At 38.1% G+C, this 137106-nt stretch overlaps 1 protein-coding gene and 2 pseudogenes across 2 annotated transcripts; 2 read left to right on the forward strand and 1 right to left on the reverse strand.

Moving 5' to 3' along the window:
* Nucleotides 1–29179: 29179 nt before the first annotated feature.
* Nucleotides 29180–30620, reverse strand: LOC100724015 (tRNA (guanine(6)-N2)-methyltransferase THUMP3-like; annotated as a pseudogene).
* A 13447-nt stretch (nucleotides 30621–44067) lies between these two features.
* LOC100723729 (zinc finger protein 14-like) lies at nucleotides 44068–66189 on the forward strand (annotated as a pseudogene).
* A 14644-nt stretch (nucleotides 66190–80833) lies between these two features.
* On the forward strand, nucleotides 80834–118349 carry LOC100723453 (zinc finger protein 709-like). 2 transcript variants are annotated; one of them, XM_013152443.3, is made up of 4 exons: nucleotides 80834–80989; nucleotides 114978–115104; nucleotides 115300–115360; nucleotides 116359–118349. In XM_013152443.3, the coding sequence occupies exons 1-4, from the start codon at nucleotides 80987–80989 to the stop codon at nucleotides 118214–118216; spliced, it is 2049 nt and encodes a 682-aa protein (XP_013007897.1). In that variant the 5' UTR covers nucleotides 80834–80986; the 3' UTR covers nucleotides 118217–118349. The 2 variants fall into 2 exon arrangements, with proteins under 2 accessions (XP_013007897.1, XP_013007898.1); XM_013152444.3 differs by having other exon boundaries at nucleotides 116362–118349.
* The last annotated feature ends 18757 nt before the right edge of the window (nucleotides 118350–137106 follow it).

Genomic DNA, 137106 nt, shown 5'->3' on the forward strand with positions numbered 1-137106 from the left:
TTGGGCTCCTCATGCAGCCCTTCATGCTGGGTAGTCATCCTCACCTCTATTCTGATGCTTCTTATAACTTTCCTCTGCTGTGTTCTCACTGGTGTCTTCCTCACTTTTCTGATCCTCCATGTCCCTCTGGGCCTTGGACATCTGGACTTTTTGCTTCTCACTGAGCAGCTTCATGAGGAGGCCTGTATTGGAGATGAGCTTGGCACAGGCCCACTACATGTGGGCCCTTGAGCAGTCCATTTTTAAGCTCCAGATGAGCTGAAAAATCAGCCTTTTGATGTCATTGTTAGTGATGAGGGGCCACAGCTGCTGTTTAGGTAGATTTCAAACTGATCACCTGGGGCCAACAGCAGTATGGAGGTGAAGTCCCTGGTCTGCCTCACAGCTGGTGTGAGGTCAGATGTAGTCACAGCAGAGTCTGTGGCCAAAGTATTCTTCTGAGTTGTTTTTCAGAGATAGTTTTTTCTGGGGCACTAACATACACTGCAAAATCCACTCCTTGAAAATCATCTCCTATAGCAGGGTTTTCTACAGGGCTGCTTTCTACTAAAGGCTCTAAAGGCACACATAATTCTAAGTCAAGATTCTCCTGAATACTCAGAAGTCTCTTCAAGGCAAGAGCACCTGTTTTGAAGGGGAGCTGGCGAGACTCTTCACTCCTGGGAATGGAGGCCTCTTTGCAAGCAGTAGTGTACTGCATGTGTTTTCCTTTCTCAGCTTTTCAATAAGCTTGGTCTCATGTGTTCTTTGGGCCATGAGCAAACCATACACATTGTAGTATGCAAATGTTGGACTCTGAGCTATATCCTGACCCAGTGGTGTTGATCTACAGCCTTCATAGATGGCTCTGAGGCTGACAGGGGCTCTCCTGCATCACTGAAGGAAGTTTAGTTGCTTTAGTAGGCAGTGGAGTCATGGCACATTCCACGTCCAAAAGTTGAAACATGACACGAGTTTGGTTTGGATACTGAACCTGCACCAGGTCTGGATGTGCAAAGGTGTTGGAGTTCTGCAAACAAAGGGAAAATAAACGGTAATACTACAGGTCAGCAAAATGGCTGCCACTTGGCCAGCCTAAGTAGCTTTCATTGTGATAAAGACAAAGAAATTCAAATTGCACATGTTTAGATTATATAACTTGTTTACTTGTTGACTTTATAGGACCTTATGTTTTTACCTTGGGGTGTGGGCAATGTGTCAAGGCCTGCCTGCACTTTTTCCCATAATATTATTGACCAGACCTGTCTGGGACAAAATGGAGTCAGTGTGGTCAGAGCTCTACACAAGGGTCAACTCAGGGTTCTTCTGAGGAGGAGATACAATCTCTTGCAGTGTCTTGGAATGTTCAGCCTCTATAGTAAGTTCAGGATGTTTACTACTGCCCATATCCAGTGGTTGATCCATGACACTGGGCAATGTTGGAGGCTGAGCTGGACCCGAGCTGGTGGTGTTGAGTTTGTTTCAGATGATACTGTATGTTGACTCAAAGCCTTCATAAATGGCTCTGGAGGCTGAGATGGGGTCTCTCACAAAGTTGGGGAAAGTTGAACCTCTGAAGTAGGTAGAGAAGTTCTGGCATGTTCTATATTCAAAGCCTGAATGATGACAGGAGTCAGGTTTGGTTGCTGAGCCTCCACCTCCTCTTGATGTGTGAGTGGCACCTCATTATGCTTCCGAGAAAAAGCTGTAACTTCCTGAAGGGCCACAGAATGTTCAGCCTCTGTAGTGGCTTTAGTATTTTTGTTAAGGGCCCATGTCCATAGGTTGTACCATGGCACTGGGTGATGTTGAAAGCTCACCCAGTGGTGTTGGAATTTTCATTTCATGTAGCATTGTACATTGACCTTCAGCCTCCATAGATGGCCCTGGATGCTGAGGTGAGGTCTACAAATGTGGGCAGAGCTGAACCTCTGAAGTATGCAGAGGAGTTGTGTGATACTTCAAGTTCAGAGCCTCAGTGATGATAGGAGGAAACATTTGTTGCTGAGCTGGCACCTGCTGTCACCTCTGAGTTTTCAGCAGAGAAAATATACCCTCCTACAGGCCCACAGAATGTGCAGGCTCTGTTGGGAGTTCATCACTTGTGCTAAGTCACATGTCCAGTGGTGGGACTGTGACAGTTGGCATGGTTGGATGCTGAGTTGGATACTGACCAGGCATTGGAACTGGCATCTCATTCACTATTGGCCCTTAGGCTTTAACAGAGGCTGACTGCAGTATTGGAGATGGTTCCTCGGGTATCTCCCAATGTCTAGGGATGAAATTTGGCAATTGTGGGAGATGAGTTGCACTGCTCCTTAGGGATGGAACATTGACCTCCTGACTGGCAAACAGCTGACCTAAAGCCTCCTCAATAAAAAGCTTATGTTGGCATAGAACCTCCGCGTGGGTTGAAGAAGGTACAACCTCTTCAGCGGGCTGTGTTTGTTGATAAGGGCCTTCTCCCTGAGGTACAGAGAATAGCATTTGGGAAGCCTCTGGCCTTTTAGTTCAGGTCTCCAGCTGGTTCACATTTCTTGGCTCACAGGTCTGTAGAGGCTCAGCTGGATTCTGCAGATATCCCTGATGTAGGCTGTCATGATCAGCTCTATCCATACTCAGATCTGCAGTATCATCCTTCAAGGTTTGTTTCTGAAGCTGAGGATATTTTGATTGATAAGGAGCTCCAAAAAACTCTTTAGCAAATTGTCAATGCTGAGCTATATCTTTCAGTTTCAGGGATGTGCTGCCCTACACCACTGTATAACTGGTTCTCAAAAAGCAGAGGAAAGTACATGAGAACAATAGGTATTTGACTGAGTATCCTTCCCTGCTTGTAGAGGATGTGCTTTTGGTCACAGAGGCTGACTATGTTGTGTGATGAGGGTGAGAAGCCATGCTGCCTGTCCTGGAAGCATGACAGTCACAAAGTATCCAAGCTTTACTCTATTTTTTGCATCTGCTCTTGTTCTGTGCACACACATATTTAACTACTTGCTATTTAATTTCTCACCATATAGCTAAAAGTACTGTGAAATATCAGGTACTTTAATATGCCAACTAACTGTTTACAATTGCTGCTGAACAGGAAGGGCTTAGTCAATGATGATCTCTTCCAGCTTCCCAGTGTTTTCATCTTCAATGGTCAACTCTGTGGGCCCTCCTTCTATGATGACTTCACACAGCTCCCTGGAGAACAATACCAAGGAAATGACTTTCTCCGCCACTCATTTTAGATAAGAACTTTAAGTCATCCCCAGCCACGTACAGGGTGCACTTTGTGAAAATCTCATCCTCATCAGAGGATTCATCATGTATCTTTGTTGTCACTCTTCTCGTTTGGGTGGCCCTGGTCATCTATATATCCCTAAGCAAAATGGGCTATCAAACCCAGTACTAGCCTTCTGGAAAACAGAAATGGACTCAGGACCTGTGCTCTCTCCTGCCTCTTCCACCCCAGCACTGAGCCCTTCTCCAACCCTTCACTTGTTCTGCTTTGCCTCTTCCATGTCAATGTCGACAAAAACCCTTCATGGGAAAACATACATGCAAGACAATTAGTGAGTGAGTTGCATTATTTTTCATGTCTCAAGCTGCATGCACACTTCAGGTCTCATTAGGACAAAACCTGTACCTTGTTCCATAATCACAATAGGCAAGGTCAACCTGGCCTGGAGTTTTGAAAACAATTCCACAGTGCTCCATCTGTTACCAAGGGCCTCAGAATGTCGCTGGGTGAGACCTCTGCACCTGGCCCACCTTGCACATACCTCTATCTGGAAAGAGGTCCCCACCAGATTCCAGACTCTTGTGTCTTTATTTCTTCATCTTCTCACCACCCTTCATGGTCCTCAATCTGGAAAGTTTGAGACCCATGGGAGTTGACACAACTTTTGCCCCTCTCACTATGAATCTGTCTAAAAGCAGCCAGCTGAACCCATGTCAAAACCTAAATGCTGGGCTCTCTTGAAATTTCCTCCACAAGATTTATTAGTCCACTTCCTTTAATTTCAGTCTCCTGAAAAGACTCAGGACATGGGTAAAATATAGATAATTTTTTCCAGGGTGTAATACACAGGTCTTCTATTCTAATGGAGTCCTTGTTCCCAAAAGAAACCTCCTGAACCTGGCCTTTATTGATTTATTCCAACCAGCATGCTTGTATTCTAATTTCTGAGGAGAGTAACATCAAGCTCTGTTTATAGCATTCCAGGGCTTCTCTAATCTTCTCAAAAACTTTCTAAACTTATCCTGTAAAAACAAAACAAAGCAACCAAAAAACCTACTCTATAAATCAGTTCCAAAGGCTTCTATACTCCATAGTCAGGTACAGTTACAGCAATGTCCCAACTTCTCTGGTACTAAGTCTCTGTATTAGATAGCTTTCTTGTTGTTGAGACACAATATTCAATGCTCACAACTTAAAAGAATGAAAGGTTTAATTTGGACCATGGTTTCAGGAGATTCAGGACATGGTCACCATGCTGCAAAGCAAAAACCTCGTGGTGGAAGGGTATAGAAGACAAAGCTACTTATTTGATGATGGCCAGGAATCAGAGAAGGGGATCAGTGACAGAAAAGAACAGGTGAGTTCCCAACCGTCCCAACACCATGAATCAGCAGTATGCAAGGACAGTTCTCCTCTTGGGCTTCAGATATAGTCCTCATGCTTTTGCTCAGGTATTAGGAAAAGATTTAAGAAACCTAGATTTTAAAGAGAGAACTATCTTATAGTATGTGGAAGATATTTTAATTTATAGCTCAACTTGGGAACTCTCCAACCATAATACAGTAATGCCTTGGTACAGGAACATTTTTGTTTACAATTTGGTTCTCAAGGCGCATTCAACAAAATTTGGTGTCCATTCATAAACTCTATATTAGGTGACACACATAACAATGGCCATCTTTCCCCAAATCGTAAAGCAAACTAAGTTCATGAGGTACCACTTAGTATCCAAACCCTCCATTTTCTAACTTAGAAGGGATAGAAAGTCTCAAAGGAGAAAGCTCAGCTATCTCTCCAGAAAGTCCGATATTTGGGATACATTTTTTTTAGGGATATAAATTCTTACACCCAGAGGAAAAAAGCTGTCTAGATATTGGATCCAGGTTATCTGTGATTTGGGGGCCCCTGCCACAAACAACTTCATTCCTTTCTGGAAATGGCAGGCTTCTGCCAGATTTGGAGTTCTAATGTTGAACTAGTAGCAAAATCTTCATATGAGACTGTCAAGAATCTCAAGTCTATGCCCTTAGAATGGACAAAAGTGACTGGCAATGTCTTTTGGGAAATAAAACATGCCCTTCCTCAGGTTCCAGCATTAGATCTGAGTTAATAGAAAGCCTTCTTCCTCTACATATCAGAAAAGAGAGGAATTGCTTTGGGTGTCTTAACCTGAAGGCTGGTACAAGAGTGCTATCTAACTTTTCAAAAGAGAGTGGTGGCTAGATTCTCACCTTGCCTGAGGGCAACAGCAACTGCAGGTTTGCTAATGGATGAAGGTACAAACTAACTTCAGACAAAAACTCTAAGTCCTGACTCCCATCAGGTCATTCTATTCTTGAGATGAAAGCTGCTTGTGGTTGACAGGGAAACAGTGCACTAAACATTAAGACCATACTCTTAGATACCCCTGAGTTTAACTTCAAGATGCACTACACTACCTCCTCGATGCCTACCGGTTGAATGGTTAGTGACTCTTATGAACAAGTGATTTCCCAGAGCTTTGCAAGCAGATGGGATATCAGTGACCCAGGCTCAACCACACTTCTACAATACCTAAGATGTGTGGTTCAGTGATGGAAATAACTTTTTCAAAGAAGGACATCAAATAGCAATTGTCAGTTCACAACAGATTGTTGAGGCCAAACCCATTCCCCTTGAAACTTTGGCTCAAAAAGCAGAACATTTAACCCTTATGCAGGCATTGATATTAGGAAAGGGCCAAATGTTAAATGTCTACACAGACTAAATATTCCTTTCTGGTTCTCATGCCCATGCAGCAATTTGGGAAGAAAGGGGCTTGATAATTAAAAACAAATTTTATATGGTTGTAAATTATAAATAGGAAATTCAACTCTAGAGGCAGTCTGTCTTCACAAACAGGTTGTTGTCAATCATTTCCAGGGACACCAAAGAGACATGCCTAAATTCTCTGTAGGAAGCAAAAAGGCAGAGAAGCAAAAAGGACAGCTTTGTAGAAGCTCAAACCCTAGCTTTGTTCCCTATTCCTCAGGAAAAGAGAGAGGTTTTAAGGTAAGAGGAAACTAAGAAATGATTCTAGTGACATTTAGAAAACAAGCTGGTCCTTTTGCAGGTAACATAATGGAAAGCTACAAAACTCTTTGTGATTCATTCCATATAGGAAGAGGTGCTACATGGGAAAATGCTCTTTAAAGTTTTCACAGAACTAGCACTAGCAGCAACCACCCAGTAGGTCTTCTAAGCTTGCCCACTCTTCACCATGGTAACCCTGGTAAATCCAAACCATCTTCTTTTTCAGAATCTGTACAGAGAGGATGGACATAACCAAGGGAGGACTGGCATTTAGACTTTACCAACATGCCCTCACATGAGGGGATTTTTGTTTTAAGTGATAGTTTTACACACTAAACTGAGGTCTTCTCTACTGGTTCAAAAGGGCTACAGAGGCAATTACGTGCTCCTTGTAAAGTACCCTAACCCCTTCAGAGTGACAATGGCCTTCTTTCACCTCTCAAATGACTCAAGGGACGTCAAATGGTTTAGGAATAAAGCACTGTTTCATTCTTCATGGAGACCTCAATGCTCCAGAAAAGTTGAGAGAGTCAACAATGCCCTAAAGCAAGCCCTGGCAAAGCTTTGTTGGGACAGATCTGAATCTTGGCTTGAGTTATTGTCAATAGTCCTCATGAGGATTCAGAATGCTACCAAAACTGGACTAAATAAGAGTCCATTTGACATGTTTTCTATCTCTGATATAGTAATAGAGCCAGAGACCACAGGACACTTAGAATAGTTTATCCATCTAGGCCAACTACAGCAGGTATCCAACCTTATGGGAACAAAGTACTGCCAGCCTGGCCCAGAAGAACAATCTAGTTCTGCTGGGAGATCATGTGTTCATTAAAACTTGGAAAGAAGGGCTTGCTGTGGAACAATCAAAACCTAAATGGAAGGGACCTTTCCAGTGATCCTTACCATGCTCACGGCAATTAAGGTAGCCGAGATGGATGGCTGAGTCAGACTCTAGAATAAAACTAGTTTCTCATGAAATACTGTATTTGAAGACCATCTGAAGGAATAGTTTTATGGGCCACTAGAAGACCTGAAGCTCCTCTTTAGAAAGCAGGACCCTGCTAGAAGGTTTGTGACAAGTTCCCCAAGCTCTCTTCTGTTAAAACAGGAAGCTCAACAGTTCCTCATATACAGACACTAGCTCCTTATACTTTTCAGCCCAGACAATGAGACACACGTCAATCCAAGGTAGTTAATACACAGCCCCTAGTAGAAAAAGCCCATGGTCTTTTCCAGCAGAAACCAGGGATAGGAAGTCAGAGACTCTACTCCCTCAGCATCACATAAAAAGTTATGGAGATTTATGGCTCTCTGGGGGGGGGGGGAGATGAGCCAGGAGACTAAGCCATGACAACATGGCTGCAGCATGACCTGCCAATTGAAGAAACTTGTTAACAGGGGGCACAGAGCAGCAAGCCTGACACAAAATCAAGCCATGCCCTGCAGCTGGTATCAATCTTTGACATAAGAATCTGCTGAACCTCACACCTGATATCAATCTTCAGACATGACAGCAAGCTGAATCTAACACCTGATGCCAGTCTTCCAACACATGATCACATGGGTCTAACTGGATCAACTCACAAAGCAGATATAAAAAGGTTGCAGAAACTGACTTCACACAGCTGCAGTGTTGTTCAGTGTTGTTCTTGATGTGGTCTGTTCTGTTGCAGGATACACCTTTTTCCTTCCAAGCACTCCTTTCTCCTTGAGTACTTCTTGTGTTTCCTTTTCTTACTCTTTATGTCCTAAATAAATGTTAAACTTTCACATTCACCAATTGATCTCTCCAATTAGATTGAACAAGACAACAGAGCTCAGAAAGCACTGCTGGTCCCTACACCACTAAGTAACACCAGAAGGAACACCTAAGTTGCGTAGAGATCAAGAGAGCAGAGGACCAGTGACCAAGTTCAGTGGTTCCTGCTTCCAAGAATTTCCTGTTGCCCAGTCCTCATGTGCACCCTTAGGACCTGCCCATACCTCTCCCCACCCGATTACTTCAGTCCCCACTTAGGCCTCAGGCTCCCACTTGGCCAAATCTGAGAGTGTAAGTACCCAAAGTATGATTACTTCTGATCCCACCTAACACCTGCCCTTCACTGGTGAAGTTACTAATGTTGATACTGCTTTACCATAGAAATAAACAGCCATAGGACAATAGCGAGTTACACACAAGACAGTCTCCAGCGGCTCCTCAAGGTGATCACAGGATGAAAGGTGCAGTGAAAACAGGTATGTATGCCTCATTTAAAATAACAGTGATTCTGTAGAGAAGATTTTATGTACATTTCCTTAGGATGAACTCTTAGACATAATATTTCTAAAACAAAAGGCATAATTTCTCATGCTGACCTTCAGAAATGTTGTATCTATTCCCAGCCTAAATATAGGGAAGAGTTCCATTTCTCAAACTTCACTGGTATGTATTTCCCATCTTTATAATTTCTGCTAGTTTTAAAAGCAAAAGCATTATTTGATTCTGGAATTCCTGTGTTGTTGTGGAGGTAATACGGACATTACCTTCACAGTTTTCAGTTTTGTAATATATAATTAGTGTCAAGATTTATAGTGGTGATTTTTACAATAGTAGTTTATGCTATGAATTGTATTTTACAGAGGTTGAGAAATAAAAGTGAAACCATTATTCAAGGTTACACAGCTAGCCAGCGATTTGTATGGTGTGTGAGCTCCAGTGTTACTCCTGTGGATTGCTGGAGGCAGAGTTTATACTGTATCATATTACAGATAGAATGTTATACTATTCTTTGGGTTTGACAATAATGAACCTCCTATGTGATGATGAAAGCTGATTTCTGTCTTCTGAAAAGGACTTAACTGTGCACTTGCACTCTTATATAAGTGTGAATCCCAAGTGACTTATTATGGACTTATTTTCTCCATCAACAGATATCTACTATCCATTGATAGATATTTTCTATCACTACTAATAGAAAAATGAACATCGATTGTTTTGCTTGAAGGAATTAAATATTTGCATGCGTTTCAATGAGGTTCTTCAAAGTAATAAACTATCTAATTTTAGAAGCTTAAAACAAACCAAACCAATCAATCAAAAAGTAAATAAAACAGGTGTGTGTTTTCCTGACTCCCAAATGTCAAAGGAGAGGTTCAAGCTTGGGTCAAAGCTCTGCCCACGAGGCTGCGCTGATGTTCTTAGGAGGCAAAGGCCCAGCAGATGTTATTGCTGCCACTCACAAGTGGACAAATTTTCAGCTGAGGGAAGCTGTGGATGGCTCCACAGTTTTGCAGTTGGTGCCCAGACCAAGCGAAATCATAGACCCAGGAGCCAAGATCTGGTCTGATGCCTATTTGCCAAGGGCAGATGGTACAGAGGCATCCCATCCATGCAGTGGGGGATGCAGGGTAGCTTCTCTCTGGGCCCTGACTCATGTTCTGGGGCCCACAGCTGCTATTACAATACCAAGTTCTCCCAGAACTTAGGCGCCTAGGACTTCTGGGAAAGGCTGGCCCAGCCCACAGCTCTTCAGAGCCAGGATTGGCCCAGCGGCTGGAGGGTGGGCCTACTAGAATACTGAGCCTACAGGAAAATCAGCCACCTTTGAGCTGTTAACTGACATTAACTGCCAATGCTGAGGGGTTGGGTGGCTTGAGGCTCCTCTGTTAAGATCTGGGATCACTTTTGGTGAGAATCAGCACTGGGGCAGAGGGTCCTCTGGGTACCTTGACACCGTAGAACTCCTCAAACTGCAGAGTCCCCGACACTACAGCTCGGTCCCTCCATCTTCTCCCACTGTGATCAACTCAGGCCTGGTTCCATCCACTCCACAGTGGCCATGAGGAAATGTAGACTGCCGGGACCCCTCTTTAGCCTTGTTGTAACCTTGGTCTGGGCCATGATCCTCTTTTCTACTCATCTTCACAAGTAATGCTACACACAGCCTTCCCCAACAGCCACAGGTCAGGCTTTTTCTGGTTCACGGTTCTAATGCCAGTCACCCACAGCCTGCTCACCTCCTCAGTACTCTCTCATCGCAGACATCCTGCTTCTTTTCTGCTGCCTTCTCATTGAACTACTCCCTCCCTAGTCAGCAGCTTTCTTCTTCATAACTGTGATCTCAGACTTCTTCCAAGACTTGTGTGTCTTTTTATAATACCTAAAAGTTGACACCATTTATTAGCACAAAAAGTGAAATAAACATGCTTTATAAGAAGAAACTCTTCATTTAAGAAAAGGGGACTTCCAATAAATGTAATTCATGATATCAATAAAGCCAAAAGTAAGAATCACATGATCATTTCTATACATGCAGAAAAAGGTTTTGATAAGGTCCAACATTCATTCATGATAAGAAGCTTACAGAAAATTGGAATAGATGGTCTTTACCTCAATATGGCCATATATGAAAAACCAAAAAGCCCGTAGCATACTAAATGACCAAAAACTGAAGGCCTTTACCTTAAAATCAGGCACAAGACAAGGATGTCCCTTATCACTGCTCCTATTTAATATACTACTGGAAGTAGTAGGCAGAGAAATTGGACAAGAGAGAGAAATAAAAGGGGTAAAGATAGGAAAAGAAGTTAAATTATCATTATTTGCAGATGACATGATATTCTACATAGAAGACCCCCAAAACTCCATTGAAAGACTCCTAGATAAATAAATTCAGCAATGTAGCTGGATACAAAATCAATACACAAAAATCAATAGCATTCCTATACGCTAACAAAAAAATCATGGAGAAATAAGAGAAGCCACACCCTTTGCACTAGCATCCAAAAAAATGAAAAATACTTAGGAATTAATCTCACAAAAGATAGAAATGATCTATACAGGGAAAATTATAATACCCTGAAAAAGAAATCAAAAAGACCTCAGAAAATGGAAAGACATTTCTTGTTCATGGATAGGAAGAATATTGTGAAAATGGCCATTCTCCCAAAACTGTTATTCAGATTCAATGCAATCCCAATAAAAATACCATCAACATACCTCATAGATCTAGACAAATCACCCCTAAAATTCATCTAGAACCAGAAGACACCTAGAATAGCAAAGACAGTTCTAAGCAGCAAAGGCAAGGCAGGAGGCATCACAATTCCTGACTTGAAGTTATACTACAAAGCAACTGTAATAAAATCAACATGGTACTGGAATAAAAACAGATCTGAAGATCAGTGGAACAGATTAGAAGATACAACCACAACTGCAAACACAATCAACCACCTTATCTTTGGTAAAGGGGCCAAACAGGTTCACTGAAAGAACAACAGTCTCTTTAATAAATGGTGTTGGAAAAACTGGCTCTCCATATGCTGAAAACTAAAATTAGACCCATGCCTATCACCATGCACTAAACTAAAATCTAAATGGGTCAACGATCTGAATATTAAAACAGAAACACTAAATCTATTGAAAGACAAATTGGGTAAAAATCTTGAAGACATGGGGGTAAGTACACAACCCATGAACAGGACTCAAACCACATGGGAAATACTTCCCAGAATCAATAAGTGGGATCACATCTTATTAAAAAGTTTCTGCAGGTCAAAAGAAATATCCAGAATAGTGAAAAGAAAACCCAGAAAACTGGGAAAAAATCTTACTGAACTGTCCCTCAGACAAAGGACTTCTGTCTAAAACATATAATTTTTTAAAAATCCCCAAAATTCAAAGACCCAGTCCAAAAATGGGCATCTAAGATGAATACACAATTCTCATATGAAGAAATACAAATGACAAATATATGAAAAAATGTTCACCATCATTACTCATTAGAGAAATGCAAATTAAAATCACACTGAGATTCCATCTCACTCCTGAAAGAATGGCCAGGATCAAAAAAACTACTAACAAATTCTGGAGAGGCTTTGGGGAAAAAGGAACTCTCCCGCACTGTTGGTGTGAGTGTAGACTGGTGCAGCCACTGTGGAGGTCAGTCTGGAGATTTCTCAAAAGGCTGGGATTGGAAGTCCCATGTGATCCAGCTATTCTACTTCTAAGTATATTCCCAGAAGAACTGAAAACATCATATCACAGTGATATATGTGCACCCATGTTTATAGCAGCACAATTTGTAATAGCCAGATCTTGGAAACAACCTAAGTGTCCAACAATGAGGAATGGATAAAAAAGTTGTGATATTTTTATACAATGGAGTACTACTCAGCTATAAAGAATGATCACATTGAGATATTTATAAATAAATGGGTGCTACTTGAGACCACACTCATAAGCAAAATAAATCAAACTCACATGTATAAATACCATATAGTCTTTGTAGTGTAGAAAACGGTAAGAGTACATAAAAATTTATGGTAATCATGATTCCCCATTACATTGCTTTGAAGCCTTATACTGTTTCCATTTATTAATTGGAAGGGTTTTATCCTAGGTTGTTTGATTTTACTATCTGTGATGGTATGAACAGCTATTTTAAAGAAAATAAGACATTATAGTTGCCATCTTGATTTGAAGTCCTACCATACTTTTGTTCTTCTGTTTCCATTGGTTCTATCATGTAGTATTTTATTGGATTTTGTCATATGTGGTAGTATAAACAAAATTTTTTATGGATAATGAGATAATATAGTAACCACTATTCATTTTCTGTTATTTGGTTCTGAATGCCCTGTAATACTTTCATTCTCTTTAATGGTTTTATACTATTTTGTTATGTTTGATATTACTGTGTATGAAGGTATGCTCAACTATTTCAAGGAAAGAAACATTATGATAGTTACTGTTATATCGGTTTGTCTTGTGGTGAAATACTGTATTGCTTAAATTGTTCTGTTCTGATCTGCTTTGTTATGTCCTTTTATCTTAATCTACTTAAAATAAAAAACTTTTTAAAGAGAAAAGAAAAGGGGACTTCTAAAATGTGTGATTACAACCCAGAAACCATCTCAGAAGAACAGGAAAAACAAAAATAAAAACAAAAAAAGCACCCACTAATGATCAAGACTGACTTCTTTCAAAAGATTAAAAATAAAAGAACATTGTGATTTTTTAATTTTAAAAAACTAAAATTTTAGCTAGTTAGAAATTCTATTCAAATAATCATGAATCCAACACATTTTATGAAGTGACTTAAAAATTCTTGTCACCTAGTAAATTAATGGATGTAAAAGAGACAAGAGCAAAGAAACTGCAGGGGCAAAAGGAATTTTTGTTTTCTTTCTTTCTTTCTTTCTTTCTTTCTTCCTTTCTTTCTTCCTTTCTTCCTTCCTTCCTTCCTTCCTTCCTTCCTTCCTTCCTTCCTTCCTTCCTTTCTTTTGTACCAGTGATTGAACTTATGATCTTATATTTGCTGGGCTGACACTTACTCTGAGGACCTAAATCCTTGGCCCAGGAATTTTTATTCCTCCAGTGGGAATCCTTCCATGTTTTCAAAAGAAAGTAAAGTGAGACTAGCTTTTACAATTCATCCTTGTATCCTGAACACTTAGTGTCATGCTTGGCACATACAGCAAATATTTGTACAATGACTCCATTATAAGATATATACACAGTCTTTGGAAATACGAAGTGAAACTGTTTATAAAAAGAGGTGGGGTTTCACCTCACATTTTCAACACAAGGATGTTTTCTTCAGAAGTAAAATAAGGAAATATTGACATGCACTGACACTTTAAACCTTAGAACATTACACTGGGTCTGCATGACAAGTTGCCAGGCAAAAGAGGCTGGTGTCACTGTTAGTAGGGGATAAGAATCAAGCTCTATCTCTGCCACCTCAACTCAAGGGGAAAAATGAGACTTCTGCTCTAGAGCAAGATGCAGACCATCAGTCACTTGAAATACTCATTCCATCTCTAGTGAGTCAGAGTTCAAAAGGACTCTGTATGATAAAAATTTTGTCCTGCTAGATAGAGGTAATGACAAAACTGAAAACCTCACATATGTCAGAAAGAGCTTCTTGGGTAGTTGTAAAAATATATCTGTCTGCTTTTTGATTTGGTGGAGCTGAAGCTGTTTCTTCTAATATCTACTTGTTGCTCAGAAGGACTAGGGGTCTATGGCCCTGACTCTGTCACTTTTTCCCAGCTCTCAGCTCTCTCCATTTGACTTCATCTTTATAAACCATCCCCAAAATATTGCCACCTTTTGGCTTTTTATGAGATGAGATAGATTTAAGTGGGGTAGCAAGTTTATGTGTGGTCATTAACAATGTTTAAAAATCTTTGTGAAACTGGCTCTCTTTTGGTGTTGGGTGGCTGGCAGAGAGGGTGATTGATATGGGGACAATTAGGTGTGTAATATGGTGATGACCAGCGACAGAGGATGGTTAGGGTGCCCAGAACAATTCCTTTATGTCAACTCATGCCTAAATATAGTCCAGACCTGACCTGGTTGGCTAAAACCTGTCTGGCACCATACTTTAAAACAGTCATGTTCTGTTCTGAGCCCAAAATAAGAGAGGAGTAAGCTCTGCCAAAAAAGAGCAAGAGAAGCCAGTCTACAAGAGCTTCCAGAACAACCAGAGACCCCTCCCTTTGCTAAGGCTGGCACATGGGGAGTCACGATCAGATGACAGCAAATCTCAGGCATTATCTGTGGGGAACAGTCAAAGCTGATGCCCCAGGCATAGATGAGTCAAGCCCAAGTGATCCAGTGAGCTTCTTCCAATCAGAAACTGCACAGGGCTTTGCAGTTGTTCCTTCCACAGACAAGACAACCCACTTATTATGATATGGATGTCCAAATCCAGGAGGGACAATGAAGTTTTGATTTTTCTCAACTATTCACTGCCTAAACTGGCAACATCACACTACCTCCTATACAGAAAAGTCCCAAGCCTCTATAGATTTGCTGAAATCCATTTTTCAGACACATAACCCAATCTGGCCAGATTGCAAACAGCTCCTCCTGATGACATTTGATACTGAGGATTGTCACAGAGTGACCCAACAACCCTCCAGTGGTTAAAAAAGCATTCCCCAGAGGGTGTTCTGAATGTTCAGATGCATGCTCAAGGCCAATTCCCAGAGACAGACCTCAAATGGGACCTGAAAGATGCAGCTCAATTATAACATTTGCAGACAACTTTTGAGAGGCTCTTAAATAGAACAAGTCATATAAGAGAGATCTCATAAATACTCCAGAGAACAGATGAAAGTCCCCGCCAGTTTTTTTTCTTTTATTTAAAGAGAAAAAAGGACATAAAAAACAAAGCAGTAAAAGGGTACAAATAATACAATATTTCAAGAAAAAAACATACAGTAAGAAATCACCAGTTAATAGGTTACATATTATCTTCCCAGGAACAGTTTCCCAAATTACAAAATTAAACCATATAAAGTGGACATTCATACAGTGTAATTGGAGACAGTTCTGTTCAATGATCCAACAAAAGCTCAGTAATATGGTTTTCCATCCTACACACTCGAACATACCTGCAATTATATCCCTTAGTCCACCTTCCTTTCCTCTCTTTTTTACAATAACAATTAGACTTTTAGGGTTTTATTACTCCCACGGTTCTTATTACTTTTTTTGAAAAGAATAAAACCAAATGTGACTAAGCAAAATAGAGTCAGTTAGAACAGAAGGGTGGGCATAGCATATGATGCAAAAATAGAATAGCAGGTGATCAAAGTTGGTTACCATTGTGCCTCTTGCTATTTTTAAATTGAGTTGTTTATATCATCAAATATAATAGAATTGATCAAAACAGTCCCAGCCCGTTTTAAGAGAGGCATTCCAGCTCTACCCACTATTTAAACTTGAGGCCACCAAGAATCAGTGCATAGTAAACACCACCTTGTAGGGCAGACTGAGGGAGCCATTAGGCAAAAACTACAGAAGATAAAATATTTTGCTGGCATGAATGTGACTCAGCTTTTATGGTGGCCACCAAAATGTATAGGAACTGACACAAGAAGGCCAAATGGGAAGCTGGTATAAGGCTCAAAAAAACATAGACTTCTCGGGGAGAAACAAAAAAGGCTGGCACATGTACATAGGCAACTCAAAGGGCAAACAGGACAGGGGTCTGAAAATTGACCAAGGCTAGTTTGGGATCAACCTTTGTGGTATAAGGATGAAGTGCTTTGGAAAAATGAATGCCTAGAAAATGATGACTGACACGAAAGTTATAAAATTAGGAAGCTGCCTGCTAAAGACTACCACTCCTGTGGGGAATCAGATGACAATATCATCAGGCTGGCAGAAACTGAAGGTTATGAGGACCAGGAAACGCTGGTCTCCATCTCTCTAGACTCCCTGGAGGCCATGGTCACAATTAAAATGGGGGCCCATTGATAGAATTGATGGTAGATAGCAGAGCTGAGCACTCAGTAGTGATGCAATGCATTAGACTGTTAGCCAAGAAAATGCGACTATTATAGGAGCCACTGTGACCCAAGAAAGGAGGTCATTGTTTTGGCCACAAAGGTGTCACAGAAGAAGGAGAGGTCTGACCTGCATTCCTGTGTCTTCTAGATTGCTCATTTTCTCTGCTGAGAAGGGACTTGTTCCAAAAAGTGCAGCCCCAAATTAGCTTTTTTTTTTTTTTTTTTGTCTTTTTCCTTTTTAGCGGTACCAGAGATCTAACTCACAACTGCCTGCTTACAGGGCAGGCGCTTATGCCGCTGAGCTAAATCCCCAGCCCCCCAAATTAGCTTTTGACTGAAAGGAAATATGACTTTAAGCCTAGCTCAACCTGAGTCCATGGCTCTGCCTCTTACCAGCCCACAAGCAGAGGAATGGTAACTATTTAGATAAGTCACCAAAGCCTGGGCTAGATGAGTTACTTGTGCTGACACACAAGGTTTCCAGGCTATTGACTGAGCATAACCCACCTAGGCTGGTTGCAAATCAAACATAGATAGTAGTGGAATTGAAACCAGGGGAAAGTTCAGTCCCACTCCTCTGTGAAACCATAGAAGTAATGAGACATTCAAAGTGATTTTTTTAGATCATGGAGTCTAGATCATGGATCATGGGTCATGGAATTTATGGGAGTTATCCAGAAACACCCCACTCTTTCAAGTATGTAAGCAAAAACCTGGTGAATATGGACCAGTATAGGACTTGCATTCTGTGAGTCAGTCCACTGTGACCATTTACCCAATGGTACCACATCCCTACAATTATAGGACTCATTCCAGCAAGAGGTGATTGATTTACTTGCTTGGGTTTAAAGGATGCCTTTTTCAGTTTCCACCCTGCACCAGTCAATGAATTCATTTTGCATTTCAAAGAAGATACTATCACAGGTGTCAAGGACTAGCTCATCTGGACTAGGCTTCCACATGGATTTAAGAACTCATCTACAATCTTTGCAAGAGGTGCTGGCTACTTATCTCGAAGACTTCATCACATCAGAGGACAACTGCACCTTTCTATCATATGTGCATGACCTCTATTTAGGAGCCCCAACCCATAAAGATTGCTATCAAGGAATTAGACCATATAAAGTGTCCAAGGAAAGGAAAAATTTGCTAACAAGAGGTCAATTATTTGGGCTTCTAGTGATATAAGGTGAGTGATAACTAAGCATTGAAATGAAACAGGCATTTTGTGCTCTTTTAATCCTAACCACCCAGCATCAAATAAGAGCATTTGAGGGGGCAGATTTTGTCATATCTGGATTCCCAATTTGTCATTTATGGTCAAGTCCCTATATTAAACCACAAAAAAGGGGCTGGGGATTTAGCTCAGCGGCATAAGCGCCTGCCTTGAGAGCAGGCAGTCGTGAGTTCGATCCCCGGTACCGATAAAAAGGAAAAAGACAAAAAAAAAAAAAAAACCACAAAAAAATGGAAAGAGAGCCACCCTTCTGGGAAGTTGACTAGGAAAGAACATTTAAATAGACCAAAGAAGGCCCTAACATGGGCCCCAATTTTAGGACTGCCAGATAAACCAAATCCTTCTTCCTATATGTCACAGGAAGGGAATGATCATAGAGATCTTAATCCATGTCACAGGGCCCTTGAATCTCTCTCAACCCTTCTGACACAGGAGACTAATGAATTAACACTGACAGTTGTTCAGGTACCACACTCAGTTATAACCTTAATGGCACAGAGAAGGTATCATTGGCAGGGGAGGTAGCATTTAGCCAAAGGCTAATGTTTATGTAATTCTTTTCCTCTTCTTCTCCTCTCCATTTCTTTTTAAATAGTCATATCCAAGGATGACTATTAGGAGCACCTATGCAAAAATACTTGCATTACTTTAGAAACTGTGAACCCTCATAAGCCAGTCACTATGCTCTCAGTTGGATTGGGAGTCCGCCTCCATTACTATCATATGGAAACTGGATGATGTATTCTGGAGTGGGAGAATTTCCCAAATTGCCATTTTGGAGAGCTATATGTTGAATACTTCATGGATGCAAGCAATTTTGTATTAGAAGGAGTCTGTTAGGGGAGGACATGCAGTGGTGACATTAGACTCTGTGATGGAAGCTCAGCCTTTGCCTACCAGAACCACAACACAGAAAGCATAGCTGATCATCTTTTCAAGAGCTCTTTTGCTAGCCAAAGGCAAAAAGGCTAATGTCTGTACTGATTTCAAATAGGTCTTTGTCACAGTATGTCTTCATGGAGCTATGTACAGAAAAAGATTGATTGTAACTGCTGGTGGGGGATAAATTACCAAAAAGAAATTCTACATCTTCTAGATGCTGTGTGGTCATAAAATAAAGTACCTGTTATACACAGCCAGGAGCACAATGGACTGGAACAAAAGAGGCCCAAAGAAAGTAAACATCAGAAGATGAATAGAGACACAAAACAGGTTACTATGATAGCCTCACAACCTGAAAGAGAGGCTCTGGACATGCATCTTATCCTGGAGACACCTCTCCTATAGACTCCCTAACTACTCTTCAAATGGAAGTGCATGGTTCACCTGGGAGTCTAAAAATTAGATCAAGGAAGCAGGATGATAGAAATTCCCTGATGGGATACTGGCCATCTTGGAAATGATGGTCCCCAGGTTTGTAAAATGGTTCCATCAAGGTCTCACAGGGAAAACAGAACTGGAGACATTACTAGGTTGTCATTGCCGTAACTTGAGCTGCTTTTGTGCAATGCCTAACCTGTGCTCAAGACAACCCAAGGCAAGGGCCTACCTGACCCCAAGATATTCAGGATGTAAATGCTATCCTTTGTGAAAACTTGCTTATGGACTGCACTGAATTGTCCCAAGTAGAAAGGCAACAGTATAACTTGGTGCTTGTCTGCTGCCCCTTCTCAAGATGGGGTGAGGTTTCCTACACCCTGTGAAGGTCCTCCACCTCACTCTTTCCCAGACCCATGTGTGGCTGTTGCTTACTTGTGAGCAGTGCAGGTTGTACATAGGCAACCTCCCCAAATTAGCTTTCAATTTCATTAGTCTGCTGAGCCCATGTGCTTCTCTTCATGGAAGCAGGTGGCTGGTGTCAGGACTAGCATTGTTCATCAACAACAGCCATAGTTGAGTGTAAATACATAAGCTGTGATACTATGGGGTGAAAATATGAGATAATGTTTCTGCTGAGGCCTGCCTGATTTGAGGAAAATTCCTTCCCAGATTTGGCTACAAAGCAGATTATTTGTTAACCATAAAATTCATTAAATATGGCTGTTTCATCATTTTGTAAGAATGTTTTGTTTCCTCTGTTACAAGCCTTGCCTCTCTCACCACTTGTCTAGCATATTCAGCCACCATTTTTCCCATGTTAGTGTGATTAATAAATACAAGGTTCTGGCTTGCCTATGGTCTTTTGTTCCCTGCTGCACCAATATTTTATCTTTAGTTTTTTCTTTTTGACACACACTGTAATGCCTGACAGGATATTGGAGCCCACAGCAGAGGTGCCCAAAACAGCCCAAATAAAGAAGGCACAAGAGATAATAAAAGTGATTTTAAGAGACATAATCCTGAGGTTCAGACTGCCCTGATGTTAGGAGTCAGACAACAGGCTGGTGTCTATGGCTGAGATAGTCCAGGAATTCACAAACATTTTAAAAATCAAAAACTATACATAGCCTACTTTCTCTAGAGTTCAGTAAAGGTGGAGTGCATAGACTAGACCCTCAAACAATTGCTCAAAAACATTGCCAAAAGTCCTACTTGAGATGAGATCAGCTTCTGCCCATTGTTTTCCTCCACCAAACAAACTGGATATTCGCCATATGAAATCTTGTTTGGCTGGCCATTCCCTATCATAGGTCAAATCAAGAGTGATCTCTTTGTACTAGTAGAATTATCCCTAAGAAATTAAATGCAGGCTTTGGGGGTAGCTACACAAGATATTCATGGTTGGGTACAACTGAAAATTCCTGTAAGTCTAGCAGACCCAGGTCATCTCTTCAAGCCCAGAGACTCTAGGACCCATATGGCATGGGCCAAAGACTATCTGCCCCTATGGCTGTTAGAGTTGTAAGAATTGTTCCATGGATCCAACACAGTCAGCTAAAACTAGTGTCCCTAAACAGGTGGACCAGCCAACATGATCCAGGCCATCTAAAATTGCTGGTTCTATAGCAAGAACAAATCACCACCAAGATCAATAGCCTTGCTACAGTCACCCAGGAAACTGACTATTCTATGCATGACTGAGGAGTGAGCAAACAACAGCCCTTCTCTGGTTACTACAGAAGTCAACCAGGCCATGTCTGAAGTCTGAGGGTCAAAACAGTGTTACAATAACAAGGTCTCTTTTCGTTTTTTTTATAATCCTCTCTCTGCCTGAGAGCCAACACCTCAAAATGGAGTAAATGATAACGATCTCTATTAAAACTCAATTATAGGAAGCATCAAAGAGTGGAATGAAACAGAACCTAAAAAGAAAACATAAGTTTCCCAAAATTCCCCTTCTCTAGAAATGTGGCTCTTTGTTCTAGTAAGCAGTGGCTTTGTCTCTGTGAGCAAAATTTCATAACTTCCTGTTTCCATAATGTCCTCTTATGCCCAAACTGGATGACTGAGATATGCTACAAAACAGTCACAGTTGACTGCCTTTGTTTTCTTCCCTGCTCATAAGACCCATGCCAAAGACCAACCCCCTTGGCAACATGTATAAAACAGGAGCCCTTCCTTTATTCAGCACTCAGTCTTTTGGACATGAGCCTGATCAGCCAGATGTACATCACATAAATCCTCATGATTCTCCTACAGTCTCTCTAGTCTCTTGAATTCAACAGTGGAGCCACCTAAGCCTTTTAGAGTTTAAATTTTGCCAGACTGCTCCTGATGATGGCCATGGAGGTACACAATTTGTTTTCCCTGCTGGACTATGGACTTCCTTTGGTTTCATTTCTTTGCATTCCCCTGTGTGTATGTTCTGTAATGGCAATGTTTATCTCTTGGCATTGTATGTTGTACGTACTTAATTTTGTTTCCACTTGTAGAGGCACCTGCAGCTAAGAGCATGTTAAGTCTCAGAGGAGACTACAGACCTAATAAAGATTTCTTAAACAATGATGTACCAAGTTGTGGGGCAAGGTGGAATGTATATAGCCAACATGGCACTGGCAGCAAGTGACCACCAGAAAGATTCCATCATGAGTTTTGCTGGAACCCTATTGGCCTAGGTGTTGGTGAGGAAGTGTTGTCCCATTATGCTTCTTCTGCACTTCTGGGCTGAAGGGCCCTTTGGTGTCCACACTAGTAGCTACTGGTCCTGATGTCCTAAATTCCAGAGTAGGCCCAATACCCAGTCCAACTGAATTCTGAGACCTTGGTCCCTACTTTTTCTGTTTTCTCATTACAAGTCCAATTTTCTACCTCAATTGCTCCACTTACTTACTGCCCTGGCAGAGCTGTGGTGGATTTGATTATGTGGGGTCCTCTCTGCCTACAAAGATGCTGCTTCCATCTTGGGAATTGACTGGCAAGCTGTTGCTCCAGATAAGTTTTCTGTTCTATGTCAGGGTCTCTAAGACACGCTTCCCTGGCCTGAGAGGCTCCCAGAGGTAGTTTCAGTGAGATATGGGAATGGAGTAAAGATTTAGCTTTTCCTCCTTTACTCAAAAGGAAGATTGAGACTTCTGCTTTAGAGAAGGCTGCAACCCACCAGTAACTCCACCTCTATTCAGTAAGAGTTTAATAGCATCACAATTTGTTTCATTTCAAAAATTAAAAAAAAAATCTAGCTTATCATTAGCAACTTTCTAAGGAGGTTTTTGGAACTCCCTATCAATTGGGAAACCCTAATCTTCAGAATCAAACCTTGCAGGGTGATAATGTAGATCTCAATATGGACACAGCTGATCATGACTGCTTACATCTGTGATATCTGGAGAACCCAGATGAGCCTATGCAGTTCTGTGAACAAAAGGAATCATTGCAATTCCAGCTAGAGGCCCAAACTAAAAATCCATAGACTTCCCAACTGCATCCTTCTATGCCTCATAAAGCAGGCCTATGTCAACTGTCACAGTGCCCTGAGGAGGATGAATCTTCTTATAGAAGAAGCACTAGTCAGCAGAAAACTTCCATTGATAATGGTGTAGGCCAGTTGTCAGGGCACCATAAGGTCAATGTTTCATCCCCAAGCAGCAGTGAAACTTGCCTTTCACATTTTAAAACTTTCACCTTTAAAACTGTGAATAAGAAGAAAGATAAGGAGGCTCAGCTTACTCACAGACAGCAGAGTTCCCAGGGCAATCTTCAGAGAATCCTGAGAAAGTGAAACAATCTGCATCTCAAAAGGAGGCCACATATGTACCTCTAGGACATACTGTAACAACTGAAGTATCTAGTAAATAGGAGCATGGTAGGAACCTTCAGAGAGCCACAGCTCAGACTGTAGTGCCTGCTGATGAAATCTAACCTCCAGTAGAGGAAGAGGCTCAAGCTGCAGAGTTGCCACTACAGAGTATGTTTAAAATTCTACTACATCACTAGGCAATCCTTGAATCTCTAGGTCATCATTGTAAGTTGTCCACTCTTAAGAGTTAAGCCCAGGGATGTGAAACTTACCACAACTCTAGGGCCTATCAAGGAGATTGAATCTTTGGCCCAGCAAGTGGCCCCAGTTTTGTCTTCCTTTGTGCCCCTGGAACAATTTGAGCCTTAAAAAGTTAGACAAGGTATTACATATCAGCAGCCAAACACTTTTGCACTGTGTGACCATTCTCCCCTCAATTGAGGGGTTCCCGTTCACACTGAAGAGGTTCTTGAGGAAGAATTTCTAAGCCAGGAGAGCTCCGCTCTATCTTCAATGCCCACTGTGGTTGGCACCCTTTCACCAGTCCAGCTGATGAACTCCCAGCTCATCAGCTACTCCTCTGGAAGGAGGGCAGTAGTTCTTTTCCATTGCCAGATGGCATGACGTTTTCACCTCTAGATATGGAAAAAATATTCACAAGTCAGCATTTAGTGTTTCCTAAAAGCACAGATACATATTGGGTCTGGAGCTTGCTGCAACTGCAGAGCTCACTCTGGAGGCACAACCTCCTGTTACCCAGCCTGCAGTTCCAAATCAACCCACCACATTCTTTCTAATCCACTAACACTCTTTCCTAATCTGCAGATTTCACTGAAAAATTTGAATGTTCTAAAGTTCAGCAAGATGTCATAGCTCTGTCTCCAGATGGCCCAAAAGAGGTAGATTCTTGTATAATGCATCAACATAAACCCAAGGACCAATCTGCAGGGAGCCTTTGAAGCTGAAAATTGATCACATGTGTGGGGAGATTGATCACATGTGTGCTATAAATAAAGCAAGGCCAGTCCAGAAAAAACAGACCAAAACAAGCTATGTAAACAAGTTGTTCCAGCACCAAGAAGTCAAGGGGCCCAGGCTTGCCAAGCAATGGGTTGCTAGGCAGAGGGGCTGAAATTGACATTGTCATTCCCATTATATAAATAAAGGTGCTACAGCGGTTGAGCAGTTCCTTTCCTCCCATCAGGAGGATAAGGGCTCCACCTGACCCCAGCTTTGTCTTTTCTTTATTTTTCTTATCCTCTCGCAGGTCCTTAACCCCAAGAACCTCAGGAGCTACACTAGGTCATGGCATATGGTGCCAGAACACGGACGGGGTAAGAGATTGAGGGTGAGGGGACACTTCTAATGTGCATGTGACTAAGAGAGAAGTGCATTGGTATAGATCAATAGTCATCACCAGAGTGTCTTGATATTGGCTTCATCAGGTGTAAAGAGTGGGACATTGAAACTCCCTTATTCTCTAGGGCCAGTTATAAATGGGCCTAAGGGAAACCCTGTCCCCTGAAAAGAAAACAAAGAGGTATATTAATTATATCAGCTGTCTTAACTATAGGACAAACTTGTCCAAATAATCACAAATGTGTAAGAAACTGTTCGTTGTATGCTTGATTCCAGTATTTACATTCCTTCTGTGGATCTGGATGAGACAGGGTCTTGATAACCTTAAGCGTCTTGAGACAATTACAAGGGAACTGGCTTAAAGCACTGTTTCAGAATCAAGTCCTGAGCAGGGAAAAGATGGCAGCATGACCCCCACCCTGATAACCTTAACTGAGCCACTAACTGTCCATTCAGCAAAACCTTCCACTATCTGTCCAAAGTGTGGAAGACAGTATCATTGGGCCACTCGATATAAATTCAAAACTTGCAGCAGGGCCTGTGACAGTGCTTCCAAACAGTAATGGTGTGATGGCTCAGATGGTTTCACCAAGATGGCCTGACCCTGCTTGGCCCAGCAGGCTCCTAATGGTTGGGGGTAATGTGGTCCTGATTTGTGGTTTGCTGATTCCTGTTTACAAAATGCTCTTACAAAAGACAATTCAAATAACCAATATGACAACTAACCTTTAAAACTTCTAAAAATTCAACATTTGGCTTTCACTAGCTGATAACAGGCTGGCTCCAGCATATCACTGTCTCCCTGTGGCTTTGTAGTGGGACTTGATATTTGGTAACATAAATTTTCAAACTCCATTGTTTTTTTCAAAATTGTTTACTACAGAGCTACTTGTTTCAAATTCATGATTAATGTAGCTTTACATTTATTTAGGTCCTTTTTGCTTTCTTAAGTCAATTTGTCAATAGACTGACACGACACAGCTTGCTAAATTTCTTGAGTTTGTCTCCAGAACAAGAAACTGTAAAGTTACATACTTTGGAGGAAATTTAAAAACATCTGAGAACAAGACTAGGAAAAAAACAAGCCAACACAAATCAGCTGGTCTTCTACAGATTTTAAAGGGTTATTTAGTAAATCTGCTGCTTTCTGCTCCTCTCACTGTTTCTCACAGGCCCCAGGCAGGGAAGGGCACCAAAGCCTCCACTGAGCCTGGAGTTTGGCCGGGAAAAGGAAGGTAAAGAAACAGTGTTGCTTGTTTCTGCTGCAAGGAGAAGTCAGGGTCATGGTTCAGTCTACTCAAAACACAGTTCAAATCTTCCTGGATTATTGTATTGCTCAATTGGTTATTCTTCCCTTGACAAAAATTGGAAAATCTATAAATAAAGGGTACCTAAGGATTTTTTGGATCTTCGGATACTTATTAAGAGAGGTGAGAGACAGCTCTGGCCTTCCCGAGCCACCTGGTTTTTCCCATCACCTGTGTACATGCTTTATGCATCAAAAGTTTACACTGCCCAGGTGCTCAGATTCCTAACAGTAGCAGGGCCTCCAGCCCAGAGCAGGAGCACACCTGCATGTCACAGGACAGCCCATGGTACCTAAACATAAAATGCAATTTCCATTTTCTTTATACCTTACCACACAAATTCTTTATAATCTTCAGGTCTAAAAGTAAGCTAAATGTGCTCACAATTTAAATTTCAAAGAAACAAAAGGGAGAGTTCACCTATAATAGATTTTACTGGGCAGTTTATACCATTTAAAATATTTCAATTCTAATAAAGATGTAACTACCTCAGCAGATAGATAATGTAATCAAATAAATCAAATCTAAAAAGAGTTCATTGGAATGATCTTCATACTGGACAATAAAAACACCCAGTCCAGGGCTAATGTGGGGTCGAGGGTATGCTTGTGTTTTTCCAGGAAAAGCTAAGTGGCCTATCTGGGTGCCAGTGTGTGCTGACCAGCTATGTCATGGGCCCAAACCCAGGAAAGTTGATGCTACCTCTCTAGAAGCAGATGCTCAGTCCTATGACAGTGATGCCTCAGAGACAATGCCACAACCCATAGAAAAGGATGACGCTAGAATCAACCTTAATTGACCCAGATGCCCTGGAAATGGTAACCAAAAATAAAAAAGGTCCAAATAGATGATAGAAGTACATGCTAAGTCCTGTGACAAAAATATGCTAATTATAGATAAGATTTTGTCTTTTTCAAATTCTTTGAAAAAAAGATCTCTGCACTGGCCAGACTAGTCTGGGCTTTCCACAGAATGAAAATGAGTATGTGAAGCCCCTTTAGGTGGATGAGCCTAAATTCTTGTCTTTTATATGAGCCAGTTTTTTTTAATAAGTTCTCTTTACATAGTTCAGGCTGGTCTTGAGCTCACTATGTAACCCAGGCTGGCCTAAAATTCACAGCAATTGTCCTGCCTGGGTCTCCTGATTTCTGAGATTATAGGCATGCACCACCATGCAAACATGAACCAATTTTTTTTTGTAATACATTTAAAAGAGAACAAAATTGTACATCTGTTCTAATTGAGTTGGACTTGAATACTTATAAAAGAGACACTAGAAGTGGACATATGAAAGGTGAAATTGGGGTTAAGACTCTGTCATCTTCAAGTCAAAGAAAGAGGGCTTAAGAAAAATTCTATAGGCTGTTGGGAGCTTTTGAACTAGTGATCATTCACTCATGCAGAGAAGAAATCAAAGCATGCCTGAGGAACACCCCAGGACATGGAGCACCTCAGGAATGCCCTGAAGGCATGCTGTGCAGAGGCCAGCAGGCGTTCCAACTCCAGAACAAGGGGCATAAGTGTGCTGGTTAAGCAAAGGGGCGTGATGTCACCAGTGTATAAATAAACACATTGCTGTGGTTGAGGAGTCTCTTCCAACAGGAGGAAGGGTTCCACCTGACCCCAGATTTCTGTCTCTATATTTTCTTTACCATCTCATCGTTACCACCACTGCCACCACTCCCATGTACTTAGAGAACTCTTGAAAATGCAACAATAGGCAGCTTTTGCTTGTATTTCATCCTTCAGGGCTATAAGAAAATATGTTTAAACCAAGTCTTTAACCTATTTGTCAGAATTAGCAAAACAATATGCTGTGCATTCTTGGACTATGCTTTATTATTTCCCTTATGGTTTTACAATGTACATCTTTAATTCACCACAATACACTTAAAACAGTATTAACTGATAAAACGTAAGAAAATTTCAGTGTAATTTTCCCAATTATTAACTCTAACTATAACCCTACTTCTATTCAAAATCGAACCCCAACCCAAAACATAACCCTAATCCAAATTCTCATTTTTAATCACACCATAGTCCCTATTCCTTACTCTCAAAGTTACTTTAAACCTCAAGCCCTAACCCTCTTCACAAAAGTAAATATATTAACTAAGTCACCTTGCTACTCTGTTCCTCAAGGCCCATTGTCCTAAATCTCATTTGCTTTTCCAATGCCTTTTTCTTCTTTCTGTACCATTATCTATAACTGCTCTGTGCTTCAGTAATTCTTTCATGTTTTTATTCAAATTAATATAGACATGTTATACATTGCATTTTATTCTTTCTTGTGATTTTTTTTCACTATAAGTCATAGTTGGAGGTCATTCTCTACGAATGTATTTCATTTTCTGCTCTTAAATTTCTATCTTCTACCCATTTACACAGTCATTAAATATCTTCACACTTTGAGGCCATTTTAAATCCTGCAACGAAGTCTACTGTGTGGAGGTTTCTGCTCTGTTGTTTCAGATATTCTGTGATGCTGTCTCATCGATGAGGTTTAATGTACCAAACCTGGCATCTGTCTGACTCTCTGTTCTAGGCTCTGCTGCATGAATTTTAAAATCCAGTGTCTCAGCTGCCTGTTCAATATTTCCCTATCCATGAAGTTCTATCATTGCAGATTGATTAAATCCTCAAAGAACAAACCCAAATTTCCCCTGCCAGTGAATAGTATCAGAGAAAAACAATAAATGTTAATTATGTAAGCTAGACCAATCACTTACCATACTCTATCAAAATTAAAGGAAACAAAATTTTTTCAAATTTATTTTAGGAGTCACATTATACCCTAGTATCTAAGACATACAAGGGTGAATGGGAAAATTATAAGCCAATATTCCTCATAATCATGTATGCATAAATTCTAAACACAATGTCAATAAGCTAAACTCTGCAATATGTTACTAGAATCATTTACTTAATCATGTGGAATTTATTCCTGTGATGCAATGATGTCTGAACACATTCACAGGAAATGTGATGCAGCACATTAACAGAAAAAAAAGAGTAAACACCACATATTCATCTCAACCAATGTAGAAGGAACATGTGATATCTTTAAGCATCTTTATATCACAAATACTCTAAACAACTTCGGTATGGAAATGTAAGTCAATACAATCAAAATCATTATCACAGCAAACAGCTGGTATCACACACAATACTGGACACTGAAAACCTTTATCTTAAAGTTAGAAAAAAGATAAGGACACTCAGCTTCCCCATTGCTACTCAGTGTAGTGCTAGAAAATGTAAGTCAGAACAAGGGGGCAAGAAAAACAAAGAAAATTCATCCTGACTGTACCTGCAGAAGGTAAGTTGTCACTGTTTCCACACATGATCAAAAGCTATTAGAGCAGACTGAGTAAAGCGGCAAGACACAAAGTAAGTAGCAGCATGTCTTCACACATGCAATGAGCAAAAAAATTCAAGTCAATAATCTCACTTATGAGCCACGAAAAATAAAATAAAAACTCTGTTGTCTCTTTTTCAATACTACAGATTACACTTCTGTTAATATTCTTCTCTCAAAGCAAGTTTTTCGTGCTGACATTTCCAGTGTGGGGAAGTACAAAAACTATTAACCATAATACTTCATATTACCAAGGTGTCCCTCACTCTTCATCTTGCTTGGCACAATAAACAAAAGCTTGAAGTGTTCATTTCAAAAGGTAAGCTGCAGTATGAAGGCCACTGATGTTCACTCAGACCGTATGCATCTTTTGCCACACATTTGCCATTCCCCAGCTGATGCCTTGGTGAAGTACTTCTTGTCCTGGGTAAGCAATATGGCTCAGCCTGTCCCATGTCTACAGACAGGGCTCATCTCCCACAGGCACCCTGGAAAACAGTCCAGTTTATTTTTTTAGAGCCCATTCTTTTTGCAAATGGTGTGTCTCTTAACATGTTATCCACAGAACCAATTCTCAGGGCAAGATTGCAGCTACTCCATTGAGCAGCATTAAGTAACAAGCCCCAGAAGAATCTGCCTTCCTTAACTTAGCTCTTGGTCAATAAAGAGAAGATGTTATTAACTGTTCTTTTTACAGTCAATGGGCTGCTATCATCAGCAATATGGTAACAGTGAGACCATGTGGTGGCCACCTCTATTGGGATTGCCCCTGTTCCACACATATGACCAACTGTGATATCAGTAGGTTGAGGTACACAGAGCCTGAGCATCCCATAAGGGAGAGTTGATCTAAGAGCTTTAGGTCCAAAACGTGTAATGTTTCTACAGCAAAGATTCTCCTCTGTCAGTGCAATGCCCACAGGCATTTCACTGTTATTGATATCAAGAGAATCTCCACCTCAGAGTGGTAATGTCAGCCTTCCAATTGAAAAATCTTGAACAGCACTCTCAAAATCTCTTGAAGCCCCATTTGAGGTAAAGCAATGCTTCTGTCCTGCCCCACTGCATGTGACTCTAAACTTTACCACCTGAGGCTTAGTTCATCATTCTCTGATTTGGAAGATGCCAGCTCACCACCTACAAATGTTGATATCTCTCCTTCACTGGCTGGATTTTCATAATAGCCTAGTATAAGTGAATCTGAAGTATTGTCGATAAATCCTCTACCATCTCTCTCATCTAATTTGCCTCGTCTGTTTATAATTTTCTCTTTATTTGAATTTAGATTCATCTTTTTGAGCTATTTTTTTGTTTCTTGTTTTTTGTTTCTTTGTTGTTTCTTTGAAACAGGTGTCAATATCCCATACTTTTAAAGTTTCTGACCATGGGAGTTCTCCAGCCAAGTCCTTGAAATCTTTCAGAGTTTTTTCCCTTTTTTTTGAACTAGACATCTTTAAACTCCTCAACAACCACAAATAAGTTATCAGCTGGTTTCAGACAATGAACTTGCACCAGACTTTCCACTGAAATGTCAAATATATATTGTTCCAGATTTTCCACGATGACCCCAATTTCTCTATGATTTCCTCTGTAGCTGTTTGTTCAAAGCCACTGAGGACAGTAGAACCACTAGTGATATGGAGTTACTCAGACTCATCTTTGGTGTCACTTTCTTCTGTCAAGGTTCCCATGAAGATTACCATTCAGGAATTGGTTAATAGCTTATTGAATGTCAGACCATTTGATGTTGTTTTCAAGATGCCTAATAAGGTTTGTCTCAGGGCTGGGGATTTAGCTCAGCGGCATAAGAACCTGCCTTGCAAACAAGCGGTCGTGAGTTCGATCCCCGGTACTGATTAAAAAAAAAAAGTTTGTCTCTCTGCTCCCACCCAGCGGGGCCCTCAGTCACAAGAGACTCTGAAGGTGGGCAAGTCCAGGGAGAGGCAGCAAGATGGCTCCACAGTGGAGCCAGACTGAAGTTCCACCTGACGCAGGATGAAGCATCCTCCCATCCATGCTAGGCCACTGCCACCAGCTGCCGGGTTACTGTCCCCACCACAGACCCTTAGGTTTCTAGCACACAGCAGTCCTGGAGTTCTCACATCACACCCTGTACCGCTAACTTTATGCTTTTATCTAATACATTTTTGCTTCACGTATGAAGCAAAACATTATGTATGTTCTCTTTTATACGTTTACTGCCTTTAGATTTCATCTAGGTCCATGATCCACTCAAGACAAATTTGGTTGTGGTATGGTGCATTCATAGCAAATTGATTTTCTTTTATTAAATGTAATACTTTGTATGCTCATAGTCTTGCCCTTAAACTCTATTTCAATGGACATCAACTTAGCATGATAGCATTTTTTATGGTATTTGCTATGTATTTTTTACCCCTTTTGGGATAAAATTTCATTTACATATGAAGTTCATCTCTTTTTAAAAGGATTTGGCTTGGAATTGTTCTTTTATGCAGTCTAATAATGTCCTTAACTGCATGCTACATCTTTTAAATTCAGTAAAATTTTTTATAGACTTATTTGGCTTGTTTTGTTTTGCTTTGTTTTGTTTTCCACATCTGTTCTTTTTCTTCTTTTCCTCCAGTTTAACCTTACTCAGAATTACTATGGAGTTCTCATGTTTTTCAGAACTGGCTATAGTACTGTTTCCTTCATATTTTATCATTGCTTTAAAGATTATAATAAACATGCTAATTTGCTAGAATTTATGCGGCATTAACATTACATCATTTTGGGGATAAGACTGTTATTCCAATCTTTGTGTTGTTGCTGTAATAAACTTGCTTTTGTATATATATATTTTTAAAAATTGTCCTACTAGTATTATTCATTTTAAACCATGAATTGACAAACATATCCTGTAGTATAGAAATTAGTAATAGACTGAATGTTTTATTACCTTGACAATTGCTCAACTCTATCTTGCCCAGGAGAACAGCCATTGAGAGAACGAAGAAGATCACCAAGCTATGTCCCAAAGTACGAGCCTACTTTACGCAATTAAATGTTTTGCAAGTAATTTAAGAAATGAAAGATAAATGTCATATATATTATATTTTAGTTTCCTAAACCTTTTTTTTAAAATGGGGATTGAACTCATAACCTCATGCTTGCCAGGCAGTTCCTCATGCCACTGAGCTAAATCCCTGACTCTGAAACTCTTTTTTTTTAAGTAGGGAAATCTGATTGTCCATCCTCAACTGGAAGCATCACCATGAACCTCATCTTCCCAATATACCTACCCTTAATCTAACTCGACTGTTATCAGTACACCTAACCATACACAAACACTAATCCTATTAGAAAAAAATAATCACAACTCTAACCTAAACACTAACCCTAACCTTATAACCCACTAGCTCTGACTATAAAGGTAAAACTAACAAACAAAGTAAGTCAATATGAATACTAATGCCAAACCTATTGCTAACAGTCAATCCACCCTAACACTAACAATACCCTACAATAACACCAGCAATACCACTAATTCTGATCCCTAGTCGCAACCCTCATTCTGACCCAAAAGAACTAAATACTACTCATAATTCCTGAAAATTAACCCTACTTCTAACTGTGATTCTATAAACAAAGATTAACCACAAACTACATCTAAAGCTAACACTAAACTTTACCTTAACTCTACCACTAAATAAGACCCTGGTTTTGACTCTGATATTACCCCTAATGGACCTATATAGTTCAGTGTTAATTCTAGTGTAACCTCAACCTCAACTTACAAAAAGAAGGTCACTCAGACTACTAAATCTACCCAATAAAACCTGCCCTAGTTCTTAACACTAACATGAAACCTATTTTTGAAATGTAATTCTAACATCTAATTACCATCCTTAACACTAGAGATAATATCATAACCACATATTCTACCATGTACCCTACCTCAAACACTAACCCCTAACACTAACCTTAACCAATAACCCTAACAATAAACCTTGACTAGGACCCAGATACTGAACCCAGTCCCAATAAAGTCACGACACCAGGCATAATCCTGTACTTAACTTTAAACCTTGTCTAACCCTAACCCTAACTGTAACCATGACTCCTAACCATAACCTCTAACTCTAACTCCTAGCCCTCAACCTAACCCCTTTAACCCTACCCCCTCTAACCTGACCCTAATTGTAACCCTCAAAATACAGTTCTGTGTACCTTGTTTATTGAGCCTCAATGTCCTTTTTTGTACAGTATACTTTGGCAAATTATAGTATGCTAATTTCTACTTTTTGTACTGTACAGTACCGTAGTGCATGTTTACATTCTGTTTTACATTACAGTTCTGGATTTTAAAGTTATGCAAATAAAAATCAAAATCAGAATTTTATTTAACCATTTCTTATTTCTGAATATTGAAATGTACATAATCTATACAATTCCTCATTTAGCAACCAATTCAATTAATGACCTAGTCATAGGACTATAACCTGATTGTTAAATGAGGAATATCTACTAGATTTTCCATAATTGTTTTTTGCCATGAATCACTTTATTGTAGTGTTAGCTTAATACTATTGTATTTCTGTGATTCTTTCTATACTGAAGTAGATAGAGAATCCACTTGATTATGAAAACACAAATTTAGCTAAAAGAATAGATGCTAATGTAGGGACACTTAGTGGGGAATGCATGTAGGAACAACACAGGACATGACCCGGGTGGCTGATGGCTGTGTATTTACCACAAGTTTATTGTATACTTCAGGAAGCTACTGCCTGTGAAATTATTACATGCATTTACTTTGTGCCCCTTAGCACCTGACCTCTTCTCAAGCTAGAAACAAAGGCTAAGACCCTCGTTGGATTAGATTACACAATTGGTGGAACAGTTATTTGTAGAAATCATATTACTCCTATATGTGTGATTACAGTAGTCCTCTAACCTTTGAGAAATTTGCTTCCTGTTGTTTGGCAGCTGTTCCTTGCATTCACAATGTTATAAACTTTTGCCACACTTCTTTCACTTCTGACTTCCACTATCTGTGGGGGGTGGGGGGGTGATGGTGGAAGCTGAGTTCCACATTCTCTGCTGGGGGCTTTGCCTCTGAGCCAGCTTCCTCTTACTTCCCTATTCTTCACCAGAACAGAGATGAGGGACCCAGAGATACCTGGAGGTGGGGCAGGAGGTACTTAAAGGCTCCTAGGCCCTCAAAGACCACCAGCCTGACATAGCACTAATACTAATCAGGAAAGCTGGAGTGCTGTTTTCAATAAAACACAAAGCAGATTTCTGAGCAAAGACTAGCTTACTAGAAATACAAATCATTTCATAAGAAAGGTGTCAATTTATTATGGCCCCGTAACATCCCTAAATGAAGCCAGCCTGGTAGAAATAAAATGGAAAAATATACAAATATGTTAAGAGATTTCATTACCCCTCTTTTTCTGGTTGTTTGTTTTTCTGAGGTAGGATCTTATTATGTTGTTTAGTCTGCAAGTTTACCCACTACATAGCCCAGGCTGGTCTCAAACTCAAGGCAATATTTCTGTCTTGGCCTCCCAAGTGCTGGGATTATAGGCATGTACCATCACACCTGGATCCTCTTTTACTTTGGTAGAAAAAAGAAAATTTCATGAATCACTCTACAGTAAAAACAGTACAATATTTACTGGTTTCAAGTGTACATGACACAATATTTTCTCTTTATTACTGTGTTTCTTAAAACAATTATTTGTGTCTTTTTGAGTTTTGTTAAAATGCCAAGTAGTTCTCTGTGCATGTAGGTCTGGTGCTGCAGGTGGTAAAAAAGAATTTACCAATAATCAAAAAATATATGAAAAGAACTTATATACTCCAAGAGTGCAGCAGGTGAGCCCAAGAGAGGATGGCTCCGTGAGGGTGAAAGGCTGATGTTTTAATATTTGATTTTAATGTGATGGGCACATCTTTCAGCATCATCTGTCTTGGGGACACTTGCATTGATTAATTTAACCCTCTTTTACACCCTTCACTCATTTGCTTTTTCTTCTCCAGTGGAGCACTTAGAATATTTTCAAAGACAGACGTATAATCTGAACCACAAGACAAATTGTCTTAGTTACTTTTTACTCATTGTTGAGACAAAACCTGACTTCCAAAGTTAGGGAAGGAAAGGTTTATTTCTTACAGTTCTTGGAGATTTCAGTCCATACTGAAACCTGGCTCCAAGGCAGCATGGCGTTGCAGGGCAGCCATTCATGGCTGCTGCAAACAGCAAGGCACCAACGAGCAAGATGGAGAGACACACCTTCTTCCTGCCATACAATCATATCCTGGCTCTACCCCTGAGCAGATGAAACACTCACTTCACCAATACAAGTACTAGACAATGAACCAATCACAAATGATAGATTTGGTAATGTCCATAATTGCATGAGGCTTGGGGGCCACTGACATAAACCATGACACAAATGTAAATGAAATTAAGGGGATTAAAATTATAGAAAGTACTTTCCATGCCAATAAGGGAATATGTTTTAAAACTGACAACTGAGATATTACTAAATATTCTACAGGCTTTAAAAGGACAAAAGGATAAGGGAAAGTTACAAACATATTAAGTCCAATAAGTTCAATAACTTTAATATGAACATATTTCCTGAAAGAAAAAATTAATGAAGTTCATATAAGAAATCAATACACTAAAATCAATGACCCCAGTAAACATCTCCCCACTGACCTAAAGCTCAGATGCTTTCACTAATGCATTTTACCAAACATTTAAGGAAGAAATAATACCCACTTGACACAAAACCTTATAGAATGTCTAAGAGAAGGAAATATTTCCAAACTCATCCTTTGAGGCTAATATTACTCAGTTTTAAAAGATGAAGACAAGAGCATTCTGGGAAAATGGCAGAACAATAAGAAGCAAAGTAAAATGCCTCTCTGAGAGAAACAGCCCAGATGCTGGAATGTAACATCCTGGTGAAGACCAGAAGGAAAGAAATGGATCCCCTCGACCCAGGAAAAAACTAAAGTGAAAAAGGAAGAAAGAAAGAAAGAAAGAAAGAAAGAAAGAAAGAAAGAAAGAAAGAAAGAAAGAAAGAAAAATTTAAACAGAAGGCAATAGCCAGATGTGCTTTCACCAGAGGTGATCCCACTGAATACAAAGTGCCACTGGAATCCAGAGATGCACAGTCACAGTGAAGTCGGGGGTTGGCAAGCCTAAAGGCCTCAGCAGAAAGACGTGGTCACAGAGGGGATCAGTATACCAAAGAACTTCTCTGGCTCTCAGGGAATGTGGGGGACTCAGTCCTCCCATGGGAGTGGGCAATTGGCTAGCACCATTTTGGAGTCGGGCAGCATAAGCCCAGGACCAGAACTGCAGCCAGCTTCATTCAGTCTAGTGCAGAGCAGACTGGTGAAAATTGCTTGAACCAAGTCCCACCGCTGTGCACAATCCAATAGCCAAGACCAAGGTTACCCTAAAGCTATCCCTAACCAACCTTGTCCACATGGCATACACTCCCAGTGGTTAACCAGCTCAGAAGGAAGGGGCCATCCTGCCCCACCCCTGCTTATACTCCAATAATCACCGGCAGATTGGGGAAAGCAGAAATCCCTAGCCAGCATGCTTCAGAGTAATTATAACCAATACAGGAAGTGCCAGGGATCCCACAACCCACTTATCTGGAAGAAACCAGAAACATGACAAGAGAAAGAAACAAAAGGCAATCTCCAGCCTCCAACCCAAGCAGTGCTGGCCCAGGAGAGGTAAACATAGAAGAGATCAGGAGTTGCATACCTGCAGTTTCTGAAGCAACAGCATCTGACATAAAGAAACAACTTTGTGAAACTATAAAATAATTTAAGACAGAAATATTAATACAAGTAAAGGAAGATATAAGACAAATAATAAAAGAAATGCTAAGCACCTCTCAAGAAGACCCTAAAGGAGCATAGAAAAAGGAGGGAAACCGTTCAAGAAGAATATTTTAAAAGTTAGAATACATGAAACAGATTCAAAGAAGTTACCAGGAAATAAAAACTCCATTTAAAGCTGGCAACACTGCTCAAAAGAAGCTAAAGATTGACTATCAAACCTTGAAGACAGGTTTGCAACTTGCAATTGCAAAAGGAAAGATCTCTTTAAAATAACAAGGAATCAGAAAATAATACAAAGGCTAGAAGATGACAATAAGCTCTATAACTTAAGAATAAAAAATGTGAATGAAGAAGCAAGGGTAAACATAAATGAAATACAAAGGCTATTTATAGAAATAATTAAAGAAAACTTCCCAAGCATAGGAAAAGGAAATTATATTCAGATATATGAGGCACACAGAACTCTAGCCAGCTATAACCAAAATAGATCTACACCCAGACATATAATAATCAAGATCCCAGAAATTCAACACAAGAAAAAATATTAAAAGTTGTCAGAGAAAAGAAACAGATCATCTATAAAGGAAAACCCATCAGGATCATAATAGACTTCTCAACACAAACCAACAAATCAAGAAGAGTTTGGAGTGAAGTATTCCAAGTTCTGAAAGAAAATAACCTCCAACCCAGATTGATGTACCCTAAAAAACTATCAGAATTAATAGAGAAACAAGATGTTTCCATGACAAAGAGGAAATGGGGGAGTTCATGACCACCAATCCAACCCTACAAGAAACACTGAAGAACATTTTAGAGAGAGAGAAAAAAGACAGTGGTTTCAGGAACAGCAGCAGAGGGGGCTCACTGAATAGGGCAGACAGTGGAATAAAACGGAAAAGTAGACAATCAATGGCAGAAAAATAGCATGGCAGAGATGAGGCAGAGAAGGTTGGCTATAATCACTAACATAGATGGCCTCAATACACTAATAAAAAGAAACATAAGCAGAGTGGATCAGGAGATAGAGTCCATTAAGAGGCTCTGCATAAGAAATATAATTAACCTGAAAGAGGGTTTATGGACTGAAAGTCAAGTTGAGAAAATAATGCTCAAGTAATATTTGCTTCCAGGAATGACTTAGGAAGGATTGCTTCCCTTTCAATTTCATTGAATAGTTCGAGGAGTGTCGGCATTAGGTCTTCTTTGTATTTCTTGTAGAATTCTGCAGTGAATCCATCTGGGCCTGGGCTCTTCTTGGTGGGTAAGGACTTAATTACATTTTCAATTTCATTAGCAGAGATTGGGTTATTCAACAGTTTTACATCCTCTTGATCTAGCTTTGGTACTTCATATGCTTCTAAGAATCTGTCTATTTCTTCTGTGTTATCAAACTTTTGAGAGTAGAGGTTTTCGAAATAGGTGTTGATGATCTTCTGTATTTCTATTGGGTCTGTAGTGATTTCTCCTTTTTCATTTCTTATTGCATGAATTTGAGCTTTTTCTTCCCTTTTTAAAATAAGGTTGGCTAGGGGCTTATCGATTTTATTTATTCTTTCAAAGAACCAACTCTTTGATTCGTTGATTCTTTGGATTGTTTTCTTAGTCTCTATTGCATTGATTTCTGCTCTGATTTTTATAATTTCCTCTCTTCTTTTGGCTTTGGGCTTGACTTGCTCTTCTTTTTCTAGCTGTTTGAGGTGTAGCATCAAGTTATTTATTTGTATTCGTTGTGTTTTCCTGATGTGGGAACTCAGTGCAATAAATTTTCCTCTCAGGACGGCTTTCATTGCATCCCACAGATTCCGGTAAGTTGTATCTGCATTTTCATTTTCTTTTAGGTATTGTTTAATTTCTTCTTTAATTTCTTCTGTGACCCACTGATTACTCAAGAGTGTGTTATTCAGTTTCCATGTGTTTGCGGGATTTTTGCAGTATCTTTTATCATTAATTTCTAATTTCAGAGCACTATGATCCGATAACATGCAAGGGATGATTTCAACTCTTTTGTATTTGCTTAAATATGTTCTGTGAGCTAATATATGGTCTATTTTAGAAAATGATCCATGTACTGCTGAGAAGAATGTGTATTCTGATGTTGTTGGGTGGAACATTCTGTATATGTCTATCAAACCCATTTGTTCACAGGTGTGATTCAGTTCTGCAAATGGCAAATAAATACATGAAAAAATGCTCATCATCATTGGTCATTAGAGAAATGCAAATTAAAACCACACTGAGATACCATCTCACTCCTGAAAGAATGGCCAGGATCAAGAAAACCAACAACAAATGCTGGAGAGGCTGTGGGGAAAAAGGAACTCTCCTACACTGTTGGTGGGAGTGTAGACTGGTACAGCCTTTGTGGATATCTGTCTGGAGATTTCTCAAAAAGTTGGGATTGGAAATCCCATTTATTCCAGCTATTCCACTTCTAGGCATATTCCCAGAAGAACTGAAAGCATCATACCACAGTGATATATGTGCACCCATGTTTATAGCAGCACAATTTGTAATAGCCAGATCTTGGAAACAACCCAAGTGTCCATCAACTGGGGAATGGATAAAAAAGTTGTGGTATTTCTATACAATGGAGTATTATTCAGCTATAAATAAGGATCACATTGAGATATTTATCAATAAATGGGCGCAGCTTGAGACCATACTCATAAGTGAAATAAACCAATCTCGCATGTGTGAATACCGAATAGTTTCCCTAATGTAAGTAATGATTCAAATATATAAAAATATGTGGTAATCATGATTCCCCATTATGTGGCCTTGAAGCCTTATAAAGTTTTCACTCATTAATTAGAAAAGCTTTATTCTGGGCTTCTTGATATGGAAATATTTGAAGCTAGAGTATATGAAGTTTTATCCAAATATTTCAAGGAAAAAGACAGACACTATGGTAACTACTATTAAGTCGGGTTATATGGTGGTGAAGTACTAGGTTGCTGAAACAGTCATGCTTTGACCTCTATTGTTATATTGTTATGTCCTGTTTCATCTCAATCTCCCCCTTATTCTTTAAAAAAAAATTATTTAGTTATTTCTTATGTTTGTCTTAATTAAGGGAAAAAATTTAAAAAATTAGGATATATAATAGTAACTCTTTTTGATTTCCTATTAACTTGTTTTGAAGTCCTGTAATACTCCCACTATCTTGTTTTGACTGATTAGACTCTGTTCCATTCTGTATGATAGTATCAAGTTTGAGGATATAGGTAACTACTTTGAAGGCAATAAGATTCACTAAGATGCCCATTCTGGTTTGACTATTGTCTTCTTTGGAAGTCCTGTAATGTTTACAATGCCTAAGTTTTATTGGTCTTGTTCTCTACTGTTTTGTCCAACTTTATAATATCTAATGAGATAGACAATTCTTTTTAAGGAAACAAGAGACAACGTTGATAACCATTGTTGATAACCTTGTACTCTGTTCTACACCATGTGCTATGTCTATCCTTGGTTTTGACTGACAGCTTTGTTATGCCATATTTGACTGTATTCTCTCCTCCCCAAAAAAGTAATAAGAACTAAGGAGTAATAAAATCCAAAATGTGTAAATTTTGTTGTAAAAAAGAGAGGGGAAAAAAAAGAGCTCTAACGGATATAACAGCAAGTGTGTTTAGGGGTGTTAAATAGCTGACTATATCAATGTTTTTGGATCATTGAACACAGCTGTTTGCAGTCTCCCTGTTTGAATGTCCACTTTGTATTCTTTGATACTGTGATTTGAGCAACTATTTTCATGATGATAATATGTAATCTATTAACAGGTGATTTCTTACTGTTATGTTTTTTTTTTGTAGTTCTGTATTACGTGTACCCTTACACCGCTTTGTTTTGTTTTGTGTTTTTCTCTTTTTCCTCTTAAATAAAAAAAAAAAAGAAAATAATGCTCTATTGTTGGGAGCCGCGGCCGACACCGGTCGCCTTACTTGGCGGACGTAGGGCCTGTGGGTGGGAGCGGAGCCTGAGCTAGATTGCCCCTCCCATCGAGTGAGCCAAGTTGGCGCCTGCTTCCTGCCCCCTGATTGCGCTGGCGACTTAAACAACCCGCTCTGTAAGATAGTCTGCCTAGCAACAACTGATGTTAGCCAGTCAGCCCGCATCGCGCGCTTTGAACTGATTGGCTACTGTCACCCTATAAAAGTAAATGCCTCTCCCGCCACGAGAGAAGAAGCACGAGAGAGATAGAGAAAGTCCACCGGCGAGAAAGGACTGGTGGCAGAGAGGAGGCCTCGCGGGGCCCACGCGGAGACAAATAAAGGCAAGGTTGCACACCGCCAGACTTTGTCGTGTGTCTTTCCTGCTGGCCGGGAGCGACCCCGACACTCTATGTGACAGGGAACCAGAAAAAAGTGGGGTAGCTCGCCCATTAGCTGCAGATTTGTTGAAATGACATAACACTTTTATGCAATGGAGAACTTACTCAGCTATCAGGAAGGAAAACCTTGAGGCTCTTGTAGGTAAATGGATACAACTTGAGATCACGATCAGGGGTAGAAAGGTTCATAATCACTTAGGTAAGTAGCAGGTTTTCTCTGTAATCTAAAAATTAAGGAGTTAGTGAGATACAAAATGTATAATGCACTCCGTGAAAGTGAAAGGGGAGGAATTGTCTAAAAAGAGAAGGAAGTGGACAAATTATCTTATATCATGATTTGAAACCCACACTGTTTTCATGGCTCTGTTTAGTTTGGTTATATTCTGTTCTAGTTTGTCTACTTGTACTAGATTTGATGGCATGGACAGCTATTCCAAAGATAGCAGGATACACTATGGTAATCATTTTTTATTTCCTATTAAATTAATTTGAAGTGCTATATTGCTTTCATTGTCTTGACTGATTTTACTTGAATCTGTTTTTTTTTGATCACTGTCTTGTTCTAACTGATTTTTTTCTTTTCTTTTTCTTTTTTTGCATACCAGGGATCAAACTCACAACCTCGTGCTTGCCAGGCAGGCGCTTATGCCACTGAGCTAAATCCCCGGTCCATTTTGACTATTTTATTTGAATCTGTTTTGTTTGATAGTATCAAGTCTGAGAGTATAGGCAACTACTTTGAAGACAATAAGATTCACTATGATATACCCATTCTGGTTTAACTATTATCTTCTTTTGAAGTCCTATAATGTCTCCAATGTTTTGTTTTTATTGATTTTGTTCTGTACTGTTATGTTCAATTTTTTTTGGCCTGATGATATGGGCAATTCTATTGACAATAACAAGAGACATACTGGTAACCAATGTTAATCACCTTGTATTTTGGTTTTAAGTCATGCAATATGTCCATCTTTTTGTTTTGACTGACCTCATTTTGTTTTCTCTCATTTGGTTTTATCCTTTTCAAAATAAATGAACAAATTGGTTCACTAAAAAAAAAAAGAGATGAAGACAAATATTTCGCTGTGGTGGCACAGGCCTGTAATCTCAGCACTTAGGCTGAGATAGGAGGATTGCAATGAGTTTGAGAACAGCTTGAGTTACATTCAGCTCAATTTCAGCTCAAATTCACCATGAACTGCACAGTAAGATCCTAATATTAGGGGCTGGGGATTTAGCTCAGCGGCATAAGCACCTGCCTTGCAAGCAGGCGGTCGTGAGTTCAATCCCTGGTACCGATAAAAAGTTAAAGTTAAAAGAAAAAAAGTTCTCAGAAAATTATAGACGAATACCCCAGAAAAATACATATAAAAACTTTAAATTTTTAACAAAACGAATCTAGCAATATAATAAAGAATACACAATGATCAAGTAGGGATTATCCTGAGAATACAAGGTGGATCAGCATTTGAAAACCAATTAGTGGAGTTCACTATGTTGTGGTGAATCATGGTTATTTCACCACTGTTTCTTTAGAGCAAGTATTAAAGCATTAATTTTCCACCTTGTAAACAACGCACAAAAACTATGCACATACTCCCAGGTCATCTAATTGCTTAACAAACGTTAATATCATCTTTCCCCTATTCCATATATTTCTGGCCCTCTTGACCACTTACAAGCCAATCTTTACATATTTGTTAGTTTTACCCAGGACAGCTTCTAGCAACTGCAAGGGCACAGGACCCTGTCAAACAAAAACATTACATTGGTCTTCAAACAATACCTGCGTTCCTTAAAACAAACAGATGGACAATAGGACCACTGTGCCCTGCCTGATACAACTGTTGCTGAGATAGACGACGCTGAAAGACGCCCTCATCACATTAAAAGCAAATGTAAAAACCCCAGGGAGCTGTCCTCTCTTGGATTCACGTGCTGCTCTCTGGAAGTGTGTAAGTTCTTCTTTATCCATGTTCTTTGATTATTGGTAAATCCTTTTTACCACCTGCAGTACCATACCTACATGTACGGAGTGCTACTTGGCATTTTAACAAAACTAAAGAAGAAACAATCGTCCTAAGGATGCAGAAATAGCACTAGGAAAAATTAGATAACGTGCATGATGAAAACTCATCAGATACAAAATAAAGGAAAATATCCATAACCTGAAGGAGCGCATCTACAAATCACCCACAACCGATATCACACTTAATGGTAAAAGATTGAATTTCTCCCTAAGAAATGAAAGCACAGAAATCTGCTCTTACCACTCCTACTATATTTTGGCAAGTGCAATAAGGAAAAAATCAAACTGGAAAGGAAGAAATAAAACTGAGCCTATCACCAATCTGATTAAACAACCCTATAGAATCTGCCAAGAGAGCTTCTAGAAATAAAAAATCGCTTTAGGATATAAGATACAAGATCTATCATACAACTGAAGAGAATCTAAAGAGAAGAAATAAGTACAGAAAAAATGCTCATTAGCCACTAAGGAAACTGGCTTGACCCCTCTTGCCGGCCAAGAACTAAAGGTTGCACCCAGAAAGCGAGGTGACCCGGCTTTGGAATTACTGCCTTGATTTTGTGCAGCGCAGGCTGTTTGGCGAAAGCATGGAGCTCATTGGCTCTGTGAAAAGTTCACCACAGCACAAGCTTGCCTCAGCATCCCAGTAGAGAGAAAGAACCTTGCAGCCACTTAGCATTGCTCTGAAGTCAACAAAGGTACAAGTCTCACACGTTTCCTGCCTGCACCATCTGATGGCGCCACTGTTTTAATAACTATTGGTAGGGGAGTTAAGGTTGACACTGAGAAAAATTCTGCTCCAGAAGTTCCTGGGTTATTATTTGAGTTCTACCCAGGCGCGCAACAACTTGCCTTCCCGCTGCTGGCTCAAAGGGCGATGGAGCAGGAGCCAATCAGTGACAAAGAGGCGGGCCGTATGAACTGTCCAATCACGTGAGCCATGGGAGGCGGGTTCTTCCGGTGTCACGGTGTGAAAGTGTCTGCAGTGTATTGTCGAGAGCCTTCCAACTTGCTGGGCCGCCTTCTGTGATTTCTGTTGGATGCGTAGGAAAGACTCTGGGAGACCCGGAAGCCCTCATCATGGTGATGTTGTGGGATCGAAGATGGGATGGGATGGAATCGGGACAGGGTCTGAAAAGAAGTGGCCAGAACCAACTCCGGGGAACTTCCAGCCCCCTGCTTAGCTCCAGACCCTAAGGTTCTCCCAGTGTTTGGTGCTTTTCTCCCTTTTTCCCTGTGCGGTGTTAGGGTTGGCTCTAGGTTCCCTGCATCCTGTCCCCACCGTGACACTGCCAGCCCACAATGATGTGTGGGAGGCCCCAGGCACAGCATCAGCAACACCAATCTGGGGAAGGCGGGGAAAGCATTAGGTTGAGGGAACCCTGATTCAGGTATGGGTTGGAGCTGGGTGCAGCTGCGATGTGCCAGGTCTCTGATCTCAGCCTTTTTAGCAGCAGACCTGGAGGGTCTGGCGTTTATAAATGTCAGTGATGCAAAATCTCATACCCATAACTCATCTTGGACTTCCCTACCTTTTTATATTCAGAATGAATTACTGAATTTCCAACATTTACCCTGTTGCCAAAATCATAATAGGAGTTGCTATGAGAATCCAAAGAAAAGTTTAATATTGCAGGCGATGTGACTCAGAGGCAGAGTTCTTGCTAAGCATGCAGTGAAATTTTGCGTTCCATACTCAGCAGCCCCCAAAATTATCTCAATTAATTTCTATTAGACCTCTACTCAGAGTGATAAAGAACAGAGCTCAAGATCCTTAACATTGTGGAATGAACTCATGAACAAAAGATGTTAAAGAGTATTTTTAATGGAAATAAGAATAAGTCCCTGATTCCTTGGAAGTATCCTGAGTGAATGGCATGTGGCTGCTCAATCCAGAGACAATTATAGTAATCAGAGCATAGTCATGGCTTAAATTTTGAATGGTCACCTGTGATAAATGACCATTTGGAACTCAGTCTCTTAAGCCCTTTTTTCTACCTTGTAAGTTGTATAAAAAACTGGGGTTTTAAAGGAAAACTTTTTAATGTACACTTTAAATTCCTGGAAAATCCAAAGCTTAGTAGGGAAGGCACCTCCCTGTAGCAGGGACAGGTTACATTCCATGTTGCGTGAGGAAGTTGATTCTTAGTTCTACCTGTAATTCACTATTCTTACATTAATTCTTACCAATATGGCTTCTCGACATTATCTCAGACCATTTTCCCTAGCTAGGTGCCTTACTCATAAGGTAACTAATACAATTAGACTATTCAAATGAGGCCTGTAAGAGTTTAGAATGCTGAGAAAAATGTAAGGGATGTTTATGGATTACCAAGGGAGATGGGGGTCACGCTAAAGATAACGTTCTGAAAGGGCTGCCTGTTAAAGCCGAATTCAGAAACAAACTGAACTAGGGTGTCTACATGGACATGGTCCTGTGATATTGGTAGTAATGGAAAGGGAAAGTGGGCTCTCATTGCTGAAATAAATGCTGTAGTTCTGAGACTGTTTGTACATATTGTTTTAAATTTAAGATGTTGATTGAAATGGACTTTGTGTAAAACAAGCATTGAAATAGAGGTAAATCCCCGTATTTACCATCTATAGGCACATGAAAGAATAGGAATGAAAGGGTTTTTAAGGGAGGGGTAAAGGGGAGTAAAAAGGAAATGAGAGAGCAAGGTTTCTTGGAGGTCAGTGAAACCAGCATCTACAACTACAAAGGTCAGATTATTCTTAGAGTTATAATAATTGAAGGGTTGTGTGCTGCCTTGGCCTGAGAATGGATCAGAGGTCACAGGACTAAAGAAAGGAGGAAAACTTAGTAACAGAGATGATAAATATATCTTCTGTTGTTATTGATCAGTTCACCTAATTATTTGTGAGGCAAAATTGGAAATTAGAAAACTGGAATTGTATGTTTAAAAATAGGATGAGTATGATCATTGAAGTAAAATGAGAAGGGTTTTCTCATGGACACACACAGAAGATTTCAAGGTGTGTTTGATGTTTTTTATTGCACAAGGACTGAACTCTGCCATGCCACACCTCCCCAGACCCATTTAAAAAAATTTTTTTTGAGACCTGGTCTTAAAAACTTGACCAGACTGGGGAGGACTTTTGGTGTTGTCTCCACCTGTTTGACTGTTGAAAGGACAGGAGTGTGTCATTTTGCCAGTTCAATATTGGGGTTCTCTGTGGCTTACCAAGATGCCAGTGGTTGAGTACAGTAAACATCAATAAGGCATAGTGGTGCACACCTTTAATCCCAACCACTTGGGAGACTGAGGCAGTAGTACTGCAACATCAAGACCAGCCTGGACAATTGAACAAGATGCTATTCCAGTCTGAAATAAATATTTTGAGATATGCCTCCAGTCTAACTCATCTAAAAGACATGAGACCGAGTTAAATCTTTAGTACTAAAAAAAAAATTATTAGGTAGAAATTTTTCAGTTTTGTAGTTTACTTTTCTCATCCAGGTTGTATGGTACACTACTTGCTCATGATGGTAGAAAGCAGCAATGAATCACTGCTCTGTCAGCAACTGGTGTCAAGGTTGAATAGCCAATGATTTACAGTGTAGTATATTTTATAAAGTTCATGAGCTAGTATTCTATTATGAACTTTTTTGTGAAACATACATAAATCAAGGCAAGTGTGTTGAGCAGGTTTAAAAGATCCAAGGCTTGACAGTGATATATGATTGATTGGCTGTGTTCTGATATTCTGTGCTTTTTTTTTGACAGTCTTGCTTTGCAGTTCAGGCTAGCCTTGAACTCATAGCAATCTGGACTCTGCCTCCTGAGTTCTGGGATTACATGCATGTGCCACCATGCCTGGCTTTGCATTTTCAATACATTTTATTTTCAACTTCCTTTCGGTTGATCATATTTTTCCTTTCAAACTCAAGTAATATCTGTAGACTTACTCCCTCAACTCTTCAAAAGTCCTTTTAGAATATGATGTTCATCAGATTGTTTTCGATGTGTGAATGCTATAGTCATCAATTTCCCCAGAGCAATCCAACCAGGAAGATAGTATGAGAGCCGTGTTGAACAGGGAAGACTATGCGAGGGTATGTTTTTTTGGTTTGTATGCGTGTTGGTGTGTCTGGCTTTTTTGTTACTGTTTTGGTATTATAAAGAGGTCCCCCACTCTGATTGTACTCTGGCTTACATTACTTTTAGAAGCAGATGGGATCCAACTTTTCAGTGAAAACGCAGGGCTGTGCAGTTTGAATGTAACACCAAGTTCCTGCAAAGCTAAAGGGAAAACACTCCATTCCTAGTTTTAACTTACGCTGATTCTGAGAGCCCTTTAGCTGCTTTAACTTCGGGTCAACATCTGGCTTTCTATACTGGGTTGTTCATTCCTATAACCCCACTTCCTCTGCCATTCCCTTAGTGGGCTGAAAGCAGTTCTGTCCAGCACTGTGCTTCCTAGTCCATTTCCCCTTTGTAATGGTTTGTATCTTTCTGGGGACGGAGACCATGAGCCTTTTGTTATGTATCCCATAAGTGACAAGAGACTAGACTCCCTGAAATCCCCTTAAGTGTCTCCTGGGTTCCCCAAACTGTTAAGGACAGAGCTTTACAATTTTGTAATTTTATTTCTGAAGATTTAGTCAATTCTAGATTTTATTTATTTCAATTTTTGAAACAGGGTCTCACTATATACTTTAGGCTGGCCTCAAACTCGTAGCAATCCTTCTGCCTCAGCCTCCCAAGCATTGGGATTACAGGTGTACACCCCCATACCTGGCCTATATTTTCTTATATGTATTTTTCCCCATGTTTTACTATCATATTTTATATATTTTCCATCTACCTGAATGTTTGTGATGCAAATATCAGATTCACTTTGCCTATAAAATGAGCAATTTACTACCATAAAGAAGTAAAAAATTAAATTTTACTATTGGTTTGTTTTGCCAGCCTTTGCAAATCTCAGTTTGTTTAAAGCAAGTATATTTATAAATTTAGTGTGTTTACAGGTTGCTGTTTCAGGCTTGAGTGACTGAAACTATATAGCATATTCCGAATAGTGGGAAAGGGCATCCCTCTTTCCATTACTCGTTTTTTTTTTTTTTTTTAATTTTACTTAAAGACTAAACAAAACAGAAAATGGGTAGAAATAATACATACTTTAAAGAAATAAACAGTAAGAAATCACTAGTTGATGATTATAAATTGCCCTCTTTGATAAATATAACACTTTAATTTGTTTCTCCGAAAGAATTCTGATAGATGTTAAATGTAGTTATTTTACTGGTGTTATACATATAGTTGCATTAAGTATATAATTTTAAAAATTCCTAGCATAATTCGTCATCAAATCTGAGTCTGTACATTACTTTCCTGACATTCAGATCATCTTCTCCAATTTAATTTTATGTCTGATTTTCCCCCCTTTGGAGATGTTGACTTTTAAATAATTTATTGATTGAATAGACAATAATTTTAAAACAATTTTTAAACGTGGTGGATGGTGGATCATTTCTAGGTGTGAATAATGTCCTTGCTTTACAGTGGTAAGTGAGGAAGCATTTTCATTATCAAAACAACATATTGGTAAGAGACTAAGTGAGAAACCAGATGGGAGCAACTAGTTGATTCCTTTCAATGCAGTTTTCACATGTATTTGCATTTTAAACAAGTTCAGCCCTCTTATTTAAGTATATTTTTGACAGTGGGGTTTTCCCCCTAAAATATTCATTATTGCTACAAGATATAGGGACAGCCCTGCACTTTGATTCTATTAATTAACAATTTGTTTTCTCTTTTCACTGATAATGAGCTAAACATTGGTTCTTAAACAAGATTTTAGACTTCTCTGTTGTTTTTGTCTGTACTGACCTTGATATCAACGTATTGAGCACAGTATTTACTTATAATTTGTGTTCAGATTCTGTATTTTGTAGCTTCGTTGTATTGGGATAGTTTTAATGAGTGTTGAAATTGTGAGACACACTATCACCTTTTCCTGTTGATCTTGGCATTGGGAACATAGTTTTTCTGTTACTGTTTTCAAATTTTACGTCTTGATTCTTTCATCACTCATGCATAGATATTTTATCTTTAATTTCAATCTTCTTGTTGTTTTTTTGTCTGTCTTGCCTATATGTCCTGTAGTAACACAGGAATTTTTGTTTCAAGAGACAGAATACTGGAGACAGTATCCTGGACTTACTATTATTTCAGACTTTAAAATAATTCATGTACTGCATTTCCGTTCATTGTAACGTTTGCTAGTTTTAAGGAACATGTACTTTATATTTAATCATATTATTTTCTTCCTTAAAGCCTTTAAAAAATAACAAAAATAGCCTTTCAAAAATACTTATGCCGAGTCAAATAATCATATCAGTTCATTTTTCTGTGGTAAGTTTTACTATAGTTTTATGATGCTGAGCCATTCTTTGCCAGATAAAACACTATTCTCATAGATTCATTTTTTTTTTCCTTTGTGAGGTACTCAGATTAAACCTGCATCGTGTACACTAGGGACCCATGCTACCATTCAGCTACATGCAAACATTAGAAACTGCTTTCTTATACATCCTTATATTTTGCTAGGTAAAGTTCTATCCTGGATTTGAACATTTGCATACATATGTGTAATGGGCCATGTATGCCTTTTCTTACGCACATATCTGGATTTAGATAAGAGACTGTATTATCCTGGGACATAAGTTGCAGAGGCTTCTTTCTTCTTCTTTGATTACAAACGTTTGAAACTATGCCCAGCTGAGTATACCATAGTGATACAGTGGTCATATCTGTATATATATATAAGGAATATATTCATCCTAAGAAATTGGTACATATACAGACAGCATCTTGATCAATGTCAGAAAAGTTTCAATGAGTCTCTTGAAAATGCACTGGAAGATGAGTTTATGAAGGAAAGTTTTTTTATTGTCACTTTGATTGCTTGCCAACTTGTTTCATTCTCCACATCTGCCTCTTCTGTTGCCAAATTTGTAAGTTTATACATTTCTGAGAATTTTTTCCACCACCTAAAATTCACTAAGTGAAAATTATGTTATACATTTCATTTGTTTATAATATCCTGTTTTACAAAGGGGCAGTGCTATACATCTGTAATGCCACCATCCAGGGATCAACTCTTGACTGCCAGCATGGGTCACATGATGAGATGCTCAGAAACTAATTTATCCATTATCCTTATATTTTTTCTTATGTTGCTTGTTGTTCCATCTTGATTATCTATTCATATATATGAATATGAAAAAATATTTTTTGTTAGTTTTTTTGAGACAGGGTCTCATTATGGAGCCCAGGCTACCTTGAACTTCTGGCAGTTCTCCTGCCTCAGCCCTGCCTCCCCCAAGTCCTGGATTACAGGCATGTGCCACCATACCTGGCTTCTTTTCCAATATATTGATTTATATTTCATAAATTATTCAGTATGTTTTTGATACATTTTGCTAAACATATTTCTTTAAACATCGACATTGTATCCTGAAATCATTTCTTAATTCTATATCTTGCTAAATTTATTTCATGAATTTGTACTGAATTTTTTAATGTATTTTACAGCTGGGCATGATGATTCATGTTTGAAATCCTAGCACTTGGGACAAAGAGGCATGAGGGTGAGTACCAGTAGCCTGGGCCACCTATTAAGTTCAAGGCCAGCCTTGCACTACATAGTGACACTCCGTCTAAATAATGAAAAACATATATTTTGCATCAAAAAGAACATGAGTAAGCTCGTAATGTAGTTTAGTGGTAAACTGCATACTGAGTGTGACTGAGCTCCATTATTTCATCCTTCCAGTGAGAAATGAAAACAAATTGGAACTGTGAAAGTATTCCTTCCCTAATATTTGTAGTACTTATCTATTATAATCTACATACTATTTATCCTATGTAATTGAAGAAAAAAGTTTTTATGTCCCACAGAATTTTGAAAATGTCTGTTTTAGGAAAACATTTATTAATACACAATGTAAGAATATCTAAAACCTATTGTCTAAGTATTTCTAAATGCATTAGAATTAACAGTTTTTAATTACATTTCTAATGGATAGTAAATTTGCCACCAAAACCATCTATATCAGTATATTGATTGAGGTAAGTCTATTTCTGTCTGAAGATGAGCTGTTTACTACTTGAATTTCAGGGAAACTTTGAAAGATTTTTGCAATTCTATGCTAGTTTCATACCATACAATCTCCTGCTAAATTACCCATTCTGACCTTTAAATTGTCATCCCCTTGCTTTAGTCTCCCAAGAAGCTAAGTTTACACATGTATAGCAGTATTCTCATCTCCCTTCATTTTTTATTCAATAAAAAATAAGATATCTAAATTAAGTGCTGAATATACAGATTAAAAATACATCAAAGATTTGAAGTAGTGAATGAAATCATGAATAGTCTCAGATAATACATTTTGAATTAAATACCCAAATCAAATATGTGTTTCCTAGAATATGTTCACTGTAAGTATTATACTTTGATGTCCCACGCCTGTTTGCAGTACTCAAAATGCCTGTCTTTCCTTGCAGTCATTATTAACAACACCCAGTTAATTGTTCAGCTTCATCTTAAGAACTTAATGTAACAATATATTGGTCTCACTTTTAGCTTTCACTACAGTGAATGTTGAGACTATTAGAACTGAATAGATGAGGAAGAAAAGTGGAATGCCTAGCAAATTGGTAATAGCATAGACTTATTAATTGCTGTTTGGTGTTTGGTTAAATTTCAACATTTTGTCTTCAGTCTGTCTGGGATCTCAACAGATATACACCCATGCTTGTTGAGAAATACGGAACCTTGTCTCAGGTTATTCTTTTTGGCTTCTTGGAATTGTGCTCAATGTTGAAATCAATGGCTCGAAAGATGTTCTTGTTGTTTACCCTTTGCTAGACTCAATTCTTGTCATGGGCAATTCCTACTATTTGTCTGCTTATCTGACTATGTGTTATAGTCTGCACGTTGCTTCTGTGATAGCGTCTGCCTTGTGGCTTTATCTTGGGATGTTTTTGGCTGTAGCAGTTACATAAAAGATACTAGATTTTTATGTTGGCTTCTATGAGTCTAATGTTTTCCAAATTTTCCCTCCTGAAGGGGATCCATACAGAGACAAAGTCCCACTCATTGTGCATGTGGTCACATCAGTTGTTTAATCTTCATTGTCCTTTCCTTTGTCTTCATTTTATCTGCAATCTTCAGGATTTCTTGTGCTAAAGAGCAGCAATTTGGTTTCTCTGTGGGAATCGTTTACCTCACTGTGTTTGGCCAGCTTGCTGGCCTTTCTTCTGTCAGTTATTTCCAGGTGCAAATCTAAAATGTCTCAGAGGACGCTGTAGAATCTGACATAGAAAGTCAACAATCTGTCACTTTTATCTTTAGGGACAAGGATCAGAACAAGAAGGTGGCAGCCTGTTCTATCAAACTCACTGAGAAGTTTTGTGATGTGATATAGTAAATAGATTCACCTTGGACTTCGTATTTTTTCCTTTTCATCTGTCAGCCTTCTCTAGTTCCCACCCACTCTCCCCCATCACATTGGTTTTTTCTTTTTATTTTCTTTTTTCATTCTTTTTCCTTCCTTTCTCTGTCGCTTCCCTTTTTTATTTTCTCCACTTTTATTTCTGCTTACATCCATTTATTGCTCTTATAGACTTCTTTATTTACCTTTTTCTCAAATATTCCCCTTTCCTGCCTTTCTCCCTTCATTTATTATTAGCTGCACTGTAAAGAGTTCTCCAAATTCTCTGCACATTTATTATTAAGGAGGAATTATTTTATGCCAGCTTTACTAGAATAATTTACTTACTGTTAGATTCATTTACTTACAATATACAGTCAACAGCCTAGTTCACTTAAAATATTTTATTAGCTTCTAAAGGAACCCTGCCTGCTTCTTTCTATTTCCCCAAGCCATATGAACTGCTAACCTTCTGTGAACTCCGTGTATTTTCATAATCAGGCCATCTTGTAGAAGTGAATAAATACGGTTTCTGTGTGTTGTCTTTTTTGCATGATATTTCCAAGATGGATTTATGTTGTAGCATTTATCAAAAAATATTTCCTTTTATGAACGAGTTATATGGAAAGCTCACATTTTTGATTATTCATCAATTTGGAAGCATTTCAGTTGTTTCTACCTTTTGACTTTTATGATTGCTAAGTTTTAAATGTCATTGTAAAGTACATGGTAACCTGTTAACTCTGCCAGGTTCATATTTCATGTCATCAAAGAATGGAACAGAAGATGCAAAAGGCAAATTAGAAAATTTATGAAAAGAAAAGCTCCTGAGAGCAAAAGGGAACATGAAAATGGGTGAAACTGAAGCTCCAAGGTTTTTTATACAGCAAAATTGAATTATCTAATAGTTTTCTATAGAGTAACATTTCTATAGAATACTTTGGGCTGAGCTAAAATCAACCTATTGGGTTATAAGTACAATTGCTTAGCTAGTATTTTTCTAGTTCTAAAACAAGGCATACGGCAATATTCATCAGAAGGAACTATTAAATTTAGTTTATATGTAACTACAAAGAAGAAGAAAGGCATTTCTGACAGCAGTAGAAGTAAGGGTCAGTGTGTTCTGGTCATCCACCTGCTTGTTTGTTACATTATTTGGGCTAACCTGAGCAGATGGACTAGTTAACAATACGACTTGGAACTGTCACTTATTTGTGGTGAGTTTTCTGGGCCTAGCTGTCAGGTCTCCATCTTGCAACCTGGTTTCTATCACCTCAGCCCTCAACTACAGACTCACTTCTCATATCAGAAGTGGCTCTATCCTGGACCTTGTCCCTTTCCAACTGACTATCAATCTCTACCTAATTTAACTATATGGGATATAAACATTCATGAACGTATGTTAGTGTGAACTTAGGTCTTCATATAACTCTACTGTATATAACTAAGAGGCTAATTAATGAATAATGTGAAAACAATGGTTATATTCCAATTGTTCCCTTCAAAATTTATGAAAAACATTAATTTCCAGGGGTCCAGACAAATAGGTGAACATTCAGTGGTATACCTTATAGGTGAAAACATTATCTGAGTAAATCTAGACAGCTGAGTTACCTAGGAGGCAGTTAGAAGGAGAGAAGGTTTTCTGTTTTCTGAGTCCCTATGAATGAATACTGACGTGAAACACCTAGTGAGAGGAGAGCATGTCCTCTACTCTTAGACTCTCTCCATGTGGTGCCCTGTCAGGTCTGTCAGCAAGAAGGTCATTATCAGATTTAAGTTTCCCACCTTAGCCCAACCTCTGAGCCAAAGTAAACCTTTTGGTTATTTAATGAACATGAAATATTTTGTTTGGACTGAAAAATACTCAGAAACTGTCAGGTATTTGCTGTGCAACATGAGTATCCATCTTGTTTTCTCAGTAACTGTGAGTTTTCTTCACATTCTTGGCAACGGTTGTTACTGTATGTCTTTCTGACTGTAGTATACTTACTGGCATTTTATTTTGATACAACAAATTGTGTCATGATTACTGACAAGCATGGTTTTAATAGCTATAGATACATGAATTATTTCATCTAAAGAAGGTTGGAAATTTCATTCTATTTTTAAGATGAAGAGACAGTCATGAGATGACATTGGTTAACTGTTTTCTTTCTTTTTTACTTAGAAAGACAAAATGCATAAAATAACCTGTCAAAATCTGAAAAGAGTGAAGATAAGAAGTATAGATTACCACAGGGGACTGATTGAAGAAGCCAGTGTTCTCTAAAGCTGGGAAGGCATGAATGTGAACAAAAGTGAAATTTGGGTCAGCAACTATGCACTGACTCAGCATTGCAAATATTCTATTTTTAAAGTATGGGGGAAACACCAGTGTGAGACAGTGGAAGACAGGCCTTGGTGAGACTGGTTTAACTGGCTCTCATGATTCTGTGAGGCAAAGTAAAGCTCTTTTCTTTATAATATACTGAATCTGAACATCTGTGCTTAGAAAAAGAAACAGAATGTGTATCACCTTTTTGTTATCATATGCTTGAATACACAGTGCCTTGTTTTTATAATAAGAAATTTATGTTCCAAAAAAATGAGTTGACTGCAGGTGAAGTAATTACTTGCAGAGCACTTGGCTGGGATATGCAAGGATCTCAGTTCAACAGTGTTGGACAAAAATTAAGAAAAAATAAAAAGAACTGAATTGAAACTGTATTAAAATGAAACCAGAATTTAAAATAGATATCTGGTGTGAAAGCAACATACATTTATTCCAATGGAACTGTCAGTGAGCTTTCAATTGCAGCAAAAGCTACCACTTTCTAATGAGAACAGACAGATTGTGGCTTATTGCTGGAGGTTTTAATCCTGGTCAACATCTTTTATTGCCTTTAGTATTGTAGCAAGGCAGAACACCATTACAGAGGGCCATGGTGAGGAACCCTGGCCACCCCTGATTTTACCAGGCAGCGGGGAAAAAGAGATTGGTAAGTAAGAATGAAATGTATAATTCTAGAGCATACTCCTAGTGATCTTGTTCCTCTAAAAAAAAAAAAAAAAATCAGTAAATTAAACTCCTGAAGAGGTCAAAATCATCATGTTACTCAGCACCTTGAAACAAATTACCTTGTAAAAAAGCCTGTAGAACATGGCACTTAGAGGACCTTTTATTTCATAATATTGTAGGAATGCACAATAGTGTGGCTTACTATACAACAGTATTATTTAGTCGCAGAAAGGATACCCTGCCTTTCCTAACAACATGAATTCACCTTAAGGTCACTAAATAAAATATTTAGAAGAGTTTTTGTAGTTCTTTAGAAATTCTGCCTTCTTGAACCTATTTTTTTTTTCACTTGTGAAGACTGGACTGCTGATGTAGGCTCTACTTTGAAGATTTTAATATTCTGGCCATTTTATATAAGTAGATATTTGAACATTGTCTCTGTCTGTAGTGTTGACATGGAATTTCCTAAGTAATCCATAAATACAGAAATCAAACTCAATTCTTTTTATGTATAAACAATATTCTTTTTTGAGTAGCTTATACTTTTAGGTATTCATCAATTGATGGACATGTCACTGGTTTCTTCCTCTTAGATTTGATGAATACTAAGCTGTAAATAGTCATGTACAAGGTTTTTGTGGACTTTATCTTCACCGCTTTTCTGTATATACCTAGGATAGAAAATATATTGGGTAATTCAGACTCTGTGATGATTGTAGATGAATTGTTATATTCAAAACTCATGATGATGTGAAATCTTCAGAAAGATACACCAAAAAAATAGCAACTCTGAGTAAATATGTACACCTGAAGAACTTAGGAGGCAATTAGGAAGAAAGAAGTTTGCTTTCTGGTGTCTCCTTATTAAATGCTAGGAGAGAAAGAGACAGACTAAAGAACACACACTTATTCTCAGTCTCTCCTCACATGATGCCCTGTGATTTCAGGATTCTTATCACCCACAAGGCCATTACTAGTTATTACTTTACCTTGTCCAAAAATTGAGCCAGAGTAAACTTCTTTTTTTTTTATTCTGAAGTGTTGTTTAGAAGCCATAGTGGACTTAAAAAAAAAAAAAAGTGTTCCATTATGGTAGAAATGTGCAGTCACTGTATTAAAATGACTTAATTTTTATTTTCAATATCTGATTTTGTGTTTTATCCAACTCATTATCAACTGTTGTTACTATGTTCTCGACTATAGTATTTTTTGTTGCATTTTATTATACTACAACAAAATATTTGATAATGACTAGTGGCAAACATGTTTGTAAGAAATCCAATATATGAATTCTTTCATCCTAAGAAAAACATTTTTTCAATTTTTAATATAAGAAAGCAACCATGATGATGTTCATTTACTATTTTTTCTTTGTTTCTTAATTTGTAAGAAAGTGAGTAGTGTACAAAATAACCTGTTATTAAATTTGAGTTGGGTAACTATCAGGTGATTCATTGAAGAATCTAATATATTCCAAGACTTGAGAAAGTCATAGATGGAAACAAGACTTAAATACAGGTTGACACCTGTATTTAACATGATTTAGTGCTGTAAATAACAGTTGATAGTATGAAGGGAAAACACTAGTGAAGACCTGAGCAGAGTCCTGGTGAATCTGGGCTTGATGCCAAGAAAACCTGCATCTTTATTATTGACTGAATCTGAACAATTTTATTTGGGGAAAATAAATGGACTTTGCATGAAAAAGTTTTTAGTAGATGCATAAAAATGTATGAAGATTCATGTTTTAATATTAGCGTGTTTACTGTCAAGAAGATGGTAGAGTGTTAAGCAGCAGCCAGGTCAGCCTCTCCAAATCTAGGAGTCCAGACACTGGAGTTTAACAACTTGAAGAAGAGAAGAAGGTGGGAGGTGGATCCCTAAAACCCAGGAAAGTTCTGAAGGGTGAATTGTAGCCGACAGGGAGAACAAGGTAGTGGACCTCAGAGCAGAAGAGGAGATGGTCAATGTACTTTCTCCCTGACTCCTAGCTCCTGGGAAAACTGTGCATTGTCCCTGACTCCCAGGTCAGTGTGAGAAGGGCCTTGAACCTATAGAGGTGCAGTGATGGTGTGGGACTCTGGAGACCTTCAGGGAGAAACATACCAGTGGAATGCAGTAGTGGGCACAGTAGGTTTCCCTGGCTGGCGAGTGACTCCATTTCAAATGTCCTGGGAGAGAGCTGATTGACTGGATGCCATTTTGGGGTGGTGCCAAGTAAAACTGGTACTCAGAATAGCTGTGGGTTGGCACCTTCTCAGACCTAGTGGTACCTGGTTGAGACACAACCCTGGTAGACACTCAGGGTGGGGGAGCCAAGATCAAGCTGGCAAGAAACATCCATAGTGTTGTGGGCTGAGCAACTCAGGTGACAGTCGCACAGCCAGAGACAGGATCAGCCTGAGCTTCTGTGGAACTGAACAAGCACCCCACCCTATTCCTACTGAAGGCTGGTTATGATTATATGGCACCTTACCCCAATACTACTATAGGCTAGCTGGGACTACACAGAATGAATCTGGGTTCTGTCTACCTCCTTTGTCCACCAGAGACAGCAGAGACACTCTTAAGTGGGCACTACCACAAAACGGTAGACCTCAGCAGAGAACCACAAGGTTCAAATCACAAAGAATCTCTTTTTTGTTAATTTGTTGGTTTTGTCGTTGTTGCTTTTTTCCCTTTATGTATTGGTTTTTCATGAATGTGAACATGAGTTTAGTTTTTTGATCTTATTTTTTCATGAATGTGAACATGAATTTTAGTTTTGTTTTTAAAATTAATTTTATTGTGTATTGCTATAGCATGATATCTTTGATCTTTAGTGAAGATACTTTAGTTGGTCTTTTTATTGTTGTATAGTAGCTGCTAGATTATATGTTCTTTGGTAGCTTCCTTAATTAATTGTTATAACTCACCACTTTACCCTTAATGCTGGCTTGAGTTAAATGTAATTCAAGCCTGTAATTTCACAAGCCTGAAAAATATTTAAAAATTTAGTTAAAGTGAGACTAAGAAGAGCTTTATTACAAATGTCTATTGACCTAATGTCTTATGAGGTAAACTTGTAACATAGAAAATCTTGTCTGACCTGGTTGTGAAACAAAAATTAGGTGAAGAGCATTATCTAGTGTCATGGGAAGAGTATTCCTGAGTATATTCAGGACATTTATACATCACATCCATTTTTCATTTTTTTAGTGTTACTGTTTAGTTTTGATACCAAGACTCTAATGTATAAGTTGGGATTTGAACTTGATGCTGCTGCCTCAGCCTCTGATAGTAGTATGAGTACAGGTATGGGACAGAGCCCCATTATGGTGGGAGATTTATAATCATTTCTGTTTACAAGATATAATGTAAGGTTAAATTAAACATCTGGAGATGGGTTACAGGACAGCAGCCAGTCATCAGCTAGGAGAACTGAATAACGCTCTTGCACTGGCTGCTTGCAAACCTGCCTAAAAAGCAATTGTGGAGGGTATTTGTGGTTCCCACAAAATTGCAGGGCGAACAATTACTAGGTTCTAAGGAAAAGAATGTGTGAATGACTAAGGTTGTGAAATCCAAACTGCAACTCCGCGGAGTTATACTGTGTCCTGGGAGTACTCAGAAAGTTTCATATGCAGTTGATTGACTCAAACCTGTTGTCCCCTCATTTGAGTCAATCGACTTAATACCCTCATCCATGACTGTCATCCATGCCCAGGCCCAATGACTCTCCCACTTTGGTGACTTCCTAAGTTCATCATGTGTGATTTTCTATGAATAATGTTCTTTTAGTTTCCTCCCTTGAAATTTTCAATAAATGATTACTCTAGAAATTGCCAAGAGAAATATTTTCATCATTTGTTTGTTGTTGTTTTCCATCTTACAGTGTTCACAGTTGCTGATATGTGAATCGCGGGCAAAGTGCTTTCTCCATCCATTCCATTAATTATGTGGTTCAGGATTTTTCAAGTTTTCTAGAAAAAAATTTCATTTATCTCCAGGTACTTCTGGAGCATGGTGTGTTCTCTAGACAATAGCAAGAAGTCAGTGGTCTGCAGATTTTGATAAACTCCAAGAAACAGGAAGTGGGTATAAAGTGTATCAGTTTATCTTCATTTTGCATATGTCTACTTCCTTATTGTGTTCTTCCATACTTCCATTTCTTAAAGATTTTCTCAAAAAAGATTTGGTTTTTGTTTTCTATTTGGTGTTTTGAGTTAGTTACGTTGCAGTCATGCTTTTGAGATTTATATTCATTGATCTTTACTCCTGTCTGTACAAAATTTTTATACTATATACACCACAAATATTTTTTGTTATTGTCACAATTTTCATATATTCCTATTTATCCTTCTAATTCTGATGGTTAGCTGATTTTCTCCTGAAGAGACACTTTTTTCACATCTAAAAGTTATTTCAGTATGAATTCTCAAGACATTCAAGTTTATCTTTCCCATTTCATGATGTAACTTAATTATTGTACATAAAGAATATGCAGTCCAGGTTTCCAAGTACATACCTGTTTATCCCTGAACATAAATAGAACAGATTGTGATTTCCTCCAGAGCCACATAGCTTCAGCTCTCTCATAAGTCAATATTCTATGTATTTGTGGACATTGAAGACTATCTTCCTTTCCTGAGAAGTATTTGTCACTCTCTCTAATAATAGTAGAGCTTCACAAAAGGTGAAATCTGAATGTCTTCCATGTATCTTATGTAAGCTATCAACCTTCTTGCTTAAAAGGTATTGAATATTGTTAATTTTTATTATACTGTACAGTTATAAATGTTTTATCAAATTGAAGGTTTCATTCATGACAGTTTTTTGAAGTTATCCTTTTGGGGGGGAATTGAGGCAGGATTTCACTTTGTATTTCAGATTGGTCTTAAAGTTACTGTGTTTCAGGCTGGCCTCAAGCTCCATGGCAGTACTCTTGCATCGGCCTCCCAAGTGCTGAGATTATAGGCATGCACCACAGCAAGTTTTCCTTTCGTGCCTAATTCCTTTGTGATACATTGGTTTTCAATGCATATAATACTTTTTATTTGTCCCCCTCATTACATTCCCATGTCACCCTAGAATTTATTACTAAGTACAAGGTGAACATTTGGTGACACTGAGCTATAGGATAAAATACCATGCTTACCTATTGTGAAAGTTCATAGACTTGTTCCAGTAAAACTTTTCCCATTAACATTTTAATTATTGTTCATAAACCTTTTAATTTTTTAATGAAACCAAATTCAAATTTCAAGATGCTGCCTAAGTAAAACAAAAAAAAGAAAGACTCAATCCATAAAAAATAAAACATGAAAAGAGGTATTACCTGTGGTCTATCAAAACCATGCATTAGATATTCATTTGCCTTCGTGTTTTGTGGGTGGTAATCCTGTAGATTCCTTCCATAAGCTCTGCTCTAGAGGCAGTGCTCAGGTACCCCAGTAGTGACCCGACAGAAGAACCAGTGTTTCTATTCTGTTGTTGCTTTAGGAATACATGGCAATCTAGCATCAGAATTGTTGCCTGAAAAAATGTGTACACACATGAATTTGATGACTAAGGCACAGAATCAATATTTGAAGAATTCAGTCACAATTCAGCTTTTTTCTTTTGTTTCCTTTTCTTGAGATGGGGTCTCACTGTGCAGTTCAGGCTGGCCTTGAATTCACTGTGTAGCCCATACCACCCTCAAACTCATGGCAGTCCTCCTGCCTCAGCCTCCTGAGTGCTGGGATTATAGACATGCACCACCACACCTGTCTTTCATTTCAATTTTTTATAAGAGAGGTAGACATATCCCAGGCTGTGAGTATCAACCTTCCTTCAAGAAATACATGTTTGATCATTTAGGAGACTGTGACCTTGGAGGATGTGACTGTGCACTTTACCATAGAGGAGTGGGCTTTGCTGAATCCATCCCAAAAGAAGCTCTACCGACATGTGATGAAAGAAACTTTTAGGAACATGGCCACTATAAGTAAGAATGATAATACTTTCTCATTTACCCAATCAGAGAACATTGTCGTTCATCAGTACAATTTCATTAGAATATGAAAACATTTTGGATGTTATCTTGTGCCTGGTTACATTATACCATGAATCTAATTGGAATCTATTCATTTTTATGTAATAATACAGTGTCTCCTTCTGTTTCTATGTAATTCAGGAAGTGTCTTGGATAACCAGGAAGTTGAAGAAGAATACAAAAATTTCCAGAGAAATCTAAGGTAATTTGCACTGAGAAGGAAAAGGAATATTCAAGGTTCAGTGTGAGAACAGAAATATCACAACCAAGGAAACATAACCATGTTCAAATTTATTTACTCTCACAAATATTCTCCAAAGTTGTATATAGTTTTAGTGTGTGTAATCTGACAAGTGAATACAGAAATATTTCAATATGAAACTGAGTCCTGGTGTCATACTATCAAGTGACACTATCTGCCATATAAGAAAAGTTATTTCATGATCACCATAAAAATGTATGAAATTGCGCTTAATATTATGTATAGGTATATATGAAAAAATGAATTTTGAGGCCCATCTTCAGCAATCTATGTTTACATGTGGACGAGATACTCAATATCTAAAAATATTGCTAACATTGATACAGTATTCAAAGTATATATGAATAATTTGTGTTGTAACAGCAAGTGTTTCCAAGTCATCCTCTAGAGAATTGAGTTCATTCAAGTTTCAAAATTCTTAGGAGCTACCTTCATCATTGTTGTTGGAATGTTAAGTGTAGCCAGTATGATAACCAGAATATAGACACCTCAAAAACTACACATAGAAGTTTCATTTGATCCTGGAATACCTCTCCTGGGAATAGTCCCAAAGAGTTAAAGTCATCACATTATATTGCTACATGCATAAATATACTCAAAGCAGGACAATATATAACAGCTAAGCCTTGAATCAGCCTAGATGTTTATCATTGGATAAGTAAAGAAAGATTTTGATATGCTCAGCCTGATTTTTTACATTCCCAGCACTCTGGGAAGCTGATTCAAGAGGTTGAGAGGTTAAAGCTTAGCCCGAGCAACTTAATCATCAGTGAGAATCTCTGAAAAAAAACAAAAAAATGGAAGTGTGATTCAGTGTTAAGATCCATGTTTAATTCTCATCATTGAAAATAAAAAGAAAATTGCTATATCATCAACCATAGATATAAATGATACCATGTCAGTTGCCAAAATAAATGAATGGGTCTTCATCCTGCAATATTAAGTTAAATAAGTAAGGCACAGAATATGAAAGGTCACATGCTTTCTCTTACATGAGAAACCAAAAATATAAGTTAAAGAGTAAAATAAATGAGGCAATTTAAAAAGGAAAGCCTGACTTTCTGGAGTTGGGGAAGACAAACATGAAGAGTGAGGAAAGTAAGGAGAGAAAAGGTATCAAGGTGATGAGTATGTGATAGACATGTGTGCCAATTGCCTAAAATCAAACTAATCTTTCTGTGTTCCAAAATACACCAATTTAAAAATTCCCAAATGAATACACTCTTAGTTAGGACTATTTTGATACTATCCTCTAGGGCATTCTGTTAATTGTCAGAATTTTTTAGGAGACATCAAACCAAAACTCATGTTAAATCATTAATATGGAGACCCATTTTATTGAAAGGTTTTTTTGTTGTTTTATCTTATTTTGTTTTGTCTTTTTAAAGAAATGAAGAAGTTAAGAAATGTTATCAAAATAAATATTGGAATCAATATGAAGAACTATTCCTTTGGACTCCAGATGTTAATGTGGACATGAAACGAGCTGGTTTAAAACCAGCTGAAGGCCTTGCTTGTGGAAAACCTCTGATTGGGCACTTGTCACTAAATGAGCCGGTTAGAGCTCACACTGTACTGAAGACATCTGAGTGTTCAGGATCAGAAGAGAAGCTTACTAAGTGTAATAAACATGGAAGAACTTGCAGTGATTTCCATTCCTTTCAGAAAGATGCAAGGACAAATACTGGAGAGAAACCCTCTAAATATGATCAGTGTGGGAAATCCTACTCTGATCTTAGTGAAGTAACTCACCTTAGAAAGAAGACCTTTGTATATGAGAAAAATTTTAAAACCTCCAGCACACTTAGTGATGTTCAGATTCATGAAGAAAATCACAATGGGGGGAAACCATATGTATGTAAACAGTGTGGGAAAGCTTTTAGTACAAAACGTTACCATAAAATACATGAAAGTACTCACACTGGGGAGAAACCCTGTGTATGTAAGCAGTGTGGGAAAGCTTTTAGTACACAAAGTCATTGTAAAATGCATGAAAGAATTCACGTTGGAGAGAAACCCTACATATGTAAGCAATGTGGAAAAGCTTTCAGGACACATAGTTATTGTCAAAAACATGAAAGAACTCACACTGGGGAGAAACCTTATGTTTGTAAACAATGTGGGAAAGCTTTTAGTACACAAAGTTATTGTAAAATACACGAAAGAACTCACACTGGGGAGAAACCCTATGTATGTAAACAATGTGGAAAAGCTTTCAGTAAGCATGATATTTGTAAAATACATGAAAGAATTCACACAGGGGAGAGACCTTATGTATGTAAGCAATGTGGAAAAGCTTTTAGTACACAAAGTTACTGTAAAATTCATGAAAGAACTCACACTGGGGAGAAACCTTATGTTTGTAAGCAGTGTGGAAAAGCTTTTAGTACCCAAGGTCATTGTAGAATACATGAAAGAATTCATATTGGGGAGAAACCATACGTATGTAAGCAGTGTGGGAAAACATTCAGCACACAGAGTTATCATAAAAAACATGAAAGAACGCACACTGGGGAGAAACCCTACGTTTGTAAGCAATGTGGGAAAGCTTTTAGTACACAGGGTTATTGTAAAATACATGAAAGAATTCACACTGGGGAGAAACCCTATGTATGTAAACAATGTGGAAAAGCCTTTAGTAAGCATGATACTTGTAAAATACATGAAAGAATTCACACTGGGGAGAAACCCTATGTATGCAAACACTGTGGCAAAGCTTTCATCATGCGTGGTGCCTGTCAAATACATGAAAGAACTCACACTGGGGAGAAACCTTATGTGTGTAAACAGTGTGGGAAAGCTTTTAGCATGCGTGGTGCTTGCCAAAGACATGAAAGTACTCACACTGGGGAGAAACCCTATGTATGCAAGCAGTGTGGGAAAGCTTTTAGTACACAAGGTTATTGTAAAATACATGAAAAAACTCACACTGGGGAGAAACCTTATGTATGTAAGCAATGTGGGAAAGCTTTCAGTAAGCATGATAACTGTAAAATACATGAAAGAACTCACACTGGAGAGAAACCCTACATATGTAAGCAATGTGGGAAAGCTTTCAGCAGGCATACTTACTGTCAAATACATGAAAGAACTCACACTGGGGAAAAACCCTATGTGTGTAAGCAATGTGGAAAAGCTTTCAGCACATACAGCGATTGTCAAAGACATGAAAGAACTCACACAGGGGAGAAACCCTATGTATGTAAGCAATGTGGAAAAGCTTTCAGTGCACATGGTGCTTGTCAAAGACATGAAAGAACTCATTGGGGAGAGACCCTATGAATGTAAGCAATGTGGAAGCTTTTAGCACAGCTGGCGATTATAAAAGACATGAAAGCACACACAGTTGGCATTAATTCTATATATGAAAGGTGAAAAGGCTTTCACCATTCCTGGTGTTTGCCAAAGATATAAAAAAAGTTGACAAAAGGAAGAAGCCATATGTATGTAAGCACTGTGGGAATTACATATTATACATGAAGTCACACTGGGGAGGAAAAAAAAAATATATATATGCGCTTATTTTGAAAACCCTGTGATAAGTTCTTACATAGTAGAGACCTGTACGAATAATCAACTTTTTAAGTTTTTCAGTGTTTCTATAAAATTCCCAGAAAATACAATCCCAGATAGAAATACCCTAAAGTATGTACATTATGTGTTTTTCAGTAAGTCACATAACTATCTGGACTATGTTTTCTTTTTTTGGTACTGGGGATCAAACTCATGATCTCCCACTTGCCAGGCAGGCACTTTTGTCACTGAGCTAAATCCCCAGCCTCAACATCTGAATTATGTATCTGCAGCATTTAATATAAAAATACTGAGCTGACATAATTAGGTATTGGGCATTTTTATGTGTCTGAGCTTAATAAAAGTGTTTTAGTTAAGCATGATGAATTGAAATTATTTTTTACTTTCAAGTAAAGTTCATATTTATGTAGTTTTTGTTTCATCCTCACAATTGGGAGGTATATGTCACTAAAAACAAAATTTTGTTAACTTTTTGATAAGATTTTATCACTACCCTTGTTTTACATTTTTGGTGTGTATACTCTGTATTCTGTGTAACAAAAGATATTTTTAGATTTGATGCCATATTTATATTAAGGTATATATTTTCAGAGACTTCTGAGCATGTTTTTGACAAAGTTGATTTGTTTTCACATGGCTTGTAGAATAGCATGTTATGTTTCTCATATCATGCATGACAAGATGCCTACTTGTATCTCAACATTCTATAGTATATCATGTACATAATTTTGCCTATTTTCTTTCATATTAGGGCCAATATTATAATTTAAATAAAATTTTGTTTTCTTACCATCAGTTGTCCTTTTCTTGTTTATATTCCAATGACTTTTAATTTGTTGGTAATTTTTCCACCATACATACCAAAAATAATCTAAACTTCTGTGAGTTTCTGATTGCTATAAATCAGCAGAACCATAATTTGTTTCCAATTGGATATCATGAATTATAATAATTTCTCCAAATTATAAATGATGGTATGATTTATCAAGAATAACACTTTTAAAGAAATTTTTGTCAATAGTGAAGTTGTTTCGGAGAGAACAATTGCTGTTGATGTATGTTGTAGTCAGGGGTTGTGCACAGAGAACAATTAGATCAAGACAGGAGTTGATAATATTATTTTTGTAATGGTCACCGGGAGTTAACACAGGAACATGCAGGAAATCTATCTGCAACACCAAAGACAGATTTTTTGTCAAGAGCCTAAACCCCACAGCAATGTCCCACATGAGTCCAGATAAAAATCCAGAGCTCAGGACAATACCTCCCACGAGTCCAACTGGAAATCCAGAGCCCACAAGAAGGACTCACGCTAGTCTCTTTTATGGATCTGTGCCGGGAAGACCCAAGGGTCAGCGGTGGAAGCTAGAAAGTCTATGCCAGCAGGATGAAGGAACTGTGATAGTAGGATGAGGGTTCTACGCTGGAGCCAAGAAATCACACAACAAAGACCAGGGCTATCCTGAAAGGCACCACAGCCATCCTCAGCGACAGGGAGGCCCCGAGCTCCTCCGATGACAAGCATAGTCAGGTACACACCAGGAAGCAGTGTGACGAGCTTATCTTGGAGACCAAGCAACACGTCTTCCCCTCCGGAGCCAGGAAGTAATGCTTGATGTGAGGACCAAGACTTCTCCAGGAGAACCAACAGCTCAGACAGCAACTCATAGGAGAACCCACAATGCTTCCTTATTGTCTCAACCCTCAACACCTCCCTTCTTCTCCACCTATTTATCCTGGCAGCTTTCCTCAGGTGGAGCATCTTCACTCAATGCCATGCTGATATAATCCAGCTGGCGTTAAGTTGACCACCAGTTCTTAATCCATAACAATGTAATTAAGCAAATGGCATTTTTCCTTGATGCTGTGATGCCATTCTCTTTGTTAATCATATTTTTTGAAATGGGCTCTCATGGTGTAGTTCAGGCTGATCTCAAACTCATGGCAATCTTCCTGCTTCAGCTTCCTAAGTGCTGGAAATACAGGCATGCACCACCATGTCTGGCTATCACTATTCTTGTCTAACAGGTTGAAACATGGCATGAAAGAAAACCTAAGTCATGGCAGATACCAGCTTGGTAAAAAATGAAATTTAATAAATTATTCAGCTTGTGTTTTATCAATTTTAGAGCTCAATTTATACAGTACCACTTTTCATTATTCCAAAGGAGTATTGTCTAATGTTTGAAATATATGAGAGGTGCCTTCAAACACCAACTGGCCCAAGGTGTATGAATGAATTCTAGCTGGTATCCTTGGACCTATATTTTTAAGTGTCTTTTTAACACTTTAATTTTGTGCAGTGTACTAAAAACTGTTGAATTTCTTTTTTGTCTTTTTGAGACAGGGTCTTGTTATGCAGTTTCAGGCTGTCCTTGAGCTCTCTGTGGCCCAGGATGGTCTTGAACGTGCAATGATCCTCTTGCCTCAGCCTCCCAAATACTGGGATTACAGGCATGTACCACTATGCCCGACACATCCATGATTTTTTAAACAGCACCTGAATACTCCATCAGGTGGATGTACAGCAATTTATACACGTCTGGAACAGTTGCTTGTGCTGGTGGTTTTCTTGCACCCCGTGACATGGTGACTAATCCAAATGGGCATCCCAGGACTTGCAGGCGTCCAAGGCCTTAGGCCCTTGTTCTGTATCTAGAAGGATATGATGCATATCTCTCCTCCAAGCATGACTGGGTATGCAGACAGCTACCACTGGGCAAGCATTCATTGTACTTTCATTATTTGCATATCCTGTCTTGTCATCTTTTGTCTCTAGCATGGCAGTGCATAATTGTTCCAGCCCTCACTCCCTAAAGATTTGTAACTCCTCCCAGATAAAAGGTCCCACCTCCCTGTAAAGGCCTTTACCTCTGCTCCCTCTGGGATTCAGATTAATGAGGCAATGCATTAACTGGAGAAGGTTTGATATCATTATGTTGCTTTGTTCTTTTATTTTTTAATTTTTCAATTTTAAAAAGTGGCCCAGAAGTCCAAGCTTTGCCTTAAATTCCTACCTGAAAATGTCAGAAGCAGCCCAGGCTGATCTGGTCTGTGCTAAGGAACCATTCATTTCATATACACTCACACCTTGGTATCCTAGTGCTTTCTTTGAAACTCATTGGATTTGGTATGTGACACATATTGACAAAAAATTGTGTCCTAGTATGTTCATTGGTTTGGTATGTAATACACTTCCCAAAATCAGTTGACAAGTACCAAGGTACCACTGTTCTGACTACCACACTGGAAATAGCACATGGGAGCTACTTGAAAAGTAAAGATGTGACTTTTTTCTTAATTATTTACTATAGATAAGATCCCAAATAGTCTGTGATTTTAAAATTTAGCTTAAGAGAATTTAACATCTCTGTGCTGAAAAACTGTTTAAAATATTGGTGAGAGGTTTAAAAAAAAACCTCAGGGTCTCAAAATTAAATAGTGACAGCTACCTAAAGAGTAAACGGGAGAGGCTGGGCAGCCTGGGGTGACTGTCCCTGCACCATCCCCCCGGGCCCAGGGAGTTTAAGAACTTCACTCCAGGTTCCACCCAGGGAACTTTGCTGCTTCCTGCTGTACTGGACCAGATCAGTGGGTCTTGAGCCTGCCTGCACCAACTTCCCCACTTCCTGCCTTGCTTGGCGGTCTCTGGGGTTTGGGGCCTGCCAGTGCCCTCACTTCCGGAGGCTGGGCGGCCTGGGGTGAGTGTGTCTGCACCATCCCTGGAGCATAGGGAGTAAGATCCTTGCTCCAGCCCCAGCTAGGGAACTTCCTGGTTTCCTGCTGCACTGGACCAGCTCAGCAGGTCTTGAGCCTACTTGCACCAACTTCCGAGCTTCCTGTCATGCATGGCGGACTCTGGGGATTTGGGCCTGCCAGTGCCCTAAATTCTGGAAATTGGGCTAGCAGAGGTAAGTGTCCCTGCACCATCCCAAACCTGGGAGTTTGAGATCATTGCTCTCACCAGCCAAGGAACTTCATAGCTTCATGAGACACGTCCCCAGGGCATGGGCCTGCCTCCTCACCCCCAGTGACCAATCCAGAGACCTGGGCAGCCAGAGCCCCAGGAGGGAAGGCATAGAAGAGGATTTCCAACAGGCCCTTGGGAAGCCTTGAGATAACACTTGAAACATGGAAATATAGGAAAATGACAAAACAAAAGACCAATACAATCTCAAACCTACATCCCATCCCAAGAAACCTTAGGAGCTATGTACACAGAAGAAAATATATGCCATACACCTGAAATATTGGGCATAATAGCAACTGAAATAAAGAAGCAACTCTGGGAAGATTTAAAGGAATTCAAACGAAAAATAATCTCCCAGGTAAAAGAAGAAAGGATAAAAGAAATGAAAGAGATGCTAAACGTATCTAAAGAAGACACAGTTAAAAAAAAATGGAGGAACTAAAAAATGTAGAATCCCTGGATGAACAATATAAGAAACAAACAATACATAAAGCAGATGCAAAGAGATACACAGGAAATCAAACAATTCCATTGAAAGTTATTTAAAAAAAAACCCTCAATGAAAGTGAAGATAGAATTTCAGACCTCGAAGACAAGATTGCAGCTAGTACAGGAAAGGAAAGATCTTTTAAAAATAACAAGGAATCAGGAAATAACAATTCAACAGCTGCAAGATGATGCAAAGAAAAACAACGTACCATTGACAGGAATAAATGAAAAAGAACGGGACAACATAAAGGATGTTAAGAGGATATTTAGAGAAAGCTGAAAATTTCCCAAACACGAAAATGGAAACTAACATCAGGATCAGTGAAGCATGCAGAACTCCAAATAGCTATAAGCAAAATAACACTACACCCAGACATATAATAATCACCATCCAAAGAAATCCAACATAAGAATAGAATATTAAAAGCTATCAGAGAGAAGACAAATCACCTCTAAAGGAAACCCTATCAGAATCACAGCATACTTCTCAAGACAAACAATGAAGTCAAGAAGAGCATGGAGTGAAGTATTTCAGATCCTAAAGGAAAATTATTTCCAACCTAGACTGATGTATCCTGCAAAACAGTCCTTCAAAATCAATGGAGAAATAAGATACTTCCATGACAAAGAACACCTTAAGAACTTCATGATCACCAAGGCAACACTGTAAAGAATATCAAAAGACAGTTTAGATACACTTAGGAAAGCACTTAGATACACTAAGCAATTAAATAGAACAGAAAGATACAGATGCAGCAGCAAAAAGATAACATGTCAACAATAAACCAACATATAACAGTTATAACCATTAATGTAAATGGTATCAAGGCAAAATTAAAAGAAACAGATTGGCAGAATGGATCAAGAAACATCATCCAACCATATTCTGTCTACAAGAAACTCATCTAACACAAAAGAATACTCACACACTGAAAGTCAAAGGATGGAAAACAATGCAACAGGAACCCCAAAAAAGTGGGTGTGGCTATTCTGTTTGCAGACATTGTGAACTTCAAACCAAGAAGGATCAGAAGAAATAAAGAAAGTCATTATGTACTAGTTAGGGGAAAACTTCAAGAGGAAGAGATAGCACCTAACAAATATTAACAGAAATGAAAAACCAAATTAGCAATAACACAATTATAACAGGAGACCTTAACAAACCACTGACACCAAAGGAAAGATTAACCAAACAGAAAATCAGCAAAGAAATAGCAGAACTGAATCACACCTGTGAACAAATGGACTTGACAGACATATACAGAATGTTCCATCCAACAACATCAGAATACACATTCTTGTCCACAGTACATGGGACATTCTCTAAAATAGACCATATACTAGCCCACAGAACATACATAAGTAAGTGTAAAAGAGTTGAAATTATCCCACGCATGTTATCGGATCATAGCACCATAAAACAAGAAACTAATGATAAAACAAACTGCAAAAATCTCACAAACACATACAAATTGAATGAAACACTCTTGAGCAATCAGTGGATCACAAGGAAAATTAAAGAATAAATTAAAAAATACCTACAAGCAAACAAAAATAGAACTACAACACACCAGAATCTGTGGGATGCTATGAAAGCTGTCCTCAGAGGAAAATTTATTGCACTGAGTTCCCAAAGCAGGAAAACAGAACAAATACAAGTAAATAACCTAATGCTACACCTCAAACATCTAGGAAAAGAACAGCAAGTCAAAGCCAAAGCCAAAAACAGGGAGGAAATTATAAAAAATCAGAGTAGAAATTAATGCAAGAGAGAATAAGAAAACAATCCAAAGATTCAATGAATCAAAGAGTTGGTTCTTTGAAAGAATAAATAAAATTGATAAGCCCCTAGTCAATCTTATTTTTTAACAGGGAAGAAAAAGCTCAAATTCATGCAACAAGGAATGAAAAAGGTGAAATCACAAATACAGAAGATCATCAACACCTATTTCAAAAACCTATACTCTCTAAGGTTTGATAACAAAGAAGAAATAGACTGATTCGTAGAAACATATTAAGTACCAAAACTAGGTCAAGAAGATGTAAAACTGCTGAATAACCCAATTTCTATTAAAGAAATTGAAAATGTAATTAAGCCCTTACCTAAAAAGGACCCAGACAGATTCACTGTGGAAATCTACAAGAAATACAAAGAAGATTTAATGCTGACACCCCTCAAACTCTTCAGTGAAACTGAAAGGGAAGCAATCCTTCCTAAGCCATTCCTTGAAGCAAATATTACTCTAGTACCAAAACCTGAGAAAGACCCAACTAAAACAGAGAACTACAGACCAATCTCCCTAATGAACACAGATGCAAAAATCCTCAATAAAATTTTGGCAAATACGATGCAGCAAATCAAGATGATATACCATGACCAAGTGGAATTCATCTCAGGCATGCAGGGATGGTTCAACATACTTAAATCAATAAATGTAATCCCCTATATCAATAAAGCCAAAAGTAAGAATCACATGATCATTTCTATAGAAGCAGAAAAAGCTTTTGATAAGGTCCAACATTCATTTATGATAAGAACCTTAACAGAAAATTGGAATAGATGGTCTTTACCTCAATATAATGAAGGCCATCTGTGACAAACCAACAGCCAGTAGCATACTAAATGGCCAAAAACTGAAGGCCTTTACCTAAAAATCAGGCACAAGACAAGGATGTCTCTTATCACCGCTCCTATTTAATATAGTACTGGAAATACTAGCCAGAGCAATTAGACAAGAGAGAGAAATAAAAAGGGTAAAGATAGGAAAAGAAGAAGTTAAATCATATTATTTGCAGATGACACGATACTCTACATAGAAGAACCCCAAAACTCCATTGAAAGATTCCTAAATAAATTAAATCAGAAATGTAGCTAGATTCAAAATGAATACACAAAAATCAATAGCATTCCTATACACTAACAACAAAATCACTAACAGAGAAATAAAAGAAGCCACACCCTTCACACTAGCAACCAAAAAAATGAAATATTTATGAATTATTCTCATGAAACAAGTGAAAGATCTATATAGGGAAAATTATAATACACTGAGAAAAGATATTGAAGAGGATCTCATAAAATGGAAAGACATCCCTTGCTCATGGATAGGAAGAATAAATATTGTGAAAATGGCCATTCTCCCAAAACTGTTATACAGATTCAATGCAATCCCAATAAAAATACCATCAACATACCTCATAGATCCCAAGAAATCACTCCTAAAATTCATCTGGAGTGAGAAGAGACCTAGAATAGCAAGGACAGTTCTAAGCAGCAAAGGCAAGACAGGAGGCAACACAAGCCCTGAGTTGAAGTTATACTACAAAGCAACTATAGTAAAATCAACATCGTATTGGAATCAAAACAGAGTCAAATATCAATGGAATATATTAGAAGATACAATCACAACTACAAACACACTCAACCACCTTATCTTTGATAAAGGCACCAAACAGGTTCACTGGAAGAACGACAGTCTCTTTAATAAATGGTACTGGAAAAACTGGCTCTCCATATGCTGAAAACTAAAACTAGACCCATGCCTGTCACCATATACTAAAATAAAATCTAAATGGATCAAAGATCTAAATATTAAAACAGAAACACTAAATCTATTGGAAGACAAATTGGGTACAAACCTTGAAGACATAGGGGTAGGTAAAGAATTCATGAACAGGAACCACACCGCACGGGAATACATCCCAAATCAATAACTGGGATCATCTCTTGTTAAAAAGTTTCTGCATATCAAAAGAAATCTCCAGCATAGTGAAAAGAAAACCCGCAAACTGGGAAAAAGTCTTAGTGAACTGCCCCTCAGACAAAGGACTTCTGTCTAAAACATATAAAGAATTTAAAAAATCAGACCCCCAAAATTCAAAGATACAATCCAAAAATGGGCATCTGAGATGAATACACAATTTTCAGATGAAGAAATACAAATGGCAAATAAATACATGAAAAAATGTTTATCATCACTACTCATTAGAGAAATGCAAATTAAAACCATACTGAGATTCCAACATCTCACTCCTGAAAGAATGGCCAGGATCAAGAAAACTACCAACAACAAATGGAGAGGCTGTGGGGAAAAAGGAACTCTCCTGTACTGTTGGAGTGTAGACTGGTGCAACCACTGTGGAGGTCAGTCTGGAGATGTCTCAAAAAGCTGGGATTGAAGTCCCATTTGTTCCAGCTATTCCACTTCTAGGCATATTCCCAGAACTGAAAGCATCATACCACAGTGATATGGTATGATATCACTGATATATGTGCACCCATGTTTATAGCAGCATAATTTGTAATAGCCAGATCTTGGAAACAACCTAAGTGTCCATCAACTGAGGAATGGATAAAAAAGCTGTGGTATTTTTATGCACTGGAGTACTACTCAGCTATAAAGAAGGATCACATTTAGATATTTATAAATAAATGGGTACAGCTTGAGACCATATTCATAAGCGAAATAAATCAAACTCACATGTGTAAATACCGAATAGTTTCCCTTGTGTAAGAAATGGTAAGAATACATTAAAGTATGTGGTAATCATGATTCTCCATTATATTGCTTTGAAGCCTTATAATGTTTTCATTCATTAATTGGAATGGTTTTATTCTGGGTTGTTTGATTTTATTATCTGTGATGGCATGAGCAGTTACTTTAAAGAAAACAAGACATTATAATAGCTAGTGCTGATATCGTATCATCTTGTTTTGAAGTCCCATCAAGCTTTTGTTCTTCTGTCTCCATTGGTTTTGTCAAGTTGGATCTTACTGGATTTTATTATATGTGATAGTATAAACAAAATTTTTATAGATAAGGAGATATATAGTAACCATTGTTCATTTTCTGTTAGTTGGTTCTAAATACCCTGTCATTCTCTTGAATGGTTTTACATTGTCTTATTATGTTTGATGCTACAGTATACAAAGGTATACTCACATATTTCAAGGAGGAGGGGGAGAAAAAATGGCAGCTTGCTAGGGGGCTGGATGGAGAGCATCTGCGGAGAGACCAGATTAGATGCTAGAGTTTGATAACATAGAGAGGGCCAGACGATTGGATAATGATTCTTATTAACCAAGGCAATAAGGAAAAAATAAAACTAGAAAGAGGGAGGAAAAATGTAGGTGGAGAACTAAAACCCGACATGCTCCGTGAGACCTGTTGTGCGCTGTACTATCACGCCTGATGATCCAATGTCGCGCTGAGACCGCAGGTGCCGATACCGGGAGTCGGAGAATCCCGGGCCCTTAACGGGAGGACGCAGTGCAGTGAGCAGTGGATCCAAGGGCAAGTGCTTTATTGGCTCCCAGTGAGTGCTAGAAATTGGGTCTCGGGACCGCGAAGCAGCCAGAGCCACCTGGCCATGCTGGAGTAGACCGTGCGAGGACCATACACCTGAGTGCTGAAGCCAGGCATCACGCAGTTTTTTGACCGATCCACGCTGTGCTGGGAGCACAGTGAAGACAAGGGCGCAGTGTGGAGTGGACCCAAGAGGAAGAACAGCATTGATTCCTGATGAGTGCTAGTAGAGTCCCCCTGCTGTTGTCACTGGCTGGAGGACATCTTGGAGTTGGGCAGAGCCCGGCACTGTGGTGACCTCAGTCAGCCACCCCTGGCACAGAGAGACCTGGATCTGCTGGGCTGAGTCATGCCTCTGGTTGGGACCCAATAAGCAGGTGCAAAATTGTCGCAACTCTGTGACGTTCACAAGGTACAGCCTAACTTAGGATTGGCTGGCTCAGAGGCTCGAGGCTAGCCTGTACCATCCTGTATCCCTGCATGTACCTCAGATAACAGCAAAATGGGGAGGGCAGCAAAATCCCAGTCAGCACACTTCGGAAAGACCCTAAGCAATACGGAGAGGGTCAAAGACCCCTAGGACACACCAGTCTGAAAGGAACCAGAAACATGACAAGAGATAGAAAAACAAAATCTCCAACTGCTGAAGCTGAGAAAATAAGTCCAGGAGGAGTAAATACAGAAGAGAACCAGCACAGTAACCATCCAATACTAGACACAGCATCAGGGGACATAAATACCTTCATGACCTCATAGACAAATTTCTTTCTTTTTTTTTTTAACTTTTTTTCGGTACCAGGAATCGAACTCAAGACCACCTACTTGCAAGGCAGGTGCTTATGCCGCTGAGCTAAATCCCCAGCCCCTCATAGAGGAATCTAAAACTGTACTTCTGATCCGTGAGGCAAGATATAAAAAGATTAATTAAAGAAATTATAAGCCCCTCCCAAAAGAACAAATATTTCAAGGAAAGAGACACTATGGTAACTACTGTTATGTCAGGTTATCTTTTGGTGAACACTATGTTGCTTAAATTGTTCTGTTCTGACAGGTGTTGTTATGTCCTCTTTTATCTTAATCTCCTTTCTTTTAAATAATAAAAGAAGAGTAAACAGGGCCTACTTCTCTTTTAAACACAGCCCATTTCATTTGTACAAGAACCATAGCAGGGATTATCTCAGGAATGTAGGAAAAAGGAAGAATTCTGGGCTCTTATCTGCTTCCCAGTAAAAGTAGGATTTGTGTTTCCTCCTCAGGGACTTAAAAACCACATTCATTATGAACCATGACTCTTCTTTTGAGCCTATAGATACTGTCTTAGTTACTTTTCTCTTATTGCTGAGACAACATACCCAACACCCACAGTTAAGAAAAGTTTGTTTAGTTCACTGTAGAGGTTTCAGTCCATAATCAGCTGGTACCAAAGCAGGGTATAATGGCAGAGGAACAACTTCATGGTGACAGAAGACAGAAAAAGCAAGAACAAAAAAAGGGGAAACAAGCCTTTTCTGTCCCTTTTATCCAGACTGCTGAGATTAAGGCAGTACCAATCTAATCAGTAGACTTACTCAGTGATGGAGACCACAAAGAAGAAGCTCTGAGCAGTATTTAAAATTAAAACAAACTGGCTTTGTATGGTTTTTTGGGGAGTCTGTCCAAAGCTTAGGCTCCCTGTTGGAGATGGGAAGGCGACTGATAGTGAGTAAAACTATCAGTCACTGGTGCTGGATTAGTCACTGGTCCTATAGTGACCTGTGATGCTATGATGCCTCAAAGCACAGGAGAAGGTCACAGCTGAGGATACCCGACTCCCACCCCAATTAACTAAAAAAACACTGTAGCTGCAGGCATTTCACTCCTGTAGTGAAAGTCAACCTGGGAACTTTCTCCTAAGACAATTCTCATAAATCAATGTAGTCTATTACTTGGAAAAGTCCTTGAGGGCTGGGGATATAGCTGGGCAGCAAAAGTGCCTGCCTGGCAAGCACGAGGGCATGAGTTCGATCCCTGGTGCCAAAAAATAAATAAAAAATAAAATGTGGATAATTCAAAAACATCTTAGCTGGATATTTAGCTCAGCAACATAATCACCTGAGTGGCAAGTGCAGTCATGAGTTCGATCCCTGGTACAAAAAAAGTCCTTGAACTGCTATTAAGGTCCTGCTTGGTTTTCTGACTTTTCCACTCTAATCCCTTCCTTGTTTGAAAACCAAATAAATACAGGCCACTCAGAGAAGTTCTTTGTCTCACCCAGGCAGTCTTGAGTTTTTGAGTCTTGAGGGTTTTGATCCTCCTGTAGTCCTAAAAATCATACCACTTGTCTTATTTAAGGCTTTGCCAGCTGCTCCTTTGGGAGTTTGTGGGCCTGATCAGTCTGCAATAATCCTGCAGTCACACAGCCTTAATTCCAGCACCCTTAATATCAGCACTGCACTATGAATCCATCAAAACTCTAGATTCATCTGCTTCAGAAAAGCCTGCCCCCCATGACTGCCTGAGGCTTTGGGGGAACATCCAGACACAAACCAAAACAGGCACCCAATAGGTAACTAAAAACAGAACAAATACTGACTTTCATTTCTAATCTTTGCTATTATAAATCCTAAAACAAGTGCCTTCTCAGTTCTGTATGTAGATAAGTAATCACTCAGGGATTGTCTGTCTAAAAGTTGGCAGAACAAGGCTTATTAGCTCTGAATTTCTTACCCTATTCTTACCCCATTCAACATTGAGAAAACCAGGAGAGAGGACTTGCAGGGACGTCCAACTATGCCCAGAAGTCTCAGCCCTTGTCCTGTACCTGCCACCTGGTAGCATGATCATCCTCTACCCATAAAGATTCTGGATCTGTGACACAAAGACTGAGAAACTATGACATCCGTGCTGAGGTAATGGCAAACTGGGCCCTATCCCACTAGCCAATCCTTGAAATCTGGTTCTTTTTTGCCTTTCTGGGTAGGCCAGTCTAAACTCCTATATCACAGTGTACTCTCTTCAGCTACCAAAGCTGGAGTCCTTTCCTATCTTCCCTCTAACTTTATAATTAAAAATTTCCCCCTGCAGCCCGAAATTTTAGCTCAGTGGCTTAAGTGCTTGCCTAGTAAGCACAAGGTCATGAGATCCATCCCTGTTACAAAAAAAAAAAAAAAAAAAATCCCCTATATATTTGTACTGTAGTTTTAATTTTTAGTATTACTAAAATCAAAGGAGTAGGACAGACAGCAATAGTATTTTCTGGTGAATCAATTCCCTAATTTGTATAGGACTCTCAAAATCAGAAGTTTTGTGTCACATCACACCATTCCCAGCAACAAGGCAAGGCCTAGTAGCAAATTGCCTCTATAGGTATCAGAAGAAACATGCACAATGTGTAACCTTAGATATCACCATGCTTTATGGGGTCACTTTGGGTCCAAGACCTAACAAATAATTATATATACATTATACATTGCAGTCTCTCTTTAATTAACCAGCAAAACATGCTCCTTTGAAACCACCTTCTTGTCCTTCAGGCTCATTAGTGTAAAAACTGCCTGCCTAATATTAATGCTATTTATTAATTTGTATGCTTTTAAACATTAGAGATCTTTTGCCACATACAGTTTTAGCAAATTTGTGGCAATGTTATCAAGGCATTTTTTGGGGGGCTGGGTATTCTTGTCTCTGTGCTGACTGAATATTTTTCATAAAGAGGTGCTTTGCTTTGGTGACTGGAGCAAGTGTTAGTGGCAAAATTAGACTTCAAGTGAACACTCTCAGGCAATGATAAGGAAGCTTTTAGAGACCAAGTACCAAACTGAAACCCAAAATCCACTTATCCCAGAGTGCCAACACTGTAATTAAACTGGAATTCTGAGGTTTTAGTTTTTTAAAAAACAGTTAACATATTTTGTCTTTAAAGAAAAACTTAACAACATCCATGCCATAGGTTCACCACCACTGCTCTTGGGGGATACTACTTCTCTTTTTTCTACCATTTTCCATAGCACTTTACCAATTTTTCCCTCTCTCTCCTCCCCTTCCCCTTCCCTTTCTTCCTCTCTCCCTCTAACTCATGCAGGTCTGTACACACACACACACACACACACACACACACACACACTCCTTGTCTGTCTTTTGAAATGGGAGAGTTGGAAGAGAGATTGGGTAATTTAACTGAAGGAACAACTATTCCTTTAGTGTATGTGTTTCTCTTCTATATGAACACAAGGGCCTTATGGAGCAAATATTACATTATAAAACATTACTGGAGAGTTAAAATGATTGCCAGAATTGTTGTGACAGTTGGGATCTGGGATCTTAGGGGTCTTCTCATAAAAAGACCCTCTGCTTTTCTGGTTCTTGCCTTTACCCCTGTGAGGAATGCAAGAGTAGGACAAGGATAACTCAAAACTGAAGATTCTCTAGCATAGAATGAGTCAGGTCATCCCACACAGAATGATGAACTAAGAAATGAAGGTAAGATGAAGCAGAGGTTTGCTTATAATATTGCAAAGGCAGGGACAGAGCTGCTGAACCACAAGCTGTACAGCAAGGAGAAGCTTGAAGAAGCTTCATGAGACTTATTTTTTTGTTGTCCACTCTTATAGGGGTTCTACATCGATCAAGTTCTTAGTCTTTTTGCTGGGGTGAGCTGTTGCTAGGGTGAGCTAAGGTTTATGAAGTTTTAGAGGTTTTCCAGAAGTGGGTCACTAAAAATAACTGTTATGCACCTATAAAATTCTCACAAAGTGCAATTTCTTCTAGTAAGCAGATGGTCATTTGTACAACCATCTGCCATCATCAGTCATGTCCTGTCAGCTACTTTATGACCCTGCCTGTCTCCCATTCTCACTGACTCTACATTCCTCTCTTCAATTCAATCATTCTGCTGGGGTGTTTTTTGTGGTAGGAGTCCTGTCTCCACCCCAACCAAGTGAGAAGTCTCACTTGGTTGATTGGATATTGGGCTTGTGGGATAATGAGGGAATTTGAGTAGGCTTGGCAACCTGCTCTATGAAGGACAGGGTCACCTACACAAAGGCAGGTGTCAAAACCACACACTGTCAGCTCTAGACCACAAAGCTATTTGAAAACTGCCTTATTGCCCATAGCAACACAGAGCCTGCATTTTCTACCCGATAAGACTGGCTCGGGTCTTTTAACCCACCCCAGGGGCCCTTCTGACTACACGCTTTAGGACAAGAGCTCCTGAGGCTCTGAAAAAACCTAGGCTGGGGCGATTTACAAAGAATACTAGCTTCATCTAGTGAGGGAAAGTATGAAAGAACAAGAATAAGTATTACACTAAATTAAAGAAAAATAGAATGTATGTTAGCTTTCTACTGCATGACCAGTAAAAAGAGATATTCAAGATTATGTGTGTGAGAAACTTAGTTTTTAACTTAACAACATTTAAAATTCTTTACAAATATGATCCCATTAATTTTTGGGAAAAGCTCACTGAATCCACAAGAAAACAGGAGTAGCTCTGAAAACCCAAAAATAAACTACTTACATGCAATTATCAACATTACGTTGAAGAGCCAGGGCAAGTCTGTAGGTTACACTCCTGCACTGGGTGTCGCCTGAAGCAGATAGCCGTTTCTCTTGTCACTCTTGTCTCAGAAGAAAGGAAATGAGGCAGGAGCCAATCAGATGAAGGGGCGGGCTGTATGAACTGTCCAATCAGGTGGGCCGAGGTAAGCGGGCTCTTCCGTTGTCATGCCGCCTAAGCGCCGTGGTACGTTCCTGTGAGTCTCCGACCTGGGCAGACAGTTTTCTTCCATGACTTCTATTCGCTGCGGATGTGCGGAAGTACCCTGGGAGACCCTCTAGCCACGCAATGGTGACGTTCTGGGACGAGAGGCCTGGGATGGGGTGGAATCCGGGTGAGGTCTGGATGAAAGTGGCCAGAACCTGCTCTGATGAACTAGAGATCCCCTGCTTAGTTCCAGTCCTTCAGGTCTTTGTTAGTGAATCAGCCCTTGACTCTTTTACCCTTTTCCGGGGTAGGGCCTGTTGCGGGTCCCCAGTATCCTGTCCAGTGCAAGACTGCCAGCCGAGAATGCCATCTTGGACAGCTCCAGTCACAGCTACATCTCCACCATTCTGAACAGAGCAAAGTCCTTAGCGAGACCCTGATTCCGCTGTGGGTTGGAGCTGGGTGTAGCTGTGATATTCTAGGACCCTGGTCTCGTTTTTTCCCAGCGGCACACCTGGTGGATCTGAGTTTATAAATGATTGTGATGCAGGGTCTCATACCCATATCTTTCCTCCTCAGCTCTCTGCTTTATTATATTGATAATGATTTCCTAAATTTCCAGTATGTGCTCAATTGCCAAACATGATAGATGTTGATAAAGGCCATGAGAATTCAAAGAATGGTTTAACGTTGCTGGTGATGTGACAGTCCTGGACCACTCGTCAAGTATACTGAACCCTTGGCCCCATCTACAGAAACAAAAAAAATAATTAATTACTTAGGTGTGACCTCTACCCATAATTAGATTTTAATTGAGGCCTTCCACAGAATGTAGGAGGCTGAGAAAAATGGAAGGTATTAGCAAAGACAGTTAAAAATGTTTATGCTAAGGATAACTTCAAGAAGGGGCTGCTTCTGAGAAACACATTGAATTGGGGCTTTTACTTGGATATATATATGTGATATGAATATGAGTGGAAAGGGAGTGTTAATATTCCATAAGCAAAGAGAGACTGCTATCCTTGAAATTTCCCTAGGTATTCCCTGTATATTCCCTGTAGCCCTTTTCAGTTGGCATCCTGGAGAAACCCATAGAATGTCCAGAAGGGTGGAGAAGGGCACAGCCGAGACAAAGAACAGAGCTTCAGTTCAAGGCACCCCTTAATGTGTATCTTCTTAGAGCATCAAATAGAGTTTTAGCAGTTCTTGTGGCCTTTGTTTTGCCATTCTGGTTACCTTTTCATTTAGGAGCTTATGTGTCCACCTACTTGCTAAGTCAGTGGTTTTCAGGCATTGTTGTTTTCACATATCAGAAAACATGTGTATGTGTGTCAACATTTTTGTTGTACTCATGACAGCATGAGTAGTATCTTGTGGATAAAAGTCACACAGCATGAAGACAGCCCTTATTAAAAGTAAACCCTGGCCCCAAATATAACTACTGTTGTGCTTGACAGCCCTTTGCAGGTGTGTACTCCTTCCACTGCAGAGACTCAGCTTCTCTACTAGATTGTACACCACAGCTTTATGTATACTTTTTATGCTGTCTATCAACTTCAGAAACTGATGAGTACCATACATATACTTTACTGCTGAGATACATCCTGGTCTCACACAGTATACTATAAGTGTGTCAAAATGGAAGTATGTTAGAGAGTTTATCCTGTATTTTATCAAATTCACCCCGTATTTTTTCCAGATTTATTTGCCTTGCAATGTGTACATGTAACTTCTGACAAGTCTCCACTATTTGTCTCCATAATATCTTATTTGCCTTTCCAGTTTTGGAAAGCAGGCATCTCTACTTAAATATACATTGTCCAGAATACTACCACCTGTGAACAGTAGATTCTATTTGTAATAATGAACCAACACTGAACTTTTTCTAACTTGATAAGCTTCACTAATTTGTAGTGAAACTTAATTGCTTTTCAGTTTTCTCTCTTCTATGTTTCCATTTTTATGCATTATTTTTATTCTCTATATCTCCTTGTAAATTATCTGCTTATATCATGTTCTCCTCTCTGTGATGAACATTGTTTTTTTGATAAAATTTTGTTGTTGTTGTTCTGGGTATTTATGACTTGTAGAGAATCAAAATAACACATTATTTTTCCATCTAATGTTAGTTTCATTGAGTGGGTTTTTGCTGACCATAAATTTTCATTATTACTTTTTGTGTCTTTTCAAAGTCACCTTAACATTTATGGATTTATAGTTTTATTTCTGAAGATTTCTTCATTTCCAGCTCAGAATGTCATTTTCTTGTACTTTCTGTATATTTTAGTTGTTTCACTCTTGTTTTTGAGTCTACTTGGAATGCACCTTTGAAAATTTGTGATGAAAAAAAATCAGAATAGCTTGGCATATACCATGTGACATTGTATGTATCATCAAAAAGCACTGATGAATCACATGTTTTGATTTTTACTGCCTGCCTTCTCAGAGGTGTTTGTTTAAAGCTAATGCATTTCTTGATATTCCTTTCAAATTCTGTATTTGCATGTTGTCTAAAGTTCAAGCTTAAATGACTTAACCATATAGTATGATCCAAACAATGAGAAGATACCTCTACTTTTTTATTTGAAATTTGAAAAATATAACACTATACTTTTTTCAGAAGAGATTCTAGTAAATGTTTTTCAAATTTATAGTTTATTTTGGTATTATAAATAAGTTGTATTAAGCATATAGTAATTTAGATTATTCGTAGCATATTGTCTCAACCCACCTAAATTTATATATTAGTCTCTTAATATTCAGATCATCTTTTCCAGTTTTACTTGTGTGTATTTTTCTCTTTGGGGATGTTGCAGACCTTTAAGGAATTCTTTGACTATTTACAATAATTTTTAACAGTTGTTTATATAAAGCTTAATGGTATGTGAGATCATGTATATGTATCAGTTATGTCCCTGTTTTGACATGTGAGGAGGCATTTTCTTTAACAGAACTACATATTGGCAAAAACTGAGTGAGGAAGCAGAATCATCTAGTTGACTCCTTTTCAGGCAGATTTTAGAAGTATTTGCAAAAATTTTATGCAAGTTAAGTTTTCTAATTAAATGTATTTTTGAAAATGTTGTTTCTTTCCTATAATGTTCATCATATTCACATGTCTTGGGAACATTCTTGCACTATTGATTCTATTAAAGACAAAATATTTTTTCTGTTTTCACTAATAACTAGATTTTAACAGGTATTTAGAATTCCCTGTAAACTTCGTGTATGCTGACCTTCAGATTATATGTTTAAGAACTATAATTTGTGTTCTGATTTTGTTTTATGTATCTTTGTTATACTGACATAGTTTTAAGATGTGTTAAAAATATGAGAAACTGATTGTTGTAGTTTATCTTATATTTGGCAACATAGATCTCCTTGTCTCTTCTCAGATTTTACCTCTTGATTCTTTTTTGATTGTTGTTGTTATTTTAAAGAAAGAAAAAAGATAAACATAACAATGAAACTGAGTGTCAAAAAACAGGTTAGTAAGACGGTTACAATAGTTGATACATTGCTTACTGTTGTTTTTGTAGTTGTTCAGAATGCAACACCTAGGCATACCTTGTCCAAGCAGTAATCACACAAAGCTTCCTTTTCTAGAAACTTAAGAGAAGCTAGCTGTATATCTATCTTAACTGTCTTGTGTCTACATAGATATTTTTTCCTTTTCCCTTTCTTCCATTTTTCTTTCCCCCATCACAGTTGTCTTTACTTTTGAACATTTTCTTCCTAATGCTTAATATCTATTGTACATTTTGGATCCTATTTACTAGTTCAATTTTGCACACTAATGAGACAATATGATGTTTTATTTATTTCACTTATGAGTATGGTCTCAAGTTGCATTCTTTTTTTTTTTTGTCTTTTTCCTTTTTATCGGTACCAGGGATCGAGCTCACGACTGCCTGCTTGCAAGGCAGGCGCTTATGCCGCTGAGCTAAATCCCCAGCCCCAAGTTGCATTCTTTTAATATTTGTGCATAGAGATTTGATCTCTTTCACTTCAAGCCTTATGCTACATTTTCTTTCTTACCTTCTAACACACATTTTTTTCATGTGATGGAACAGTGGAGGCAGTGAACATTCTTATTTCTAGTTTTGAAATAAAGTATTGTACCTAATTGTGCAATTAAATTATGTCTTCATTTATTATAACATGTGCCTCAAATATCACTGGTGCTGAGTTTGACAAGGATCTGCATGAAAACACAGTACTAGAAAAAATAAAAGAAAAAACAATTGAGGGGAAATTGCTTAAGTCAGAATCTAGAAGACTTACCTATATTCTAATATCCATTGAAGAATTATTCTCAATAGCTAAGGTAACAAAACAGCATAAATCTACTTCAGTGGTTCTGTTAGTAAGTTTTCACTTACTATGAAAAAATGACTCACCTAATTTAGTGCTCACACTGGCAGCACATATACTGACTTTTATACTTTAAGAGGAATAATGATTTACTTTGGGCAGTTTCATAAACTTCAGTCCTTGGTCAGCCTGATTTATTGCTTATAGTCCTGTGGCAAGGCAGAAAAATAATTACAAAAATGCATGGAGAATGAAAATTGTTCAGTCTCATTTTGTTCAGGAATGAGAGGGTATAAGAATGAGAGATGAAGATGAGGAATACAGTGTACCATTCTAGAGCATAATCTCATTGACCTTCTTCCTCCATTACATGAATAAATTAATCTATTAAAGGGGTAAGAATCTGCATTATATGCTTAAGCTCACACCATCCAATTAGCTTGCAACCAAGCCTTTACATCATGGAATTTGGAGGACATTTTACTTTTAATCCATAACAGTGCCAAAATGCATAGAAATGATGGGTTTTGCTCATAATGCAGAGTATAATTTAGTCTCAGTAGGAAGGATATCATGACATTCATGACAACATGAACTAACCTGGGAACTATTAAAGTAAAATATTCTAGACATAGAAAAACTATAGCAGGATCACACTGTACTTAGCATCTAGAATCCTAAACCTAACAAGCAGAGATTTTAATGATAGTTGATGTGGGTGGGTATTTAAAAATTGGGAGAGGGCCAGGGATATAGCTCAGTGGCACAAGCCACCTGCCTACCAAGCACAAGGTCCTGAGTTCGATTCCTTGTACCTAAATAAAGGAAGATATTAGTGAAAAGGTACAGTGTTTCTGTATGTGGCTTAATGTTATCTCAAGGATTCATATGCTGATAGTTGTTTTGTAAGTTGCTGTTTTTGATGTTCTAAAAAATATTACTGTTTCTCTTTTTTTTGTACCGGGGATTGAACTCACGACCACACGCTTCTCAGGCAGGCACTTATGTCACTGAGCTAAATCCCTAGCCCTAATGTTTTTCTTATTTTTCACAGAATAAGAAAAAAATTGTGAGTATGGAGATTATAAAATATTCAAAATTTGTAGGGAATTTTGACATACAAATTTCTTATCTAATGTGTCATGGATATGTACTTTTTAGTTGTGTGAGTTGTCAGCACTTAGAATGACTTAATTTATTTCTATTTATCTAAGTTTAACACATTTTTTATGATTTTTGTCGTGTGTTATTTACATCTAATGTTAAACATTTTTTTATATGTGGCCTTTTAAAATATGTGTATTTTTTCTCTTAATTCTGTGAGCTGCATATGGTATAATTTTTACAGTTTGTAATCTATGTTATGATCTATACATAGTTAAATGACAGATCTTTATGTACTAAGTTACAGATGTATACAACACTACAGTCTCTTATACTTAATTCCAGCAGTTTTAGTTAGGTAGATTTTCCCAGCATATACCATGATGCTGTATGGAGTGAAAACATTTTTGGTGATTCATTTTAATCTCAATGCCTTTTGTTTTTTCTATCTTGCTTGTCTTGTATTTATTTATTTTATTATTTATTAATACTGGGGATCGAACTCACAACCTCATGTTTCCCAGGCAGGTGCTTATGTCACTGAACTAAATCCCAGGCCCCTTGCTTGTGTTTTCTGTGCATCTTCTGCAGTGTAATCTTAGGTATTCTTAAGATTTTCAGTGTAATGGGGATGACATTGATTTATTCAATAGCCCATTTTTACATACGTTTAGTAATGTCTTATTATTGGAATCTTTAATCCTAAGTGAATGTTGAGCAATTATTTGCTGAGTGATTTTTTTCATTATTATCTTGCTTGTTTTGCACTGATTTCTGGCGTGGACAAAAAGGCTTTGTATGGCAAAAGCTGAAAAGAACATGTAACTATCCTATATCATAAACACATGACACAGCAGTAAAAGTACAGCAGATTAATCAGCATTGATCATCACACTGAACACAATTTTAGAAAGGAAAAAAGCAGTATTTATCATCTTTGTTAATTATTGGTCCAATATTTTCATGTACTGTTTTGCTAAGCATACTTATATATTATATTTTGAAATGAATGTATTATTTATTTGAAACTTTAATAATTTATACCAAAATTATCACCTAATTTTATGGCTTTTAAATTCATTTTGTGATTTACTAGTGAGACAATAGATTACCTACTAATATGAGAGGAATCGGAATGTAGTTCATTCAAAGGTCACATGCTTTGAGTGACTGAAGTCCTGAATTCCTTCTTCCCCCACATTGCTTAAAAATCATATTGGATATTTAAAGCTGTTCTTTCCTATAATATCTAATTTTTCTTTATTATAATCTATGTGACATTTATATTTGCAATTGAAACAACATTTCATATAGGCTAACAAAATTTTTTGTGAAAGTTGTTTGAAAGAAAATGTATTCTCTATTTATAAACATTCTAAATATAATATGTAGTCCTTGAATACTGTTAAATGTACTAGACTGAATAATTCTAATTATTCATAATTTCTATATTCCATTACTGAAATCTTGAAATTTCCAAAATAGTCTTTTTTAAAATTTTATTTTAAAGCAATTAAGACAAAACAGGACATAACAAGGCAGATCAGAACACAACAATGTAAGCAAAACAGTATTTCACCAGAAGACAACCCATAATTAACAGTAAATACCACAATGTCTCTTTCTTTAAAACACTTGAGTATAATTTCATATACGATAGTATCAAACATAACAAAGTAGTATAAAAACATTCAAGAGAATTAGAGTATTACAGGGTTTTCAGAACCAAATAACAGAAAACAAACAATGGCTACTCCATTATCTCATTTTCCATAGGAAATCTGTTGATACTTTCACACGTAATAACAATTCAGTAAACTACAACATGATAGAACCAATGGAAACAGAAGAGCAAAAGCATGATAAGATTTCAGAGTAAGATGATATTATATCAGTACTGGTTATTATAATCACTTGTTTCCCTCAATTTAGCTGTTTATACCATCACAGATACTAAAATCAAAAAACCAGGACAAACACATTACAACTGCGATCATTATAAGGCTTCAAAATAATGTAATGGGGAATCATGATTACCCTAAACTCTTATGTACTCTTACTATTTCTTACACTAGGGAGACTATATGGTATTTATACATGTGAGTTTGATTTATTTCACTTATGAGTGTGGGTTCAAGTTGCATCCGTTTATTAGTAAATAGCTTAATGTGATCATTCTTTATACTCCATTGTATAAAAATACTACAACTTTTTATCCATTCCTCAGGTGATGGACACTTAGGTTGTCTCCAAGATCTGACTATTAAATTTGTGCTGCTATAAACATAGGTGCATATATGTCACTGTGGTATGATGCTTTCAGTTCTTCTGGGAAATGCCTAGAAGTGGAATAGCTGGAACAAATGGGACTTCCAATCACAGTTTTTTCAGAAATCTCTAGACTGACCTCCACAGTGGTTGCACCAGTCTACACTCCCACCAACAGTGCAGGAGAGTTCCTTTTTCCCCACAGCCCCTTCAGCATTTGTTGGTGGTGGTTTTCTTGAGCCTGGCCATTCTTTCAGGAGCGAGATGGAATCTCAGTGTGGTTTTAATTTGCATTTCTCTAATGAGTAATGATGATGAACATTTTTCCGTGTATTTATTTACCATTTCTATTTCTTCATTTGAGAATTGTGTATTCATCTCAGATGTCCATTTTTGGATTGGATCTTTGAATTTTGGGGGTCCGATTTTTTTTTAAAATTCTTTATATGTTTTAGACAGAAGTCCTTTGTCTAAGGGACAGTTCAGTAAGATTTTTTTCTGTTTGTGGGTTTTCTTTTCACTATGCTGGAGATTTCTCTTGACATGCAGAAACTTTTTTTTTATTTTATTTAAAAGGAAAAAGAAAAAACAAAACAAAGCAAAACAGTATAAGGGTACAAGTAATACAGAACTACAAAAAAAATAAGAAATCCCCATTTAATAGATTACACATTATCATCTTAGAGATAGTTGTTCAAGTCACAGGATTAAAGCATACAAAGTGGACATTCAAACAGTGAGACTGCAAACAGTTGTGTTCAGTGATCCAATCAAAAACAATATGGTCATCTATTTAACACACCTAAACACACTTGCAGTTGTATCCTTTAGAGCACTTTCTTTCCCTCACTTTTTTTTATTTAAAGAGAGAAGAAAAAAAAAAAGAAAGAAAGGACATTTAAAAAAAAACAATGCAGTAAAAGGGTACAAATAATACAATATTTCTAGAAAAAAATATATACAGTACGAAATCACCAGTTAACAGGCTACACATTATCTTCCCAGTAACAGTTGTCCATATCTCTAAATTAAAGCATATAAAGTGAACATTCATACAGTGGAGTTGGAAACAGTTCCGTTCAATGGTCCAACAAGAGCTCAGTTACATGGTTTTCCGTCCTACACTCTCGAACATACTTGTGGTTATATCCCATAGTCCACCTTACTTTCCTCTCTTTTTTACAGTAACAATTAGACTTTTAGGGTTTTATTACTCTGCGGTTCTTATTACTTTTTTGAAGAGAATAAAAACAAATGTGACTAAGCAAAACAGAGTCAGTTAGAACAGAAGGGTGGGCATAGCACGTGATGCAAAAATAGAATAGCAAGTGATCAAAAGTGGTCATCATTGTGTCTCTTGCTATTTTCAAATTGAGTTGTCTATATCATCAGGTATAATAGAATCGATCAAAACAATATGGAACAAAACCAATAAAATCACACTGAGGACCTTATAGGACTTAAAAAAAAAAAAGGATGATAGTCAATCCATATTGGGCATCATAGTATATCTTACTGCCTTCAAAGTGATTGCCTATAGCCTCAAACTTGATACTATCAAACAAAATAGAATATATAATAATCAGACAGAACAATACTGGGGTTCAAGTCAGGTTAATAGGACAAAACAGTAACAAAAAAGTTACTATAATATGTCCCGTTATTCTTTAATTTAGTTTTCCCTTAATTAAAAAAATGAGAGAAAATAGATTAATTTAAAAATAGGGGGAAGATTGAGATAAGAGAGGATATTGTAATAGAACAATGCAGTGCAGAACCGAGCAATTCAAGCATCATTGTGTTTCACCACCAGATAATCTAACATTATAGTAGTCACCACAGTGCCTCTTTCCTTAAATTATTTGAGTGTAACTTCGCATGCTATAATATCAAGCGTATCTAGACAGTGTGAAGCCTTTCAAGAGAATGCAATAATTACAGGGTATTTAGAACCTGCTAATAGAAAACAAACTATGGTTTCTATATTATCTCTTTGCCTATAAAGAGTTTTGTTTATACTATAGCTTATAGTGAAATATAGTAAGATACAACATGTTAAAACCAGTGGAAACAGATGTACTCCAGCTTGATGGGACTTTAAAACAAGACGATATTAAATCAGCGCTAGCTTTTATGTTGTGTTGCTTTCTTCAAAATAGCTATTCGTGCTATCATACATACTAAAATCGAACAACCCAGGTTAAACCATTGCGGTTAATGAGTGAAACATTATATGGCTTCAAACCAATATGATTGGGAATCATGATTACCACATACTTCTATGTATTCTTATCATTTCTTACACTAGGGAAACTATTCTGTATTTATACATGTAAGTTGGATTTATTTCACCTATGAGTGTGGTCTCACGCTGCATCCATTTATTTATAAATGTCTCAATGCGGTCATTTTTTATAGCTGAGTAGTACTACATTGTGTAAAAATACCACAACTTTTTTATCCATTCTTCAGTCGATGGACACTTAGGTTGTTTCCAAGATCTGGCTCTTGTATATTGTGCTGCTATAAACATGGGTGCTCATATATCACTGTGGGATGATGCTTTCAGTTCTCCTGGGAATATGCCTATAAGTGGTACAGCCGGGTCATATGGGGCTCCCAGTCCTAGTTTTCTGAGAAATCTCCAGACTGACCTCCAGAATGGTTGCACTGGTCTACACTCCCACCAACAGTGCAGGAGAGTTCCTTTTTCCCCACAGCCTCTCCAGCATTTGTTGTTGTTAGTTTTCTTGATCTTGGCCATTCTTTCAGGAGTGAGATGAAATCTCAGTGTGGTTTTGATTTGCATTTCTCTAATGACCAATGATGATGAACATTTTTTCATATATTTATTTGCCATTTGTATTTCTTCATCTGAGAATTGTTTATTCATCTCAGATGCCCATTTTTGGATTGCGTCTTTGAATTTTGGGTGTCTGATTTTTTAAAATTCTTTGTATGTTTTAGATAGAAGTCCTTTGTCTGAGGGGCAATTCATTAAGATTTTTTTTTCCCAGTCTGTGGGTTTTCTTCTCACCACGCTGGAGACTTCTTTTGACGTGCAGAAACGTTTTAATAAGAGGTGATCCCAGTTATTGATTCTGGGAAGTATTTCCCATGCGGTTTGAGTGCTGTTCATGAATTCTCTACCTACTCCTAGATCTTCAAGGTTTTTACCCAATTTGTCTTCCAATAGATTTAGTATTTCTGTTTTAATATGTAGATCTTTGATCCAATTAGATTTTATTTTAGTACATGGTGATAGGCATGGGTCTAGTTTTAGTTTGCGACATATGGAGAGCCAGTTTTTCCAGCACCATTTATTAAAGAGACTGTCATTCTCCCAGTGAACATGTTTGGCCCCTTTATGGAAGACAAGTGGTTGAGTGTGTTTGCAGTTGTGGTTATATCTTCTAATCTATTCCACTGATATTCAGCTCTGTTTTGGTTCCAGTACCATGTTGATTTTACTACGGTTGCTTTGTAGTATAATTTTAAGTCAGGGATTGTGATAACTCCTGCCTTGCCTTTGCTGCTTAGAAATGTCCTTGCTATTCTAGATCTCTTCTTGCTCCAGATGAATTTTAGGACTGATTTCTTGAGTTCTACGAGGTATGTTGATGGTATTTTTATTGGGATTGCATTGAATCTGTATAAGTTTTGGGAGAATGGCCATTTTTACAATATTTATTCTTCCTATCCATGAGCAAGGGATGTTTTTCCATTTTCTGAGATTATCTTCAATTTCATTTTTCAGTGTAATGTAATTTTCCCTGTACAGGTCTTTCACTTCTAGAGTAATTCCTAGATATTTCATTTTTTGGGTTGCTAGTGTGAAGGGTGTGGTTTCTCTTATTTCTCTTTCTGTGACTTTGTTGTTAAGTGTATAGGAATGCTATTGATTTTTTAGTATTGATTTTATAGCCAGCTACATTACTAAATTTATTTATTATATCTAGCAGTCTTTCAGTGGAGTTTTGGGGCTCATCTATATAGAGTATCATGTCATCTGCAAATAATGATAGCTTAACTTCTTCTTTTCCTGTCTTTTTGCCTTTTATTTTTCTCTCTTGTCTAACCGCTCTGGCTAGTATTCCAGTTTTATATTAAATAGGAGCGGCGATAAGGGACATCCTTGTCTTGTGCCTGATTTTAAAGTAAAGGCCTTCAATTTTTGGCCATTTAGAATGATATTGGCTGTTGGTTTGTCATAGATGGCCTTTATTATATTGAGGTAAAGACCATCTATTCCAATTTTCTGCAGGGTTCTTATCATAAATGAATGTTGGACCTTATCAAAAGCTTTTTCTGCATCTATAGAAATGATCATGTGGTTCTTACTTTAGCTCTATTGATATGGTGTATTACATTTATTGATTTACGTATATTGAACTATCCCTGTATGCCTGGGATGAATCCCACTTGGTCATGGTGTATGATCTTCTTGATGACTTGCTGCATCGTATTTGCCAATATTTTACTGAGGATTTTTGCATTTGTGTTCATTAGGGAGATTGGTTTGTAGTTCTTTGTTTTAGTTGGGTCTTTCTCAGGTTTTGGTACTAGAGTAATATTTGCTTCCAAGAATGACTTAGGAAGGATTGCTTCCCTTTCAGTTTCATTGAAGAGTTTGAGGAGTGTCAGCATTAGGTCTTCCTTGTATTTCTTGTAGAATTCTGCAGTGAATCCGTCTGGGCCTGAGCTCTTCTTTGTAGGTAAGGATTTAATTACATTTTCATTAGGGAGATTGACCTGTAGTTCTCTTTGTTAGTAGGGTCTTTCTCAAGTTTTGGTAGTAGAGTAATTTTTCCTTCAAGGAATTACTTAGGAAGGATTGCTTCCCTTTCAATTTCATTGAATAGTTTGAAGAGTGTCAGTATTAAGTCTTCTTTGTATTTCTTGTAGAATTCCACAGTGAATCTGTCTGGGCCTGAGCTCTTCTTTGTAGGTATGGACTTAATTACATTTTCAATTTCATTAATAGAAATTGGGATATTCAGGAGTTTTACATCTTCTTGACCTACCATTGGTACTTCATATATTTCTAGGAATCTGTCTATTTCTTCTGTGTTATCAAACCTTTGAGAGTAGAGGTTTTCAAATTAGGTGTTGATGATCTTCCATATTTTTTCCGTATTTCCATATTCACCTTTTTCATTCCTTATTGCATGAATTTGAGCTTTTTCTTCCTTTCTTAATAAGGTTGGATAGGGCTTATCCACTTTATTTATTCTTTCAAAGAACCAACTCTTTGATTCATTGATTGATTGGATTGTTTTCTTAGTCTCTTTTTGCATTGATTTCTGCTCTGATTTTTATAATTTCTTCTCTTCTTTTGGCTTTGGGCTTGATTTGTCTTCTTTTCCTAGATGTTTGAGGTGTAGCATCAGGTTATTTACTTGTGCTCATTTTGTTTTCCTGATGTGGGAACTCAGTGCAATACATTTTCCTCTGAGGACAGCTTTCATTGCATCCCACAGATTGCAGTAAGTTGTATATGTATTTTTGTTTGCTTGTAGGTATTGTTTAATTTCTTCTTTTATTTCGCTTGTGACCCACTGATTACTGAAGAGTGTGTTATTCAGTTTCTATGTTTGTGGGATTTTTGCAGTATCTTTTATCATTTATTTCTAATTCCATGGTGCTATGATCTGATAACATGCAAGGGATAATTTCAACTCTTTTTCATTCATTTAAACATGTTCTGTGAGCTAATATATGATCTATTTTAGAGAATGATCCATGTACTGCTGAGAAGAATGTGTATTCTGATGTTGTTGGATGGAACACTCTGTATATGTCTATCAAGTCCATTTGTTCACAATGTGATTCAGTTCTGTTATTTCTTTGCTGATTTTCTGTCTGGTTGATCTGTCCCTTGGTGTCAGTGGTGTGTTAAGATCTCCTGTGAGAATTGTGTTACTGCTAATTTGGTTTTTCATTTCTGTCAATATTTGTTTTATATAACTGAGTGCTCTCGAACTTGGCGCATATATTATATATTTAAGATAGTTATCTCTTCATCTTGAAGTTTTCCCCTAACCAGTATGTAATGACCTTCTTTATCTCTTATGATCATTCTTGGTTTGAAATTCACATTGTCTGCAAACAGAATAGCTACCCCTGCTTTTTGGGGGGTTCCTGTTCCATAAAGTATTGTTTTCCATCCTTTGACTTTCAGTTTATGAGTATCATTTTGGGTTATATGGGTTTCTTGTAGACAGCATATGGTTCAATTTTGTTTCTTGATCCATTCTGATAGTCTGTTTCTTTTAATTGGTGCCTTGAGACCATTTACATTATTGGGTATAAATGTTAAATGTCAGCTTATTGTTGACATGTTATCTTTCTGCTGTTGCATCTTTATCTTTCTGTTCTGTTTGTCTGCTTTGCTCAGTGGTCTTTTCCTCTGTCTTTCAGTATTCTTTGCAGGGTTGTCTTGGTGATCATGAAGTACTTCAGCTGTTCTTTTTCATGGAATTATCTTATTTCTCCATCAATTTTAAAGGACAGTTTTGCAGGGCACATCAGTCTAGGTTGGAAATCACTTTCCTTTAGGATCTGAAATACTTACTCCATGCTCTCCTTGACTTTTTTGTTTGTGCTGAGAAGTCTGCTGTGATTCTGATAGTTTTTCCTTTATAAGTAACCTGTCTTTTCTCTCTGACAGCTTTTAATATTCTATTCTCTTGTTGGATTTCTGGGTTGGTGATTATAATATGACTGTGTGTAGTTTTATTTTAGTTATGGCTATTTGGAGTGCTATATGCTTCACTGATCCTGATGTCGGTTTCCAATCTCATGTTTTGGAAATTTTCAGCTATTACTTCTCTAAATATCCTCTTGACATCCTTTATGTTGTCCCCTTCTTTTACATTTATCCCTATCAATCTTATGTTGTTTTTTCTTTGCGTCATCTTGCAGTTGTTCAGTTGTTATTTCCCGATTCCTTATTTTTTTTAAAGATCTTTCTTTTCCTGTTCACTAGCTGCAACCTTGTCTTTGAGGTCTGAAATTCTATCCTCACTTTCAATGAGGCGGTTTTTATAACTTTCAATGGAATTCTTGATTTCCTGTACATCTCTTTGCATCTGCTTTATATATTGTTTGTTTCTTATATTGTTCATCCAGGGATTCTATATTTTTGTTTAGTTCCTCCAGTTTTTTAACTGTGTCTTTTTTAGATATGTTCAACATCTCCTTCATTTCTTTTATCATTTCTTCTTTTACCTGGGTATTATTTCTAGTTTGAATTCCTTTAAAGCTTCCCAGAGTTGCTTCTTTATTTCAGTTGCTATTATGTCCAATATTTCAGGTGTATGGCATATATTTTCTTCTATGTACATAGCTTCTAAGGTTTCTTGGGATGGGCTGGAGGTTTAAGATTGTAATTTGGTCTTTCATTTTGTCATTTTCCTATATTTCTGTGTTTCAAGTGTTATTCCGAGGCTTCCCCAGGGTCTGTTGGAAATCCTCTTCTATGCCCTCAGCTCCAGGGACTCTGGCCGCCCAGTTCCCTAGATTGAGAGAGGGTCACTGGGGGTGGGGCAGGCCAGCTCAAATCCCGCAGAGCTGGTCCAGTGCAATAGGAAACCACGAAATCCCTTGTGTGGGGTCAAGCAAAGATTGCAAACTAGCTAGGCTCGGGGGATGGTGCGGGGACACTCACCCCAGGCTGCCCAGCATCTGGAACCGATGGCACCCACTTGCTTAGAACTCCAGAGTCCGCCAAGTAGGGCTGGGAGTGGAGAGGCCATTGCAGGCCCACTCAGGACCCACTGCGCTGGTCCAGTCCAACATAGTCTTCTACGTGTGTATTGATTTAGATGTTTCTACTTATAGCTCAGTGACATTGTCCTGCTAGCTGTTTGAATTCCAGAAAACCTTTAAATACCTTTGCTATTATATGCTGATTGCCTAGTAATATAAACATGTACTAATTTTCCCATTTTGACTTTGAAATTATGATTATTGTTTTTTAGATTTCCTAGAAGCTGGATTTACACCATTCAGTACAAATGACATAAGATAACTATTTACTGAAATACTAGCACAAAACTTTCCAAATAAGGTGAAAAAATTAACACCGATTAGTGAGGTTTATAGATTCCTAATGAACTATGGTAAGAAAAAAATTTTCCATGACACATATAAGTCAAAATCCCACAAATCCAACAGAAGAACAGAACCTTCATGTTCTACAGGAAATATGATGCCTGGATAGAATAACAGTAGTACAGATTCAAAATAAATATTAATCAGTACATTCTGAATAGTCAAGAAAAGACAAACATTCATGGAAAACATTGTATAAACAAACCAGTTCAAATATCCTTCTTTAAACCGTGTATTGTGAAAAGTATTATAACCTGATCATCCATTCCTGTCTCTAGTGACTCCAAGTGCATGTCCTTTCCCTTAGTCAGTGTTAATAAAACTCAGTTACTTGCTATATTCTAGCTTAAGCCCTTAAGTTCTGAGTCCTATTTTATTCTAAAACCATGGTGAATTTTAAGACATTTATTTTTAAACAGATGAGGAAAATGAGACTGTAAATCCAACATGTTGTTTACTAGCATAGAATTATTATGTTGCAATTTGAGTGGTGCTACAGTGTAAGTGTTCATTTTCTTTTGGCTCTGAGCAGGTGGATCAGCCATGCTTGTTCAGAATTATTTCCCCACATCACATGCTTGCCCCACATCACAGTTCATCCCCTTTAGTTTCTCTGCTTTCCCATGGCAGCTCCAGCCAGCTGTCCTGCTGTACCTGTTAATGCACCTGTTGATGCTGCTGGGGAATCTGCTCATCAGGGTATGACTGTCTAGGTTGAATACAGTCTACACACATCCATGTATACTTGTTGCTTCCTTTCTCCATCTCTAAAATTGTTCAGTATGATGATCAGTGCTGATCAACCTGCTTCACCTTTATTACTGAGTCACATGTGTGTGTGACATAGGGTAATTACATGTCCTCATTAACTTTTGCTACACACAACCCTTCTTCCTGGTTATGGGGAAGGCCCACCATGTGTATCTTTCCATGCCCTTGTCTACAATAGCTTTTGTGCCTGGGGGTTTATACACTGGGGGTTTGTCCTGGGATAAGTTTAGTTATAACATTGTGGTGATGATAGTAGTATTCTACCTTGCCTAATTTAAGTCTAATGTAATCCAAGGATTTCTCTGCTACATTTTTCCACATGAAGTTGAACAGTAGCGAGATGAACTTTTACTCACCTGTGTCAGATCTCATTGGCTGGTTATTCCTCATTGTGTTCTCTTATGTCTTCATCGTAACCTCAATCCTAAGGATCTCCCACTGCTGAAAGACAGCAGGTGTTCATCTCTATGTGTGTAGTTTACCTTACTGTGCTTCTCAAGCACTCTGTTCTTTCTTTTTCATCTACTTTATCCCTTTTATTTTTCCATTTTTTTGAGACAGGGTCTCACTATATAGTTCAGCCTGGCCTTGAACTCACTACCTAATCCTGGCTGGCCTCAAGCTCAAGGGAGTCCTTCAGCCATGTAAGTGCTAGGATTATACGCATGTACCACCATACTTGGCTTCCTATCCCAATTTTGAAAATATTTGAGACTCTGAAGAATATGACATACAATGTTGATAAACCCATCATAGTCAGCCTCTATGCAACAATTAGAAGAACAGGATGAAAAAGAACTTACTCACCAAACTTTTACCTCAGAGTTTTATGACTGAGGTGTGGTTAGTATGGGTACTTTGGCCTCTGTGTTTCTTCCTTTTCTTCCATCCATCTGTTCTTTCTTCTTTTCATTTTCTCCCTTACATTCTTTGTCCTTTTTTTTTTTTTCTTCTTATTTTTCTCACTTCTGCTTCCTCAGAGATTTCAGTTGTTTTAGAAGCTCTTGGTTATTGTAGTCAGGGATTACCAGGAGAAAATTACATACAGGACACAGAACTTACAATATTATTTTATGATAGTCACCCAGAGTAAAATATAAGAAACTGTAGGAAATCTATCCATAACACTCAAGATTTAGAGTGCTCAGACAAGAGCCTGGCTCCCATAGCACTGTTCTGTATGAGTCCAGCTGAAGACCTAGAGCCCATGACAGTTCCTGCCATGAGTCCAAGTGGAGGTCTAGAGACCAGGTCAAGGACTCAATGCAAGTCTGTTTTATGAATCTGTGCTGGGAAGGCACAAAGGTCAGCAGTGGAAGCTACAAAGTCTATGCCAGCAGGATAAAGGTGCTGTGCCAGTAGATTGAGGGTTCTACACTGGAGCCAAGAAGTAATGCTCAAAATAAGGACAAGGGCTTTCCCGAAAAGTACCATAGCCATCCTCAGCAACAGTGCGATCCCAAGCTCTTCCAACGATGAGAACAGTCAAGTACATGCCAGAAAGCCAGCCTACAAGCTTCTCCTTGAGATTAAACAGCATAAATCTTCCCCTCTGGAGCCAGGAAGTGATGCTCAGTGTAAGGATCAAAGCTCCCCCAAAGTGAACTGCAGCCACTCTCAGCGACAAAGTCCCAAACTCCTCTAATGATAATGGCCAAATTCATATTGGGGGAGCTGGGCATGACAAGCTCCTCCAGGAGAACCAATGGCTCGAAACATCAACACTTAGGAGTCCCCACAACACCCCCCCCCATTCTTCCTCTCCACTTCTCTTTTTATGCTGGCAGCTTTCCTCAGGTGAGCCATCTACACTTAGCACCGTGCTGCCTTAATTCAGTTAGTGTTAAGTTGACTACCAGTTTTTAACCCATAACAGTCATAATGCTTAAATATGACCCTCTGTGTGTTATCATAGTTCCTGTACATTGACAGGCCATTGAGAATAACCAGAATAAGTATGTCCCTAGTAAACACCTAAAATTTCATCATATTTCCCATAACAAAGGTTCAAACAGATAATCCAAGTTGAATGATGTGATTCAGCATCAGGTAAATTCAAGTTTAAGGCAGTTGCACTTTCTAAAAGAGAGAGGAGCTTCTAAAATACTTGAGATTAATTATAGAAATGATTAAGTCAGTTGAGGTATGAAAGTCGAGGCGTAGTTTTAGAAAATAAGTACTATGGAACTCATTAGACACTGAACTTGAACAACAGGGAAACTCCAATGCACAGGAAATGTGGACAGTTCACATTTGTTTCATTTTTTCCATAAATTTTGTCATATAAAGGGAGTTCTGTATTTTTTTTAATAAGGAAAAGTTACTTTGACATTTTGAATGCTTGCACAGCATGGAGGGCTGTTGACTGACAACTACAGAGTGTTGGAAAGCAAATGCAAATGGCGTTGGGAGTTTCTTTTTTCTGCGATTTTGAGTTTCATTTTCATAGGACATTTACTGTTTTGTTTTGCATGCAAAGGTTTGCTGAAATGAGATTACAATTTGTTCATATGAAGAATATTTGTAAAGGGCAAGCTTAAAGACTCACTTAGGATTTTGAGATTATTAATTGTGATATGTTCATTAATATGCTGGAACCACCTAGCAGGTTAGTACAGTTCTTCTGTATCTGCATGTGATGATTGGCATGTGGGCCACAAACTAAGGAGGGAAGATCCACCCTGTATGTGGTTGGCGCCAACCACTAAGTTTGTGTCCTAGATGAAATAAAGAGAGAAAAAAGTCAGTCTCCCCACTTTTTCTGTGGAGGAATTCTGGTATTTGTCATTGCTTTGGAATGCTGATCTCCAATTTCTTCAGGTTTTTAGCACCATGTCTTCTTCCTTTCAAAGGAGATTCTTGAAGAGATTAAGTCTGAGAGGAAGGGCCAGACATCAGATGTAATGTATTAAATTGGGCCTCTCTGTGTCAGTCAGACACATGCTTTGCAAATATTCTCTGCATATATTAAGCCAATAAGTTTGATCATTGTTCTAATCATCACAGGACTCTAGATAAGAACTTTACTGTGAGGAAGGAACAGCATATTTTGAAGAATTAGCTATTTCTAATGATGAGTACATTGCAACTATCATTCTAGCCTTTCTGCTACAATTTGTCTTTTGAATTTCAGTTTTATTTGTGAGCGTGAATCAAGGAATATTATCTGTTTGAAGAAGCTAAAATCTTTTCTTTCATCTTGAATCCTTTTCATGACTGCTACTGCATTATGTTACTGGTTTCTTCATTATCTGTATTCCCTTTCTGGCTTGCTTTTACATTGTTATTGAAAATGACTAAATTGTAAAGTATAAGAAAGTCTGTGTCACAAAGCTAAATGCTGTCTTCAAATTTCTGCTGACAACATTGGGACAACCATTCTATTCCATTGCCATTCTGCCCTTGCCTGCATTCAAGTTTTCTTTGGGTTTGGTGGTTTTCTCCACATAACATTGAGTCTGGAAGTGTAGGAGCACCCCTGTGGTTTCATTTTCAGAGACAACAAATAGATTCTCCTGGGTGTAGTAAGAAGCTGTACTTGCAACACTGTTAGCAAACCATGCAGCAGTACAATGATCTAACAGATAGAGTCAAGTCAACATTGTGGGAGAAAGCTTGGGCTGCAAAGAGTTAGTGTTAGAGTCTATTATTTGGGCTCCACTCAAGCAGGTAGTGTATTTTTTCCCTCTCTTGGCTTAGTGGACAGGAAATGGAACAGCCTGGCATCCCGTGAAGTGTCGGTAAGCACTGTTAGTAGACACTTTGGGCCAAAGAAAAAGGTCCTCCTCTACCAGGCAGCTAAGTAAGAAGTTCCCAGTGTGTTGCTGAGAGACAGGTAAGATGACTCATCCTGACTTTCTCTGAATTCTACTGACTAGCTACACGCAAGGACCCTAGTACACCCTCAGCCTCTAAAATGGTGATTGTGCTAGGCCAAGTATTGCAAGACAGCTATAGGGATTGTTGTGGAAGTATAAGAACCAGTAGAAAGTGAATAGAACTAGCTTTGGCAGGATTTGGAACTCCCTACAGCAGCCAAAGAATCTTTGTTCCTATATGTCAAGTGTTACTGATATGCATTTTGCCCTTTCTGGTTCTTTAGATGAGGGTGACTTCTGCTTGAACCTAAGCCTCCTGTCCTGTCCCAGAGAGGAGACTTTAACTCTAGCCGGAACCCTGCCTTTGGCAGCTCTGTGCCTGCAGCCACACTCCTATTTTTTGCAGAGAGCAGGAGGGCCAAGGTTGATTCCGGACTCGTGTGAGGTTTCCACTCGGTGTGATTGTACTATGTTGGATGCCCTGTGTGGTTTTTTTTTTTTTCCCCCTATCAGCAAATAAGGCATAATGTCCTTTTAAGTCTCATGAGTTTAAAAGTTGACTGAATTTTGAGGGTCCTGTCAACAGTGAATTCATCTAAGATGAGTTCTGTATTTGAATATGCTATTACAAGGTAGTGTCTTATTGGAGATGAAACAGTTAGGAGCATGATGTAGAAAAATGTGGTTTTGTATGTAGGTCCTCCTGTGTTTCTCTCTTTCCTAGCTGCCATGATTTGAATATTTTTTTTCCTCTGCCCTGTTACTTTGTCAGCTTGTTTCTACATTGGAGCCAGCAAAATATGAACTGAAATGATAAGCAAAAATATATCTCTCTTCCTTAGGTTGCATATTGTGTTGTATTGTGTCCTGTAACAGGAAACTAAGACACACAGTGATGCTGAATTTGATAGAAATTTGGGATACAGGGTCTCAAACCCACAGGCTGTATTCTGAACTCTGGGCTTTCATTGTGAAGAAAGTGAGTTCCAAAATTTTCAAATGCTTCCCCATATTTGCAGAGTCATTATGAAGCATTTGAAAATGAGAACTGTTTAACATTTCTATAGATGAGGCTCAGTATTAGGGCCTAAACTCTTAGGTTATGTCCACAGCAATGAAATAAATAAATACATAGAGCTAATTAAGTTTATAATGCTGAAAAATTGGAATGGAAGTTATTAATTTAAAGAAGTGAAGATTAAATTAATTCTGAAGGGCTGGGGATTTAGCTCAGTGTTACAAGCGCTTGCCTGGCAAGCACGAGATTGTGAGTTTGATCCCCAGTACCAAAAAAAAAAAAAAAAAAAAAAAAAAGATTAAATTAATTCTGAGAACTACTTCCAGAAAGGCCTATGTGTTAAAATCATACTGAGAAACTCTGACGGAGGATATTCACATACACATGGGATTTCAGTATAAGTAGAAAGAAGAGCACTGTTTCTCAGATAATTATTGCAGTCTAAAGATGGCTGGCAGACATTGTTTTTAAGAAATGACATGCTGAATGAGATAGGACTTTGTAAAAGTGTTATCACAACAGTGATAAAGCCCCAAATATAGGTCTGCAGACATGTTGGTAGTTAGGCATAGTTTTCTGTGATGGAAGGAGGAAATGAGGATAGATACAACATGGGAAAGCAGGCTTTGATGGAGGGTGGCAGTCAGCTCCAGACCCATTTTCCTCTGAAATGTTCTTACTGTGAAATTAAAAGGGTCATAGGTTGACTCAGTTAAAAGGTAGATCAAAGATTATAGACTTGAAAGAAATTTAGAAAAACTTAAACAAGTATTGAGATGCTGCTAAAATTCACCTAATCATTTTTGAGGAAAATAGGAAATGTTCTATGTCTTTGTTGTGAATTAAAAATTGCATAGACAACACCATCTATGTGTCATGGGAAGGGTATTACCCAATCTTAGAAAAGATTACAGGATACTGACTTAGGATATTCACTCTGAAGGTTGACCCAGGACCTTCATTCTGAGTTACCTCAAGCCATTTTACATTTTTAGTGTTAATAGGTAAAAATGCTGACACTAGGACTGTGTTGTACAAGCTGGAGTTGAACTTACGATCATCTTGCCTCAGCCTTCCAGAGTGGCATGATCACAGGTTTAAATGAACAAGTCTAGCTATAATGGGGGTTTTATTATCACTCCTATACAGCAAGATCACATGCATGATTAAATTATATATCATCAACCATCTGTTTTCATTTCAAGAAAATTTTTATTTTTATTCAGTGAGAATGCATGGGCCAGTCCGAAAGTTGTTAGAATCTTCCTGCTTTATCTAGATGTGTGTTTGAGTTTGACATTAGTTGATCATATATATGTATTTTTTTCTTTTTTAATGGCTCTTTTCCCAGATTCTAGAACAGAGAATCTAAGATTATTATAATTTCCTGAGCAATAGGAAAGTCTTTCCCTTTTTATCTTAAGATGCTTTGTTATTGTTTATATTTAGATGTCCCCCCAAAGCTCAGATACTTTTAAATGGGGTTTTTTCATAGGTAACTGAATCTAGTTTGTGATTGATTCATGGTTCAAAATTAAGGGTGCTGGAATTAAGGGTGTGTGACTGTTGGATGAGTCCAGTGATTAGATTGGCAATACCCCAATCCCAGCAATCTACGTAAGATATAAGGGACAAATAGACTCTTGTCTGTGTCTTGTTGCCTTTGCTGTCTTGTGCTACTATGACCTGTTGCCCCTCTGGCATGTTCTACCTTGCCTTAGAGGCAGCCAGTTATGGACTGAAATCTCTACAAACTGAGCTAAATTAACTTTTCTCTTTAATTTTGAGCATTGAGTTTTTATCTCAACAATGAGAAAAGTAGCTAAGACAACACTCTAAGGTGGTATATTCATATTTATTAATGGGGTAACTCAGTGTGCCACCTCTTGATAACTGCAGGATGATGACCTATAATGAAACACAACATCATATGCTTTGGATAACAATCTGCACTTGGATCAGTGAAGTAGAACTAAGCTCTTAATTTGTCAGAATTTTGGTCATTCTTGATAGTGTAAGTATTGAATTTTGGACCATTATTTTTTCTTATTTTATTAGGATATGTTCACAATACATTAAGTTTACATTATCTTAGGAAATAGGTGTGAAAGGTTCTTGCCCTAGTATAAAGTACTGTACAGTTATGGTGGTGTTCTAACGTGGTGGAAGGCCAAAGCAGGAATGCTTACCACTTCCTGCTTCTTCTTCAGCCCTAATTACAACTCCCGTTCCTGTTTGCACACATAGAGAATTCTAATCAGTTCCTCACATGTCATCAATCTCTGCCCCATGAGCCACTTCAATTAGAGGTCATGTAACCCTCTACCTCAGCCAGCCCAGCCGCCATGGGTTGTGTGCTCCTTCCCACGTCCTTAACTCAATAGACCTGTTCATTTTGTACTTTTGTTTCTCTGTTGCACCAGAATACTCTTAACATGATGCACATACATAAAAAGAACTTGATTCTTTTTTAACCTCCTTCCCACTTATCTTTCTTCCTCATCTCTAGATTCCCTTTCCCCTATTACATTCTTATAGTTTGTCTTAGTTACTTTATGCTCGTCGCTGAGACAAAATACCTGATGCCCAAGTTGGGAAAGGAAAGGTTTATTTCTTACAGTTTTTGGAGGTTTCAGTCCACACTCAGTTGGCTCCAAGACAGGCGGGCATGGCCGGACCGCCGTTCATGGTGGATGCAAAACAGCAAGCTCAAACCAGCAAAAAGAAAGACACACCTTCTTCCTGCCATTACATCACATCCTGGCTCCACCCCTATGTGGGTGGAGCACTGACACCATCAATCCAAGCACTATACAATGAACCATCACAAATGAACAATGCAAACTCATAAGGCCTGGGGACCACAGACATAAACCATGACATTCCACCCCTAGCCCCCAGGACTCATGTACATCCTTTATACAAAAGACATTTAGTCCACCTCCAAGAGTTGCCAAAGTCCTAACAGCTTCAACATTGCTGAAAAGTCCAAGTCCCAAGTGTGCTCCAAGATCTATGGCAAACTCTTAACTGTAACCTCCTGTACAAATGAAACAAGGTTGAACATTTCTGAAATGCAAAGGCACAAGATAAACATTACCATTCCAAAAGTCACAAATGGGAATAGAAAGCATTGGAAACAAAGCAAGTCCAACATCCAGCAGGACGAACATTAAGTCCTAGAGTTCCACACTCAGCATCTGAAGCAATCTGGTTGCAAGCTCCAAAAGCCTTGGGTGATTCCACTCTCAGAGCACCTCTGGCGATTTCAACTCCCACAGCTTTTCTCTGAAATCTTCTCTTCTCGCTTTTTGCAGCTTCTCTTGGATCATCCACATTCCTGGCTTTTCCAAACTTCTGGGGTCTCCACTGCACCTTCGGCTTCACACTTACATCTTCACAAATTGCCCTCTCAGGGGCACACTGCTTGGCCAGCCAGGCCCTTTGCAATGGAGGTGGAAGCCGTCTTACCCTCAGAATTTATGCATTTTACTTGCATCTAAAATCAGAACCTTGTGGATGCTGCCAAGGTTTGCTGCTAGCTGAAGCAGTAGACAGGGTATTTTCCTTTTTAGCTGTAGGGGTCAGTTGCCTGGATTGCAGGACTCTGTTTTCCTGATTGTGACTAAAAGCTTCTCTGTGTTGCCGCCATTCTGGAACCTCACGTAGCTGTCGCCATTCTGAAACATGGCGCTCTGCAGCTTTTCCCGCTGAGCAAATTTTTTCTTCTTTGCTGTGAGGCTGCACAGGGTGGGGATCTGGTTCCTGGGATGCCCCGGGGCCATCTTTCTTATCTCTCTGTTTCTCCTCAGGAATCAAAATCTCAACTCTGTCTTTACAATCCACACCCTTCCTGGAATTTTCCTTTGGGCCAAATTCACAGCATTGTATGTTATCCTGCTGGGCTTTTTGCTCCTGATTTGAAACATAAAGCTGGCTGAAAGCCCCCAACAATAGCCATGCCACAGCCTCAATGTTCGATTGCTTTTTAATTTCTTTTTTAAGATTAATCAGTCCATTGCCCTTTGTCTCAGTCTCAGGCAAAGTCTCTGGGCAGGAGCAAAATGCAGACAAACTTTCTGCCAAGCCATAACACACATCATGTGGAGTCCAATGACCAATGCAGTCCTTCCCAGCAGAAACCTCCCAAGCCTGGTCTTTACCATGAGGCTTTCTATCATCAGCCTTCTGGTCTCCTGAGCTCTGACCAGAATCTCCTCTACAGAACAGCCTAAGCTGTTCCAGCTCTATGCATCCAGGCAACATGTCCAAACCTTTCCAAACTCCGCCCACAAGCCATTTCCAAAGCCTCTTGAAAAACATGGTCAGGTATAGACTCAGCAAATGACCTCATTCCTCGGTACCAAATTCTGTCTTAGTTACTTTTTACTTGTTGCTGAGACAAAATACCTGAAGCCCAAGTTGGAAAAGGAAAGGTTTATTTCTTACAGTTTTTGGAGGTTTCAGTTCACACTCAGTTGGCTCCAAGACAGGCGGGCATGGCTGGACTCCAGTTCATGGCAGCTGCAGACAGCAAGCTCCAACCAGCAAAGAGAGAGACATACCTTCTTCCTGCCATTACATCACATTCTGGCTCCACTCCTATGTGGGTGGAGCACTGACACCATCAATCCAAGCACTATACAATGAACCATCACAAATGAACAATGCAAACTCATGAGGCCTGGGGAACACAAACATAAACCATGACATAGTTGCTATTATTTCTAGTTCACAATTATGACTTACACATTTTACATTCATTATGGATATTTGGCACATCTTAAATCTTACTTCCCTTTCGTCTGTCTTCCTCTCCCTGCCCGCATTCTCCTAGACCCTCTCCAATTTACAAAACAGCCATCTCCTGTTTTGCTCTTTATTTGTACTTGGCTTTACTTAAATGAAAAATAATATATAGTATTTAAGCTTGTGCATTTTGTTTTTTACTGCATTGTATTTTTCAAGTGCATCCATTTTCCTACAGCTGTCTTAAATTTATCATTCTTTATAGTTGAATAGATACCATATTTTTTTATCTGTTCATCTATTGATAGATAGGCTACTTCGTGAATTTAACTATTATGAATTGTGCTGCTGTAAACACAGGCATACATGTGTTGCTGTAACATGATATTTTTAGTTCTTGTGATGATACCTACAAGGAGATGAGCTGAGTCAAATGGAATTTCTAATTTTAGCACCTTCCAAAATGTCCGTAATGGTTGTACTGGTTTCCATTCCCACCAACAATGTAGAAGGGAATCTTCTTTTCCCAGTGGAGCCATGCCTACAGATTTAGTGTTTCTATTTTTTCTTTTTTTTAAATTTTATTTATTTATTGGTACTAGGGATTGAACTTGTGACCTCATGCTTGCTAGGTAGGCACTTATGTCACTGAGCTATATCCCAGGCCTAGCATTTCTATTTTAATATTTAGATCTTTGATCCATTCTGATTTTAGTTTAGTGCATGGCGAAAGACGTGGGTCAAGTTTTAGGGTCTAGCCCTCAGCATGTGGAAAGCCAGTTTTTCCAGTGCCATTTATTGAAGAGGCTTTCTTTCTTCCAATGAATGTGTTTGGCCCCTTAGTCAAAGATAAAGTAGCTGAGTGTGTTTGGAGCTGTTTCTGCATCATCTAATGTGTTTCACTGATCCTCAGCTCTGTCTTTTTGCCAGTACCAAGCTGTTTATTGCATATAATTTCAAGTCAGGAGTGATGCCCCCTGCCTTTGTTGCCCAAAATCGTTTTTGCTATTCTAGGATTCTTCTGATCATTTGTTCATTTTGATTGGTTTTTTTTTTTTTTTTTTTGGAGGGAGGGAGTCTGATTTATCGAGAGCTCTTCTGTATCCTAGATATTAGTCCTCTATCTGAGGAATACTTGGCAAATTTTTTTTTCCCCATTCTGCAGGTTGTATCTTCACTCTGTTGCTTGTTTCCTGTGCTGTGCAGAAACTTTTACTTTACTGTAACATGGTATTTTTAGCTCTTTGGAAGATACCTAGAAGGAGAATAGCTGAGTCAAATGGAATTTCTAATTTTAGCACGTTGAAAAATCTCCATATAATCTTGATATAACCCTATTTGTTAATTTTTGCTGTTATCTGTTATGCAACTCAAGTTCTGCTTAGAAAGTCCTTACCAACACCTATAACTTCAAGTGTTTTACCTATTTTTATTTTTGAATGAGTTCATTGTTTCTGTTTTAATATTTAGATCTTTGATCCATTTTGATTTCAGTTTAGTACATGATGAGAGATATGGGTTCAACTTACCTTCTGCAAGTAACGAGTCTCTTTTGGGTCCATATGATTTTAAAGATAATTTTATCTAGTTCTATGAGGAATACTTTTGACATTTGAGACTGCATTGAATCTATCTATCAGTTTGGGAAGTATGGCCATTTTAACAGTATTTGTTCTGCCTACTTAAGAGCAGGGTATATCTTTCCATTTTCTGATGTCTTCAATCTCCTTTTTTGCTCTTAAAATGTCTTGCATTTCCTTGGTTAGGTTAGTTCCTAAATATTTTTTTGTGCCATTGTAAATGGTATTTTTTCCTAATTCCTTGTCACTGATTTCATTACAAATACTGTTGACTTTTTAATGCATTGATTTTTGTATCTTGCTGTATTGTCAAAATTGGTTAATTATGAATTATTTTTTGAAATTCATTGTCTCCTGTGTAGAATGTCATCTGCAAAAAAATTATAATTTGACATCTTACTTTCCTATATGTATCTTCTTTATTTCTTTCTCCTCCCTGATTTCTGTGGCTAATGTTTTGAGTACTGTGTTGGAAGTGGTGATAGTGGGCATTCTTTTCTTATTCCCAATTTTAGAAGGAAAGTTTTCAGGTTTTTACCTTTTAATATGAAGTTGGCAATTGGTTTATAATACACTTTTTTCATAAGATTCAGGTAAGATCCTTCTATGCCTGTTTATTTCAAAGTTTCTATCATGAAGTGGTGTTGAATTTTGTCAAGAGCCTTTTCTGCATAGTTGATATTATCATGTTATTTTTATCTTTGCTTCTATTTATATGGTGTATTACAATTATCTATTTGTGTATGTTGGACCATCCTGGGAACTCTGAAATGAAACCTATGTGACAATGAAGTATGACCCTTTTGGTTATTTGTTGCATTCTATTTGACAACATCTTGCTGAGGAATTTTGCATTGGTGTTTGTTAAGAAGATCGTTCTGCAATTCTTTTAGCTGGGTCTATGTCTTGTTTTGCAATCAGAATGATGCTGGCTTACAGAAATGAGTTTGGAAACACTCTTTTCCTTTCAATTTAATTGAAAATCTTGAAGAATATTGGTCATATATAGCCCTTAAAAGCTCTGCAGAATTCAGATGTCACTCTATCAGGTGCTTTCTCAATACTCCACTGTCACAGAAAGAGATGAACTAAACAAAATATCAATATTGGAGCTGGAGAATGCCCTTAAAACTTAATAGATTCTTACAGAGTGTTCTACTCTACTACAATACAGTATACATTCTTCCCTGAAACACACATTGAACTTTTTCCAAAATACATCATACAGTGGTACACAATGTCTGCTTAAAAATATAAAAAAATTGGGGCTGGGGATTTAGCTCAGCAGCATAAGTGCCTGTCTTGCAAGCAGGCAGTCATGAGTTCAAGCTCTGGTACCGATAAAAAAAGGAAAAAGACAAATATATATATATATATATTAAAATCATCCTATATTTACTATCAGACCACTGTGTGATGAAAATAGAAGTCAGCTGCACACACAAAAAAAGAGAAATTTTGTAGCATTTGGAAACTTAGTAACATATTCCTGCTCACCCAGTAGGCCACAAAAGAAATCAAGGAAAAAATTAAACATTTTCTAGAAGCAAATGTGTTTAACTTGCACACACATTGAAACCTATGGTACACAGTGAAAAAAGTCCAAGGCAGGATGTTCATTGCAATCAGTGCCTACATTATGAAAACAATGGATTCAAATAACCTAATGAGGAACCTCATGATATATGAGAAACAAGTCAAGCCCAAACCAAAATTAAGAAGGGATATCATAAAGCTCAGGGAGAAAATTAATGAAATCGAGACCAAAAAATGCAAAGAATCAACATATTGAAAGGCTGGTCCTTTTAAAAAATATACAAAATAGATAACCCCTCAGCAAAAAATTATCAAAAGGAGTAAAGACTCACATCAGTGCAATTACAAATGTAAAGGTGGCAAGAGACAAGAAGATGGCGGCTTGATAGGTAGCTGGGTAGAGAGCCTCTCTGGGAAAAACAGCTCTGACGCTGTAATCTGACAACATGGAGAGGGCTGGACAAGAGGAGAGGGATTTTAGCGACTGAGGAGGAAACTGAAGGAAAAAGAAAAATAGGAAGAGGAAGGAAAAACGCAGGTGGAGGGCTGGAGCCAGATGTGCTCACTGGGACCTGTCCCATGCTGTGCTGGGCACACCGAGGAGTTGCAAGATTCAAGGTCGCACTTAAGCCGTGGCTGCCAACAACGGGAGTTGATGAGTCCTGGGCCCTTGGTGGGAGGACGCAGCCCAGTGTAGAATGGAGCCAAGGTGGAGAGCTGCATTAATTCTTGACAAGTGCTGGAAATTGGGTCCCACAGCAGGTGTGGCCAGCTGGAAGACATTGCAGTTGGGCAGAATAGGCCTGAGACCAATGCTGTGGTGGCATCAGTGAGCCACCTCTGGTCTAAAGCGGACTGATGGGACCTGCTTGGGCTGAGTCATGCCCCTGGTTAGGACCCAGTAGCCAGGGACAAAACTGACCTGATTCTGTGACATCTGCCACAGCACAGCCTAAGTTGCTGAAGGCACGTGCCAGTTGACTGGCTCAGAGGAGAGAGGCTAGCCCACAGTCCCTGCATGCACCTCAGATAACAGCAAACTGGAGAGGGCAGCAAGCCCCCAGCCAGCATGCTTCAGAAAAACCGTAAACAATACAAAGAGGGCCTGAGACCTCCACCATACACCTGTCTGAAAGAAACCAAAAACAAGACAAGAGGAAAAAAAAAAAAAAAAAAAAAAGAAAGAAAAAGCTTCCAGCCACTGACTCTGGGAAAATAAGCCCAGGAGAGGTAAATACAAAAGAGAACCAGTGCAGCAATCATGTCATATTGGCCACAACATCAGTGGGCATAAAGAAATACCTTCATGACCTCATAGATGAACTTAAAACTGAAATTCTAACCCAAGTGAGGCTAATTTTAGTGAAATTCTAACCCAAGATATAAAAAGACTAATAAAAGAAATGCTAAGCCCCTCTCAAGAAGACACAGATGGAAGAATGGAGGAACCCATAAAAGGAAGAGAAACCTTTGGTGACGAATATAAACAAAATCTAGAATACATGAAACAGATCCAAAGAGATTACCAGGAAATTAAAAACTCCATTGAAAGCTGGCAAAATGCCTTGACAGAGACTAAAGTTAGCCTTTCAAAACTTGAAGATAGATTTGCAATGTGTGATTGTGAAAGAAAAGACCTCTTAAAGATAACAAGGAACCAGGAAGTAACAATTCAAAGGCTAGAAGATGACAAGAGGATCTATAACTTAAGAATAAAAAATGTGAGCGAAGAAGCAGGAGGGACCACAAATGAATTACAAAGGCTATTAACAGAAATAATTAAGGAAAACTTCCCAAGCATAGAAAAAGAAATGATATCCAGATAAATGAGGCATACAGAACTACAACCAACTACAACCAAAAAATATCTACACCCAGATATGTAATAAGCAAAATCCCAGAAATCCACAAGAACAGAATATTAAAAGCAGAGAAAAGAAGCAGATCACCTATAAAGGAAAATTCATCAAAATGACAACAGACTTCTCAACACAAACTATCAAATCAAGAAGAGCCTTGGGGGCTGTAGTCCAAGCCCTGAAAGAAAATTACCTCCAACGCAGATTGATGTACCCTGAAAAACTCTCTCTCAAAATTAATGGAGAAACAAGATGTTTCCAAGACAAGGAGGAACTGTGGGAGTTCATAGCTACCAATCCAAACGTACAAAAAATACGGAAGGACATGAGAGAGAGAGAGAGAGAGAGAGAGAGAAATACCAGGATTCCAGCAACAGTGGCAGAGAGGCCTCAATGAATGGGGCAGACAGTGGAGTGAAGGAGAAAAGTGAACAAATAATAGCAGAAAAATAGAATAGCAGAGATGAGGCACAGAAAGTGGGCTATAATCTCTAATATAGATAGCCTTGATACATTAACAAAAAGAAACACAGGCAGAGTACATTAGGAGGTAGGATCCATCGAGATGCTCTGAATAGGAGATATACTCAAACTGAAAGAGGGTTAATAAACTGAAAGTCAAAGATGAGAAAATGATGTTGTATGTGACAGGGAACCAAAGAGAAATAGGGACAACTCGTCAAGCAGCTGCAGATAGGTTGGAAAGTCATGACACTTTTGTGCAGTGGAGAACTGCTCAGCTAGAAGGAAGGAAAAACCTTGTGGCTTTAGTTAGTACAGGAATACTGCTCAAGATCAAGCTCAGGGGTAAGGCAGATAATGGGTTGCCCCCTAATCTAAAAACTAAAGGAGCTAGAGGGACCCAAAATATACAAAGCACCCTGAGAAAGGGAAAGGTGAGGAATTGCCTAAAAAAGGAAGGCAAAGGACATTGTTAATAGTGTATCGGGATTTAAAAGCCACATTAGTCTTATTGCTCTGCTTAGTTTGATTTTATTTTGTTCTGGTCTATCTACTGATACTAGATTTGAGGGCATAGACAGCTATCCCAAAAATAGCAGGCTATACTATGGTAACTATCCTTAATTTCCTATTAACTTAAACTGAAGCCCTGTATTACTTACATTGTCTTACTATGACTGATTTTATTTGAAGCTGATTTGTTAGAACGCTGTTTTAGTCTTGACTGATTTTATTCAAATTTGGTATGCTTGATAGTATTAAGTCTAAGAGTAGAGGCAACTACTCTGAAGATGACAAGATGCAATAGGATACCCATTCTGGTTTGATTATCAACTGCTTTTGAAATGCTACAATGTCTCCAATGTTGTGTTTCTATTAAAAGTGCTATATAATGCTATTTTCAATTGTATTGTCTGATGATGTAGACAATTCTATTGAAAATAACAAGAGAAAGTATAGTAATTACTGTAGATCACCTAATATTGTGGTTTTATATGTCTTTTTTCATTTCATGTTTTTCTAGGAATTTGTTTTGTTGTCTTCTTTTGATCTGTTTTGCCCTATAATACAGAAAGGATAGATATACATGTAGAGGTTCACACATGTGGAAAATTTCTAAACAGTTTATGGGACCAAATTGTATAATGCATGATGTAATGAACAGATACTCTGAAGAAGAAGAGATACTAAGATACCCAGTGCTAATTCTGTAGCATTATGATATAAAATCTAGCAATACTATTATTCACTATTCAGAGTGATATTAGTTTAATCTCATGTTTAATTTCAGCATACGTAAAGATATGGTACAGCTACCTCGAAGAGAATGAGAGACATAATAGCAGTCATTGTTGACTTCCCCAATGTCAGGTCTTGAAGACCTAAAAAGCCTTCATCATCCTGTTATGATTAGCTTAGTTCTATAATGTTCAGTATGTATTCAATATGTGTGAAGATGGGGACAACTATTTGGAAGAAAACTAGAGACAATATGATAGACGGTGAAGATCTCCACTGGACTTGCTTTGAAATCTGTGTTTCTTAAAATTGTTTCTTTATGATCTCTTTTGTTCCATTTTGTTATGTTTAATTTTACGCCCTTTAAAATAAAAAAAGACAGGGGTTGGGGATTTAGCTCAGTGGCATAAGCACCTGCCTTGCAAGCACACGGTGGTGAGTTTGATCCCCAGTACCGATTAAAAAAAAAAAAAGACTTCAAAAATTAGTTCTAATAAAAAAGACAAATGTAAAGGTGAAATCACAACAGTAGAAATTCAAAAGATAGTTGATAACTGCTATGAAAAATTATATTCCAAAAAAATGGAAAATCCTGAAGAAATTGGCATATTCCTAGTTGTTCACAAATTACCAAACTAAATGAAGAATGCATAAAAATAATGAAAAGCCAATAAGAAGGAAATTGAGGCAATAATAAAAGAAAACATTTTCTGTTGGACCATTGTTTAGTGTTCTGCAAAAACCACATTTGAATTCAAAATTGCTAATAGGAAAAGACAAGGAACAGTCTTACACTGACGCTGGGTATTTGTCTCCACCCAGAATTCAGCCTGTAATCAAGAGAGAAATTTAACCTTAGATGGCTAAATAGGGGGTGAAGAGGCCTCAGATAAAATGTTTTTGATGTAAATTTTTTGCTTTCTCATATTTCCCTGTGTCATCACCCTGGGCTGCATAGGCGCAGTGACTATTATGCAACCTCAAGAGTGTGTTCCAACTTTTAAGTGTGGGTTTCTTTGTGAACTTCAGTGAAGCAGGCTTCTTCCCTGACCTGCTTCTTTTTTGCTCATTTTACAGCCAGTTATTTCTATAAAATAGAATTTACTTGAAGAATTTATTTTCATGATTTAATGATTTTCTTAGTTCAAAACAGAGTGCAAAATGGTAACATCTGAAAAATTAAAGAGAAATTTAGAAGTAAATGATTCGTTTTACATTTGTCATATATAAATATATTCATAGAATCATTACTATGAGTCTTAACCTTCTTTCTGAAAATAATGTATGTTTGTGATTTAGGAGGCAGTTACCTTTGAGGATGTGACAGTGACCTTTACCATAGAGGAATGGGATTTGCTGAATCCATCCCAAAAGAAGCTCTATAGAGATGTAATGTGGGAAACCTTTAGAAACATGGCTGTTATAGGTATGGATGATATAATTTTCTAATTTATACATTCAGAGAGAATTGTTTTTTCCCCACTGATGCAGTTACATTAATTAGAATATGAAAACATTTTGATAATATCTAGACTTGGTCACTTTATACAGTGAATCTAACTGGAATCTATAATTTTTGTATAATAATATATTAATTTTTATTTCTATATCTACAATTTAGGAAGAAACCAGATGAACCAGCAAACTAAAGAAGAGTACAAAAATTTTTGGAGAAATCTAAGGTAATTTGTTCTTACAGGATAAAAGAGAGATCCTCAAGAGTCAGAATGCAAGTATATTAAAACCAAGCAAACTGTATACATGATACCATGAATAACACAGACATTCTGCAAATATGTATAGTTTGAGTTCCTGTAATCTGATGTTTGGATATATGAAATTATCCAGTTTTGGGAACTCAGGTATACTGAATTTATACAACAAATGATACTATCTGATATATCAATGTATAAAAATGTTCTTCTATGATTAACATCATAAAACTGTTTGAAACTGCATTTAGACTTTAGGAATATGTAAGGATGAGATGAATAAATTTTGTATTATTTTGTTTTGTTTTTTGTGCCAGGAATTGAATTTATAACCTCACTCTTTTGAAGCCATCCTATAGAAGATTTAAGTTCATTTATGTTTTAAAATTCTTAGAAGTCATTCTCCTACATTGTTGGTGGGACTATACATTACAGTCACTTTGCAAATAGGTAGATGTCTCAAAAAATAAAAATGGTAATTCCGTTTGATACAATTATCAATCTTCTGAGTATATTCTTAATAGAGTTAAAATCATAGTGATACATGTGTCCACATGGTATCATGATGTACACATGATGAAAGTAGCACAATTTCTAATAGCTAAGTTTTGGAAATAGCCTAGACGTCCATCAATAGATGGATGTGTTAAGAAAATTTGGAATACATTCAGCATGGTGAAGCATACTTCTAACCCAGCATATAGGGAAGCACAGGTTGAAGCTCTGCCCAGATTAATGATTAATGATAAAATTTCACAAAATAAGACATTAAAAAAGCTAGAGATATGATTCAGTATTGAGACTATGAATTTTACCTCATCCCAGGAAGACAAAACAAAGCAAAAAGAAGTCATGCAGTATATTCAACCATTAAAAAGTATGAGATCACCCTTCCGTGAAGTGAAATTATTGTCTTAGAAAATCAATAATGATAATGTGATCTTTTTTATTGTGATTTTTTTTTTCAGTAGAAGTGAAGAGGTAGAAGAAAACTATGACTACAAAAATTGGACTCAACATGAAGAAATATTTTTTGGAACTTCGGATCCTAATGGGAATGTGAAAAAACCTGGTTTTAGTCCAGCTGAAAGCCTTGATTGTAGAAAGCCCCTGGTTGATCATTTATCACTAAATGTCGCCATCCTAACTCACACAGGACTGAAACCATATGAATATAAAAGATTTGAAGAGAAACTTCATAAGTATAATGAACATGGGAAAACTTTAAGTGAATTTGAGTCATGTCAAAAGTATGAACGCATAAACTATGGAGAGAAACCATGTGAACATAAGCAATGTGGGAAAGCCTTCATTATGCACAGTAATTGTCAAATCCATGAAAGAATTCACACTGGGGAAAAACCCTGTGTATGTAAGCAGTGTGGGAAAGCTTTCTGTTCTAACTGTTTATTATGTGAACATAAAAAAACTCACACTGCAGAGAAACCATATGTATGTAAGCAATGTGGGAAGGCCTTTGGCAGACACTATAATTGTCAAATACATGAAAGAAGTCACACTGGAGAGAAACCCTATGTATGTAAGCAATGTGGGAAAGCTTTCACTACACAAGGTCATTGTCAAAGACATGAGAAAACTCACACTGGGGAGAAAGCTTATGTATGTAAGCAATGTGGGAAAGCCTTCAGCAGACAAGGTACTTGTCAAGTCCATGAAAGAATTCATACTGGGGAAAAACCCTATGTATGTAAGCAGTGTGGGAAAGCTTTCATTACATCCTGGCATTGTCAAAGACATGAAAGGATACACACTGGGGATAAACCTTATGTATGTAAGCAATGTGGAAAAGCCTTCAATATGTACAGTAATTGTCAAATACATGAAAGAATTCATACTGGGGGAAAACCCTATGTATGTAAGCAGTGTGGGAAAGCTTTTAGCAGATACTATGATTGTCAGATACATGAAAGAAATCACACTGGGGAGAAACCCTATATGTGTAAACAATGTGGAAAAGCATTCAGTACTCATAGTAATTGTCAAAAACATGAAAGAAGGCATACCGGGGAGAAACCTTACATATGTAAACAATGTGGCAAAGCATTTAGTACACGCAGTCATTGTCAAAAACATGAGCAAAATCAGACCCGTGAGAAAACCTACAGATGTAAGCAGTGTGAGAAAGCTTTCTGTTCTAAGTGTTTATTATGTGAACATAAAAAAACTCACACTGCAGAGAAACCATATGTATGTAAGCAATGTGGGAAGGCCTTTGGCAGACACTATAATTGTCAAATACATGAAAGAAGTCACACTGGAGAGAAACCCTATGTATGTAAGCAATGTGGGAAAGCTTTCACTACACAAGGTCATTGTCAAAGACATGAGAAAACTCACACTGGGGAGAAACCTTATGTATGTAAGCAATGTGGAAAAGCCTTTAGCAGACAAGGTACTTGTCAAATACATGAAAGAATTCACACTGGGGAGAAACCATATGTGTGTAAGCAGTGTGGAAAAGCTTTCAGCAGACATAATGATTGTCAGATACATAAGAGAACTCACACTGGGGAGAAACCCTATGTTTGTACACAATGTGGAAAAGCATTTGCTGATAACAGTTCGTTTTATAGACATAAGAGAACTCACACTGGGGAGAAACCCTATGCATGTAAGCAATGTGGGAAAGCATTCAGTACATGTAGTGATTGTCAGATTCATGAGAGAAGTCACAAAGGGGAAAAACCCTATGTATGTAAACAATGTGGGAAAGCATTCAGTACAAACAAGTATTGTCAAATACATAAAAGAAGTCACACTGGGGAAAAATCCTATGTAAGCAAGCCTGTTTTGAAAATTCTATAAATTTCCTCATGTAGTGGAGGGAGACTTGTAGAATTAAGTAATATAAAATGTTTGTTATCAATTATATCAAGAATGTAATTTTACTCTTATATCAGAGCCATTATATGCATAAAATTTTGTTTTAACCTTGGAAGTGTTACTTTTCATATTTATATTTTCCTAACTTTCAATTTGGTGGTAAGTTTTCTATCAGTTGTACCAAAAATAGTCACACTGCTGTGAGTGCTCATGGCCACAGACCAATTAGGACCTCAATATTTTACAAATTGTGTATCATGAAATATAGTATTATATCAGTCCAAAAAGTATAAGTGATGGTGTGAATTGTCAGCATGGTATTTCCAAGGAATTTTTGCCAGCAGTGGAGCTGTTTTGTTAATGGTTGCTATTGTAATTAAGTAGATGCCTTTATTCAGTTCCCTGGATATAAATGCCATTCTATGGTAATTACATTTTTGCCTAAAAACCTGAAATAGCAGCATGAAGGAAAGCCTAATCCATGAGAGACATCAGTCAGTTTAGTAAGTAAGTTTTATAAATTTGATTCAGATTGTGTTGTTTTACTTGTATTATATATAAATTTATACAGTGCCCTTTTTTATTATCTATGAAGACTGCTGTCTGATGATTGAGATATGTGACATACTTTCAGTCACAGATTTGACCAAGTTGTAAGCTTCCTAACTTGTATTTTTCCTTCTTTACATTTAAACAGAAAAATTGTATAAAATGTTTTGAATAGCATTGCCCATGAATCCAGAAGCTACTTAGTCTCTCATGGGATTACATTGTTATGAACCTATGATAACATGAAAACATAAGTGAGCAATACATTAATTATCCCTAATGTTGTGAACATTATACTTGCTTGTCCTGGCTTTAATTATACTCAGACACATAAGTTAGTCATGAAAATTGGGTAATACTGTCTAAACTTACGTCTATTTGAAAATACCACATGAAATAGCTGATATAATTCATGGAATATAGTGCACTGCAGAGTAAACTATCAGTTTTTATACATTGAAATGATCCTAAATTCATTGTAACTCACTTCTGCTTTTACCATCACCAGTAAAGTATGTAGTGTATATTATTACTGGTTTTCCAACAAGTGATGGCATGTTTAAAGTAGAAGATACTTTAAACATATCCTGAGCATATTTACATTCCCATTATTTTATTATCATTAAAGTCTTGCTGTCCTGGTGGTGCATGCCTCTAATCTCACTCACTTAGGAGATAGATAGTAAGAGGAAAATGAAGAAAACCTGGAAAACTTCATGAGACCCTGTCTGAAAGTGAATATAAAGGTCTACTGATGTAGCTTGGTACTTTAGTACTGTTTTCTCAGTACCAATATTATTGTAATACCATTACATTTGTATTTGTCCTTTTCTCAATCTATAAAAGTCCAGGCCAGTTCAGGTGCAATTTTTTAGTCCTAGCTAAGGCAGGATGATCATGAATTTGAAGCCAGCCTGGGCTACTTAGCTAGATGTCTTAGCACTATATAATAGTTGTCTTTAAGTTAAAAGAGAGAAATAATTTGGGTTCAAAACTAAAGTTAAGATCAGATAGAGAAAATATTACTATCTCAACTGAAAATTTATTGCTCAGAAAATATTTTTATTGAAATGTTTGTAGAGCACCCAGTGGCCTGCATCATAGACTTTTAAAAAATGAACAATGAAACACAAATAAGCTAATCATTCCATGTTCTGAATATAAAGGCATGAAATAATTTTTCAATGCTGTTACTGATATTTTTGTTAGAAAATGAGATGGGATATTAAAAACAAGTGAACAAATTGGATTATATCAAATTAAAAGAATTCTATATAGATATTGAGGATTTAGCTCTGTGGTATATGCACCTGCCTGGCAAGTATGAAGTCATGAGTTCAATGTCTAATACCAAAAAATAATAATAATAATTCCTTACAGTGATGAAATAACATGCATAATGGAAAAAAATTTTCCAGGTACCTAGAATACATAAGCAACTTTAAAAAAAATAGCCACTCATTAAAAGATATAATTGAAAAAATGGGCTATAGAAATATATACTTCTCAGAAAAAGTACATGTCAGTAAGTACCTTAAAAATGTGGCATTTTTAACCAGTAGAGAAGATAATTTAAAACAAAATCTTGTTCCAGAAATAAGAGCTATCCTCAAGAATCTGAAAAACAAACTCATTAAGTTGTGGAAGGAAACAACCATTTTGCAGTGTTGATGGGAATATAACAAGCTTTCCACTATGGAAGTCAGTTTAGAAATTACTCAAAACGCTGAATATAGTAATTCCATTCACAATGATTTATTTCCTGGGTGTCTTCTCAAAAGATTTAAAAGTACATATTTCAGTGACACAAGCAAATCCAAGTTTATAGCAGTACAACTCATAATAGCTGAATCTTACAAATGGCCAGTATGTCTATCAACAGAGGAATCAAAAGAATTGTGGTATGTATAAACAAGAGTACTCCACCTTAAAGAAGGATAAATTCTATATCTTTTTTTATTTTAAAAATTAAAGTTATTTGTAGAAAAATGGATAGGCCGTCAAATCATAATGGTAAAAGAAACAAATCAAACATAAAATGTAAACTATGACATGATTTCTATAACATGAAAAATACAAAGTATAAGTTAAAGCATGAAGTGAAACGTTGGCTAAAAGAAAAGAGGCAGTAGGAAAGGGATCTAGTGGTGGGAGGAAAGCTTTGTGAGAAAAAAGGTTAAGGATGAAAAAGCTATATGTACATGTACTAACTCATGATAAATGAATTCATTATAATATACACATGTACTAATAGATAAATATCATTTAATGTAGAAAAATAAGATGATTAACATGGCAAAACTTCCATTGGTCAGATTAATTTTAGGGCTATACAGGCAATGTATCAGAAGCCATAGATGCTTTGTATATTTTCTCTATGGAGAGTAGCATATGAATTATTGAAATATTATTATGACTCAGTCTCCATAAGTGACACCCAGTTGACCCTGCTTGAACAGTTGCTCAAGGATCAATGTTGACATTGGAAGGCAGTGCAGATTCTGCTGCCTTCTTTGGATTGACCACCATGATTCTTTGAAGTAGAAACTACATAATTTTTGCAATGGTAAAAAGTTTCATGGAATGTAATCCACTATCTTGACTTGAGATTTATTATTAGTTTGGGCCGTGATTTTCTGTCGGGAACACGTTTAATGACATTGGAGGACACATACTACTTTTTTTTTACTGTATTATTCTGATTTTGTATATATACCGTGAATGATGAAAAACCTAGTCCCACTTGCCATGGCATTTTTCCCAAGTTAGGAAGGATTTAAGGAAAAATGCACGTTCCTAGCACATGATAGGAGATTCCTATAAGGGGAGAGTGTCATTTATAGAAAACCATTGTGGTTTCTCACATGAAACACTGAGAAAATATCAACAAGAGTATATCATTTTGCTAGTCAACTTTTCATCATTTGACAATAAAAAACACGTAAGTTACTTAATGGGCAAGATTCCACAGTTTCACATGTAGAACCAGCCCATAGTAAGCTGGTCTTACTGCCTTTGAATCTATGAGGAAGGAACATGTAGCAGAAAGCTGCTCATTTCATGCATTAATCCATTGATAAATTTAATTCTCATAGTACATTTACTTCCTCAAAGACCATCAGTTGTCAAATGACTGTGGCACTTTAGTTGTAGGAGACATTTGAAACATGATTACAACAATTTACATCAAGTGAGGTGAGCAGTGAGAGCTTAACAGTTTGAGATTCTTATTCAATGAGATGGTAATAGCTGACATACGCAATGGAGACTTGTTTAATGCTTTTTTTTTAAATGTGCTTTTTTTTCTTTGAGACAAGATCTCATTGTAGTTCAGGCTGACCTTCAGTTCAATATGTAGCCCAGGCTGGCCTCAAATTCACAGTGATCCTCTTGCCTCAGCCTATTTAGTGCTGGTATTACAGGCACGTGCTACCACATCCAGATATTTAGTGCCTTTATAAGAACTAAATGCATTATGTTTCACTTTCAATTTGTTGTCCCTAGATATCACTTTGATATATACTAACTCAGCAGATCTTATAGAAAAGTTGAAAAAAGTAACTACTTTGTGTTTTACTAAAGAACAACCAAAATCTTATGCTCTGTGCTTGCCCAGGCAGGTGCTTGTGCCACTGAGCTAAACCTCTTGCTCGATATAATTTTTAATCCACCTGGATTTCTGATTGAACATTTTCTTAAACTCTGACTTTTGCTAAACTAGTTATTCATGTTTTATATAAATTTTGTTAGCTCGTCTAGCTATTCATGAAAGCTCCTAGATCATTATGGTTATTACTTTACTTCCATAAAAATTGTATCAAAAGTATGCCCAGTAGAACCAACAAATGTGACGGCTGAATTTCAGAACTTAAAAACAATAATGCTTTAAGGACCAACTGTTTGATGACACCTTAAGCAACAATATAACATGAAAAATGTGTTCAACAGCAGCTAGATGACACAATGAAGACTATGAGTAACTAGAATAGGTTAAAATTCATAAGACAACACAATGGCATTTTTAAAAATTGATTCAAAGAAATAATAGCAGAAAATTCCCCCAGATATAGGGAAAGAAATAAATGTACAGATAAGACAGAAAAAGTAAGCCCTGAGTAGCCCCAACCAAAAGACTCTCTATGCACCACATTATACTCAAAGTATCAGAATCGTACTACAGTGACAAAACTTTAAAAGCTGTTATAGAAAGGCAGACTAACATATATAAAGGGAAATCCATTAGAATTATATAAGACTTTTCAAAATAAACCTTAAAAATCAGGAGAGCTTGGAGTGAAATGTTTCAAGTCCTTAAAAAACTGCAAACGCCACCTTTTGCATCCTGCAAAACTTCCTTTCAAAATTGACAAGGTATTTACATGACAAGGACCACCTCAAGAAAGTCATGACCAGAAAACAAGCATTACAACAAATAATATCTTAAAAAAGACAAGAAGACCAACCATGCTAATAATTTGTAAAGAATGAATACACTTGGTGGGGTGACTAAGAAAAAGGGGGAAAAATAAGGAAATCAGCAAAGGGAAAATAATGGAATGACAGGAATAAATCAATACCTTTCAGTAATAACTCTCAGTGTCAATGATCTCAATACCCCAATCAGATGAAATACTGAAAAATAGATCAAGAAAAATCCCTCAAATATATGCACTATACAATGAACATGTTTGATTAAAAAATAAATTTAAGGATTGAAAATCAAAGGGTGGAAAATTTATTCTATGAAACAAGAACCCAGAAAAACAAAGAGTAGCTTCCTAATTAAGACAAAGTGAATTTCAAGTGAAAAATGATCATAAAAGACCAAGAAGGCCACTATCTATTGGTTAAGAGAACAATTCACCAGGAATAGATAACAATCATACATATGTGCACCAAATACTAGCATATCCAACTTCATAAATACTAATAGACATGAAAATCAGATAAATCCCAGTATATTTGTAATGAAAGACATCAACACCCTTTAACACAAATGGGCAGATCAATTATATAGAGAGCCCTTCCTGGACCTCATTGTGGTCTAGGAAGTTTATATTTATAATCCCATGGAAAATTTATTGGAATTCTAACATGTTGATTCCAATCTACCATTTCCAGTGCAGTCATGGGTTGAAACCAAAGCCAAAATAATCATTTTCTCTTATAAGTTATCATGTGAAGTATTTTGTCTCGACAATGAAAAATCTTATACATATTGTTTTAAAACCACTGAATTAAACATTTTCTCTCAAACATCAATATATAATATATAAAAGTTATTCTGTATTTCAGGTCTTAGTTTATTCTGATTTTGAGTGGTGCTCATGAATTGACATTTTAACAAATTCCTTGTTATTTGGCATGATGGTGCATGTACATAATCCCTGCACTCAAAGTCTGGGGCAGTAGGACTGCTATGAGTTTGAAGCCAGCATGGAATATATAGAGTTTGTGGCCATGCTGGAATACATAGCATACATACATACTGTCTCTAAAAACAGACAAAAAATGCCTTATGAATGCTGAACTTGCTGCCTCTGTAGCCCATTATGAATAGCCGTAAGACAGGATGGGCAGCACAGCACAGTCACTTACATTCAACTCAACACAAATAGGATTGAAGACTAAATAACCAAACACAATGGCACACATTTCTTACTGTCCACTTAAAGTTATTAGAGGGTAAGTGGTGACAGTTATATATTAGTAACCTCATTTGGGAGACAACTTGTATACATTAGTCACAGTGTGTAACTATGGTGTTACTGATAGTGAAAACTTACTCAGAGCTAAAGTTCAGCTTTAACTCCACAAAGCACAGCATATCTGCTTCATTAGGGCTCATCAACATGGGAAAGTCTCAGGAAAACAGCACCAACCTGAGGAACCCCTAGCCATTTATTTGGAACCTAAGGGCACAAAACAAAGGTACAGAAGAAATGCACTTGTGTAGGAGTTTTGGTCAGAGAAAAGAAAAGAAAAACAGCAAGAGAAAACAGCAAAAAAAAAAAAAAAAAAAGAAGAAGAAGACATGCCTTCTTCCCAACATTATATTGTATGCTGGCTCCACCTATGTGAGTGTAGCATTCACACCACCAATCCAAGAGATAGACAAGGAACCAATCACAAACACTAGATTGCATGATACTTGGAGTGGGAGGCATCTGACATAAACCATAACACCATGTTTATAGCAGTACAATTTGTAATGAGTAAATCTTGGAAGTAGCCTATATGTCCATCAACAGATGAATGAAATGAAAATGTGGCATTCATCTACAGTAGAGTACTACTCTGCCATAAAGGATAAACTTCTGAAATTTATAGGAAAATGGGTATATCTTGAGACCATAGTGAAATTAAACACACAATATTAAGCATCACATGTTTTCTCTTATATGAGAAACTCAAAACATAAAAGGCAAATAAAAAGACAACAGGAAATAGGGAGATGTGTAATTTTTAAAGGGAAGGCTGGTCCGATGGCAGTGGGTTATCAGAACTTATTAACATTAGTGTCACTAAAGTTGGTATACCACCCCCCCACTGCTAAATTTGACTGGCTTTTAAAAAAATAAATAAATAAAATAAAAAAAAATTTTTTTTAAGGGAAGGGGCAGAGGTTGAGGGAAACTAAAGAAAATGTGAGGGGCACAGGATGGAAAAATAATTAAGGTGCTTAATGTACCTGTACAAACTCCCTATGAGGAATGTAGTCAGTATGTACTGCAAACACATATTAATCAAAAATTAACTCCATATCATCATGCTTTGAAATCCAGTAATGCTTCTATTCTTTGTTCAGAGTGATGTTAGTCTATTTTATATTGTTTAATCTCAACATACATGAAGGTATGGACAGCTATTTTGAAGAGAACAAGAGACATTATGGCAGCCACTGTTAATTTTCATATTATCTGGTTTTGAAGGCCTGTAATACCTTCATTTCTCTGGTCTGATCAATTTTATACTATTTTGTTTTGTATGAGTTTGTTGTGTATAAAGATACAGACAACTATTTAGAAGAAAACAAGAGACATTATGGTAGCCACTGTGGATCTCCCTTGTCTTACTTTGAAATCTGTGTCACATTGTTTAGCTTCTGATCTGCTTTGTTCTGTTATGTTTAGTTTTATTCTTTTTTAAAATAAAAAATTAAAATTGAAATTGAAAAAAAGGAAAAATACTGTGCTACATTATCCACACATGGATAAGCCTTCAGCTGGGCAAAGTGGGCTCTGTCAGATGCTATTCCCTATGTCATGAGGGTACTAGTAGTCTCTTTCCTAAGCCTTCACAAAAGTTATTCTTCCAGAGCTTGTGATTTTATAATCACTTTCTTGTCTATGTAATAACATAAGAAACATATGACTTAAATCTTTAAATGATACTAGAGCAAGGTTTTAGAAACTAAATATTATATTCTAAAGAATCTAAAAATTACAATAATAAAAATCATCAAAATCTGCTGAATTCAGTCTTCAGAGTGCTAACCACATCATTTATCACCCAAACATCCAGAAACTATATAAATTCTTATATGGAAACAACCAAGTACATTTCTTCTAGATGGCTTACTTTTTTCACATAAAAAAAGGCAAGATTGTGTTGTCATTATGGTACAAGAATGCACAAGCAATCTTCAAATATCTTAAGGTTTCCAGATCCTGGTGAGTGTCCAGTGAGCCAGGCCTGCCTCCATAATGATAATTTCAGGAGAGTTTAGCATTATGAGGTCAGAATTGGGAAGAATCTGTCTTTCTCCAGTCAATGGTGCATCCACTTGTGGTATTTACTCTCCATGATCAGCTAACTCTGGTGAAATGTGTGCAAGTATTATTCTAGTACATCTTCATAGTCAGGCACAGTTGTAGTCAATACTGGAAATGCATGAGTTCTGATAATATATTAGGGTTCGAATACTTTACTTTACATTGTTATGTCAAGACAGAAGAGTATATTCCTGGGAGAAGCAGTTTCATGCTTCTGCTGATTCAGTTGGGTCTTACCAGAAACTCCACACAACATTTTCTATCTTCCACTGATACTTCAAGTACAATTGTATTTGCTACTTCATATAGGGCCAGGTGACTAAGTAGTGTGCACAGCAGCCTGAATCAGTTGCAGAGCCTTCTATGTAACTTCCGGGCATCACTCAAAACTAGCAGCTTCCTCAGTCATTTGGTGCAATAGCTAGAATTATACACCCAAGTGAGGAATGCATTGCCTCTGAAATCCATATAAATTCACAAGGCTAATCCATATAAGCTCTTGTTTGTAGGAGGGACAAGAGGCAAGGATTTATCCTTCACCTTAGAAGATATATCATTGCAAGCCCTGCATCACTGTAGTTCTAGATATGTGACTGAGGTTGAAAGTCCTTGAATTTTAATTGTATTTATTTCCCATCCTCTGGGGATGTCCAAATTCTTTACCAACACATCCAGTATTCATATTACTTTCATGATCCAATGAACATAATTTCTTTAATGCAATGGATGGGTAAAATACTTGTGGGAAAGAATGACAATTAAAATTCTTATGAACTAAGTTGTTACACAGTGCTGGGGACTGTATATATCCTTAATATTGGACAGTAAAGGTGCATCAACCCTGAGATTGAAAGTAAATTACATCTGGTAGGCCTCATGGATAGCTATGGAAAAAGACATTTACCAAATGAATAGCTACATACTAACTGTGAGGAGAGATGCTTGCTGGAGACCACTATGCAGTGGCCCTGAGAAGGCCTTAAATTTTACTAATTGCCTTTCTATGTGTATCTGTGTGAGTCTCTCCTAGGTTTCGGCCCCTTGCCTGGCAATGGGAGCTGCTTCATAGTAAGTGGGCCTCTATGAATCACTGGTTCTGGCTGAGGCCTGTAGTGGCCTGTGAGGCCAGAGATACCTCAAAGGGCAAGATAAAGTCACAGCTAAGACACCTTGGCTCCAACACTAATTAAGTAAATAGAGCCTGCAGCTGAAGGAATTTCACTCTTGCACTCGCACTCCTACCATAAATGTCAACTTGGAGAAGGACAGTTCTCCTAAATTGGCATAATTTACTACTTGGAGAAGTCTTTGAAATGACTCCCAAGGTCCTGCTCATTTCCCACACTTTCCTTAGTTTCCCCGCCTTTTGTCCTTGGTCCTAATAAAAGTGGGGTGATCCAGAGAAGTCTTTGCCTTAGCCTTCAGAGTCATGAGCTTTCAACTAAAGGATTTTGACCTTCCTGAAGCCCTAAAATCATATATGTCTCATTTTATTTAAACCTCCACTGTACACTCATTTGGGAGATTGGGAATCTAGATCAGGACCTGACAGACGCTGTTCTGCTCAAATATGAAATAAGAATCAGATAAACAGCTACAACTGGACTTACCAATTCAATAATCTTAGGGTGATTCACTGCTATTTTCTAAGATCTATACATCATCTGTACAAACCAAATAGGCTAGTTATGTAGGGATGTGGTGTGAACCACTCCCTAGATGTCTCAAGGTCCTGATGCTGACACTACTTTGGAGTCCCTCCAGGGATGCAATATTATTTCTCATTTCCTATTTTCTGACTAGAGACAACTCTCTAATGGTTTACACTTGTCTTTTCTCACCATAATGGCCCTCATTGTAAAGTTTAGGGAACCAACGTAAGTATTTCAACAAGCATTAAGTGTATCTAAATGATGCAGACAGTTCCTGGAGTGATGACCACAAGATGTATACAGAGAACTTCTGGCCCACTACGAGTCAGATCTTGCCCAGAACTCTACTCATCATCTGATCGCTATAGGCTCCTGCTCTTACTGGAGAGTCACAATGGTACTTTGAATCTTCTGAAATCAACATAATTCAGAACAATTGTCCAGTGTCCCCCAAAATGTTTTATTATTTCTTTTCCCCTAATGTACAGTTACCCTGGAAAAAAATAACCTTATGTCCCTTAAAGAAAGGGTAGGCAAGAAGACAGTACAACTATTTGGAAGTGCACAAGTGTTCTTTGAGAGACTTCATCCTCCTCTTTCTTGGGATGTGAACAGGCTCAAAACTGGAAAGTAATGAAAGGGCCATGATTCACTGTTTCCATGATTTGAGGCAGATTTTTTTCCTTTCTCCTAAAAATTTGCTGCTTATATAAATCAAGTATGCTATCTATTGCACTTCTGGGAGCACTATGATTAGCCAAAATCATCAGTCTACACATATCAGACCCATTCTGACCCTTGCCTCTGCTGTACATTATGATAAATACACTCACCTTGCCTTTGGCATTTGAGTGTTGCTACTTGGGGCCAGCCACTCTGGAATATAATTATATTCATTACATTTGTTTCCCAGTTGAGTGGCTGTGATCCACATCATAATTTCTGGCATACAGAAAAGAGTGGGGGGGGGGGCTAAAAATGTTTGTACTTCTCTCCAAAACTTGTTTCTCAAGGTAATAATGAAGGATATTAAGTGGAAAAGAAGAGATGCAAACTCAACTGTCCAAATATTTATTGCTAAATCTGAGAGGGCACTCTTTTTATGAACAGAGAAGGTGTTTCTTACAGGATAAGAGGCTTTTTAAATAGCATTTTTGGTGGATTTTTGAGTGGGTAGGTCAGAGAAATTGTGGGCTTGTGGCTCTGTGATCTACTGACTGACCTCTGCAATCTACATAAAATGAAACCTATGTTTCTCTAAAGTGATGAGTGGGCTTATTTATACTAATGGTGATCCTGACTGGGCTCTGTGATGCCTGTCTTTAAAGTACAGCATTGGTTTGCTTGTTTTGGAGGAGGCCATTTGGAAGTGTTTTAAGTAGCTGCCCAGGAGATGGCTGCCATTTGTTCCTGAAAAAAAATCTTTGAAATTGATTAATTATACAGAGAAGGAAAAGTGTAGTAAGTATTAAGGGACCCAGAAGAATCAGAAGCCAATGAACAGGAAGAGGAAACATCATTAGAAGAGCATTCAAGGAGTTTGGAAGCTCTCTCATGAAGGCATTTTGTCCCGTCTCTGACAATATTTTTTGGTACAAAAGCAGCACTGTTCTTGGAATACAGTAAATATGCCCCCTTGTAAAGTTGTCAGGGGATCAAGGCTCCTGAGGTTTTGAAGTAGACTGAACCCAGGGAGCTTACTTGATCTTGCAAGTGTCCCAGTTGGTCAGAGATTTCTTTGAGTCCCTCCAGGAGTTCTTTGGATGATCTGGTGAACTCTGAAAGACTCCTAGGGGTCCAATTCCTGTTCTAGTTCCTGCAATTATTCCCAGAGTGGCCATTAAGGGAGCCAACTGTATGGTGTATTGTGCCCTGACATGGGTCATGGGGGAGAAAGGGATAGGTAGATCAGATGTTGCTAATGAAAGGGTAGGTAAGAGGAAGCCTAATGTAGATTTCAGACAACTTGGTAAGTAACCAAATGTACGCCTTGTTTCCATATACCCAGAAGATGCTTATCTCTTGGAAAAGGCATCTTATGAGATCAAATCAGGACATGAGAAGGTCTGAGGAGGGTTAGGAAGTAAATGTCAGACTGCCTCAATTTGTGCTATACATGGAAAAAGGAACTAAAATTTGCAGCTATCAAGGGAGAAAAAGTGTGAAGCTGGTTGTAATACAATAGGGCCTCTTGGCTAAGAGCAGTGAATTCTTGGTTCATGAAGACTATCATTATGTGTATTAAAGCATTTGCATTTTTTGGTACCACCATTGGCTAACAGAGTGCCTTTCAGGGGGGTTCTTCCTTTTGTCTTCATAACATTCTGATGTTGTAGCATTTAGATTGCTCTTGAAAGGAAGTATACCCAGATATCAGTAAAAGAATTCCCAAGTGGTTAAAGTTGTAGTTATCAGATGGTGGGAGGAGATGGCCAGGAGCTTCACACAGTGAAAGGTCTAAAGAGCCAAGGTGGGTAAGTGATCTTGTTTACTTCAAGAAATACAAAGAGGAGCAAATTGGGTTGGATGGAGCTCATTTTGAAGAAGACTAGCTCTTCTTCAATGAGCCTTTAGTCTGTCTGAAACCCTTCAATGAGCCTTTAAAGTCTGTCTGAAAGCCTTTAGAGTCTGATGTCAGATTCTTCAGCTTAGCTGTGTCCCTGGGACTAGCACTTTGGTGAATTAGGGGTAGCCTTGTAGAAGTGTTTATCCATGTTTCAAGGGGAGCATGGATTACTGAGTCTTATATCTGAGAACAATGGAGGCAGAATCTGCAGGGTGATTGAATGAGATTCCACTTAAGGTTTGAATGATTTTAGCCATGTGAAAGAGTGTCCCATTGAGGTATGTAGGAAAGGTCTGTGTTATGGTGTTAAGGGTGAAAAGGATGAATAATATGGAAAAATAAAGTATCAGAGTAGGAGAACACAGGAAATAAAGGTGGTAATTTATACTGCAAAGAAATCTCAGAGCATCCCCTTCAGCCATAGATCTTGAACTATGGTGTTTAGAGAGGGAGAGGGGGTAATACTTCTATTAAGATGGTCAATAAATGGGCAAAGTTATGAAAAAGAGAGACTCATGGGGCTGTCTAGTTGTGTTTTTGATCTCTTCAGTCACAGAAGGGAGCTTAGTGATTTTCAGGTGTGTGTGTCCAACTGGAAGAGGGGACCCTTTTCTAGAGAGGAGAAAGGGACCCATTAGGAATGACCTGTTAATTTGCCACTGTTGGGGAGGTCAGGATTATCTGAAAGAGCCCTGTTCATTTTGGCTTTACTTCCTAAGCATTGAGGTGATTTATATGTATCCAGTCTCCAGATTGTAGGATGAAGAAGTGATCATTTAGGCTGTTGGAGGGCTTAAGGAAGGTGGTTTCAGCAGAGTTTCAAATGAGTTGCCTACAGGTACTAAGTAAGGAATTTGAAAAAGGGGAGGGGAAGTTTGAATTAGAGAAAGGGAATGTGAAGGCAATGAAGAGCCTTCCATATCAAATTTCCAAGGGGCTGAACATAGGAGTTTTGTGGGGAAGAGACCAGAGTATGACAAGGTCTGAGAGTAGGAGTTTAGTCCAGTCTAAGTGGACCTGAGAGGAAAACTTAGTTAGGCTGTGTTTAAGAAGGAGGTTGTACCTTTTGACCTTACCTGAAGATTAGGGGCAATATGGGATGTGGAGCTTTCAGGTTACATTTAGGGAGGACACTACCTAATGGGTGCTCTGTGAGGTAAACTGTGACCTTTGAGTATAGGATATTATATGCATATTTGGAGTCTGTGTAAATATTGATGATTTTGTCTTTTTGAGAGTGAGAGCTCTCATGTGATGTTTTATCTACTGTGAAACTGTTCCTGTGGGGTGGATGCCATCTCAATTATTTCTCAGGGAGGGTAATAGCCTTCAATGATGGTGTACCCTGACTTGGGAAGAGATGGTCTTTGAAGGGCTTCCAACAATAAACCAGCATATGTGCCCAGGTTACATGATGGTAGTGGGTGACAGTAAAATCAAAGAGGTCACTGCATCATATTGGGGGCTCTGAGGAGTCAGGTATTAAGTGTTGGCAGGGTTTAGGACAGATGAGCAGCAGAAGATAACAGAGTTGTAAGAGCTGAAAGTGTAGGACTTGAACTCAGGCCAGAGACAGGGAAGTTTGTATACCTGTAGGGATTGGTGGAGAGTAATCTTTTGCACCTCTAGGATAAGAAATACAGCAGACACTACAACCTGTAAACAGAAAGGCCAACCTTTCATTACAAGATCAAGCTGTTTGGATAAACAAGCAACAAACTGAAGGGAGTCTCTGCTGGCTGTTGAAGTAGTCCCTTCTTGCTGGTTAGAAATAGAAAGTTTTATTAGGATTGGGTAGGGTCAAAGTGGGTGCCTCAAGGAGGGCCCATGTGGGGGCCCAAAAGGAAATGGGAATGAAATCTGTTTCTGGCACTACTTGGGGATTTCCCTGGGAAGCTTTTTAGAGGAGTTTTGTAATGAGTGAAAAATTTGGGATCCAAAGGCTAAAATAGTGAAGAAACCCCAGAAAGGAAAGGAGAACTTATTTTTGGTGGAGACAGGAAGATTGCTAATAGTCTTTTTCCAATGGGAGTATGCAGTGAGTGATAGGAGATGAAGGCCAACGTGACCTCTTGTATCAGCTGAACTTTGTGTTCTGAGACTTGGTATCCTTTTTTCCCCAAGTATTTAAGGAGATAGTGGAGTATGGTCATTTTTTTTGAAGGGCTGCAAAGCAAAAGGTCATCGACATATTATAGCAAGTTGCTGGAAGTGAGGTGGAGGACCTTTTGAAATACTTGGCCAAAGAAGTGTAAGATATACCAAAATTCCTGGAGAACAGTCCCTGTGAGCTATTGGGTGAACAGAGATATGAGGTCTGTCCAGGTAAAGGCAAAAGCTGTCAGGGCTGAGGGGAATAGTGAAGAAGGTGTCGTTGAGGTCTTGAGTATGGAGTACTGGTGGGGTCTTGAGTATTGAGTACTGAGTGTAGGGGTTGAAGTGCACTAAGTGGGAGCCACGAGTTTTTTAATCTTTTAAATACCTTGGACTATAAGAAGGAGACATCAGGGTTGTTGTTGTTGTTGTTGTTTTGCTTTTACGGGGAAGGATGGAGTGGTGGGAGGAGTGGTTAGGGGTAGAGCCAGGTGTGGTGGTGTATGCCTGTAATCACAGCACTTGGGAGGCTGAAGCAGGAGTTAAAGGCCAGCCTCAGGTACAAAGTGAGATTAAGGCCAGCCAGAACTAGTGAATCCCTGTCTCAAAAGACAAAAAAAAAAAAAAAAAAAAAAAAAAAAAAAAAAAGGCGGCACTTGATAAAGATGGCCATCAGAGATAAGGGAGTATTGGTTGACTATGACAGCTTGAGCAGGGTCCCTTGGTGCTATTTTGAGGGGTTGGTGGCATTAGACTATGAAAGTGTAGGGACAGAGGGACAAATAAAAACTCAGGACAAAATAAGGATAACTAACACTGTAAAATCATCACATGCTTATCTGTGACACAATTGGAAGATCATATGCTGTGTACCTTGTGCTTGAAAAATGTACCTTACTCCAGCCTTATTAAAGTGTTACATTAATTATGTTGACCTTGTCCCTTTCTCAGAAACAAAGGCTGAGCTCTCATTGGCCTAGATCACAAATGAATGAGTTATTTTTAGAAACTGGCTTAGCCCTATGTCATGGTTTATGTCTACGGCCCCCAGGCCTCATAAATTTACATTATGCATCTGTGATTGTTTCATTGTCTAGAGCTTGGGTTGATGGTGTCAGTGTTACACCCACATAGTGGGGGAGCCAGGCTGTAAAGTAATAGCAGGAAGAAGGCGTGTCTTGCTCTTTTGCCAGTTTCTGCCTTGCTGTTTATAGTCACTATGAACTGCGGCCCTGCCATGCCAGCCTGCCTTGGAGCCAACTGAGTATGGACTGAAACCTCCAAAAACTATAAATAAACCTTTCCTTTCCTGACTTTGGGCTTCAGGTAGTTTGTTTCAGCAATGAGTAAAAAGTAATTAAGACAGAATTTGGTACCAACGAGCGGGGTCATTTGCTGTGACTCTACCTGACCATGTTTTTCCGAGACGTTTTGGAAATGGCTTGTGGGCAGTTTGGAAAGGTTCAGACATGTCTCCTGGATGCATAGAGCTGGAGCAGCTTAGGCTGTTCTGTAAAGGAGATTCTGGTCAGAGTTCAGGAGACCAGAAGGCTGATAGAAAGCCTCATGGTAAAGCCCAGGCTTGGGAGGTTTCTGCTGGGAAGAAGTACTTCATTGGTTGTTGGACTCCCCATGATGTGTGTTACGGCTTGGTAGAAAGTTTGTCTGCAATTTGCTCATGCCCAGAGACTATCTGAGATAGAGAATAAGGGCAATAGACTGATTAATCTTGAAAAGGAAATTTCAAGGCAATCCAATGTGGAAGCTGTGGCATGGCTATTATTGGGGGCTTTTAGCCAGCTTTATGTTGCAAATCAAGACCAAAGAGCTCAGCAGGAAAATTTTCAATACTGTGAGTTTGGCCAGAAGGAAAATTCCAGGAAGGCTGTGGATTGTAAAAACAGAGTTGAGATTCTGATTGCTGAGGAGAGACAGAAAGATAAAGAATTTGCTCAGAGGAGAAAACTGCAGAGCACCATGCTCCAGAATGGCGATGAAGGTCTTATGAGGTTCCAGAATGGCGACAACATAGAGAAGCTTTTCCTCACAATCAGGTAAACAGAGCCCAATGGTCCAGGCAATCGAACCCTACAGTCAAGAGAGAGAAAAGCCCGGCTACTGCTCCAGCTAGCAGGAAACCTTGATGGCATCCACATGGTGCTGATTTTAGGTGCAAGGAAAATGCACAAATTCTGAAGGTAAGACAGCTTCCACCTTGATTGCAAAGGGCCTGGGAGGCCAAGCAGTGTGCCCCTGAGAGGGCAATTTGTGAAGATGTAAGGATGAAGCCAAAGATGCAGTGGAAACCCCAGAAGTTTGGAAAAGCCAGAAATGTTGGTGATCCAAGGAAAGCTGCAAAAAGCAAGCAGAGAGGATTTAAGAGAAAAGCTGTAGGAGCTGAAATCGCTGGAAGTGCCCTGGGGGTGGAATTACCCAAGCCTTTTGGAGCTTGTAACCAGATTGCTTCAGATGATGAGCATGGAACTCTAAGACTTAATGGTCATTCTGCTGGATGTTGGACTTGCTTTGTTTCCAATATTTTATATTCCCCTGTTTGTAACTTTTGGAATGGTAATGTTTATTATCTTGTGCCTTTGCATTTCAGAAATGTGTAACCTTGTTTCATTTGTACAGGGGGTTACAGTTAAGATTTGCCATAGATCTTGGAGGAGACTTGGCACTTGGACTTTTCAGCAATGCTGAAAATGTTAGGGCTTTGGCAACCCTTGGAGGTGGACTAAGTGTCTTTTGTATAAAGGATGTACATGAGTCCTGGGGGCCAGGGGTGGAATGTCATGGTTTATGTCTGTGGACCCCAGGCCTCAGAGTTTACATTATGCATCTGTGATTGGTTCACTGTCTAGTGCTTGGGTTGATGGTGTCAGTGCTACACCCACATAGGGTGGAGCCAGGATGTAATGTAGTGCCAAAAAGAAGGCATGTCTTACTCTTTTGCCAGTTTCTGCCTTGCTGTTTGCAGCCTCCATGGACTCTAACCCTGCCATGCCAGCCTGCCCTGGAGCCAACTGAGTATGGACTGAAACCTCCAAAAACTGTAAACAATAAACCTTTCCTTTCCCAACTTTGGGCTTCAGGTATTTTGTCTCAGCAACTAGTAAAAAGTAACTAAGATACCCTATAAGTATGAAGTAGATCTTACACTCATCAAGCCATCTCAAGTGAATGTCCCCTATCTTGCAGCACCACTCTGCTGCTAAAATAGCTCTCCTTCTGCTTTCTCATTTGCCATACTTTAAACAAACTTGCTTCCTACTATCCCAGTCTTGATTCCCTCATTTCTGGCTAAGAGTCCCACCACCAGTGTTCACTGCACTGAGGGCAAAGAAAGGCAGAGAGTCACTCAAGAGACCCTGCCATGGACATATCTGGTATGTTAGCTAAGAAATTAAAGAATAGACCACTGAAGAGTCCTAAACATGGTGAGTATACCCAGCCTAAAGGAGAGTGAACCTGGGAGAACCATCTTTTGGCTGGGTCCTCACTCTGATTGATAAGGAGGATCCTTACCCAGCAGGATCAAGTGTAGTCTCTGATTGTCAAGGAGACTTGGGCTTTACCCTGATATGGCTTAGTGGCAGATTCACGTAAGTGCTAGAACACTTATGCTCAGAGGGGATCCTTCAGCCCCAGTTAAGAGCCATGGCTATGGGGAGTGGGCATCAGGAGTCCTGACGCATCTTCACACCTTTTCTTTGCCCAGAAACCTTGAGCTATGGATATTTTTGGACTGTTGCTTCTTTGCATCTCATGAAAGAAAACTGCAGATAATTTCTAAATTAGAACACCTGCTTCAAGGTTGTCACTTTTACAAAGACAATAAAGGCAACAACTTAAATCACAGAAACCCCACAGATTTCTGGTGACAACTCAGAAATTATATTGATTCATTTTCACCATCATAAAAAACCACCAATAAGAAATACAAAACCCTGGTATGATGAACTGGTTTCTGTTCCCCTTCACTATATGAAGGTAGAGAAATTTAAATGACCCCAGAGAACCCCTTTACTCTTCCTTCTCTTCTTGCTTTACTGTTGATACTACACAGCCTTGGATTTTCTATGTTTACTATTGCCTTTCCAAGACAGAAAATCTTAATTCTCCAGCAATTAACCATTCTGTCCCTCCTTAAGCCTACTAAAGAGAGAATTTGAAAAAAAAATTACACTTGAGAAAGAGACATCTGCACTATTTTAAAGAGCATAGGTAACCCAG

Source organism: Cavia porcellus, unplaced genomic scaffold, assembly GCF_034190915.1.
Source record: "Cavia porcellus strain 051 isolate PalLab524CR breed Dunkin Hartley unplaced genomic scaffold, mCavPor4.1 scaffold_2, whole genome shotgun sequence".
Lineage (NCBI taxonomy): Eukaryota > Metazoa > Chordata > Mammalia > Rodentia > Caviidae > Cavia > Cavia porcellus.

Bases quoted from the DNA above. Each gene is read 5' to 3' on its own strand.
- LOC100723453 (XM_013152443.3), top strand. The intron at 115,105-115,299 runs GTATGGATGATA...TCTACAATTTAG, and splicing joins TAGAAACATGGCTGTTATAG to GAAGAAACCAGATGAACCAG. The intron at 115,361-116,358 runs GTAATTTGTTCT...TTTTTTTTTCAG, and splicing joins AATTTTTGGAGAAATCTAAG to TAGAAGTGAAGAGGTAGAAG.